The sequence below is a fragment of the Tasmannia lanceolata genome, unplaced genomic scaffold (assembly GCF_043159265.1).
Source record: "Tasmannia lanceolata isolate RefF3 unplaced genomic scaffold, GAP_Taslan_0.1 ptg000002l, whole genome shotgun sequence".
NCBI classification, from domain to species: Eukaryota; Viridiplantae; Streptophyta; class Magnoliopsida; order Canellales; family Winteraceae; genus Tasmannia; species Tasmannia lanceolata.
In genome coordinates this window covers 40,716,249-40,860,427 of record NW_027518679.1, presented here as the reverse complement: position 1 = coordinate 40,860,427, position 144,179 = coordinate 40,716,249, and the positions used below count along the sequence as shown (strand labels likewise).

General features: G+C 38.7%; 8 protein-coding genes across 8 annotated transcripts; 4 read left to right on the top strand and 4 right to left on the bottom strand.

Annotated features, from left to right (window-relative positions):
- Positions 1 to 21,155: 21,155 nt before the first annotated feature.
- LOC143891762 (uncharacterized) lies at positions 21,156 to 24,508 on the top strand. Its single transcript, XM_077396297.1, has 2 exons — positions 21,156 to 22,961; positions 24,356 to 24,508. Exons 1-2 carry the CDS (start codon positions 21,156 to 21,158, stop codon positions 24,506 to 24,508), a joined length of 1,959 nt encoding a protein of 652 aa, XP_077252412.1.
- Positions 24,509 to 63,847: 39,339 nt separating this feature from the next.
- Positions 63,848 to 85,672, bottom strand: LOC143872685 (inner membrane protein PPF-1, chloroplastic-like). Its single transcript, XM_077376756.1, has 11 exons — positions 85,160 to 85,672; positions 82,470 to 82,580; positions 81,856 to 81,930; positions 78,923 to 78,983; positions 74,916 to 74,989; positions 74,709 to 74,813; positions 69,885 to 69,992; positions 69,668 to 69,771; positions 64,514 to 64,663; positions 64,301 to 64,427; positions 63,848 to 64,137 (listed from the first exon to the last, which is right to left on the bottom strand). The coding sequence occupies exons 1-11, from the start codon at positions 85,502 to 85,504 to the stop codon at positions 64,030 to 64,032; spliced, it is 1,368 nt and encodes a 455-aa protein (XP_077232871.1). The 5' UTR covers positions 85,505 to 85,672; the 3' UTR covers positions 63,848 to 64,029.
- A 7,548-nt stretch (positions 85,673 to 93,220) lies between these two features.
- Positions 93,221 to 96,927, top strand: LOC143872669 (heat shock cognate 70 kDa protein 2-like). Its single transcript, XM_077376755.1, has 2 exons — positions 93,221 to 93,529; positions 95,017 to 96,927. The coding sequence occupies exons 1-2, from the start codon at positions 93,316 to 93,318 to the stop codon at positions 96,753 to 96,755; spliced, it is 1,953 nt and encodes a 650-aa protein (XP_077232870.1). The 5' UTR covers positions 93,221 to 93,315; the 3' UTR covers positions 96,756 to 96,927.
- A 4,538-nt stretch (positions 96,928 to 101,465) lies between these two features.
- LOC143891755 (uncharacterized) lies at positions 101,466 to 101,918 on the bottom strand. The gene has a single exon (XM_077396290.1). The coding sequence runs from the start codon at positions 101,916 to 101,918 to the stop codon at positions 101,466 to 101,468; it is 453 nt and encodes a 150-aa protein (XP_077252405.1).
- A 12,571-nt stretch (positions 101,919 to 114,489) lies between these two features.
- Positions 114,490 to 117,183, bottom strand: LOC143872653 (uncharacterized). The gene has a single exon (XM_077376754.1). It carries the CDS (start codon positions 116,080 to 116,082, stop codon positions 114,601 to 114,603), a length of 1,482 nt encoding a protein of 493 aa, XP_077232869.1. The 5' UTR covers positions 116,083 to 117,183; the 3' UTR covers positions 114,490 to 114,600.
- A 5,141-nt stretch (positions 117,184 to 122,324) lies between these two features.
- LOC143891741 (uncharacterized) lies at positions 122,325 to 122,797 on the top strand. Its single transcript, XM_077396275.1, has 2 exons — positions 122,325 to 122,546; positions 122,639 to 122,797. The coding sequence occupies exons 1-2, from the start codon at positions 122,325 to 122,327 to the stop codon at positions 122,795 to 122,797; spliced, it is 381 nt and encodes a 126-aa protein (XP_077252390.1).
- A 914-nt stretch (positions 122,798 to 123,711) lies between these two features.
- Positions 123,712 to 124,224, top strand: LOC143891734 (RING-H2 finger protein ATL1-like). Its single transcript, XM_077396270.1, has one exon. It carries the CDS (start codon positions 123,712 to 123,714, stop codon positions 124,222 to 124,224), a length of 513 nt encoding a protein of 170 aa, XP_077252385.1.
- Positions 124,225 to 127,187: 2,963 nt separating this feature from the next.
- LOC143872637 (vacuolar protein sorting-associated protein 2 homolog 1) lies at positions 127,188 to 141,934 on the bottom strand. The gene is made up of 5 exons (XM_077376753.1): positions 141,775 to 141,934; positions 140,916 to 141,046; positions 130,651 to 130,755; positions 127,830 to 128,090; positions 127,188 to 127,455 (listed from the first exon to the last, which is right to left on the bottom strand). The coding sequence occupies exons 1-5, from the start codon at positions 141,809 to 141,811 to the stop codon at positions 127,318 to 127,320; spliced, it is 672 nt and encodes a 223-aa protein (XP_077232868.1). The 5' UTR covers positions 141,812 to 141,934; the 3' UTR covers positions 127,188 to 127,317.
- Positions 141,935 to 144,179: the final 2,245 nt, after the last annotated feature.

Sequence of the window (144,179 nt, the reverse complement as noted above, 5' to 3'; positions counted from 1 at the left end):
ATATGAGTCCCACACGGCCAGATATGCAATATTTGTGTCAAAAATATGCTAGGGAGTCTCGTGGAAGTTCAATGCACTATTGGAAACCAAACAAGGAATTGGCTTTACTTTTCCATCAAAATGTCGACAGATGCCGAGACAATGTTCAACCAAACACTGCCTTAGGGGCTGTTTGGTTGCACAGACCCTGAAAGTTGCAACGTAAAATATTCGGTTTCGGGGCACCACGCAAGCGATGCTTTGTTTGGTTGCCAAACTATAACATAAACCCGTAAAGACTACTTGCGATGTCGGCCCCATGTCGGGTGTTGGTTGACCCAGCTGGCACCACGCCAACAGCCAAGCAACACACATCTATTTCAAGGGATTTTTGCAAGCAAAATCCAGTGATTCTCTCTCTTTCTCTCTACGTCTCTTCTATTTTCACTAGTATTTTTACCTATTTACAAGTTGTTTCATTGATGTACCTGAGATTGGTTTTCCGATTTATAAGGTGGTGCTTACGATGTCTTTAGTTACGATTTTCTCTAGGTTTTACGATGTCTCTTGTTATGATTTTCTTTGGATTTCCAATTTATAGATTTACAATTTTCACTGCTTCCGATTTATTGCATGCACTTTCTGCTAACCCTGGATCTTGACTTGCATTTTTCTTAATCCTTTGGCAGATGAACTTCCTCTTTGATTCTTCCTATGAAGAATCAGCCCATGCTCTTGACCAACATTTTGATTAGGGCCCCTCCTAGTCTCATTTGATAAGACAGTCGTCATGATTTCTACCATCTTTAGGGCAGTAGTCACAAGACTGCCATACAAATCAAAAAGCGAAGTTAAGAAGTGAAAGGGAATTGTTTTCTTCCTTCATCTTTTTTTTTCAACCTTGTGGAGTTGATCCACAAGTCCATTGGACACAATCATGTGTTCTAGAAGATCTCTGCCTTCCCACGTCTCTAGCCTATATACAACTGCCGATTCAGATACAATCGGGTGGCCAAGCTTTTTTGACATATAAAGCTTGTCCAACTTCCATTATAAATTAGGCATTGATTCTTTTTCTATAACGTCAAACATAACATTATCTGTCAGACATAGTTGAATTGTGTTGGCCGCCTTCAACTCAATGACTTGTCACTCGGTATCTGTCATCTTCTCCAGTTTCCCATCCTTTCCTTTCAATACATTTTTACTAGACACTATTGAACAATAATGTTCTTCACTCTTATCTGTCGTAGGGTGAAACTGTCTTTTCCAATAATATGTCGATGTTGAACTAGGTAGAACTTGATTTTACCGCCATTTCATATCATTCCGCGCTTCTCATTGTATGGCTCCACCTCTAACGAGAGTCTCTTGGGTAATCTTTCTATCCTCTGGCAATCACTGCAACCGCAATCCAATCATTCAACCTGGCGTCAATGATCGCTCCAACTTCAGCTCTGACATCACTTGTTAAGAAAATCCGCCGGGCAAATCTGATGCAATTGTGCAAAAAAATAAAAAATAAATGCAGAAGATGAACACCAAGATTTTATGTGATTCGGCAAAGATGCCTGCATCCATGAGCGAGAACTATAAAGGAGCTAGCTTTAGTCACATAGAAGAGAATCCTACTAAAAAATGAGCAAACTCCAGTCAATTTTTGGGCCCCATATATGTCACATGGACATGATCGGGTATGCTGATGCAATCCATGGATTATCTTAGCCCCTTGAATCTATTAGGCGTAGGTGCAATCCATGGATGATTCTAGCGTCTTAATATTTTATGCCTAACCTATGATTCTCTTACGATGGTGCAACAAATCAATGGTCTATCACACATAGATGTCTTGTCTAGGACATAATGTTAAATGATCTGAAATGTACATTGAAAGATCTTCCTTTAGATCTTCTATGACCAAAAAATCATTCCAGTTGCTCGTCATAATATCATATTTTTTTAGATAAGTACGGAATGTGTGCGATGGTTTCAAGGAATTAGGATTTCGCATACTTTTGAAAACAAGAATCAAACACGGACGATTCTTCAAAATCGGGTGGAAAAAAGACCCTGATACCCTTCTGACATGATCAGAGTCCTCGTATGTTGCCCTTCCTGATGGATGAGAACGTCAATCATTATCTTTAAAAATTTTAAAGGATGAGAACGTCAATGCAGGGGGAGTGAAAATATCATCAAAAAGCGTTAAAGTTTCCCACTTTTCACGTAAAACCACGTACGTCTCTCTTTGCTTAGAACGACGACGTTATTGAACATTTTATTATTTCCCACGTCTCTTTTGGCTTCGAACGCCGTAGGATTCTTGAGTACGCAGCCGGAATATCAAGTACGCTGCCGGATTCAAGAAACACCCATCGTTCAAAAATATCAAGTACGCCACCGGATTCTAGAGTACGCTGCCGAATTTTTTGGGTTCAAACATGTGTTCCAAACATATCGAGTACACCGTCGGAATATCGAATACGCCGCCAGAATATCAAGGGGTACGCTAGCAAAAATAGGGTGTAAGCAGAAATAGAGTGTACGCCGACGAAAATAATTTGTATGCCAGCAGAATCTCATAGAGAGAGGCGGTATTATTAGAAGATGCCACCGTTCCATATTGATGTCCACGTGTCGTGGATCCTACCGTCTATGCATATTAGTGACGGTCAAGATTTAAACGAACCCAAGGAACTTTGGGTTCAAAGAAAAATTTCAAATCCAAACCAAACTGGTTGTGTATAGAGGCGCCAGCGTTCCAAAAAGTTTTTCAACACTTGTCAAGCATGCATCCGTCTCTAGTTATTTCGAACGGCCAAGCTAGAATCGAACCAAGGTTCTGTTGGTTCAAATACACATTCAGACGAATTAAAAGAAGCCTTGTGAAGCGTGTCATTTAAAAGTATCCCGAAATTCGTAATTCCTCGAAACTATCGCATGCATTCCGTACTTTCCTCTTTGTTTTTTCTCAAGGAAAAATTGTCAATCGGTGACACAAAAATGCCAAAATAGTGGATGGGTGACACTCTTTTACAAGCTTGTAAACGGAGGTCAAAACACCTTTTTCTGACATGGCCTTTTACATAAATACCCTCAAGGCAAAAAAAACAAGTTATAATAGAAATTTCTCTCTCTTACTTTTCACCTCCCAAAAATTACCGCCAACCTCTTCGAGATTTCTCCATTAACGCCTGAAACTCATGAAGGGTAATTAAAGGTGAGTACCTTATCTACTCTCTTAGGATTTGTGGTTGTATTAATGTGTTTGAACCCTGTCATTATTGTGGGTGATAACCCTATATTTATTTTGTTTGATAACCCTGTCTTATAACCCTTTCAAAATGGTTAGTTAGGGCTTCTGCTTCAAGTATCTCTGTAACCCTGCCTTATAACCCATTTATTTACCTGATAAACACTTGGTACACCCACGGAGAGGCTTGGTAACCCCCTTGGAGAGTGTTGAAAAGCCCTTGTACATTGTTGGTAACTCCCCTTCTATGTACTTAGTAATCCCTTTAGAAACTTGAAAACCCCCTTGTGTAGAGAGTTGAAAACTCCTAATTTACAACTTGATTACCCTTTACACAAGCTTCTGTACGACTTGAATCCCCCATTAGGTAGCTGATAATCTCTTAGAACACCTTGTGGACTGACTTTCAAACCCCCATTGAGGTAGTAAAACCCCCTTTAGAGTTCATAACCCCACTTATGAACTTGGTAACCCATTGTGTACACTTGAAGACCCCTCAAGGAGAGATGAAGATCCCCTTTTAGCAACAACTCTGCTTAGAACCCTTATTTAGAATTTTAGAAAAATGTCTGAAACAATGGTTTCTCTTCTTTTACACTATGATGGAGATTTGAATGATGATGTTTCTTGGGAATATGTCGGGGGGAAGAAGACATTGTTATCGGTCAGCCGCGGAATCAATTTCGACGAATTTGAAGCTGCAATCCGAAGAAGAATTGGTCTTATAGAAAGGCAGGTTTTACTATCGATAAAATGTCGATATGTTGTGGATCCATATATAGTCACTTTAATCGATGTCGATGATGATGATGTCCTCCAAACAATGTTGAGGATGTTTGACAGATTCATGTTCAATTCTGTGATGATATACATAACTAAGAGCATAAATGACAAAGGTATTAATTCTTTGAATTCGTCAATGCTTCCCCCAAATAAACTCTGCACTAGGAGACCCTCTCTTAATCGTAGCATTCCTTCTACATCGATTCCGTCCAAAAAACGTCCGCATTTTGAAGTGGACTTGCAAAAAGACTACGAAAGTGAATTTGATGGGAGATATGTAAGTGAAGATATCAGAGGTGCTCCATCAGAACCTGTCCTAAGGTATTGTAGTTCTTTGGCAATGTTTGAATACTTCCATATTTCAATTTATAATTCATATGGATCCAACCTGATTATATATTGTCGAACTATGCAGGTCTGAAATTGACTTAAATGAAATATTGGCAAGTGATTTGTATGGCAACCATGTTAATGGAGGTATCGATGACTTCCAAAATGTGGGAGATCTTGAAGTGGACTTCAGTAATATTTTTGAAGACGGTTTCTGTGTGAGGGGTTTAGATTTAGAAGAAGAAAGAAATGATGACGATAATGACGATGATAGTGATGATGATGAGGAGGAGGAGGAGGATGATGACGATTATAAAAAGATCGGTGTTAGTCCATGCGCTCAGCCTTTAAGTGCGGATTCTCCTATCAGAGGGGGTTCTCCTATCAGAGAGGGATCTCAACTGGTTCTGACTGACAGTAGTCGGCTAATGGAAGCAGATGGGATGTTTGTTGGGGCCCATGATGTAGGTGCTAATAATCTTCAGTTTGAGCAGTTAACGGTTGGGGCAATATTTTCTAATATGCAACACTTCAAAAAGGTTGTCAAAGAGTACGCTATTCGGTAGTGGTTTATGTTCGTGAGGTTAAAGTCAACACCGAAGAAGTATGCCGTTCGATGCAAGGTAGAGGGTTGCAACTGGCGTATAACGGGTAGTAATCATATGACTTGTGTATTAGTGAAGTCGTTTGTCCCCGACCATACGTGTACAACTAAATTAAGGGGCAATGATCACCCTCTTGTCACAGCAGCTTGGGTTGCTCAGACATGTTTACGCTTATTTGCTTGCCCAGATGATGTGAGGACAAGGATTATACGAGAATATATCAAGATGCATTGAGGTGTAATTATAAGCTACTAGAAAGCGTACAACGCGATGAACATCATACTTGAGATTAAGTGTGGGAATGTGGAGGACCTTATCGAATATTGCCTGCACTTGCAGTTCAAATGATGAGAAGAAATCCCGGCAGCTATATGCGTGTTTTTAGAGCCAGAGATTTACGACCTAAGGGAGATGATAGATTTATTCGCTTATTTTGGACATTTGGTCCCAGCATACGGTCTTTTCATCGAACACTCAGGCCTATAATTTTGGTTGATGGGACACATCTGCGAGGGAAGTATCTAGGAATCTTATTGATTGCAATTGGGGTCGATGGTAACAACGGTTTATTTCCATTAGCATTTGGGGTTGTTGAGAAGGAAGATAGTTGGCGGTGGTTTTTTATGTTGCTGAGGTAGTACGTATTGGCAGCGAAGATGAACGTATTCACCATATGCTCCGATCGACAGAAGGGGTAGTTGCAGGCAGTGCTTTATATATTTCCCAATTCTCATCGAAGTTATTGCACGCGTCACCTCGCCTCCAATTTGCGATCCGAGTTCAAAGATGTTCTACTTGAGAGATTATTTTGGAAAGCCGCACGGACTTTGAGAGAGAGAGTGTTCAGAGAAACAATGGATAAGATTAAGGTGAGGAATGAACGTGCACATGTAGACACCCCATTTTGACCGTGCACTGCACTTCCATTTTTTTGTGTACAACTTTTTCAAATCAGTGTGTTAGGACCCCAAATTACACCCTAGGCTAGCTTAGGGTCCCACCGAGGTCCCTGTAAAATTTCATCAAGATCCGTGAGCATTTGCCTGGCAAACAAGCTAAGACAGTGTCGTGGTGCAAGTTCAGAAGGGTGGCGACTTAGCCAGAAATAGGGGTGCGCTGGAACCTAAAAAAGCCAGTTCAAATTTGCCATTGTGGGCTGTCCAGGGAGATATAGGGGTATGCAGATTAGTGTGTAACATAATTAGGGGGTGTATTATCCTAAACCAGAACAATTTCGTAATTTGCGAAGATGCTTTTCTTCCCCTCCAAGTCACCATTAGGCCCTAAGCTAGGTTAGTGAGAGCCTTAGGACTAGAATTAGCCAGAGGAGAATCCTAGGTAGTTAAGCTTCCTTTGATCCCAGCCCTTAAACAAAAGCTGATTTGAAGGGCTAGGATCAAGAGGAGGGAGATATTTTTCATAAAATTTTCCCCCTCCGCTATTGCCCGAGCCCCCACCCCCCCCTTTATTCATAAAAGAGTAGTCTTGCATACACTATAGAGGGCTGTCCAAAAGGGAGAAATGGGGGGGGGGGGGTAGAAAACATCATTTTTCTTTCCTTTCTTCTCTATAAACCCAACGAACGAGGTTTTGTGGGGGAGGAGATTTTTTTTAACCGGAGAGCAGAGAGGGAAGAAGAGAGAGCCCCCCTAAAATCCAAACCCATCTTCCCCTCCCCCTTGATCCACCATCACAAACCTCATCTTTTTCTTCCCTAAACCATTACCACCACCACAGCCACTCGACCAAACCCACTTCATTTTCCTCACCCTCTTCTTCTCCGGGCATCAAGCTGGAGCTCCGACGGATCTCGTCAAACCCATTTGGGTTCTCCACAACCAAACCCTCTTCCTCATCCTCCCTTCTTCAGCCATTTCTTCCTCTCCAGACCCACCACTGTGCTTTTTTACCCAAACCCCCTTTTTCAGCTTCAATCCCCCATTGATTCCGGCTAGAATCTTGCCGGAATCCGACCGTTCCACCTAAACCTTCTTCCCCATCTATCATTACCAAACCCTCTCAAACTCCTTATCCACCATCCTCCCCTAAAATCCAAACCCATCTCTTATTCTTCAATCAAAACCCATTTTCAGACCCACCACCCAAATCCCCATCGCAACCACCACCAGAGAGAGAGAGAGAGAGGAAAAACAGAGACAGAGAGGAGCAAGGAGGAAAGTTGCAGAGGGAGAAGAGAGCTCCCCTTCCGGTCACCATCTCCGGTGATTGAACCCTCGACCTCCCTTCCAAACCCATCTCCTTCTACCCACCATCTTCCTCATCTGCCATTACCTCTAAACCCTTACCCATTTCCGGAACCCCAACCTATATCACCGGAATCCGGCCATAATCCCACCGGAATCTGACCTCCCTTCCGGACCCATCTCATTTCTTCGCCCCCGAACCCCTTTCTTCCACCCTAACCACCTCTGCGAATCCAGCCACCACCATTATCTCCTACAAACCCTTGCTATTCTTAACCCCTGTTGAAACCCATTTCAATCACCCCCTATCATCATCTACTATCTCTAAGCTCATTATCTTCACCTCTAACATCAGCTGAAACCCATTTTCAAACCCACATCATCACTCCTATTTCTCGGCATTTTATTTCATTTATTATTATTTTTTTAAAAAAAGGAGGGGTTCTATCAGGAGATCAGAGAGTTGGGAGAGAATCAAGGGGAAGCCGAGAGATTATAGATAGAGAGAAAGAGAGGAGGTGGCCGGTCGTCTCCCTCGGCTATCCTGTTACCGCCGGCCATAGATTCCGGCAAGCCTTTCCTCTGCAATTCACAATCCCTTAATACCATTATCTTTGCCACTTCAAGCATGGGTTCCATAGCCAAAGCACCCTCTCCATTGCAAGTCATTCAGACACTGTTCTAAACTCCAGATCAAAGATCCTCTTCTATTTAGATTTCACCCATTGTCTGAGATCAAACCTCCTCAGTTCAGATTTGTTTCTCTGATTAGTAATCTCAAAAAGTGAAGAAAAGAAGGAGCTTTGGATCTGAGCAATTCATTTAGGTAATGCTTTCCTTCCTCTTCATATTTCGACTCACATGCTTGTTTAACATGGTCTTTTTTGGGAATAATTGTTTGTTTGATCTGAAGATGTGATGATTGGTCGATTTAACTTTTGGGTGGCTTGGATTAGAGGATGATATTATATTAGTTAGCTTTCTTCTTGAATTTTAATTTCAGCCTTCATTCTAGTGGTGATCTACTCATTGATAAGAAAGTAAGGATGATAGTATGATTTTACTAGTGAAAAAAAAAAGGAAAAAAAGAGAAGAAGAAGCTGATTCTTGAGTTTTATCTTATTATGTGTGGAAGTGAAACTTAATGGTGGAAATTCTGGTTTCAATTCATTCCCGCCATGGATCTTTTATTTTTCTTTATCAATGGAAAAGATAAACTCATAAAAAAAAATCTTGATTCTTTCTTTTGTCTGTGTGAAAAAAAATGGTCCAAGGAATATTACTTCTTTGATAAAGTGCATGGATTTTCATAGTCAGATATTCAGCTATCTAATTGATTTACATGGCCTGATCTGTTAATTCTTGTCTATGGTATTTTGCTTGACCGGTTCTATCCATTTCCTCGTGGTGCTTTTCACTTTGATTAATGGTTGTCATGAATGCATAGTAAGATGTTGGCGACCAAGGAATTTGTGCTGGTTTCAGGTCTTTTAGGTTTGAGTCATTCTTTACATTTTATTTCTACGCATAGCTGAAGTAATTTTAAATTGATCTAACCTGACACCAGGGGAAATTGATTCCTATCTGTTCTTGGACCTACTCAATTTCCCATGATTAAATGATATGTTCAATAGGTAAAGGTTGGTGTATGTTCTGTTCCAAATGATTTTAAGATTGGATCTCTTGAAATTCCTTTAGTTTTTAGATTGAGATGTGAAAACAATCCGGATTTCAAGTAATCTTTTTATTTTGTTCATATTTTATTGATTTTCTTTGGGAAAAGATAATGATTTGAGGTTTTGGTTCATGGTTGCAAGCCTTGAGGTGTAAACGAAGTTTTGGTGGGACTAAGCGGCTGAATAGTCGAAGGAATTCATCAGAGAATTTATCAAAGATTTTCTATGCTTATTCTTCAGGAATTTCAACTTGTTTTGAATAATTAAATTGGAATTCCTCGTGTTACTCAAGTGCTATTTTCATGGCTTATCAGCCTTGATCTGAATTTCGGTAGCCTTTTGCTGTTCAAGTGCTAACAATGGCACTTCAATTATTTAGACTCGGAGTTTTGTCATCTGCTGATTTTTAGATTCTCACATGAGTTTTTCCAATGATAAGAGCCTTCATTATTATCTTTGTTGTATTGTAGAAAAGAGAATGGCTTCTATATAATTGATGTGTGGAATTTATGAAATGAATATAATTTCATGATCATGTGCTTAAGTATAACCATCTCTGTTAGGATTCTTGTAAACCTTAAGGTCACATAATTGATGGTAATTCACAAGGGAAGTCGCGAGAGATATTTGACAATTTTGGGAAGGACAAGGTTTTTGTCGTCAGAATGTAAACCATTAAAGCCTTTCTCCTTGATATGAGCACTATTTGTATTTCCCTTTCTGCTTGAACGTGGGTGATAAGGTCTTGGCCTCGCTCCAGTTTAGCTCAATCCCAAGGAGGTGATCGATTGCATTTTATTTTAGGTTGAGGGAATTTTGAGTTTTCTATCATTGCATAACTGCTGTCCTACAGCGCACAGCTGCTGCCCTACACCGCACAGCTGCTGTCCTTAGTTTCTTGCTCTTTGTAGAGCTCATAACTCATCACAGGGGATCCATCAATTTAATCTTGATTCAATGCACCAGCAAAATATCTTCTCTAATTACTCGGTATTTGTTGAGATGCTTTAAGATGTTGTGTAAGTTGATTAATGCTACACTTATTCCGTTATGATAATTTTGGATTGTATATTCAATTCTATGCACATTTAATGTCTCCTTGAGCTGGTTGTGAATAGGAGACTAAAATGAGTAGCTGAAATGAGGGTTCGGGTTGTGTATCTGTATATCAAGGGATCTCATTAGAGCTATCATTTCTTTTCTTTATGCATCTGAACTAGATGTGAATGAAGGATTAAAATGAGGGACTATGTTTATACCTGTGAGCTGAGTGTCAGGTAGACTTCACTTGTTGTGTCCAATATGTCTATTTTATGTCACAAGTGTAAGCGCTGAGGCACTCTTCTGTATGGAATCAAGCTTCCATTACCTCTTTCTACCTAATTGTTAGTGTCATATTAAAGGAGTGCATGATTAGAGTCTCTTTTCCTTTGTTTCGTTCTCAAATTAGATCCTTTATTGCGCGCCTTTTGGGGATAATGTTAGGGCGGCAATGGTTTGCCATATGAACTGATTTAATTTGCCCTTGTTCAGTCATTTGCAATGGAAATCAGGCCAACCATATTCTGGGGACGTTGTATGGGTATCGCGATGTGGGAATGGTAATGTCGAAGTTTGGGGGGGTATTGGTGTCATTTCCTTGTCCCCTAATTGTGCTTTGATTTTTCCAAGCATGACCGAAGCAGCGCCTTTCTTTCTTGTCTCTTTCACTATCCCTTGCGGCTCGGGTGCGGTATTCGAGTCTTGTTCCAAATTTTCAAAATTTTCCTTTTGTATTCAAGATCTTTATCAAAGTTTGGGATCGCTATCAGCGTTTGATCTTTCCGCCATCTTTAGAGGATTCGTTCGGTTCTGGTAGCACTCCCCTCTGTTATTTAGTAGGCTTGCCCAGCCTCTTAGAGGTTTTTAGTTAGAACCCTTCTCATTGCAAGGGCAATCAAAGAGCCATCTAGAGCCCCCATTTTTAGGAGACTACTTTAGTCTTATAGTGATAGTTCCCGCTTTTTGGAGACAAGCCTCATCTCATTTAGAGAGTTCCCCCTTTGGAGGCTTACTTAGCCTCATGTCAAAGCCCCCTATCCTTTTAGGAGTCAAGTCTCTGATTCATTCGCCCCCTCTTTTAGAGTTGTTAGACACCTTTTGTCTTGTCGGTCCCTTTCTTAGCATCATGGGTTAGGAGTCTGCCCTTAGGGTTAGAGGCTTTTCATCTGCCATTTGTTTAGGGGTCTTACTCCATAGGTTAGATATCCCTTCCTTTGGAGACTGACTAAGTCTTGTCGGCTTTTGGTCATCTCTTTGAGATTGTTTACTCGTATCGGAATCTTAATTCTTCCGTTTTGATTTCTTTCCCCTTGTAGACACCCCATTTTGCTCCGCTTTAATTAACAAAGAAGTTAGTGTTTTTCTATCGGTTTTCTACTGTTTTCCATTTTCGTGTCCGTCTCTTACAGTTTTTCGAATCTTCTTCGGTCATTTTCGCCATGTCTTGTATTTTTCCGCCAAGTGTTGAAAAGGGTTATTTACAAGAATCTGAACAAGAGAGAATTTGGATTCATTGGGTGGTCCCACATTGAACGTTTCGAATGTAATGGGGTCAAGCAAGTGTGCCCCGCATTGTTTTTAATGAAATATATGAGTTTTGATTGGGATCCAATAAACGAGACCAATGTCCACGGTGGACATAATGTATTTTGCTTGATCTAGCGTGGGCTCATTATTGTGAAGAATTAAAATTTAAGGTGGCGGCCCATCAATGGAATGATTCAGGGTCATCCACTAGAATGATTTAGGGGTGCACAACCAATTCACATTGCATCCCATCATTTGGACAGTTTGGATCATCCTATGGAAATAACTAGGAAGGCAAAGCCAATTCGCATCGTAGCTCATCAATCGAACGGTTTGGATCATTCTAGGGAGGTGATTAGGGGGGCGCGGCTAATTTGAACCGTGGCCCATTCAAGTGAATGGCTCGGATCAGCCCACAAAAATAGCCTATGGGACACAATCCACTTGTGTGTGAAGGCCCAACAATGGACGGTTTAGATTAACTAGTGGAAATAATGTTTTGGGATGCAATCTTTATGGCCCATTAAATGGACGGTTGGATCATCTCATGTCATCTCTCTCAACCGACCTATTTTTTTTGTAAATGGGGTGGACGTATATTGGAAGAAATCCATTTAAGAAAGCCATTCAAAGTGGGGCCCACTATTGCGCAATATTGGAAGATGTGGACGTGCATGTGATTCCGAATAAGAAAGTTATATATTATAAGGATACCACGAAGGAATGAGGAGAGCGTGGGTATATGCATGGAAATGGTACTGGAATTAGCAATTTGCATACAAGTTGGACATGAGATCATGATATCATGATATCATGAGAAAATCATGGAAAGTTCATTTTAGTAACTTGCCAAGCTTGAGGGCTGACCACCAATTTCGTTAGATTAGACTTCCACAAATTCCTTTTTGAATTTAGAATATAGTTCTTCTCTAAGAAAGTTCCCACTCTTCACTTTATTGGGATGGTGGAATGTAGCAACATCGTACCTTTGCTAATTTGGTTGACTCGGTGGAATATGTGCAAGTGGTGGCTAGTCTTTATAATGTGGGCAACATTGCTAATTCGGTTTGGTTGAAAAATGGAAAGTACCTTTTTTGGAATGGGTACAATTAGCGGGTAGCTAGTTCTTTTTTAAAAGGAGAACAGAAGTGAGAGCCTGGACGATGGGTTTTTAATTGATTCCCCCTAAAAAAGAAGGGACGCCCATTATTTTGGCTCTCCAATCTTGCTTCAAATTGGACTACCGTACTAAAAGCTCGGCTCTCTCGATCTCTCAACTGGTCTCTCTCCATCTCTCAACTTGTCTCTCTCCATCCTTCAACAGCCCTCTCTCCATCTCTCAACTTGTCTCTCTCCATCCCTCAACAGCCCTCTCTCCCATCTCACGATTTTTCTTGGAACAGCCCTCTCTCCCATTTCACGGTTTTTCTTGGAACAGCCCTCTCTCCCATCTCACGGTTTTTCTTGGAGCAGCACTCTCTCCCATCTCACGTTTTTCTTGGAGCAGCACTCTCTCTCCCTTTCTCAACAGGGCTCTCCCTCCCTCAACAGCTCTCGGCTCTCCCTCTCTCAACAAGAAAGGTTATTTTTCACAAACATTGGAAGAAGCTTTCGGATTCAATCTCGGAATTTCGGCATCAAATCATCATCCTCGGACTCTCGTGCTTTCAGATTAGGCTCGGATCGATACCAAAGGTAGGTGCACTCTTCTCAGATTTTTCTAGAATTATTCCGTATTTTTTTTACATATTTTTGCATGGTTTTAGTATTTACGCTCATTTAATTCAATAATATATGGGTTGGCTCAAAATCGGGTTTACATGAGTGTTTCAAAGTCCAATTCGTCTCAAAATTTAATGCAATGATCTATTTAATGGGACTAAAAGAACTATCGGATTGGATCAAACGTTGGGTCTAAGGATTTCTAGAATTTGAATGAAGTTTGAAATTTAATTGAAATAATGACCGGAATATTAGGAAATTGGAAAAAATAGCTGCCTTAGGATGATCTGTTTCTTGGAATATTATAATTTTTTTGTGTTCATCATATCAGAGTAACGTTAAAGGACATCTTTCAGAGTCATAATTTTCTCAAAAATCATGTTTAAAAAATAGAAAACTCTTAAAAGACATCTTTTTGGAGAAGAAAAATGGAAAATATACCAAATAAGTTCTAAAATTAATGAAATTTTGTAGTAAAATAATATGATGCTGATATATTCCGCCATAAATTTTTAATGGTTTTAGGATTCTATTTGGTATATCGTTTGATATTTTCTTTTGAGACAACCAGAGTTTGTGAGGTTTCTTATTAATATCAAATCATAATTAAAATTTTCAAAAATTTTACAGTAGTCTTATATTACAAATATCATGCTATTGTAAAATTTTCAATTGATTTGGAATTTTTTTCCTAGGGGATGCTGTGTAAATTCATAATCTGATCTGAATCTTTAAAAATATGAAATTGATAGTAAGTCGTGTCTAAAATTCATAAAATTTTCACAGTAGACTATATTCATTCATATCTTGTTACTGTAGAAATTTTAATTTATTTCAAATTTGTTTGCAATGAGTTCATTTGTAAAATCATCCATGTGATCCGAAATTGATAAAATCTATTAAAAATCGAAATTAACCAAAATCATTATGAAAACTTTCAGGGAACTTTAATTTTCTGTCACGTGTTCATTCCTTAAGCCGCTGAAACAGAAATCTTAGGAGTCTTAGATTTCCTTTGTAAAATGGCCATGCTAGGATAATTTAGATGCCGAGATCGTAACCATAATCGTATACTAATTGCGATCAATCCAGCATAATTAGAGTGTGTAAATTATAGTATATTATTGGCTCCGAGGTCCACTGTCTACGAAAATCCTGAGAAATATGCCAGGCAATAAGATACCATAACTTACATTCTAAATTATACAAGTGTTGAGAGCACAATTCCCTTCCATGGTTGCGACTCGAGACCGAAACTTGCGAACCATAGAGCCTTTGGTATCCCTTAGATGTTTAGGAATAAAAAATCCTTGAAATCGAAAATCATCAAGTTCAAGAAATTGAACTAACTCACTCCATGTCTTTGGAACCGTTGGATTACGACTTTCCATCGTAAGAACCATTAGAGCCATATTTAGGAGCACTTACGTCATGTTGTGTCCTAGGTTTTAGGGAGTCCTAGAGTTAGGAGTCTAGCCTCATCACGGGCGTTTGCTATGGATAGCAATCGTGTCATAGATCTAGTTACACTAGTTACCCTCTTTTCTCATAGGGCAAGCCTAGTTACATAGGATGTAGGTTCACCTACATTAGTCTAAGGGGTGTCTTGCACTTAGATAGGATCATATAGCATCTTAGATGAAGTCCTAGGATAATAAAATCTTCAACTTGAATTAAATAACTTCTCTTAAAACTGTTAAAACAGTAAATCCAGTGTAGATCGGTGTCTTAGATGAGTTAGCCATAAGTAGCTTAGCTTAGGTGCATCGAACTACGTCGACTCTGATCCCAGTGTGGCTTGGGTACGTAGGCAGCTTGGATGCTTGATGGCATACCAATCACGAGTCGGCTCCACACATAAGTGGTGGGGTTTTGTACATTAATCCTTAAATTAAAAGTAATTAAATCACTTAGGACTTTTCATGAAATTAGAATTTTAGGAGAACTTTCACTTAGATTGAATTCAAACAAATTAAGAAAATTAAGATACACATTTAGGAATTACACTGAAATTAGATCTTAGGATGCATGTCATATAGTTCGCACATTAATATAGAGTTAAATGAGCCATTTAAAAGAAATTCAAAAGAGTTAACTTTTGGAATTGAAGACTGATTATCAGGCAGGAATGGTGCATGTGGTGGTAACTCCCCATACCTTCCATTCTCGTAACCAGGTAACGAGTCTAGATTTCTGGTCAATTATGGGTCCTAGATCCCTTATCTAGGTGGCGACTCTGTCACTCTCTTTTGTGTGAAATTCGGATTGCCTTAGTGATCCCAAGTTCACGGAAAAGATGAATTAAATCACACCTATCTAGGCTCGGCGGCTTACCCCTGCCCTTATGGGTACTGGGTTGAACGTTTGTTTACACCCTATGGCTTGGTTGGGCAATTAAAATCAATAATAAAAAGCACACGCCATTCGCGTGGGTACGAGAGACCAAGAGAGTGCGTGGCGGCTCGCGCCGCAACCCTCTCGCGGGATCGGGTCCCACACCCCTTAGGCTTTAAGGATCCCGTTTCCCTCTGTAATCCCCTACCGCGATATGGTGGGTATAGAGGCTCTTCCATTGGATTCCCTTTATCCAAAAGGGTGTTAACACGCTTTTAAACGTAAAAAATATAAAAGCATTTCAAAAACATTTAAAAACATAAAAAAACCTTTAAAAAAATCTAAAGTGTTGAGTTTTATAGCGTATTAGAAAAGTTCGTTTTCGAACTACGTTGGCTTAATCCTCTTTCACGAGGTACGTAATGCAGCTTGGGATCTTTATCCCAAGTCCAACCAAATCTTTATAAATAAATCATTCAAACTCTTTAAAAAAGTATAAAAATATTTCATAAACCTGTTTTCAAAAAATCTTCCTCTAGAGTTAGGACTTTGTCCTAGAAGGAGAGTTTTAGAGTTAGGGGTTTGTCTTTGGTTTTAGTCTTTGATTTGTTATGTGCTTGTTTACATTTGTTTTAGAGTTAAGAGTTTCGTCCTTAGTGTGTTGTTTGATTGTTGTGTGTTTGTGTTAGAGTTAGGAGTCTGTTACGCCTCTGTCCGGTCAGTTGGCGATTCACATCGCTGACTGATGACTAGGTCTAGGATGCGTTAGTAATCCCATTGTTTTCCTTAGGACACACAGCCTAGTTACACATAGGTTGTAGGAACCACCTGCATTAGCTTATGGCTAACCTGCACTTAGTTAGGGCATATAGGGTGTCCTAAAATCTGCAATCCATTGAAATCTAAATGATCCCTCAAGAAGCTTTAATAACTGGTCCGGTCTTTTAGATCGAGTCTAGGATAGAGGTCTGGGTGTCTTAGGCATCATAGCTTAGAATAGGCGCGAAGAACTACGTTGCCTTGATTCCCGTGGAGGCGGGGATACGTAGGCTTCTTTGGATGAACATCAGACCATCCAAGGACTCGGGCTAAATCGTTTAGAGTCTTAGGATTTGTTGCATTGTTATATTATATATTTTGTTGTGTTTTCTTACTTTCTTGTGCAGACCTATACCTTTAGCTGTAGCTTGCATGTGTATGTCCATCAGAACTTAGACACCAGTTAGGTATGTCACTCATAACCTAGCAATATTTAAGTGGCACATCTTTTATTTATTTTTTATGTGCTTATTATTTCTATTCTCAGGAAATGCATGCTTAGATAGACGACTCCTGAGGATTGTTCCCATTTCACATGATTTTTGCCCAAAACTCTTCGAGGTTAATAATAAATGGCATAAGAGACCAAGTGTTCGCACTCGGGCGAATTGGGGGTGCTCTTCAGACCTTCTCCATTCGTCATCAGGCACGGACCTTTTGTATCTCTGGTTATCCATTGCAAACAGAGCATTTGTTTTGGTTCCATGGCGCATCCATGGATGACGACTCTGAGTTATTTTTAGATATATCTTGGTGTCGAGCCCTGGCTCCAGATCAGGATGTATCTCTTTCTTTTTTATATATCGCCACTCATGCTATGCTGTGAGGGTGGCAACAGTTTCGAGAGTTCCTTGGAAGAGCTCTCCTTCACGTTGTGGATGATCCAGAGGGTCTTAGGGACTCGTTCCCTCACCGTCCTCGGATCGGGGTCCACAGGCTAGCGACTCTGGTGGGGAGTTCTTGAAACGTTGCCTAACTCTATAAAAATGCCATTTTTACTAACTTTGGAGAAATTTGAGCTAAAATCATTTTAAATGGGAACTCTACCGTTAGAATCCTGGGGCACCAGATACATTGTCATATTCTTTATTTCTTTCATTATTTTCATTATTATTGGCTCCATGGGATAGATACAATGCGCGCCCGACTGGGATGTCATTACTCTGATGGCGCTATTGAATCTATTTCCAAGCTATGCGCCGGCGCTGCACCCGTAAACACTCGGTGTACTTGTGTTTACAGCAGCCGATGAGCAATGAAGCATACTATGTATAACACTCGGTGCACTTGAGTTATACGTATTAAGTATGGTTCATACGCATAGTACCCGATAGATTGAGTCCGGAGCCCTACTTTATTTTATATATTATGTATATACTTACTGACTTAGTGAAACCCAACTAGGAAGTACCCGTGTTTATATATGTATATTTTGCATTCATATAAGGTTGAACATGTGTTGCTTACACATGTGAAGCCTAGAGTTGAGAGCCTTGTCCCATTTGTAGACTAGGGTAGCTCACCTTGCGTGGCTACATCACGGTCCTAGTACACTCACTGGTCTGTAGCGAGTCGAGACTTTCTCGACTCTGTTAGATAGATTAGGGCTGGTGCCCCTGGTTAGGATATATGTATATGTGTATATATATACTGATTCTATATATTAAGTTTCTCCTCTTAGTCAGAGTTCCTTATTCAATGCAATCAGGGGTATTCATTCATTATTCAGATCTAGATCTAGTCAGTGGTTTTTGCTTGTCGTTACCTCGGCAATGATCTGTCCTTTGGTCTGTTGTTCGTAGGATTTGACATGTTGTCATAGGTTCTCACCTTTGATCACCATTATCTAGTGACCATATTTTGAGCTTATCTTACCACCATTATTTGCATACCCTTTGGTTGAGCTGTGGGAATCCTTGGTATAGCCGTTATGCTGCCGGATTTTATCCAGACCATTTTGAGCGTGACTGCTATTTCTTAGAGTTAGGAAAAACCATGAGTTTACCTTACCTTGACTTTCTTGTTTAGCGTCGTTATGTTGCCGGATTTTATCCAGACCATTTCTAAACATGGCCGCTATTTCTTAGAGTTAGGAAAACCATGAGTTTACTTTATCTTGACTCTCTTATCTAGCCGTTATGCTGCTGAATTTTTCGCAAAATATTTTTGAGCATGACTGCTATTCTTTAGAGTCAGTTTACCTTGTGTTGATTCCCACGAATAGCCTCAATTAGCTTAGAACCCATTTTAGCGAGAACTTCTGGTTTGATCAGCTGTATTTGCATCCTTTCAGTTTCACTAGGTTAGTGGCCAGTACATGTCATTCTCGTGGTTACAATTTATTTGTTACCCTTTTGTTTATGTATCCATTCTTTTGTTGTGTCGTAGATTCATGGTATGTATATACATTACTCAGTAGGATTAGATCCTTACTTGTCTACTTGTTGTGTCTTTTGATCTGGCCGATAACTCGTTTGCTGTCCTTATGACCATGATCTATCAATTTTTTTTATCATATTGATCGCATAGTTGTTGGTATCCATCATCGGATTTAGATCTGGTCTATGACCTACTTCTGTCATTTTGTGGCCATGGTCTACCTTTCTGATTTGCTGATCATCCTTGATCAGTGATGAAAAATTCGGTGTCATCAAGTGTATCCTTCCCATGTGATTAATCTTTAAATTTGTCATTGTCATTTATTTATACCAGGTTATCTTCATTTTCTAATAATCTTATCCTATCTCTATGTTAGGTTTAACCATGTCAAATAATGTATTGAAGGATTGGATTAGTGAGGCTACCAAAGCTCTCCCGCGTGAGTGTGAAAGGAGCATGATTGATCGATTTATAAGCACATTCAATCATTTGAGCGTATCCGATGTGAATTGAAAATTTCTCCAAGCAGCTGCAAAATTCTGGGATCCTACCCTTCATGTTTTTCGATTTGGTCCTTTCAAATTCTGTCCAATCTTTGAAGATTGGTGCGCTCTGTTAGAAATCCCACCTGAAGGACTTTGGATTCGACCTTCAAGCATGTACTCCCCTTCCCTCTTCTGTGAACTATTCAAAATGATACTGTTGATGCTCTACCTTGTTTCAAGGGCACATACGTGGAAGTTTATGATCTCATTAAACTTTTTTCAAAGAGCATTGACCTTGCTAACTCCCATTTTCAGACTTGTCGGCGTAATGCCTTAATCTTTGGAGTTCTTGCGCGTCATGTCATTCGTGGAGACTCCCGTGCTGCCCCGTTGGCTTTGCTTGGTGTAGTAGACCAAATCAACAAAGGAAGGAATCATGTTCCCATTATGCTGGCAGAAACCTTTTCTGGACTAGACCGTATTGACCATCAAAAGGTTCAAAATAGTTTCTATGGGTGTGTCAAATTGTTATACGTATGGCTTTGTGAAAAACTCACTATCCTCCAGCCAAAAAGCCGCGGCAAGTACACCCTGAAAAATTTCCCGTCTTGGCAACCAATGGCTAACCAACCGCAATCCATTGATGAGTGGTGTAACTGGTTACAGCACGTGGAGGAAAGTCAATTTTGTTGCGTGAGTCATTCTTGCTTACACGTTATCACTAGCACTTACCCATATCCCTTTGTGTATCTTATGGGTTTGGACAAGTCAACCTTTTATGCACCCACTAGTTTGCTTTACCAGATCACGGGAAATCCATGTCCTCCCGGATTTGTAACACCTCCCCCTTGCGAAAAGCTGTCTCTTGATCTCATCAATACCATTGTAGCTGCTTGGAGAAACAAGGTCGTAGAGAAGAGATTTGCCTTAACATCTAAGGTCTGATGTGGGGAATTGCCGGGAAAGCTCGTGGGCAAGAGAGCTCGGATCGAAGAGCTTTGAAGATTCATTTTCGTGAAATTGTCATTTTAATTTCTTCAAATTTCATTGTAAATAGTTACTTTCATCCAATTGTTAACAAGGATTAATGTTTTGATTTTAACTACAGTTTGAATATTGATCAATGGAATAGTATTCATGATTTTCTCTTATCTTTATTGGTACAGAATACTTTATCTCGATTGTTATCGTTTTAATTTAGTATGTTAATTTCTAATTCAGGATTCTAAAATCGAGCAAACATCGCTCCCTCAAGTGTCAGTCAACCTGCGTGGTCTAGACAGTCAACCACATCTAGACTCATTCGTCAATTTGAACCGCTAACCTTACCTGAGCAATCTGCACCCTCTTTATCTGAGTCATCTGAATCCCTAGAATCTGTCCAAATGGCCGAACCCAATGACGCGTTAGCTAAAATTCAAGAGATGATGGTGAATCTTACCCAGGATATGGCCTCTATGAAAGAAGAGATGGCCCAAATGAAAGCCCAGTCTAATGAAAAGGTCTCTACTTCTAGAGCACATGCGGTTCAACCCCCTCCCGTTATACCTGCAAATCTGAGCCCTGCAAACTTGAACCGTCCTTTCATTCCACAGGTAGACGTCGACCTAGAAGAAGAGCAGTACGCTGAAGAATATTGCATTCCAGATATGGCCCGGTATAATAAGAAAAAGCAGGTAGCTGATCAATTGGAGAAGCTGACAAGAGAGATGGAAAGTTTGAAGCATCAGGGCCCGAAGCAGTTCGATATATCCGAGCTGATAATGTCTCATGGGGTCACCTTGCCCCCTAAATTCAAAACCCCCGATTATGACAAATATGATGGGACTGGGTGTCACCGGAATCATATGAGGTGGTTTATTGAGATGTCACAGCAGTATGGGCTAGCTCCCGAGCAAATGGCTAGGGTCTTTCCAATGTCTCTTACTGGGGTCGCAAAGAAGTGATTTCTGCTTCGGAAACCCGAAGAAGTGAAGACCTTGCAAAGCATCTCCAACAAATTTGTAGAGCAGTTTTCTATGGAGGAAGGGAAAGAGGTTACCAAGAGGGACCTCAAACAGTTAAAGCAAGGTCCTCTGGAGACCTTTACCTTTTTCATCTGTCGTTGGCGTCGAAAGTTTGCCCAACTAAGCAAGAGGCTATCAGAAGAAGATCAGATCAAGCTGGTGATTAAGGGTTTGTCGCCGCAGTATTTCCATTTCATGTCCCCTCAGCACTACACCGATTTTGACCATCTGATTAAAACTGGGACGAGGACTGAGGATGCAATAGCTAAGGGTCTGAAGGCCAGGCTCCCATCGGACATCAGAGAAGGAAAGAGACCCGTGGTTGTACAGAAAGAAGTGGACCACGTGAACTATGTTCGCCCAGCAGCCAGGACTGTAGCAGAGGTGGCAAAGCCAACGCCAGCACCGGTGGAGCAGAAACCTCAGAGACACTTTGATCCACTCTCTTACCCTTTACCTATGATTCTGAAAAAGTTGATAAGGGATAAGAAAATCAGACTACCTGATATTAGGCCAGTACCTAACCCGTTGCCTCCATACTGGATATTAGACCAGTATTGTGAATACCACAGAAATTCGGGTCATCTCACTGAAAGATGTCTTGCCTTAAAGCATGCACTCCAGACTATGTTAGAGAAGGGAAAGCTTGAGGTGGAAAGGCCCAATGTAACTCAGAATCCCCTTCCTAATCATCGTGCTATTCCTCCTCCTACGACGAACGCCATTTTTGTCGAGGAGCCAGTTCTTGATCCATCCGCTCTCATTTGTGTAATCACTTATGACGAACCTTATATCCTAAGGTTTGATCCTGAAGAGATCGAAGAGATGGAAAGAGAGAGGTCTAATGCCCTCTGGAGGGGGAATACCGGTTTGGCAGAGGCGTCCTCTCCATATGTCCTTCGATGTGAGGATGTTGAGGCAGAAAAGGAAACTCCTTATGTTCTGAGAATGGATGCAGAAGAGATGAATGAAACTCCGTATGTTCTGAGAATGGATGCAGACGATTTACTTCTATTGGAAGATCAGTGTGACGAGCTTCGTCATGTTACCAGGGGTGGCCGTGTGTTCAAGCCCGCAGAGTTGAGAGTAGAAAACCCTGCAGAAGCAGTAAGAGCAGCTGAGAATCAGGGGCAGAATAGGCCGAGTGCAGATGAGGAAGAAGTTAATTTGCTGAAGCAGCTGAAGAAGACCCAAGCGAACGTTTCCATTTGGGGTCTACTTATGTCTTCGTCTAAGCACAGGAAGGTTGTACTCAAAGAGTTGAATGCTGCTCAGGTGCCAACTGAGATTACTCCCGATGAGTTAGTAAGCCTAGTCGCTGTGACTAGGACTTCCAAGGCAATATCTTTCACAGACAATGATTTACCTCCTGAGGGAAGCGACCACGCCCGTTCACTCAAAATTACTGTAATCTGCAACAAGAAAAGGGTACCCGAAGTACTAGTCGACAATGGGTCCGCTCTGAATATTTGTCCACTGAGTACTGCTGCGACTTTGGGCTTTGGGCCTGGAGATTTTATTCCCTCAGAGCAGGGTATATTATCATATGATGGCACCCTGCGAGATGTCATCGGAACCCTGGCCACTGAAATCCAGATTGGGGGAGAAGACTTTGACATAGAATTTCAAGTATTGAACATTAAAGCTTCTTTCTTACTGTTATTGGGTCGACCTTTGCTGCATAAGGTCGGAGTTATCCCCTCTACCCTTCATCAGAAATTGAAGTTTATCCATAACGGCAGAGTAGTGACTGTAAAGGGTGACCCAGATTTAGAGGTTGGACAGATTTTGCAGGAGCTCGTAGCTGGGAAGGAAACTGTAAGCCCAATGGTTTTTACCTTGGCATTCCCATCTTGTTTTGATGATTCCAATACACAAGTGATCATTTATCACTAATGTGTTTGATTGTCTAAGTTGTAGATCTTGATAAAGTAAGATCAAGGATGCTTGGATTGAAGGCCAAGAAGCCCACATTGGACCACTAATTGGAAGGCCAAAGTCATCAAGCAAGAAGTCATGAAGACTTGAAGACATGAAGAAATTAATATTGAAGACCATTTCTTAAATGTAATTGATCCAAACCTAGATTAGGTTTTTAGAGGCATAATTAAAGTAATCTCACACACCCTAAATAAACAAGTGATTGTATTTGTGGAGTTTCAACACCTTGGAACCCTCATAGCAATCCCATCTTGGTTGAGAACTGGAAGCCCAAAAACAGAATTGAAAATCTGCTCTGCATAGGCTTCTCGGAACTCCGAGAGTTTTTCTCGGAACTCCGAGAATTCTCGGAACTCCGAGAATTATTCTCGGAACTCCGAGAAATGGTCCAGTAGACTTTTTCCAATTTCTGTGTGGCTTCTCGGAACTCCGAGATTTTTTCTCGGAACTCCGAGAACACTCCAACGGTCTGAAAAAGAGCCGTTTGGAATTTTGCTGGAATTACCGTAATGCCACTGAACGGTCATATTTTGTTTTTCCTATAAATATGGGTGTTCTAAACATACAAAATATCAATCCCAACACTCTTAAACTTCATTTGAATACCCAAGAGTGAATCAAGCTTCAATTGTGCCTCTCATCACCAACTCTAGGATTTGGATCATAGGCTCTCAATTGTACATCTTTTGTAACCCTTGTGAAGGGATTTTTTAGTTCTTTCTTTCATCTTTCAAGATTTGTATTCGGGCGAGTATTCGGAGAAGCGGAGCCCTTTTTCTCCGTGGTGAGGATTGCCACCAGGGTTAAAGCAATTGTAATTGGCACCGATCTTCGCCAAGGTTAAGAAGATCAAATAGTGAAGCCATCAACGGGTTTGGTTGGTGGAGTGGAGTAGGCCTCGGGTTTGAGGACCGAACCACTTTAAATCTCGGGTGCACTCTTTCTATCTCTTTGCTCTTTCATTTGCATTGCACCATTAGATTTAACTTGTATGCTAAATATTGTTTTTTGATCTCTTAATCGGTTTAAGTTTTTCAAATTGGTAAATTCTATTTTTCTTAAACAACCGTATTCTCCCTCCTCATAGTTGCCATTTCTATTATAACTTGGGACCCCCTATATCGGATTTTCAGAAACTGATGTCAGTTTAACAGGTTTTTCACTGGTGTCGGTCATATCCATGGAAGAAGCCATGGGCGAAGAAGTTTTCTTCTTGACTAGCACCAACTTGAATGTAGTCAGGATGATCCGTAAACAAGGTTATATTCCAGGCGCAGGGCTGGGCAAATATCCTCAAGGCCCTACTGAGTGGCCTGTGTTTAGAACTTTCAATGGTCTCTTTGGCCTGGGATATAGCCGACCGAGCAGGAGGTCAAGGAAATGAAGAGATACATGCTGAAATGGGCCGGGTGTCGCCGCTGTGATTTAGAATTGCCTATGGGGCCGATCAGTTTGATCAGAAACGGCATTTTTAGAAAAGAGGGGGCAAATTTTCCATTTTACGGGTTTGCTGAACCGTGGACTGATGATGTGACAGGGCAGAGGTTTCCAGGCTTTGAAATTTTCTTTGACCTAGAGTTATCAGAAGAGCCAATGAGTGCGCGGATTACTAAGGTAGCACCGGAAACTGATTGGGCCGATGTTTTTGAGCCAGGCTGTCTGAATGGCATGTTTCAGATTGAATATCCAGTGGCAGCAGTGGTTGGCAGTGAGACTGAAGCATAAGAGGTGGCAGTGATAGGCAGAGATGCCTTCATTCTGAACCCCGTAGAGTTAATCACCCCAGCCGAGGGACCCTTGACCAACTGGACCTCCCAGGTTTTACCTCGAGTAATCTTCCAGTATAGTCCCGTTTCCTCAAAAGAGTCAGTAGTCTCTAAGTATACGTCTACTTCCCAGTCTGATATTGAGTTTGTTTATTCTAACGATTCTTTTGATTCAGGTACCGTAGAAGTCGGATCTGGTTCCGGAGTTGGTGACGAGTCTCTTTCTAATAAGGTCGAGTCCAAGAATACTTTAGATGATGAGTTTATTTCTTCAACTGCACATATGCCGGAGTTGGTTGAGTTCAATGTTGAATTGTCTGTTGAGTCTGTGAATACATCGTTAGAGTCCAATACAATGCCTGCTGTGGGCTATTCCATTCTTGATGTAACTAATTCTATGAATAAAATGAAAGACTCTTTTACATACATTCATGTTTATGTTTCCCCTGTTTCCATTTCAAGTACTGAATCTGCTCTTAAAACTGATAATATTAATAATGATAATCAAGATTCCCCCTCTGATGAGGATGCCGACGAAACTCCCCTTGAAATCAAACATATGATTCAACAAGAGGAGAGTCGCCGAGCAAGACCGCTTGAAGAGGAAATTGAAACCGTAAATATTGGTGACGAAACCTTAATTCGGGAAATATGAATTGGCAAAACTTTATCTCCCGAAGAGCGTGAGGAATTAATCACTTTACTTAAGGAGTTCAAGGAGGTTTTTGCTTGGTCTTATGATGACATCCCGGGATTGAGCGAAGACATTGTCCAGCATCGATTGCCTCTAATCCCTGGCACAAAGCCAAAGAAGCAAAAACTCCGAAAACTTAAAACAGAATGGGAGTTAAAAGTTCATGATGAAGTTAAAAAGCTATTGGAAGTAAAATTCATTCAAGTTGTTGAATATCCAGAATAGCTAGCGAATATAGTGCCGGTGCCCAAAAAGGACGGAAAGGTCAGGATGTGTGTAGACTTCAGGGACCTCAACAAGGCAAGTCCGAAGGACGATTTCCCGCTTCCGAACATTGATATTCTGGTGGACAATACATCTGGTCATGCTCTGTTATCTTTTATGGATGGGTTTTCGGGATATAATCAGATTAAGATGGCGCCGGAAGATATGATCAAGACAGCGTTTACTACCCAGTAGGGAACTTACTGTTACAGAGTAATGCCTTTTGGGTTGAAGAATGCAGGTGCTACTTATCAGAGAGCTGCGACTACTCTTCTTCATGATATGATCCACAAAGAAGTCGAAGTCTATGTAGATGATATGATCGTCAAGGGAAAGACTCTACCGGAGCATACTGTCGCTTCAAGAAAATTCTTTGAAAGAATCAGACAGTATCAGCTTTGTCTGAACCCCAGCAAGTGTGTATTCGGGGTTACTTCAAGAAAGCTGCTTGGATTCATGGTGAGCGAAAGGGGAATTGAAGTAGATCCTCAGAAAATCAAAGCGATTCAGGAGATGGAACCGCCGAAGACCGAAAAGCAGATCCGAGGTTTTCACGGAAAAGTTCAGTATCTGAAACGGTTTATAGCTCATCTGACTACAACATGTGAGCCTATTTTCAAGCTTCTGAAGAAGAATTCATCGAAGAAATGGACCGAAGAATGCCAGGTGGCTTTTGAAAAGATCAAGCAGTGGTTGTCCTTACCTCCCGTTTTATCTCCTGTCATCCTGGGTCAGCCATTGTTGTTGTATTTGTCCATCACGGATACATCGATGGGTTGTATGCTTGCTCAGCAAGATTCAGGGTCTAAGAAGGAGAGGCCTGTATACTACATCAGCAAGAAGATGCTAGAATACGAAGTGAAATATACAATCTTGGAGAAGACCTGTCTAGCATTAGTTTGGGCAACTCAGAGGCTCAGACATTATTTGTTATCAAGCAAGGTACTTCTGCTTTCATGGATGGATCCGTTGAAGTATTTGTTTGAGAAGCCTGCTCTTACTGGAAGAACCGCAAGGTGGTTGTTATTGTTATCTGAGTTCGACATTACTCATGTCACTCAAAAGTCTGTTAAAGGGCGGGTCATCGCAGAACATTTAGCTGATTCCCCTGTGGAAGAGAACGCATTCCTGAAGGCTGAATTTCCTGATGAAGAGATTATGGATGTTGAAGAAGATACTCCAAATACCAGATGGACGATGTATTTTGATGGTGCAGTCAATAACCAGGGTCAGGGAGTAGGAGCAGTACTCGTATCCCCTCAGAAGGAGTATATTCCTATATCTATCAAGTTGCAGTTTGAGTGCACCAACAACATGGCAGAGTATGAAGCTTGTATTGCAGGACTGGAGGCGACCTTAGCTTTGCAGATTCAAGATATTGATGTGTTTGGAGATTCCATCTTGATCATTTGCCAGACTAATGGAAAATGGAAGACTCGGGAAGATAGATTGATCCCGTATAATGCATATTTGGAATCTTTGGTCAAGAAGTTAAGGAGTATTACATTTACTCACTTGTACAGAACAAAGAATCATTTTGCTGATGCTTTGGCTACACTGGCTTCTATGTTAGACATTTAAGCAACAATGGAGGTCCAGCCGCATACAGTACGATTGTAATGGGAGCCAGTGCATGTGAACGTTATCGAAATAGCAGCCAGGTGTCCAGATGGAAAGCCCTGGTATACAGACATCAGGAATCTCATATCTGGTGAAGGGCATCCACCTGAGGCTTCTGGGAAAGAGCGCAGAACCCTTCAGAGATTAGCTGCCAATTTTGTTATTTGTGGTGGGCAGTTATATCGCAGATCTTTCGATGGGATCCAGCTTTTGTGTGTTGATGAAGACAAAGCAGCCGAGCTTATCGAGCATACTCATGAAAGTGTTTGTGGACCTCATATGAACGGGAAGATATTATCTAGAAAGATCCTTAGACTTGGATTCTATTGGCCTACAATGGAAGCAGATTGTTTCGCCTTTGTAAAGAAGTGCCATAAATGTCAAGTTTACGCAAATCTTATTCATGTACCTCCCTCAGAGTTGCATTCTCTCACTTCGCCTTGGCCGTTTTCAGTATGGGGAATAGATATCATTGGAAAAGTATTTCTGAAGTCATCCAGCGGACATGAGTATATTTTGGTTGCCATCGACTACTTTACGAAGTGGATTGAAGCTGCTTTTTATACTTCTTTGACCTCTACCTCCGTTGCAAAGTTTATCCGTACAAACATTATTTGCAGATATGGAGTACCTCATGAGTTAATCTCAGATAATAGTTCTCATTTCAAGAAGGAAGTAGCGCACTTGTGTGAAGAGTTTAAAATAAAGCATCACAAGTCGTCTCCTTATAGGCCGCAAACGAATGGAGCCGTCGAAGCAGCAAACAAGAACATCAAGGTAATCATCAGGAAGATGATAGAAACTTACAAAGACTGGTCAAACAAGCTTCCTTATGCTTTGTGGGCTTATAGGACGTCGATCAGATCTTCCACAGGTGTCACTCCGTATTCTTTAGTATATGGAATGGAAGCGGTTTTGCCTGTTGAACTCAGAATCCCATCTCTAAGAGTGATGATAGAGGCGAGCTTTCCAGAATCTGAATGGGCGAAGGCCAGACATCAGGAACTGCAGATGATAGATGAGAAGAGGCTACGAGCTCTGTATCATATCCAGGGGTATCAAAGGCGGATTGAAAGGGCATTAAATAAGAAGGTTCGTGTCCGAGATTTGAAACCAGAAGATCTTGTCTTGAAGTCTTATAGGGCACCGGTATTTGATCCGAGAGGGAAGTTTCTTCCAAATTGGTCTGCTCCTTATATTGTCGATGAAGTCCTGTATGGAAAAGCCGTAAGACTCCTCAATGAAAATGGAGAAAAATTAACAGAACCTACAAACCTGGATCAGTTAAAGAAATATTACGCCTAAAACACTAGAAGGCCATCTTTGGACGATTTGAGCTTTTTAAGCCAATAACCTGGATTTCAAAAATGAAAACCCTTCTTGCTAAACTCCTTTGAGCCAAAAGCAAAACCTCTTTATCAAACTTAAACCAGGGGCATCTTTTATGACTTCCGTCATAAAAGATATTAACCTCGAACTACGCGGGACCTGATTCCCAATTTCTTTGGGGATACGTAGGTAGTGTGGAGGGTCCAGATTCGGTCTAATTGCTCAAAACTTACCAAATGTTAACCTGTTTGAACCCAAGCCTACCTAAAAGTCCTTCTGGTTTTATTGGCCCAGGTTTGTAGAGAAATAAAAAAAAGAGAGAAAAGAAAAATGATGGAAAAGCTGCAAGGGCAGACAGTCCAGGCAAAAATTAAGGCGTGCGGTTCGCTGAATCGAAACCCTAAAAGGGGCAATTCAGTCATGGCAGTGATTTCACAGAGGACAAAGCTTTGAAAGCCGATTGTACTTCCATTTTTAGCATTACTTCAGAGTCTGAGTAAGCGCCAGCATAATTTCTTTCGATACTTCTTCAAGTTAAAGTGGTTAAAACTAAGTAATCCAAAGGAGGTAATAACCATGATTGAAATACCGAAAAGAGGAATGAAACACTTTTAGATACAGTATGCAAAAGATTCTAAGAGCGGTAGACTGTTACCACCTTAAACATTTATCAATTTAAGAAGCAGATTCAGTCTCTTTTAGAGTCTATGTTGTGCATTTGTCAAAGCTTTCGTCTGTCATTTGTCAAAGTCTCGTTTATTGTATGTCAAAATCTTTCATTGTCAGGTCAAAGTCAGGTCTTTAAGGTCAAGTTTATCCTTTACTTCTCTGGAGGCTGGGGTGATAAGCTTTAAAAGTAAGAAGTTGCATCTCCTGCGGACAAAGCTGAGCAGAGCAGAGTTCAGAAGGGACAACTTTTCATGTTTATTCAGAATGTTATCGCAAAGTTCGAAAAGAAGAATGCTTTGAGCAGAACCCATTTTCTTGTATTCGTAAAGGCTTTGTAACCTCGAGCATTTCTTTGAAATGGAAACCTTTAGTTGAACCCTTGCGTTTTGCGCTCTTATGAATCTTGTTATGAAAGTAAAATCATACTAGTGGCATCTTTTACAACTTGGTTTCCCAAGTCATAAAAGACGTCGAACAAAAATCTAAGATTGAGATGGGCTATTCTGATCAAATAAAGATAAGAGAAGCTTGAACGCCCCCTTTCGAGCTAAGGTCCTTGATCAGTTTTTCAGAAAAAATTCAATCCTCATTGGAATTTGGAATTCAGTTTTGCAATTTTTCAGAATATAAGTAGAATTTTTGGGTTTACTTATTTAAAGGGGCCAATGCCCCCAGGATTTCATCAAATTTCTTTGAGTTTCGCCTTAGTAAAGGTCATGTTTTCCTAATCATTTTTAGCTATTGTAAGCCCAAGGGTTCCCCATGGGTACAATCAATCATCTTATTTTGATGATTAACAAACGCAAATTGATTAGTTGTTTATGGACCAATCATTTGCCTTGAGTGTTGTGCTTTAGACAGGTCCTACACAAGTGAAATCGTACTAGCACGCACCTTGTTGGCCTATGCTTGAAGATGAACCAAACACAATGGCAAATGAGCTTGGAACATACTTGGACCAATCACACCTTGGAAGTACCAAGGAGAAGCTCATCATCAACCATCTCAAAGCATTGAACAAACAAAGGAAGTTCATGAAGGCCAAAGGTGGAGGATCAAGAACCTAATGCAAAGGACCAAGGAGCTTGTACCACAACTTGAAGATGTCAAGCATGGAAGCTCAACCATAGAAGATCACAGCTCAAAAGAAGAGTTCAAGAGAGTGATAGAAAGGGTAGAATGTATTCCTATCTCTCTTGCATATTCTCTTGTCAAGGCACATTGTTTAAACCCCTAAAATATGTTTTTCAAAGAGACTAACACACCCTTTAAGGACTTAAATGGATAAGTGAATGGCCATGGTGGTGTACCAACATGTTGGGACCCATATGGCATTCAACACAAGAATGAACAAAACAGAGTTCCGAAGCAACAACCTGGACCAGCACGTAAATCCTATCAAAACTTATTTAAAACATTTTTAAATATTTTTTAAAATATTTTTAACAGATAGCTCTCATTTTTGTCATATCCGTAGAGTATAGGAACGTCAAAATCCGACGAGAAATGAGGGAGATATGAATTTTACAAGTTCAACACTGTTTGCTGGAAACCAATCTCGGAGCTCCGAGCTCGGAACTCCGAGAACATTCTCGGAGCTCCGAGAAATGCACCAGGTTCCAAAATTAAAAGCTCTGTTTGAATTCTCGGAACTCTGAGAATTCTGCTCGGAACTCCGAGAATTCTGCTCGGAACTCCGAGAAATGTTTTCTTCAAAAAAATATAGCCGTTGGGGTGCAACGGCTAGTTGATTTTTTGACCCAGTTTTGACTGTTTTACCCCTCAAACGGTCACATGGAGTTGGAACTTTATATATACCCATTCAAGGGTCCAAAACACTAGAGGAACATTGTCCAACTTCAACAAACCATAGAAAATCATTTGTGAACTATTTTTGGGTTAAATTCTCTCACCAACCAAACTCTTTGTACCTTGATTTGAGAAAATCTTTTGAGATTGGTTTAGGCTTAAACTTGTTTATTCTTGAGAGCATCCTTGGAGCTTCAACTTGCATTGTAGCCTACATAGAGGCAAAGCTTTTATCTTCTTCTTATTCGATCGGTGGCAAGGGCATCCGTTGTTTTTAATTCCCTTGGGTGAACCCCTTAGAACTCGGCGGAGAAGGAGAGTCATTGTAAAGGTGGAAGGGCATCCTTATTTAATTCCCTTGGAGTGTAAAAGCCTCGGAGCCGGGCGTCGTGGAGGTCTCAATAGTGAAAATCCTCAAGTGCGACCTTGAGAAGAGTGGAGTAGGCTGTTTGCCGAACCACTATAAATCTTTGTGTCACTTGTGTGATTGGTATTTCTCTCACTCCCTCTCACTCTCTTATTTGATTATTTGTGCTTAGAATTGAGTGAGTAATTAGCATTGATAATCAACCTAAATATCTTAACCTTGCTAACTATGCTATTAAAATTACCTAATTAAGTTTGCTAATCAACAAGGGTTTTGAACTTATATTAATTTGTAATATTGTTTAAGTTCAACTATTTCAAACTTAATTAAACAAGGGATACGTCTTGGGTGAAATCTTAGAAAAAGTTTTTAAAAGGTAAAGATTCTATAAACATCCTATTCACCCCCCCCTCTAGGTTGCCAAACCAAGTCACTACTTGGATTTCAATTGGTATCAGAGCTTGGGCTCTTGATTAAGACCCTAACCGGTTAAGAGTTAAAAGATCAAACTTTTTGGCAACTTAAAAGATGGGATCTAGACTACTTATTTTGGATGGTTCGGATTATGGATCATGGTTGATCCATATGAAGACATACTTAAAAGGTCTAGATAAAGATATGATAAAGATAATTGAAAATGGTTTTGATTTAAATGTTAAATCTAAATGATCAAATGATTATGATAAAAAAATTATCTTTACTAAATACAAAAGCCCTAATTACAATATGTTGTGCATTACCACCTAACATTTATGAAAAAGTATCCTCTTGTAAAAATGCTAAAAATGTTTTGGAATCTATTGAAAATCTTCAAAATCAAAACATGTGCTTAATGGGATTATCTAATGAAGACCCCTTGGATAATGCCGAATTCACATTTGAAGAACTTGTTGAAAATGTCCAAGAATTACATAAGAAACTTGAGGATCAACTAGCTAAGAATTCAAACTTGAAAAACAATTTAACTAGTATTCACAAGGAGTTTAGGTCACTAGAAATAGATCATGCACATCTTAGTGAAGAAAATGAAATTTTTAAAAAAGATTTTATTGAACTAAGTGATACTATTGCTTCACTAAGAGAGGAAAATCTACTCCTTAAAGAAGAAGAAGAAGAGAAAATTAAAATGCTTTCATCTCTTGAATTAATAAATTTTAAAATGGAAATCAATGACTTAAATATCAAGAATGAAACATTAATGTTGGAAAATCATTATTTACAAGAAAGTGCAAAACATAGTATTCATCATAGTCATTCTTGTAAATCATCTTGTTCATCCCGTCCATCTACCTACTCATATATATCTTGTGATTTTTGTGGTAGATTTGGACATTACAAATCTAAATGTATGTTTAGATTTGTAAAAAGTAATAAGTTTGTTTGGGTTAAAAATGACTTATCACCTAGGACAAACTTGCTTGGAACCAAGATGGTTTGGGTTCCAAAACCCCCAACATGATCTATATTGTGTTTATTTTAGATTTGGGGATGTGCTTTAATTGAATATCATTTGAAAATATATTTGTTGATACAATGTGCTTGTTCTTGTTTAATTTTTTTTTGTATCAATATATGTTGTGCCTAAAATTGAAAATCCTTTCAAAACATGTGTATGTAGATATCATATGCTCATATTTGCTTAACATATATCTATATATCACCTTAAAATTCAAAGTCTATATGCTTAAATGTAATTAATTTGAGACTTCGATATGATGAGCCTAATTTAATATCATTTTGAGTTTCCTAGTTTAAGTGCCCACATATACTTAAAAATCATCATGCACTTAGAATATGTCATTCATCCACATGACAACCACAATAAAACATTCAATGTGAAAACCATAAATTGTGCTTATAGAATATTCAACCACACCTCTTGCCCATATGTTCAAATTAAAGCTTCAAGTACATCTTCAAAACTTGAACCTTTTTTTTGTAGTTGTTAGGAGTTAGGTTAAATGATCACATCATTCTAGAAAAACCAAAAGAAAAGAAACCCATAGGTTTTAAGGCTTGAACTTAAATGAAATTATTTTTGGCAATCAAATAGTATTTGAGCAAAAATTGAGAAAATGCCAAAGTACTATTCTTTGAACTTTATTTTGGACAAACATGGAACTTGCTAGACAATTGAGTATTTAATTGTTTTAATATATCATTTCTAGCAAAACTAAGGTATTAGATGCTATGTCTAAGAATTCACTTCAAATCCCTTCTTAGACAACTTTTTGTGCCCTAGGTGAACGAACATGCACCTAGTTGTCCTATCAAAATCCATTCTATTACATGCTTAATGATTTTCATCAAATCTAATAAGAATCATAGATGGGTTAAAAATTAGTGTATTTTCAAAGAGCTTTAATTGGATAATCTCATGATTAAGATGAACCTTAATATGTATAGATATGTTATATGTATTTTGTTCAAGTAGTCATGAAAGTTCATAAATGGAATACATGTGTCCAAGGTAGTTTGCATCAATTTGATACATATATATTATAAAATCCTTGGATCTTTCCTTAAGTCCATAAAATGATATATATTATATAGGAAAGTTAAATCATGAATCTAGATTCAATGTATGACTTGAAATAAAAATATCATAGAAATCTAGAATCATATTTGGGCATTTACTCACTTGAGTAAAATTAAAATTCACTAAGGTGGTTGTATACATTAGATTGTGATGGGAATATGTGCCTCCCACACATTTTTGGTTTTCAATTGGCTTATGTACTTTGTGCCTAATGCCTTGTCATTTTACATATGGTTGTGGATGTAGATGTAATGTTTGGACCATGTACATTATGTGTCATGTCCTTTGTGTCCAAACATGGTAGATTATCCATGGAAACCTTGATGACCATATCTTTCTCATAAGGTATACTCTCACCTTTATGAATCATGGATGTCTCTCTAAGACATGGTATTTTATTAACTATTCTCACTATGTCTTAGTCCTATAGAATGAACTCAAATTGGTATATATATATATTCTATGATTATCACCCATTGTTTGATAATATCTACACATATGAGATGTTAAACCTTAATCTTAAAAGTCACTCAATTAGTGCCCTTAGCCTTCTAAGATTCTAAGAGGGAGATGGTACATTCACATTAATTAAAATATCTAACAAATTGGCCTTGTGCCAACATCTCAAACATGAATAGGTATACATTTATATGTGATCTCCCTAGCTACTTATGTATATTACATACTTAGGGTAGTAAAGCGTGAATTTGAAAAATATTAAATCACATTCAGAGGGAGCATGAGCGAAAGATTGAAAATCTTTTGTGCTATGCTTGTTTATCATGATGAGCTAAACTATGGCTATCATTTTATCATGATAAACCGACACTTGGAGAGTAAGTGTCATTGTAGCCCAAGGGTTGAGTTTAACTTGGTATCTTTTGGAAAATATATCCAAAAACCTTTGGAGTCTATGCAAGGACATCCCTTTGGATTCATGCATTGCATGACTCATTTTCAAAGGGGGAGCTTAGTATGATAAAATTTTGTCCTAAATGGCTTATCATATGATATTAAATGTGTATATCATTATGCATATGATAAGTACACTCATTTGGAGCATTGTTGCTCCATATGGATTATGATCGGGCTTGTCTTGTGTTTTTCAAGTGTAGTTGAAGACAAGAAGCCCATTGCCTAGATGTTAGTATCATATCCTTTAGGCGTCTTGAGTTATCTTGGATGGTCTAATATGATATCATCTATTCCAAGAATAAGTTTTGGTGGCCAAGTATTTCATTGTCATATCTTTGGCCTATTCTGTCATGCCACGCCTTAAATCTTAGGTTTATCTAAGGCCATTGACAAATACTAAGGGGGAGAGCTAATTGTTGCTATCTTTATGTTTATATGGATCATTGTAAGATGCTAATACTATCCATTCAAACATTTCCTCACTAATTATGCTAAAAATTGCATATTATTAGATTTAAAAAAAAGAAAAAGAAAAAAGGGGGCTTATCATGCTAAACTATACACTTGCTTGTGTTTTCTTTCATGATAAGTAAACTATAAGCTTTAACTTGCTAATCTACTATTATATTACGGGTCATAGGGTAGATTTATATTTGATATATATATATATATACTAAGATACACCCTAAAAATTTGTGCTAAAATTGAAATGTCTCTTTGTTTTGCCAACATAGGCTTGATTTGTTTTGTGATTATTCATTTTCTATGTTGATTGTCTCTTATCATGCCATATATACTTTGGATTATACTTTGATTTTAATTGCTAACTCATGATAAGAAGTTAGGGGGAGCATCATATTTTCATTGAATATCTTTGATGCTTTATGTAATTGTGCTTAAATGCTTAATCCTTCCTTTTTGCTAATGCCAAAAGGGGGAGAATTTGTATAATTGATTAGATCCATTACCATATGCATTATTGTATTATAACTTGTTAAATATAACTCATGCATATGTTGAGGGGGAGTAGTAATGATTAATTTGTCTATCTTATCCTCATAAGAAGTTCCTCCCACCTATCTAATCAATTTGGTTTGTCATCATCAAAAAGGGGGAGATTGTAAGCCCAAGGGTTCCCCATGGGTACAATCAATCATCTTGTTTTGATGATTAACAAACGCAAATTGATTAGTTGTTTATGGACTGATCATTTGCCTTGAGTGTTGTGCTTTAGACAGGTCCTACACAAGTGAAATCGTACTAGCACGCACCTTGTTGGCCTATGCTTGAAGATGAACCAAACACAATGGCAAATGAGCTTGGAACATACTTGGACCAATCACACCTTGGAAGTACCAAGGAGAAGCTCATCATCAACCATCTCAAAGCATTGAACAAACAAAGGAAGTTCATGAAGGCCAAAGGTGGAAGATCAAGAACCTAATGCAAAGGACCAAGGAGCTTGTACCACAACTTGAAGATGTCAAGCATGGAAGCTCAACCATAGAAGATCACAGCTCAAAAGAAGAGTTCAAGAGAGTGATAGAAAGGGTAGAATGTATTCCTATCTCTCTTGCATATTCTCTTGTCAAGGCACATTGTTTAAACCCCTAAAAATATGTTTTTCAAAGAGACTAACACACCCTTTAAGGACTTAAATGGATAAGTGAATGGCCATGGTGGTGTACCAACATGTTGGGACCCATATGGCATTCAACACAAGAATGAACAAAACAGAGTTCCGAAGCAACAACCTGGACCAGCACGTAAATCCTATCAAAACTTATTTAAAACATTTTCAAATATTTTTTAAAATATTTTTAACAGATAGCTCTCATTTTTGTCATATCCGTAGAGTATAGGAACGTCAAAATCCGACGAGAAATGAGGGAGATATGAATTTTACAAGTTCAACACTGTTTGCTGGAAACCAATCTCGGAACTCCGAGAATTATTCTCGGAGCTCCGAGAAATGCACCAGGTTCCAAAATTAAAAGCTCTGTTTGAATTCTCGGAACTTCGAGAATTCTGCTCGGAACTCCGAGAAATTTCTCGGAACTCCGAGAAATGTTTTTCTTCAAAAAAATATAGCCGTTGGGGTGCAACGGCTAGTTGATTTTTTGACCCAGTTTTGACTGTTTTACCCCTCAAACGGTCACATGGAGTTGGGACTTTATATATACCCATTCAAGGGTCCAAAACACTAGAGGAACATTGTCCAACTTCAACAAACCATAGAAAATCATTTGTGAACTATTTTTGGGTTAAATTCTCTCACCAACCAAACTCTTTGTACCTTGATTTGAGAAAATCTTTTGAGATTGGTTTAGGCTTAAACTTGTTTATTCTTGAGAGCATCCTTGGATCTTCAACTTGCATTGTAGCCTACATAGAGGCAAAGCTTTTATCTTCTTCTTTATTCGATCGGTGGCAAGGGCATCCATTGTTTTTAATTCCCTTGGGTGAACCACTTAGAACTCGGCGGATAAGGAGAGTCATTGTAAAGGTGGAAGGGCATCCTTATTTAATTCCCTTGGAGTGTAAAAGCCTCGGAGCCGGGCGTCGTGGAGGTCTCAATAGTGGAAATCCTCAAGTGCGACCTTGAGAAGAGTGGAGTAGGCCGTTTGCCGAACCACTATAAATCTTTGTGCCACTTGTGTGATTGGTATTTCTCTCACTCCCTCTCACTCTCTTATTTGATTATTTGTGCTTAGAATTGAGTGAGTAGTTAGCATTGATAATCAACCTAAATATCTTAATCTTGCTAACTAGGCTATTAAAATTACCTAATTAAGTTTGCTAATCAATAAGGGTTTTGAACTTATATTAATTTGTAATATTGTTTAAGTTCAACTATTTCAAACTTAATTAAACAAGGGATAAGTCTTGGGTGAAATCTTAGAAAAAGTTTTTAAAAGGTAAAGATTCTATAAACATCCTATTCACCCCCCCTCTAGGTTGCCAAACCAAGTCACTACTTGGATTTCAGCTATGCTATGTTTTAACTATTTTTCCTCCTCTCTGACCTCTAGGAGGTTATGTTAGGAGCGATCTGACCGCAATTTTCGGAATAAAAAATTCGAGATATCATCACCCCATTCGGTATTGAAAGTTTGAGTCTTCTCAAATATTCTCTACCCGTTTTGTAATCCGGTATTGAAAGTTTGAGTCTTCTCAAACATTCTCTATCCGTTTTGTAATCCGGTATTGAAAGTTTGAGTCTTCTCAAACATTCTCTACCCGTTTTGTAATCCGGTATTGAAAGTTTGAGTCCTCTCAAACATTCTCTACCCGTTTTGTAATCCGGTATTGAAAGTTTGAGTCTTCTCAAACATTCTCTACCAGTCTTGTAATCTGGTATCGAAAGTTTGAGTCTTCTCAAATATTCTTTACCCGTTTTGAATGATCTGGCTCTCGATTCCAGGATAAAAACTCGATGTATCATCATCCTATCCGGTATTGAAAGTTTGAGTCTTCTCAAACATTCTCTACCCGTTTTGTAATCCAGTATTGAAAGTTTGAGTCTTCTCAAACGTTCTCTACCCGTTTTGTAATCCGGTATCAGAATTTTGAGTCTTCTCAAATATTCTTTACCCGTTTTAGTATTTTCATAATCCGGTTTTGAGTCTTCTCAAATATTCTTTACCCGTTTTGAATGATCTGGCTCTCGATTCCAGGATAAAAACTCGATGTATCATCATCCTATCCGGTATTGAAAGTTTGAGTCTTCTCAAACATTATCTACCCGTTTTGTAATCCGGTATTGAAAGTTTGAGTCTTCTCAAACGTTCTCTACCCGTTTTGTAATCCGGTATCGGAAGTTTGAGTCTTCTCAAATATTCTTTACCCGTTTTGAATGATCTGGCTCTCGATTCCAGGATAAAAACTCAATGTATCATCTTCCTATCCGGTATTGAAAGTTTGAGTCTTCTCAAACATTCTCTACCCGTCTTGTATTCCGGTATTGAAAGTTTGAGTCTTCTTAAACATTCTCTACCCGTCTTGTATTCCGGTATTGATAATTTGAGCCTCCTTAAACATTCTTTACCCGTCTTGTATTCCGGTATTGATAGTTTGAGTCTCCTCAAACGTTCTCTACCGTCTTGTATTCCGGTATTGATAGTTTGAGTCTCCTCAAACGTTTTTTACCCGTCTTGTATTCCGGTATTGATAGTTTGAGTTTTCTCAAATACTTCTTTACCCGTTTTGGTAATTTAATAATCCGGTTTTGAGTCTTCTCAAGTATTCTTTACCCGTTTTAGCTCCCGATAATTAGCCAAGTGATTCTTGGTTTAAATTGTCAATCAAAATCTTCATTCTTCAACGCAAGCACCGAGTTAAGAGTCGGTGAGAGGTTATCTCCCCTTTGCTTTCAGTCTTTGAGTCTCATAGTGTTACTTTGTTATTTTACCTTTGTGAATATCATTTTAAAATCAAAACCCAAAAATTTGCTTTTTCTTATTTTTCGGGCCGGCCAAAATGTGTTGTCTTGTCAGCTTTGCCATTCGTATGACACGCACACTCTGCCAAAGAGAGGCATCTGTAGACACCCCATTTTGACCGTGCCCCCCTGCACCTCCATATTTTTGTGCATAAAATTTTCAAATCAGTGTGTTAGGACCCCAAATTACACCCTAGGCTAGCTTAGGGTCCCACCGAGGTCCGTGTAAAATTTCGTTAAGATCAGTGTGCGTTTGCCTGGCAAACAAGCTAAGACAGTGTCGTGGTGCAAGTTCAGAAGGGTGGCGACTTAGCCAGAAATAGGGGTGCGCTGGAACCTAAAAAAGCCAGTTCAAATTTGCCATTGTGGGCTGTCCAGGGAAATATAGGGGTATGCGGATTAGTGTGTAACATAATTAGGGGGTGTATTATCCTGAACCAGGACAATTTCGTAATTTGTGAAGATGCTTTTCTTCCCCTCCAAGTCACCATTAGGTGCTAAGCTAGGTTAATGAGAGCCTTAGGACTAGAATTAGCCAGAGGAGAATCCTAGGTAGTTAAGCTTCTTTTGATCCCAGCCCTTAAACAAAAGCTGATTTGAAGGGCTAGGATCAAGAGGAGGGAGATATTTTCCATAAAATTTCCCCCCTCCGCTATTGCCCGAGCCCCCCCCTTTATTCATAAAAGAGTAGTCTTGCATACACTATAGAGGGCTGTCCAAAAGGGAGAAATGGGGGGGGGGGTAGAAAAAATCATTTTTCTTTCCTTTCTTCTCTATAAACCCAACGAACGAGGTTTTGTGGGGGAGGAGATTTTTTTTAACCGGAGAGCAGAGAGGGAAGAAGAGAGAGCCCCCCTAAAATCCAAACCCATCTTCCCCTCCCCCTTGATCCACCATCACAAACCTCATCTTTTTCTTCCCTAAACCCTTACCACCACCACAGCCACTCGACCAAACCCACTTCATTTTCCTCACCCTCTTCTTCTCCGGGCATCAAGCCGGAGCTCCGACGGATCTCGTCAAACCCATTTGGGTTCTCCACAACCAAACCCTCTTCCTCATCCTCCCTTCTTCAGCCATTTCTTCCTCTCCAGACCCACCACTGTGTTGTTTTACCCAAACCCCCTTTTTCAACTTCAATCCCCCATTGATTCCGGCTAGAATCTTGCCGGAATCTGACCGTTCCACCTAAACCTTCTTCCCCATCTATCATTACCAAACCCTCTCAAACTCCTTATCCACCATCCTCCCCTAAAATCCAAACCCATCTCTTATTCTTCAATCAAAACCCATTTTCACACCCACCACCCAAATCCCCATCGCAACCACCACCAGAGAGAGAGAGAGAGAGGAAAAATAGAGACAGAGAGGAGCAAGGAGGAAAGTTGCAGAGGGAGAAGAGAGCTCCCCTTCCGGTCACCATCTCCGGTGATTGGACCCTCGACCTCCCTTCCAAACCCATCTCCTTCTACCCACCATCTTCCTCATTTGCCATTACCTCTAAACCCTTACCCATTTGCGGAACCCCAACCTATATCACGGGAATCCGGCCATAATCCCACTGGAATCTGACCTCCCTTCCGGACCCATCTCATTTCTTCACCCCCGAACCCCTTTCTTCCACCCTAACCACCTCTGTGAATCCGGCCACCACCATTATCTCCTACAAACCCTTGCTATTCTTAACCCCTGTTGAACCCATTTCAATCACCCCCTATCATCATCTACTATCTCTAAGCTCATTATCTTCACCTCTAACATCAGCTGAAACCCATTTTCAAACCCACATCATCACTCCTATTTCTCGGCATTTTATTTCATTTATTATTATTATTTTTTTAAAAGGAGGGGTTCTATCAGGAGATCAGAGAGTTGGGAGAGAATCAAGGGGAAGCCGAGAGATTATAGATAGAGAGAAAGAGAGGAGGTGGCCGGTCGTCTCCCTCGGCTATCCTGTTACCGCCGGCCATAGATTCCGGCAAGCCTTTCCTCTGCAATTCACAATCCCTTAATACCATTATCTTTGCCACTTCAAGCATGGGTTCCATAGCCAAAGCACCCTCTCCATTGCAAGTCATTCAGACACTGTTCTAAACTCCAGATCAAAGATCCTCTTCTATTTAGATTTCACCCATTGTCTGAGATCAAACCTCCTCAGTTCAGATTTGTTTCTCTGATTAGTAATCTCAGAAAGTGAAGAAAAGAAGAAGGAGCTTTGGATCTGAGCAATTCATTTAGGTAATTCTTTCCTTCCTCTTCATATTTCGACTCACATGCTTGTTTAACATGGTCTTCTTTGGAATTAATTGTTTGTTTGATCTGAAGATGTGATGATTGGTCGATTTAACTTTTGGGTGGCTTGGATTAGAGGATGATATTATATTACTTAGCTTTCTTCTTGATTTTTAATTTCAGCCTTCATTCTAGTGGTGATCTACTCATTGATAAGAAAGTAAGGATGATAGTATGATTTTACTAGTAAAAAAAAAGGAAAAAAAAGAGAGGAAGAAGTTGATTCTTGAGTTTTATCTTATTATGTGTGGAAGTGAAACTTAATGGTGGAAATTCTGGTTTCAATTCATTCCCACCATGGATCTTTTATTTTTCTTTTTCAATGGAAAAGATAAACTCATAAAAATAAAAATAAAATCTTGATTCTTTCTTTTGTCTGTGTTAAAAAAAAATGGTCCAAGAAATATTACTTCTTTGATAAAGTGCATGGATTTTGATAGTCAGATATTCAGCTATCTAATTGATTTACATGGCCTGATCTGTTAATTCTTGTCTATGGTATTTTGCTTGACCGGTTCTATCCATTTCCTCGTGGTGCTTTTCACTTTGATTAATGGTTGTCATGAATGCATAGTAAGATGTTGGCCACCAAGGAATTTGTGCTGGTTTCAGGTCTTTTAGGTTTGAGTCATTCTTTACATTTTATTTCTGTGCATAGCTGAAGTAATTTTAAATTGATCTAACCTGACACCGGGGGAAATTGATTCCTATCTGTTCTTGGACCTACTCAATTTCCCATGATTAAATGATATGTTCAATAGGTAAAGGTTGGTGTATGTTCTGTTCCAAATGATTTTAAGATTGGATCTCTTGAAATTCCTTTAGTTTTTAGATTGAGATGTGAAAACAATCCAGATTTCAAGTAATCTTTTTATTTTGTTCATATTTTATTGATTTTCTTTGGGAAAAGATAATGATTTGAGGTTTTGGTTCATGGTTGCAAGCCTTGAGGTGTAAGCGAAGTTTTGGTGGGACTAAGCGGCTGAATAGTCGAAGGAATTCATCAGAGAATTTATCAAAGATTTTATATGCTTATTCTTCAGGAATTTCAACTTGTTTTGAATAATTAAATTGGAATTCCTCATGTTACTCAAGTGCTACTTTCATGGCTTATCAGCCTTGATCTGAATTTCGGTAGCCTTTTGCTGTTCAAGTGCTAATAATGGCAGTTCAATTATTTAGACTCGGAGTTTTGTCATCTGCTGAATTTTAGATTCTCATATGAGTTTTTCCAATGATAAGAGCCTTCATTATTATCTTTGTTGTATTGTAGAAAAGAGAATGGCTTCTATATAGTTGTTGTGTGGAATTTATGAAATGAATATAATTTCATGATCATGTGCTTAAGTATAACCATCTCTGTTAGGATTCTTGTAAACCTTAAGGTCACATAATTGATGGTAATTCACAAGGGAAGTCGCGAGAGATATTTGACAATTTTGGGAAGGACAAGGTTTTTGTTGTCAGAATGTAAACCATTAAAGCCTTTCTCCTTGATATGAGCACTTTTTGTATTTCCCTTTCTGCTTGAGCGTGGGTGATAAGGTCTTGGCCTCGGTCCAGTTTAGCTCAATCCCAAGGAGGTGATCGATTGCATTTTATTTTAGGTTGAGGGAATTTTGAGTTTTCTATCCTTGCATAACTGCTGTCCTACAGCGCACAGCTGCTGCCCTACACCGCACAGCTGATGTCCTTAGTTTCTTGCTCTTTGTAGAGCTCATAACTCATCACAGGGGATCCATCAATTTAATCTTGATTCAATGCACTAGCAAAATATCTTCTCTGATTACTCGGTATTTGTTGAGATGCTTTAAGATGTTGTGTAAGTTGATTAATGCTACACTTATTCCGTTATGATAATTTTGGATTGTATATTCAATTCTATGCACATTTAATGTCTCCTTGAGCTAGTTGTGAATAGGAGACTAAAATGAGTAGCTGAAATGAGGGTTCGGGTTGTGTATCTGTATATCGACGGATCTCATTAGAGCTATCATTTCTTTTCTTTATGCATCTGAACTAGATGTGAATGAAGGATTAAAATGAGGGACTATGTTTATACCTGTGAGCTGAGTGTCAGGTAGACTTCACTTATTGTGTCCAATATGTCTATTTTCTGTCACAAGTGTAAGCGCTGAGGCACTCTTCTGTATGGAATCAAGCTTCCATTACCTCTTTCTACCTAATTGTTAGTGTCATATTAAAGAAGTGCATGATTAGAGTCTCTTTTCCTTTGTTTCGTTCTCAAATTAGATCCTTTATTGCGCGCCTTTTGGGGATAATGTTAGGGCGGCTATGGTTTGCCATATGAACTGATTTAATTTGCCCTTGTTCAGTCATTTGCAATGGAAATCAGGCCAACCATATTCTGGGGACGTTGTATGGGTATCGCGATGTGGGAATGGTAATGTCGAAGTTTGGGGGGTATTGGTGTCATTTCCTTGTCCCCTAATTGTGCTTTGATTTTTCCAAGCATGACCGAAGCAACGCCTCTCTTTCTTGTCTCTTTCACTATCCCTTGCGGCTCGGGTGCGGTATTCGAGTCTTGTTCCAAATTTTCAAAATTTTCCTTTTGTATTCAAGATCTTTATCAAAGTTTGGGATCGCTATCAGCGTTTGATCTTTCCCCCATCTTTAGAGGATTCGTTCGGTTCTGGTAGCACTCCCCTCTGTTGTTTAGTAGGCTTGCCCAGCCTCTTAGAGGTTTTTAGTTAGAACCCTTCTCATTGCAAGGGCAATCAAAGAGCCATCTAGAGCCCCCATTTTTGGGAGACTACTTTAGTCTTATAGTGATAGTTTCCGCTTTTTGGAGACAAGCCTCATCTCATTTAGAGAGTTCCCCCTTTGGAGGCTTACTTAGCCTCATGTCAAAGCCCCCTATCCTTTTAGGAGTCAAGTCTCTGATTCATTCGCCCCCTCTTTTAGAGTTGTTAGACACCTTTTGTCTTGTTGGTCCCTTTCTTAGCATCATGGGTTAGGAGTCTGCCCTTAGGGTTATAGGCTTTTCATCTGCCATTTGTTTAGGGGTCTTACTCCATAGGTTAGATATCCCTTCCTTTGGAGACTTACTAAGTCTTGTCGGCTTTTGGTCATCTCTTTGAGATTGTTTACTCGTTTCGGAATCTTAGTTCCTCCGTTTTGATTTCTTTCCCCTTAGGCTTTAGGGATCCCGTTTCCCTCTGTAATCCCCCACCGCGATATGGTGGGTATAGAGGCTCTTCCATTGGATTCCCTTTATCCAAAAGGGTGTTAACACGCTTTTAAACGTCAAAAATATAAAAGCATTTCAAAAACATTTGAAAATATAAAAAAACCTTTAAAAAATCTAAAGTGTTGAGTTTTATAGCGTATTAGAAAAGTTCGTTTTCGAACTACGTTGGCTTGATCATCTTTCACGAGGTACGTAGTGCAGCTTGGGATCTTTATCCCAAGTCCAGCCAAACCTTTGTAAATAAATCATTCAAACTCTTTAAAAAAATATAAAAATATTTCATAAACCTGTTTTCAAAAAATCTTCCTCTAGAGTTAGGACTTTGTCCTAGAAGGAGAGTTTTAGAGTTAGGGGTTTGTCTTTGGTTTTAGTCTTTGATTTGTTATGTGCTTGTTTACGTTTGTTTTAGAGTTAAGAGTTTCGTCCTTGGTGTGTTGTTTGATTGTTGTGTGTTTGTGTTAGAGTTAGGAGTCTGTTACGCCTCCGTCCGGTCAGTTGGCGATTCACATCGCTGACTGATGACTAGGTCTAGGATGCGTTAGTAATCCCATTGTTTTCCTTAGGACACACAGCCTAGTTACACATAGGTTGTAGGAACCACCTGCATTAGCTTAGGGCTAACCTGCATTTAGTTAAGGCATATAGGGTGTCCTAAAATCTGCAATCCATTGAAATCTAAATGATAGCTCAAGAAGCTTTAATAACTGGTCAGGTCTTTTAGATCGAGTCTAGGATAGAAGTCTAGGTGTCTTAGGCATCATAGTTTAGAATAGACGCGAAGAACTACGTTGCCTTGATTCCCGTGGAGGCGGGGATACGTAGGCTTCTTTGGATGAACATCAGACCATCCAAGGACTCGAGCTAAATCGTTTAGAGTCTTAGGATTTGTTGCGTTGTTATATTATATATTTTGTTGTGTTTTCTTACTTTCTTGTGCAGACCTATGTACAACTTCTCCACCCATTCACAAACACACTTCCACAAAAATACACATTCCAATGTCAATTTACAACTTCTCCACCCATTCACAAGCAATTTCACTTGTTTAGAAACACAGACCATAACAACTTCCCCTGCCATTTAACAGTTTCCCTACCATACTTTCCACCAATCTCCATTAAAAAATAAAGTTTTTACCATGATTATCAGAAAAAATAAACATCCATGAACATTAGAAGGTGTTCCTAGATAAGTGTGCAGTCCCCAAACTCTCCTCGTAAAAATCTCTCACAGAGTTGTAGCCGAAATTGAGGAATGTCTGTCGGCCCAAAGCAAAGTTCAGTGGTTGACCATGGTAGAGATGCTCAATCGCTTTTCGGACAAAAGCACCACAATCAACCCTGTATAAAAGCACGCATTGAATGGAGTTACTTTTAAGGTAACTACGAATGAGATAGGAATACTAACAAAAATTTGAAAGTTTTAAGTTTGAACCCACCCATCGTTCTGCGTTCGGAAGCCATCCATCTGTGAATATGAAAAGTCATCGATGTTGCAACCCCGACCCTTCAAATATTCCTTCATTAATGCTACCTGAATTTAAGACAACGAAGGAATATTGAGTGTTATACATATGGAAGTAACTTTAAATGTTACGAAAGATGTTAATTTACTTACAGTGGGAGATGCTCGCTCCTGAAATGAGTCCCCTTCCATTGAGTTGAACTCGACCATCTTTTTATTCACCATATCAACAAGTAGAAGAGCCCAATGAAAGTCTTGACAGCATGGGATTAATAGCATCCCAATATCTTCCAATGGGATATGGTCAAGTGTACGATGCAATAGCTCATTCACCAACCGATCGTACTCCAACTTATTTTTATCATCCATTGAATCACGCACTGAAGTCCTATATCCCTGTACAACGAAATGAATTTTGTGGGAACACTAAATGATGGATAAGTTGTAAAGTAACATGTATATACAATCCGTCCAGTCAAGGCATTGCTGGAGGCGCACAAATACTTCCCATATACATCCAACACCTACAACTCAAAACAAAAACCTTAATTACCTCAACCATGGGTAGTGAAGACATCACTTAATTTAAAAAATAACACTTACTTGGCCACTGAGGACTCCTTTCAGGTTCCACAACATTTCAAGATCCTCGGCCAAGACTTTTACCCCGTCAACGGTCATGACAATACGACTGCAAAAATATACAAAGGTTAGAGGAAGCAAGTATCTAACTTTGAATAATGGTTAATTGAAAACAAGTGTACTTGCCTTTGGTCTTATTTTTTCAACTTCTCAATGAGATCAGTTTGCCTCCGTGTTACTTTCTTCGTTGCCCTCTCACTTTTTTGTTTGTCACTGGGGGTATTGTATAGGGGCTATTCTTGGCGTAGCTTGGTTTCCTATCATTTGTCTGATTTTTCACTCTCCTCTCAATGGTCCCTAATTTTCCTGTCCTCTTCCTCTTCTTTTTACCCTCAAGGCTATCAAGAATGGTAACAACATCTGACGCTCCTATTACAACTGCTTCATTTACGAAGGCAACCTCTTCACCCTGACTCATTACATTTATGACCTCCATTGTCAGTCCACCACTGACGATGTTTGATGTCTCCATAGTCAGTCCACCACTGACGATGTCTGTTGTCTCCATATCTTCCTCCTCTCTTCTTTTTTCCCCATCTTTTCTCAATTCTTCCTTCTCCATTTCAGCTTGATCATCCTCTTGTCTTCTCATCGCTTCCCACTCATTCTGTATAATTTCCCTCTCAGCTGCAATCTCTATTCGTAAATTCTCCTTCTCCCCACCCTGGCTCTTCTTAACCTCTCCTTCTCCTCTTCATTTTGTACCCTCTCTTTTTTTATATTCTCCCATGCCTCTCCTATCTTCTCCCACTCTCTTTTTATCCTCCCATCCTCATTGGCCTCCTGACCACCATCCTCAACTACGGTGTCCCTTCCTTCAAACGCAGGTGTGCCGGTCAATGCTGGGACAGTAGGTAACTGCCCTAATGGTTCTCCCTGCCCAATGATTCCTTCTTCCTCGGGTTCCTAATATACAAATAAGGGATACAACACACAAAATTTGTAAACATTACCAAGTTAAATAAAATATAATATAAAAGAGCTCAATTGCGATACCTGCTCGGAAATGTACCGTAGTTCGTCCTCTCGTGGCGTCAATGTCACCACCACCTAACGATTCGAGAAAGTTGTTAGATCAGAAAATATTAGAGACTATCTAATACGGTATCTAGCAGATAGGGTCTCACCTCAGATTTGTCTATCTTCCCATGCTCAATCATAGAGTACTTCTTCGATTCATTTCCTTTCGAGTTCCACTTCAGAAGACGTGGACGGGCATCTGGATTTTTTGGTATCCACAACTTCGTGTGCTCGAAAAGCCACACCTGCACACACAAGACAGACTTTGTTAATATTTTATTAGTAGGAAGATAAATAAAAAAGGCAAACTATTGCAGAGGCCATGATACTTGCAATGCGAGGCAGCAACCTCCAAGATATTTTTCGCCTGCGCCGGATACGTTTAAATACTCGAGTAACCAATCGTATACTGCTTCCCCCCAGTTATAGTCGCACATCTTCTTTAAATCATCGATATAGGGCCAAAACAGCTGGTCGGCCCGATGTGCAGCATGAGTGAATAACACAGTAGCGAATATGTGTAGCACGACATATTTCACACAAGTCTCTATAGAAGGTTGGTCCTCTAGACCAACTAAGGCCTTGATTTGCACGGCAAGGTCAGATGCCAGAACAGATCCTCTACAAAATGGCCACCCAGGCAGTAAAGGAGTGGGTTTACTCTTGTCCGTCCACAGAACCCTCGCCAAATTAATTTTTTCCTCTCTAAATGGAAGTCCTAAAGCCAATGCAACATCGCTAGCCCTAAATGGAACTGCGATACCACTTAGCGTGAATGTCTTCGTCGCCGGAACCCACTTACTGTGTAGTGCTCTAATTAGAGGCTTGTGCATGACAACATCTTCTGGCGGATGAAGTCCTTGAAAGGGGTCTTGCCTATAGCATCATAGTGAGACTGTCGGAATTGTGTACTCCGCATCTCCTTAATAAAGCACAATGGAGAACATCGTGCAGGGACATATGGATCCTGTAAAACAACATACATAATTAGAGCTTCAACTTTTATCAAGTAACTTAGATTAAAACGGTAAAGATAAAATACACTTACATGTATCTTCTTCACTTCACTCTTCTCACCTTTCACGTTGCTTTTCATCTTCTCACTTTTCACATCGGTTTTCATCTTCTGACCTTTCACTTTGGTTTTCATCTTCTCACCTATCACTTTGGTTTTCATCTTCTCACCTTTCACTTCAACTATCTTCTTCTCACCTCTAGTTTTCATTTTTCCCTTGTCACCTTTCAGTTTCATTTCTCCCTTTTCACCTCTCAATTTCATTTTCCCCTTACCACCTTTGATTTTCATCTCCTCCTTCTTTAAACTCATTGCGGGCAATTGCCTATTAACACAATTAGAGAATAAAAGAGCATTCTATTGACTAACAATCTAAAACGAGAACAAAAAATACTACACTTACACGCGTCTTCATTGTAGACTTTGCCTTCTCCCAATCCAACTATATATATTATCACTGTCGCAAAAAGGAACATAATTAATTGTAATGTAAGTTCATGTTTCTTAAAATGGGGTTCGCAACTCAAATATGTGATTCTGAAGTGCAGAAACCATACCAAAAATCACTATATGAACAATGATCCAAAAGAGAGATTGACAACAATATGAAAATGAGGATTATCAACCTCCCTTGAGGGGGTTTTCAACACTGGAGAAGAGGGATTATCAACCTCAACAGGGAGTTCTCAACACTACAAATAAGAATTATTAACCTCAACTGTGATTCACAACACTGGAAATGGGTATTATAAACTCCCTGAGTGGGTTTTCAGCACTGAAGAAGGGGGATTATCAACCTCAATAGGGAATTTTAACACTGGAGTAGGGGATTATCAACCTCAACAGGGGGTTCTCAACACAGGAAATGGGGATTATCAACCTCTCTTGAGGGGGTTTTCAACACTGGAGAAGTGGGATTATCAACCTCAACAGGGGGTTCTCAACACTGGAGAAGGGGGATTATCAACCTCAACAGGGGGTTCTGAACATTGGACAAGGGGGATTATCAACCTCAACAGGGGGTTCTCAACACAAGAGAAGGGGGATTATCAACCTCAACAGGGGGTTCTCAACACTGGAAATATGGATTATCAACCTCCCTTTAGGGGGTTTTCAACACTGGAGAAGGGGGATTATCAACCTCAATAGGGGGTTTTCTCAACACTGAAAGTGGGGGATTATCAGCCTCAAAAGGGGTTCCCAACACTGCAAATGAGAGATTATAAGGGGGTTCTCAAGCCTGGCAATGGGGGATTATCAACATCCTAGAGAGGGTTACCAACAATGAAAATGAGGGGATTCTCAACAATGGCAATGAGGGATTAACAATCTACCTGGAGGGGGTTCTCAACACTTAAATTGGGGGATTATGAACCTCAAAAGGGGGTCCCAACACTGGAAATGGGTTCTCAACACTGGAAAAGGGAGATTATCAATCTCAAGCCGGGGTTGTCATCAGTGAAAGGGGGTTCCCAACAATGGAAGTGGGGGATTACCAAATCTCAAAAGGAGGTTCTCAACATCGAGAATGAGAGATTATCAAAAGGGGGTTCTCCACATTCAAAATGAAACAAAAGAGGGAAAAAAATAAAAAAATAAAACCCTAGATGTGTAAAGACTTCCAAATAGTAACAATGAAACAATACACCACAAAGGTAACTTAATAGAACGAAAATAAAAAGTAAAAACTATGAAAAACGACACCCTAACATACTTATACGATGGGGATGGGGAAAAAATGAATCCCTCGCCGGAAAAAAATGAAGCCCTCGCCGGAATACGGTTGATAACGGAGAAGAGAGGTTCGGAATAGCGCAGGAAACCACCCCACTCCAGAGAAAAAAGAGAGATCTTCACGCCGGTCACACCTCACGCCGGAGAAGATGGGTTTCCCGTGGTTAAAATGAAAATGGAGAGAATAAAAGTAAAAAAAAAGCCTCTGTACAGTTAAAAACGAAGATAAGTAAAAACAATGGTTTTTCTTCTTGAAGGGTATTTATGTAAAAGGCCATGTCAGAAAAGGTAAATTGACCTCTGTTGACAAGCTTTCAAAATGGTGTCACCCATTCACTATTTTGTTATTTTTGTGTCACCAATTGACAATTTTTCCTTTTCTCAATGAATATGGACGGTCAAAAGCTACAAAGTGGGAACAGAGATTTTATATGGTGGTCAACCGTCAAGACTTGTGTAACGGTAAGGTGTGTAATCCACCGTCTAAAACTCATCTAACGCTTATGGTGTAATGTAAGATTTTAAAATTAAAATGGTAAGGAAAAAAGAGATAAAATCTCACTTTTTGTACTTGTTGCAGAAAGATTCTCAGCTAAGAGGACTTGTTGACAGAGAGAATAGTTTAGAGGGCTACATAGACTCGTTGACAGAGATAATAGATTAGAGGGTTACATACACCATAAGCGTTAGATGAGTTTTAGACGGTGGATTACTGACCGTACAGTTTACATGGGACTTCACGGTCGTCCACCATATAAAATCTCCAACGACATAAAATGAACGATTTAGATCATCCAAAGGTGGGGCACAACTCAACTCATCGTAGTACGCTGAGGCATACCCATATTGCATATATGGACCCGTCTTTGGTTGATCCGGACCATTCGTAAGATAGGAATTATTTTGGATCACCAATGGCCCAAAACTATGTATGTGCATAAAAGATTAGAGCAATGATAGATACGAGGGATCCCTTGCATAAAGAGCGGCGAAAGGGCTCTTCACTAGATCACGTCATTTTCAGTTACAATTTAAAATCGGTTGAAAAAGAAAAATCAGTTACATTTGATGACGTGGATCCAATCATTAGCCCTTTTGAGGCTCTTTATGCAATGGCTCCCTTGTGTCTATCATTCCTCAAAAAATAAATGTAAATATTTTTTAATTAAAAGCAATTCGAATTGCAATTTGTGTGCTGTTTTATTTATTTTTTATTTTATAAAATTTATTGATTATTGTATCCCGACCATTGTTTGCCCAAATTTTTGGCTCCATTTCTCCACTTAAAAATGGGCGTAAAATTTGTTTTACGAACATTTTACATATTGAAGAAAAAGCATAAAAGTCAAACTTGTTATACACACACTTTACATAGGAAAGTGATATATCCGCCCTTTTGATTACTTGCGACACCCGGCAGCAGTGTATCAATGACTGCAGAGGGGCTGATGTACTTCACATCAGAAGGATTCAATGGGCCTGATTGCCACGTACACCGTTGCTGGGTGTCCCAAGTAATCAAAAGAGGCAGATATATCACTTCCCTTTACATATAGAAGAAAGAGCCTGAAAGTAAAACTACAGTCGCGCTTCAAATAACAAATCTGCAACGAAAAATTTGAGTCTAATAACCAGTTTTGGACTCATAATCAATTCTTAAAATCCAAAATGAAGAGGTTCTTAATATGGTTGGAAAAGTCACTCAGATTCTACTTGGGAACTATTGACATGAGACCCAAGCAAGTTAAACCCGTTTCCTCCAGCAAGTCAAGCCAATACGATTTAACTAAAACAAGATCATAAGATTTGCATTACTAAAACTACAACAAAATCTGCTTATTAGATATGTACGATAGAAGAAACCGAATGATAATTCCATCCGATTGTAAATAATGCTCTAAGGGAGACGGTGTTCTTCTTTAACAGGTTGAAGACGGTAATCTTTGCCTTCTTCACATATGCTTCCTCTCCATCAATTACCGACGAACCATGGTATGACATTCATCAAGTTATTAAACAGCAAGGTTGTCACATAACTTTTGCCTGTTAACAATGGAGACGATTTTTTTGGGGTGAGGAAGTTAGAGGGTGTTTCGATTTATGGAAAGTTTTTATTGCAAAAAAAATTTCCATGAAAAATAAAATTTTCAATGTTTGGTAAACACATTGTTTAAGGAAATATTTTTCCCTTCTAGCAAAGACTAGCATACCATCTGCGATTTATGGGCGAAGCATATTTTTTTACTAGCATGTTTTTGAGCTATGCCTTATTATAATGCATTTGGTGCACAAAACAGGGAAAATGACTGGGGTACAACTCGGCCGGGTTCAACCCGAATTTGGGTTGGGTCAGGTTAAGCTTTTTCGCAAATCGGGTTGGGTTGGGAAAAATCAACCCGACCTGACCTGACCCAAAACCCGAATTGGGGTTCCATCTGAAGAAGTTCTGTATGTGTTTTTCTGAGAAATTATATGATGGGTGGCCGTGAAAACACGTGAAGCCCGGAAAGTATGGTACGACCCACTCCATATGATGATCCAAACCGTCCGTCTATTCGTTCAAAGCTTAAATAGGCTGTGCCCCAAAAATCATTTTCATAGGATGATCCTAACCCTCCGATCTGTAGAAGATTCCATAAATGATTTTTGGGGCAGTACATATACAGATCGGAGGGCTAGGATCATCCTATGAAAATGATCTTTGGGACACAACCTATTTAAGTTCTGGCCTAACAGATGAGCGGTTTGGATCATCATATGGAGTGGGCCGTACCATACTTTCCACACTTCACGTGTTTTCACAGCCACCCATCATATAAATTCTGGTGTTTTTCTTTTTCAACATTGAAATAGTCTCCACAGTCCACAATGGACAGTTTGGATAATCCTATGGTGCGGGTCATACCGTACTTTAACAAAGTGAGGAGTGTGATCATCAAAATATAGTAATGTGGATAGCATTTTCCTTTTCAAATCGGGTCAACCTGACCCAACCCAACCCAAATTGGAAATCGGGTTGGGTCGGGTTGAACCTAGCCAGGTTGGAAATCGGGTTGGGTTGGGTTGGATTGGAAAAATGGGTTCCTCGGGTTGGCCCCAACCCGACGCAACCCGACCTGAGTTGCACCCCTAAAAATTACACACCTACTTGACACTGGAAATTTTTTCCATGAAAAAAATTCCTCTAAATAAAACTTGAACTGCTGTGGTTCAAATTATTTTTCTGATTTGTAATCAAATAATGGAAAAGTAAGAACGAAAAGTTTTTCTTTTCTAAACTTTTCCAAAAAAATTCCTACAATCCAAAAAGGGTGCAACTAAGGCCGGGCTCAACCCAAGGCTGATGGGTTCAACCCGATTTTGGCTCAGGTTGGGTCGACATTTCCTTGGGTTAGGGTTGGGAAATGCCAACCCGGCCCGATTTAATTTTAGGCTGGGTCAGGATGGAGGCTTTGGACATTCACACCATATCTGGGCCTCCTAATTTTATGGCGATTTTCAAAATCTTCAGTTATCTTTTCTTTTGTATTTTTTTCTGTTTTTCCCAGTGTTGCCTTGTCCGATTTGGGAAAAAAACAAAAGGGTAAGAAGGTTAGATTAGGGTTGAGAGATTTAGAGGCGAGTTGAGTTAGGGTTAACCCTTGTCGACCCAAGGCTCAGGTTGAGTCGAGTTAGGGTTGAGGAAATCCTACCTCAGGTTAAGCTAGGGTTGGACTCAACCCAAATCAACCCAGCCTGTGTTGCACCCATACCATGGGAAACAAAAGACATGTTCAATGCTTTTCATTCTCTTTTCTCTAGATTGAGCAAAACGGGCCGAATAGAATCACTTGGCTCTGTTTGGTTGCAGGTATTTAACTCGTAGAGTAGTGATGCAAGTAGTCGGAGGAGAAGAGCATCAGATTTTTCTAGAGCTTATGTCGTAGAATAGTTGTAAGTAGTGTTTGATTGTGAACCTCGTAGAGCAGTGGTAAAGAGAGAAGGAGAGAAAAAGCAATGTTCCTAAGAAATCCTAGCAAAATTCTACCTTTCTGTGGGTTTTGGCTTGACTTTTATAGGGAGGACTGAGGAGACAAGGGTGACACATCAACACATGTAATGATTAACTAGGATTCATCCCTAGTAGTCTCCAGGGATTTCAGTGCTATATTGGCAACTAAACAAGGAATTTTGCTGATGTGACACCCAAATGCCAAGCAAAACCCCTAAACCTTCATAGCTTTTCTGCAATGGGCAGGGGTGGGCGAACACCATCTTCCATTTTTTTTTCCTCCACAGTGGAAAAAGCACAAAAGTGCTGCGGACAAGAGTGGTTAAAGAACATAACCATATATGCTCAAACCCCAATAATTATGCAATCAATATCTCCTACAGTTTTCATTTATACTAACTTGTCTCATTAGATCTAGCCATGCCAGATTCAGATAATGATGGGTAGATATCAAATATAATCATTAGAGAAAAGAGTGTCAATATCAAGAATCCCTTGGAAAAACATAGCTTGAAAAATGAGCTGAAACATATCCTATCAGCCAGGTAAGGCTAGGCTGGGTTTGGATTGGTGGAATCAGGAATTGAAATCGACATCATATTCTATTCCCTTGTGAAGGAATAGAAAGTCAAATTAGAATAAACAATTTAACTTGAAAAAATTCAATAAAAAAATGATTCCACCTCCGGAATCAGAATACCACCTCTTGGAGATGGAAGCAGATTCCACCATTTCCCCCCTCTGATTCCACCCTGGTGTCAATTCTGCCCTCTAATTCCATTCATTTTTTTGAACGAAATATCAGAATCCAGCGGAATCGGAATCAGATTTTGATTCTAGAATATGATTCCGGCAATCCAAATGCACCCTAAAAGCATACTTCAAAATATCATCAATCCTAATATTTTAAGGGATTTGCTAGCCAATTTCGTGGAAAGCCATTTCACGGCTGGCTTTTACATGATAGAACAGCCACCGTTGACGAATTAAATGAATAAGACAAAAATATGTCAAAAAGTCAACCTGTTATTTGAAGGGATTTGCTAGCCAATTTCACGGAAAACCATTTCGCGGGTGGCTTTTACATGATAGAACAGCCACCCTTGATGAATTAAATTAATAAGACAAAATATGTCAAAAAGTCAACCAGTGTGGTTGTTCTCACATGCAAAAGCCAGCCGTGAAATGGCTTTCTATGAAATTGCCTAGCAAATCCCATATTTTAAAGCAATTTGTAAAGAAGTTTCTGATGAAGAAAGTATGCATGTCGCTTGGTGGGGTCGAAGAACGCATGCCTTAGCACCTGGTTTGAACAATGACTTGAGCACTCAAGAGAAAAGGCATGCATGCATGCAGAAGGTAAAAGCAAATTGAATTTAGTCTGCGTTCAATGATAGCTGGGAAGAAGTCAACTTACAATGAAGAACAACCAAACAATCTAAATCTAATCAAATCAATTTTCTATACATAGGATTCCCCATCTCTGTCAAACAGTCAAATCCTTTTTAAGCTGGGTGAAAAGTTTACCCACCTGAATTAGTAATAACTTTTTCAGGCTTAAAAAGCTCTTCACCCCTATTCTAATTACTTCAACTTTTCATAAGATGAAGAGAAAGCAGATCATAACACATCTTTTTACTTGCCTTCTTCTGCTTGCAGCCTCTTCTAAATATCTTACCATCATGGTTCAAGCCAGGGAATCAGGTAATTTTTAGCTCTACTAAATTTTTAAGTTACAGAAGATTTTGAGACTTGATTTAGGGAAATGATATCAGCACAACCATGTTTTAATAATTGCATGAACCCATCTTGTCTTTTATTATTTAAGGAGCTGTCAAAGGTTATGACAGTTCCCAAAAGAGCTCTCACGAGCCAATTATAAAAGAAGAAAAAAAAGCTGAGTTTGTGCAATTATTAAAACATGGTTGTTCTGATTTCATTTCATTTATGCCATAGAGAATAAATTAAGTTTCTAATGAGCTTTACCTTCTCTAATTTTGTCAACAGTCAGTTTCGAGCTCGGAATGAAGCAGCCTGAATCTCAATCGGCCATTGAGTATGATTTTGCTATTTGGGTGAGTCTCTTGCACCACCCATTTCATTTCCCATTTCTTGTTTTGGATTAAGGTTGTATTAAGGTGTGGTTTAGGGCTGAACTCTCCTGTTTCTAATGTGTGAAAAGGAGAAAACAAAGCAACAGATTGAAGGGAAGAAGGCCTCTAAGGTTCCATCAGGGCCCAACCCAATTGGGCATCTGCACCCACCAACTCAACCAACTCAGCCATAGATAGAAATAAAGATAAATAGATAGCATATGTTATTTGTAATGAGTAGAAGGGAGGATCGTGATGTTTGTCTGTAGTTGAAGGTGGTTATATTTTTGGGTTACCTGAATAAGTTGATGCCTGTCGTATATTGATTTTATTGTTGAATTAGGGGAGTCTCGTGTTTCTTTTCTGTTTTGTAAGGGAGTTTTTTTGAGCAAGCACAATCATTGGCAGAGATTTGAAGCTTCCTGGTCTGTGACTATGTCTTTTTTTTTTCGAAATGTAAATTATTTTTTTTTTTGAAAGGACTGTGAGTCTGTGACTATATGTCTTAATACATCATATCTCCAATATTAGGGATGCCAGTAGCACTACAGACCTCCCTCCCATATTTTCTATAAATAGACATCCAATATGAGAATGAAAGTACTGAGCTTGAACTATTGGAAAGCACAACAAACAGCAATGCTTAATGCATGTAAAATATGCATCATGCATTAAGTTATTCAGCATGCAATTTCAAAAGTCGGTAAATTGGAAAAAAGAGAAAATTCCTTCTCATCCTCAAGAAGCGTAACGAATATGCAAAAAATTTGTAAATAAGGTTGATATAATGCACATAATATATGCAACTAAGTATTAAGCAAGATCCTGTGGCAATCCATAAGTTATTTCTTAGTAGATGACATAGAAGGCACGCAAGACATGTGCAATGTATATGATTGAACATATAATTGGGGTTTCAAATTTCAATCTAATTATTCATGCCATTTTGAGTACAAATTCAATACATAAGAGTAGAAAATTTGCAAAGTTGTTGGGGGAATTCTTCATACATATGGTATAAACATGGTAGCATATTTCATATTTGCAATGTGGGCAGTGTATGTCTAAAATGTATATAGGTATTTAAGTGGTTCTGCAAATTTGCAATCTAGAAGAGTGTACACTAAGGTTTAAGTATCTAAATGGTGTTGCAAATTTGCAATCTAGAAGAGTGTACACTGAGGTTTAAATTAGTACAGTTTCTCGAATTTAGGTTTAATAATTAAAGGAACTCTATGGTGTTGAACAAACTCTTGTTCAAGCATCATATGACCATTGGATTCAGATGTAAAGAGAACAGCCGTTTGAGGGGCTCAGACGAAAATTTGCTAGAGCAATAAATGATTCCTCTTAATTTTATTATACTAAGATTTTTCTTTGAGAGAAATTATTTCAACAAGTTTCTGCTATATGTTATAATGTATAATTTTTAAAGGGCATTGATATTTCCGCTCCCCTTTTAGACCAATCCACTCCAAGTTGGAGTGGATTGGTCTAAAAGGGGAGCGGAAATATCAACTCCCCTATGCTTTGGATATTTCCACTCCACTTTTGGACCAATCCACTCCAAGCTGGAGTGGATTGGTCTAAAAGGGGAGCGGAAATATCAATTCCCCTATGCTTTGGATATTTCCACTCCACTTTTAGACCAATCCACTCCAAGTTGGAGTGGATTAGTCTAAAAGTGGAGCGGAAATATCAGCTTCCTTTTTAAATGACACAATATTATCTTTTTGAATTAAATAAAAGACACTATGATGGTCATAATGTCTTCCGTTATCTATTATAATATAGCAGGATGGCGTTTCACTCTTCACGCTGACGTGGACAGTCCCCCCATCCCGCTTGAGATCTACGTGGCACCTATAAACGAAACGGAAATATGATTTGTACTACAAAACGGAAACTCCCTAAAAATCGGCATGAAATCGGTATTCCAGCATAAACAAAATGAAAATATCCTTGGCAGCTAAAACAAAACCAAAATTTCCTACAAATCAGCTGAAAATTACAACTAAAATTCAACAGGATTCTTTTCCTTTTCTCTGGATTCCTAAAATGTCTCCTTTCCAAAAGATTTACTCCTTCTAAATCGAGATTTACTCCTATATTAATTTACTCCTATACTGATTTCATTCCTTACAGAATCCTAGGTGGCATGTGTGGTATTCACAAACACATCTCAGATTTACTCCTATATTGATTTCATTCCTTTCCAGAATCCTAGGTGGCATGTGTGGTATTCACTAACACATCATTCCGCACTACGGTTTCCTATTGTCATACGACTCTTTCCTATCCATTGATGGGCGACGAACATTGTGAAAAATCTCACCAGAGTTCTTCCCACGTTGGAATTGATCCCTTGAATCGCTGCTAGGTTCAGGAAATCTTGAAGAAATTCGATAAATTGTTGGAATTGTGGGGAAATCTCGATGGAATTAACCTATAATAACTTTTCTTGACGATTTGTGATTGCAGATTGCAAGCAGAGATAGTAGCGATCTGCTTCTTCATCCGCTTTCGTCTTTGTGTAGTGCTTTTCATAGGCAGCAAACTGGGGGCACTGAGGGGATATTTTTTTTAGAAAAGGTAAACTTTTCTTTGTGGGGTATATGTTTGAAAGAGATGCATAAATGCTTTTGGATGCGGAGCTATGTGTCCCCATTGATCTAACCATTATTTGTTGACCTATGATCATCAGATCTATGTATGTACGGGGTAGTTCCATTGATCTAACCATGAGGTCCATTGATCTATGTAACGACCCAATTTCCACACTGAGTTGCTACGGGAAATTTTTTTTATAAAACACAAGGATTTTTTTTTAACCCACACGAAAGACCAATTCTAAAATAATAGTAAAGATAAGTAATCTTATTCCAAAACTTAAGAATCCTATTACATACTTTCAAATCTCAATTAAAATTTGTAGCAACCAAAATCCATAACTACTAACTATCTGAGGAATATAAAAAATAACGAAAAATGAAACTCTAACTCTTTGGGATGACATCATTCCCAAACTACGATCGCTCAATCCCCATCCTATGTTGTTTAAATTTTCTCATTTGCGAAAGCTCCATCATTTTCATCATCAACACCTAAGGGTGGAAAAATAAAGTCAATCACATCTCTAGTGGACTAATATAATAAAAGACATATAATGAAATTGCATTACAATAACATTCTAAATATATCACATGACAGTGAAAAGTAGAAACAAATAAATATGAAGAGATGAATACCTCTACATGAGAGAGTGAAGAATAATTAAAGGTATCCAAGCATGAACAACAAAAATGTCAATAGACTATAGAAGTCAAACAATGTAACATCCCAAGACATGGAAAAGTTCAACGGTAAGTATCTATAGGTAACTAGTCACGTCATGTGTGAAGAATTTTGGTTTCATATCGAGGCGTCATATGTCCATACAAGGTAACCATATTCCATTACATGTGGCTCAAGGTCTTCATATATATATATATATATGAGAAAATGGTTCCTACACATATGTGTAGATAAGTTATCTACACACTAGTTTAAAATACAGTGGGGGCCACATTATTTGGGTGATCCAAACCATTCATTTTTAAGACCCTCACATAGATAGGGTGTCCACAAAAAATCAGATCCATAGGATCATTCTAACCATTCGAATTGTGGAGGCAAAAAATGGACTAATTTCTGAAGGTTTAAAGACATCCATTTTACCTCCACAAATCGTAGGGTTGGGATGATCCTATGGATCTGATTTTTTGTAGACACCCTATCTATGTGAGGGCCTTTAAAATGGATGGCTTGGATCACCCAAACAATGTGGGCCCCCACTGTATTTTAAGCTAGTGTATAGAGAACTCTCTACACATATGTGTAGGAACCGTTTTCTCTCTCTATATATATATACACACTTTGTATACATATACGGGTCATATAAGAGTACTATGCTAAATCATCAAGTATGTACATATTTGGCGTAAACGATTATAAAACAGTTATTTTTTTCAAGATCGTTTTTGTAGTTCTAAAGCAAATGTTAGAGGTATACAAGAATATGATAATAAAGAACAAAATTGTAATAACAATATCATTAAAATATCCATTATCATAAGAGTCGACTACAACTTGCCTTGATTCTCTTGGTGAGTGTAATGAGATAGCGAAAAGTAGCTTCAGGACCACTCGGATAGTAACCTGTAAGTATTTATGACAAAAAGGGGGCATCAATTAATTTCTCCTTAGATTATCCACTCTTCTTTTAGTGTTATTTGTTAAGGGTGTTTGTTGCAAGTGAGTAATTGTGGATAAATTGACCCATCAATTTGGACGATTGGATCATCTTATAGGGTGAGCCGTGCAAATATTCTTGAAATATACAGAACCTCAAACATGAAAAAAAAAAAATAACTACAAAACCCTCGGTAAACAGTAGCCTCACTCCACATCATTCAAAAACATTAATTTTATGCCCAAAACCCATTGCAAACTTCTTCTTTGGAGGACTGTAACTTCTCTTTTGGAGGTCCTGACCCTTAACGCCTTAACAAATAACACTAAAAGAAGAGTGGATAATCTTAGGAGAAATTAATTGACACCCCCTTTTTGTCATAAATACTTACAGGTTACTACCCGAGTGGTCCTGAAAGCTGCTTTTCGATATCTCATTACACTCACCAAGAGAATCAAGGTAAGTTGTAGTCGACTCTTATGATAACGGATATTTTAATGACATTGTTATTACAATTTTGTTCTTTATTATCATATTCTTGTATACCTCTAACCTTCGCTTTAGAACTACAAAAACGATCTTGAAAAAAATAACTGTTTTACAATCGTTTAGGCCAAATATGTACATACTTGATGATTTAGCATTGTACTCTTATATATATATATATATATATATATATATATATATATATATATATATATATATATGAAGACCTTGAGCCACATGTAATGGAATGTGGTTGCCTTGTATGGACATATGACGCCTCGATATGAAACCAAAATTCTTCACACATGACGTGACTAGTTACCTATAGATACTTACCGTTGGACTTTTCCATGTCTTGGGATGTTACATTGTTTGATTTCTATAGTCTATTGACATTTTTGTTGTTCATGGTTGGGTACCTTTAATTATTCTCCACTCTCTCATGTAGAAGTACTCATCTCATTATATTTATTTGTTTCTACTTTTCACAGTCATATGATATATTTAGAATGTTATTGTAATGCAATTTCATTATATGTCTTTTTATTATATGAGTCCACTATAGATGTGTACAACTTTTTTGACTTTATTTTTCCACCCTCAGGTGTTGATGATGAAAATGATGGAGCTTTCGCAAATTAGCAAATTTAAACAACATAGGATGGGGATTGAGCGATCGTAGTTTGGGAATGATGTCATCCCAAAGAGTTAGAGTTTCATTTTTAGTTATTTTTTATATTCCTCAGATAGTTAGTAGTTATGGATTTTGGATGTTACAAATTTTAATTGAGATTTAAAAGTATGTAATAGGATTCTTAAGTTTTGGAGTAAGATTGCTAATCTTTACTATTATTTTAGAATGGGTCGTTTGTGTGGGTCATAAAAAATAAAAAATCTCCTTGTGTTTTATAAAAAAAAATCCCGTAGCGACTCAGGGTGGAAATTGGGTTGTTACAATCTATCAGATCTATGTATACATGGGGTATTTCGATTGATCTAACCATTATTTGTTTGCCTTCCTCTATCTGCATATAGTCATATTTAACTTAAAAATCAAGTTGCACTTGATATTCCAATAGTTTTTAAAGGTATCCAAGGAAGCCTTAGATTGTGAAAAGTGACTAGAAACTAAAGCTGATAGACAATGGTAAAGGTGTATAAACCCATACCTAATCATTACTTGCAAGTAGCCATATTTAACTTCAAACGCAAATAGTATTATAACATTGTATTCAAATAGTTTTTAGAGGTATCAAGGAGGCCTTTGGATTGCAAAAAGTTATTGAAACTAAAGCTTATACGCTATGGTAAATGTTTATAAAGACTACTTAATGTGTATGGGCTCTGAGAAGCACCCAATTAAAATAGCCTAATAATTATAGAATGGATCAAAATTCCCAACTCCAAAACCTATAAAATAAATCCATTCTTTAGAAATTTTGTTTCGATGACAATCCAAAACCATATAGCAGATCCCTTCTTACTTGAAGAAAAAAATAGAACGTAAAAAAAGAAAATGAACTAAATTAGAATTGGTCATATTCTTTTGAAGAAACTTAGAAGTTTCCACAAATGGATTCGAAGGGTACCCTGGACACATGCAAGAGATCTGTTTGTTTTGGAATTGGCCTGATTTTTGAATCATCAAAGCATGAAAACACTGAATTTTCTATCATCCGTTGCATGTGATGTTTATATCCTTATATGTAAATGTCATATGTTTTGTGTTATTTCAGTTTTGTTAAAAATTGGGATTGTGTTGATTTAAGATTGGTCGAGCATGAAAATGACTCAATTGTTCTATTATTTGAGATCGATTGAGCATCAAAATGACTCAATTGTTCTATTATTTGTTCATCTTTGTGTATCATGCCGATGTTTATAGCTTTATATGTCATGTCATGGCACTTCTTTGTCTTTATAAGGTACCAGCATGGTCAACAACTAATGACTTGTTCTCTTTTATCTAGTATATATCAGCAATAAACTACTAGGATTTTATAAAGTAAAAAAGTCTAAGGTCATTGCGTTATGGGTCCTAGCTTATGCATAGCATGATGTGTTCATTATTACATGGGAGTCAATCACAAGGAGCATTATTACCAATGAGCTTGTGAGCTGGGATTTACCCTTGCGCAATGAGAGTTCCCTACATATGGCACATTAACAAGGACAGCAAATTGCTCTGATACCATTTTAAATGATGGATTTCTTTAGTCGAACCAGAACAGAAGCCTCATATAAATAGCCCAACATAAAAATGGCTATTATATTTTTCTTAAGATACATTATATGGAAATATACATGACTTACATGAGCTACAAGCAGAGGATAAATCATATACATGGGGTACTCAAGATGCGCGCTTCCTCTTTGATCGCTTGCTCTTTCTCGGTCCAGTATATTCTGGAATCTGTATGCTTCTACTTGGAGCATAAGTCTCTTCAAAGTCTTCCTCATCCTGTTGTAAGTCGTATGTCAAAAAAAAAAAAAAACTTCACAAGATGCATGCGAATCTTATGAAATAATGAACATGAATAAGTGACGTTCTATGACAAAACAGTAAAAATCAAACAATGGAAATTTCGTCAGTTATACAAAACCTAAATAAGGCAACAACCAACCTTATCCTTTGTCTCTTCATTAGAGTCATCATCGGAATCTGATGTAGAAGCCAGTATCTGAACCTCTTCTGATGGAAGAGACTTGTTCAATTTTCTGCTATTTTCTTCTTCCTTTAGTTGCCTAAACCTGTTGTTTGATAAGCGATTTCTTTCATTGTTTTTTTCTGGATAAAATAGTGGGTTTTAAAAATTTCCATGAAATGGGATAAAAACCTTTCGCCACCTCGAGTTGGCCGTGAAGTTGATCGTTTTGCTTGTCCTGCACTAATGATCCCGCCTGCATCGGCCCCAACAACTGGTTTTGCACCACCTAGTTTTTTTAGCCATAATTGTTGTGCTGTACTGAGGACGTTATTCGTGAACCTAACCGAGGGAGAATCATATGCAAAAGTATAACACAAAGCGGCTAAATAAAATTGGAATGACACATTGAGCTGCATTTTTAAATGAAAACATTTTCTCTTGTCAGACTTCTTTTACGAAAATATTAAAGAATAACTTGCATTGATAATATCAATAAAAAAGCTTACATTGATAATTTATTGTAAAGGCGGCAATTGTTGGAATGCTTATAATAGATCCAAACTAAAGGTGCAGATGGCAGAAAATTTTGATGTGGCTTTTCTCAGTTTCTCTCATGTGATAATTCCATGGCAATTTGACAAGCTAAAGGTGCAGAATCATTGTAAAGGTGCTAGAAAGTTTATTAAAACCTATATGGGTGTCAATTGACAAGCTAAATATTCTTCAAAAAAATTAATAAGCTAAATTTACAAAAGAAATAGAAATGCCAAAATGCAGAAAATGAAGCCTCTCATAACTACTTATTGGAAATAGAAAGGCCAAAGGGGCAAGTTTTTTTTCAAGAACCATACACAAGGACATAGAAGATGTTCTTGGACTTCCACAGGAAAAAATACCAGGCTGGGTTATAGAGTAAATGTGGTATTTCCTTGTATGAAAACTTCATTTTTAAACACAAGAAATTATGGCCGATTAGACTTCATAGTGAACTGAGTGTTTCCGAATTGAATTTTCCCAACAAAATACAACTGACACTATGAATTTGCATGTTTGAAGGTGATGTGAACCCTTGATAGCCAAGAGAAAGAAAGAGAAAGGAATTAGAGAATCAAGATCAAGAAAAGAGATCAAGATCCATAAGAGAGATCAAGATCAAGAAAAGATATCAAGATCAAGAAAAATGATTAAAATGGGATCAAGACGAGAGATCAAGATCAAGATCAAGAAGAGTGATCACGATCAAGAAAAAGAGAGAGATAGAAAGGAGAGTGGTTTATGAACCCAACCCGGAAGGGTGATAAATGTGATGGGAGAAAAGAGAAGATAAAGAAAGAGAGAATGATGTATCTAGGGATAGAAAATTGACCTAATATGAAGCATCACACTTCAAAAGGCATTACATCCACACAAGAGAGAAGGAGAGAGAGAAACTTCATTTCTTTATTCATTCCATTGCATAGCATCCAAGAAAAGTGTCCTAAGGCTACATATTTATAAGAAAAGACTGAAAACTAGAAAGTTCTAAAACCCTATACAAAAACCTCATTTTTGTACTAAAATACCCTCTAATAACCCAATGACTTCAAATTTTCGTAATACATATCCGGGGCCTATTTTAAACACTCATAACTCCAAGAACTTGAGTGATTTTGACTATGATTTGGCCGACACTTTGAATTTATCGCCAACACACGTGTCTTGTCGTGTCCGACACGACACCCTTGTCCACACGTGTCGACACTCCTTTAGACACTTTTAAATGTATTGCTAGAAGTGTCAATAGTTTTACATGTATGTTTGTGTATGAGTGTGCTACTATTTCTATATTTGTTGGGGTTGCCATGTCAGATACCCCGTATCCGTGTCAAAACTCGGCACATGAATCTGTGTCAACAAATCATGATTATATGTACTTTCTATTTTTGACGTGTCCCCGTTTCTAAATTTTGGGAGCTTGCCGTGTCCGACACTCCGTGTCCATGTCGACATGTGACACTCGTGTCCGTGTCCATAAATCATAGGATTTTGATGGAAAAGGACCGTGGTACCCCTCCTATAACTTAAAGGATTTTAAAAAAAACTAAAAACCAAGTAAAAATTAGAATATGGGCCCAAGGATGGTCCCCATCATACTCTGCACTCGACCTCATCGAATATAATTATTGGAATGGCCAGTGGAAGTTTGTCAACTTTGACCCCCGTACAATCAGCAAATGGTTTGTCCTTCCAGCAGACTAGGTATTTCCAATGAATAAGAAGTTTTGGGCAGTTGTGTTGATAGTCTAAAGTACTTTGATCCCAAAGTCCGCCTTCGATATACTCCTTGTACCATGACAACTTAAGCAGAAAAAATTCTGATTCTTCCACTTCCTTAGATGTGTAGTTGTTCGCTCGTGCAGACCCAATTAAGTACTAAAATTGCAGGAGGGATGCAAAACCTACGATCAATGACATTGTTGGAGTGATCTGAAGCTCTTGTTGATGATGCAGAACGACTTTCCTCTTCCAGGTATGTATGATGATGGTTGTTGCCCTTTTGATCATCATGTAATATTCACAGGATATCTTCTGACGGAACCAACTCTAAATGATGATGACCGCTTTCCGTATCCTTAAGTATCATAAGCGAGCCACGTACTGTCGAAATTAACTTTGGATGATGAGTGTAGTTCTAGTTCGTCTCTTGATGTCGAGCACTTCCTGCACTACCAATCCTCGCACACAAGCCCGGAATTGGATAGCTAAAGTGAGTTGTCTCTTGTACACTTGCTTAGCCCGGTAGATTCACCAAGTTTTCTGGATCCTCAGAAATGCAGGTTGCTTCGCAGCTCGTTCCTTGGCTTTTTTCTCCCTAATTATTCTAGCTCACAATATCTTACATTCTTGAAAAGTCTTCAGAGCAAATTTTCCAAAAGTCAATCCCTCGTATCACACCAACAAGTGATAGGTAATTTTTCCATCATGCGTCATTTCTACTTCAGTGCTAGCACCATTCTAACGCACCGCCGACTAAAGTTGTCATGGTAATGGGAACAGTTTGGTCATCGCTCGGGTTATGCTCTCATAAATACGACTCCAATGCTTCTACCCAATCAAGGCATTCCCGTTCACTAAATCTATAAAATCTTAGTATGCCTCTAATCCTCAGGTTGTAGTCAAAATACCACAAATCGGGTAAAAAAGACCAGAATACTCTCGGGTCAAGGAAAATGGTCAAAATGCCATGAACCTGGGAAAAAGGACCAGAAAACCTTCGGGTCAAGGAAAATGGTAAAAATACCCAAAATCAGGATAGATGACGATCTATGGGTTGGGATCTTCCTGTAATATTCATGCTATCCCAAGTAGCCATTCAAACCCTAAGTTCTGATAATAAATTGATGTGAACCCTTGATAGCCAAAAGAAATAGAGAAAGGAAATAGAAAATCTAAGATTAAGAAAAGAGATCAAGAACCAGAAGAGAGATCAAGATAAAAAAAGAGATCAAGATCAAGAAAAATGATTAAAATCAAGAAAAATGAACAAGATCAAGAAATGAGGTCACAAGATGAGATATCAAGATCCAGATCAAGAAGAGTGATTGAGATTAAGAAAAGGAGAAAGATAGATATAGAAAGGAGAGCGGTTTATAAACCCAATCAGGAAGGGTAAGAAACGTGATAGAAGAAGAGCGAAAATAAAGATACAGAGAAAGGTGAGTTGTATCACATCCACACGAGAGAGAAACTTCAATTCTTTATTCATTCCATTGCATAGCATCCAAGAAAAGTGTCTTAAGGCTACACATTTATAAGAAAATATAGAAAACTAGAAAATCCTAAAATCCTAAACAAAAACCTCACTTTTGGACTAAAATACCCTCTAATAACCTAATGACTTAACATTTTCGTAATACACGTGTGGGGCCCATTTAAAACACTCATAACTCAAAGAACTTGAGTAATTTTGATAGAAAAAGACCATGGTACCCCTCCTATAACTCAAAGGACTTAAAAACACCTAAAAGACACATAAAAATTAAAATATGGGCCCAAGGATGGTCCCCATCAGAAGGCTGGGTGGACCACATCATATCAAGGGAAGGGATATGCATAACATAGGTGTTAAACACCAGCTTCGCCAGGGGACCATTTCTGACAGTGTCAGCCATAAAATTCATGGCAACTCAAGGTGTTCATATACGTAGATGAAACAAAAAGCAGAAAAAAAAAATTGATGCTTCTCATAACTATTTATTGGAAATATAAAGGCCAAAGCTATGTTTCAAAAAGCGAATACGAGCCAAAGCAAATCCTAGTCAACTGGGCATAATGTGGTCAAGTACTCGGTTGACGGTACTGAGCACTCAGTTGATGCAATCAAAACTCGGGAATCAAAGGAGTTTTTTTTTTTTTTTTTTTTTCCGTGGGTTAGTCAAAGGAGTTTTGATTGACTTTGTAGGGCAAAACGTAGACTCGGACAAGAATGCGGCCAAGATAAATGAGTGTTGACTTGGGGGGTGTCCACGATGACGTGGGGGAGTTTTAAAACTATGGGACAGGTCATTTCAAGATACCATATACATATGGACATAAGAACATGTTCCTGGACTTCCACGAGAACAAATTCCAGGTTGGGTTATAGAGTCCATGTGGTATTTCCTTGTATGACAACTTACCATGTGAAGAACTAGACAGGAATATGTTGATACCCCACCAGAACCTTCTTTTAATGCCTTCATTTTTGAAAATCTGATGTACTTATCTGCATGCATAGTTCTATGTCTGATACCTATGTGAACTAATAAAAAAATGTCTTTCCATAGAATCATTTCATTGTAAGAACTTTTCAGCGTGAAATTTTTTTGAGGTCAATGTGTCTAACACCGACACTTAGATTACATTAGCTTGTAATTCAAATTGCAACTGTTACATCCTTCATCATTCAAGTTAATGCCGGGAAAAGGCATTACTTGATTCCAACAAATCACATTGGCTTTCATACACCTACGAGGATGTAGGCCCAACAAACGGCTTGAAACATGCAAGTAGAATGTGAAATGCAGAGAAACAAGTACACATATAACATCGAGAACATATATCAGACACAAAATATAGATCAAATCGTCAAAATAATAAGAGCATAAGCAAACTATAAATGTAATAGTGAAATTAAATCCAGAAAATAATATCTGCACATATCTTAGCTCTATATAAGATGCTGATATGAAGAAATAAATGCATTAAACAACCAAAGAAAATCCTTTCGTGTAGTTATTCTGTACGTTGCAGGACTGTCACAAAAAACACTAACAAAAAGATAACATTTTCTGTTGAAAAAGATAAGCTTAATCAGATACTAACCAGTAAATTGATAATCCTGATGGGACTGACAGAGAAAAATAACCAATCATAAGAGGAAGGAACTTGAAAATGAGAAGACTGTTCTTTGCAGCTGGATCATCCGTCTGGGATAGAAAACATAAAACCATAGGACTATCTCAAAATGTAGGACAAAACTATAAGGAAAAAAAAACTATAAGCAAGCAAAACAAGGGCTTGAAGAAAATTGATCCTTCACCTGAGGCGGCTTCATAAGCTCCATTGACACATACTGGGAAACAACAAGAAGAACAGGTAAAACAAGGTATGCGGCTGTATCATGCCATCCCAATGGTGGCTGTCCATCCTGCATAAAGGGATTGTGGATGATACATTGGAACTTAGGCTCTTCAAAAACCACACAGCTATCTCTAAACCAATTTTGGATTATCTCATCTAATCTGTAACTAAATTGGAGATGATGATGTAGTAGAAAAATGTGTGGTAAATTGATATGATTACAATAGTGATGATCTAGGAGAAAACATTCATGAGGAAAATGCTTGAGATAATGACAAACAACTAAATGTAAAAAAGTTGAATATTATAGAACTAAGGTTATTTGCTCATCAATATGACATCTTTAACATCTATATATAGCTATGATTTAGCCGACACTTTAAATATATTGCTGACACGCATATCCTGCCGTGTCCGAACACGGCACGCGTGTCCACACGTGTCGACACTCCTTTGGACACTTTTAAATGTATTGCTAGGAGTGTTAGAGTTAATGTGGGTGTGTTGACATGTATTGGTGTAATAATCAATAATTTTATGTGTATGTACTTGTCATCATTTCTAGATCTTTAGGTGATGCCATGTTAGACAACTCCTATCCATGTCGAAACTCGACACACAAATCCATATCGACAAATTATAAGTGTATATACTTTCTATTTTAGCCGTGTCCCCATTCTAAATTTCGGGGGTTTGCTGTGTCCGACACTCCTTGTCTGAGTCGACACACAACACTCGTGTCCATGTCCACAAATCATAGATATATATTAGTTAAGCAGGATAAGAACTCGTATAAGAAACCCTACTTCCATCCCCACCACTCAATAGTGAATAACCACAATCCTCTTGCTCTATACACAGACACACACAACTGGAGCTGTGTGACTACTCTGATCTCTCATGGAGCTATTGCATAATTTTTTTCTTTGCTGCCATGCTTTTATTATTGTTCACTTTGGTGTTTCAAGTTGCTTAACTACATGAGGTTTATAAAATTGATTTGCTTTTATAACTTATGGGACAAACTGAAATGGTTGTCGTTGCTAATTTTAGGGGTGTCTATACCAGCTACATCTTTCTTATTAATTTGGTACAAACCTTGAATACCCAGTTCTTTTATAATCAAGACACATGACAATGATAAACTTTCAACACAAAAAACAATAGAAAAAACTGCTTATCTCTAACTGATAATATTGCATTTTGCAGTGAATTTCTTCCATTCAATTCTACTAATGGAGGATTTGTTAGAATCTCCTACAAGGTAATTTCATCTCAAACATTTCTGTTGCTCTGTAGTTGAATCAAAATGCTCTGTTTCATCTTCATACGCGTTTCTATGAAGTTAAATGAATGAAATGGCACAGAGTATACTACATTAAGGCTCAAGGTATCCAGTTTTGCGCGAATAAGGACATACGAGTATATATTTTGAAATCAACTATCTAAGGCACATCGGGATAACTTTAAAGGAGCCTAGAAGAGAGCATCCATACTCTTTCCTAGCCTACTCTCAATTTGGCATCCATATCTGGCATGTGAAACACTGGTATATATAGGCTATATTTAGTTGTATGCGGTAAGCAGCCTCACTCCTTATTCATTTTTTTTCTTGATTCTCATGATGAGTTTCATGGGCTTTTACCTTATAATAGAGAGGTGGAATAAGGAAGGCAGGGGCGAAGTCTTCTTTCATTAGCGACAGCGAACTTACCATCATTCGCTTTATTTTGTAAAGTGCTGTCCAGACTACAGCCGGAAGGCAAATTAGTAGCTTACGCATTCATATACTATCACCACTATACTTTTTTGCATTGTTGTTCAGTGGCACAGAAATTATCACAATTCTTACTTTGGACCAATTACAAGGCATGACACAGCTAATGGATCTTGGATCTATATGCCCACAATATCATAAGTCAGTATGTGTTATATGCAGTTTTGCACCATTTCACATCTCCCATAAATGAGATGATATGTTTTTTTTGGAGGGGTGTTGACAACAGGTTTTACTTGCTCGAGGGAGGTATAATGTTGGCTATTGTGTATGATGTCTACAACTTTTCCTGCATTTAAAAATTGTAGCTTTTCTCTATTGTTTTTGGTTTGCTCTTTAAATGAGCTTCATAAGAATAAGGCTGTAAAAACTAAAAACTATGAGAATAGTAGATTTTCTCTGTTTCTTTTCTTTCGCTTAGTAGATAAGCTCCATAAGAATTTTCATAAAGGTTTCTGTAAATTTTATAGGTCAGCTTGCAGTGTTTTTATGACACATCTAAATCTTGCAGTTCCAGCCCAAAACATGGAAGAAGCCTCCTAAACTGTTGAAAGATCCTCTACCAGAGCATTCAAGTACATATTTAAAGGGGCAGGAATTCTTCCATCAAGTAGTACAGGTTGTAAATGTAGTTTGCCATGTAATTTTCAGCTTTATCAAGCGCTGTAATCTGTATACATCTGACATGTTTAATAGCGCATTTAATTTTGGTGATCATTTATTGTTTCTTCACGTGTCCTACTTCTGCATGTATAATTTCAGTTCTATGTTTGTAGCTTGGTGATTGAGGTAAATCTTCTATTTTTGGTGATCATGTCTGCTGTCAGCATTCCCTACCACTTCAATACATGTAAAGACTAATTTAGGAATTCAATAATTTCATATATTAAGGATGTCATGCAATTGGTGACATTTTATTTTTTCCCCCCAAGAGTACTTTCAAATTTGAAACCACCACCACACTCATTTTTTTGGTTAATTCTGAGGATCTTATGCATTCATGTTTCCTAAGCAAAAAATTTACACAAATCCTCCTGTTTGGATTTCTGTTCTATTTCTCATCATTGTTTTAGAAGGCCATGTTCTATTTAGATTTTTCACAGCTTTAATGCATCTATTTATGTATCATTTTTTTTTTCCACATGTGCATCGTACAGGGTTTCTTACTAGTATATATATATATATATATATATATATATATATATATATATGTGTGTGTGTGTGTGTGTGTGTTTTTTTGTCTTTTTGCATAAACAAATTTTGCTGCTACATTTTTAACTTGTTATGATTACTATTCCCACACTTTTAACATGCCGATTTTTTATTTTTTTTACTTATTATTATTACTTTTTTTTACTTTTCCCACACTTTCAAAGACTAAACATTTCTCTAAAGTTCTTCCAACTGATATAATTTCTGGTTGAATAGTGATTAACGAAGGCTATCTCCTCCCTCCTCCTCCCCCCCCCCAAAAAAAAAAAAACAACAGATGTTGGAGCTGCCCTTTCCCTTGGAATGGCTGAAGCTTAACTTTGAAGGCGGCAGTAAGGTGGAATCTATTACTTCTACGGCAGTCAGGAGGGCTGGGTTTGAGGGGATCCTCTTTGATGCTTGTGATGAAGTAATATAGGCTTTTACAGGTCATGGGCGTGAGGCCCACGCTATTGATTTCAGAAAAAAGAACATCTAGTTTATATGATAAGTGCAACACATGCAACAATAGAACATCAAACCAATCCCGCAATGAATTTAGCCACTAAATCTTAGGGGTGCAACTTGGGTCGGGCTCAACCCGAACCCGACAGGTTCAACCTGATTTTGGCTCGGGTTGGGTTGGCATTTTGTTGGGTTGGGTTAGGATTGGGAAAAGCCAACCCGATTTAATTTCGGGTTGGGTTAGGTTTGAGACCTTGGCAACCCGACCCGACCCGTCTTCTAATTTTATCATGCTTTTCATAGGATTATGTATTTTTTTCTTTGGCCCTATATGAACCCGAATCCAACCCGAATCAACCCGACCCGATTTGGAGGCAGGTTGGGTTAGGGTTGACCATCCTCAACCCGACGCTCAGGTTGGGTCGGGTTAGGGTTGAGTGAATGCTATCTCGGGTTGGGTTAGGGTTGGCCTCAACCCGACCCAACCCAACCCGAGTTGCACCCCTACTAAATCTGGATTTACCTAGCTCAATACCTTTGCCAGCATTTTAAGGCACAGACACTATTCATTTTAAATGGCAGCAGACATGATCTCTACCATTCATCTGGTAGGCGGTAGGCCCATCATGGATAGATCATGGCCAAAGAAACAAACAGCTGAAAATCCTAACCATTTAATTAGACAAGTTTTAACCATAGTCCTCTAAATGGATGATTTGGATTTTCAAATTTGTTGATTTATTGCACATCCACAATTCGGCCCATTAGTGATAATGATAAGTACATGTATGCAGGATCATACTTAGTGCTAAAATCGCATAGTTATAAGTTTGCCATATTACATATGTAAAAAGTATATCATTTATTTTACTGTTTTAAATGAACAAAACAAGGCGAGCATGCTACTCTATGATGATGGGAAGCATTCATCTAGCAGTCACTTGTCCAAATAACGTCCATTACCAATCCATAGAAGGGCCCAAAACCAAGGTTTCAGGTTTTGATTTTGGTATGAATTTAAGTAGCCATGGAAATGGAAGCATGTCGGCTTCGACTGTAAATTTTGGTGAAAAATTATAGTCACATAAATATATGGAAACATGTGCAAATGATGGATATGTAATATGAAACTTCAGAAAATGCTAGAATAAGCACAAATGCACACTAAGGAGTGGCATATGTCTACATATGGAAATCATGTTCAAAAGCACGAAAAGCAAACATGAACAAGGAAATGCAGCAACCAATACTAAAGGACTAAAGAACACAAAGACATGTCAATGCTATACCAGGACCAAAGAGGAAGATGAGAAAGAGATAGGTTCATGTGCCTATAGAAATTCCAATTACCACAAAAGGAAAAAGCCAGGAAATGCCAGATCCACTCTGTCGAGCAGCGATTGTGGTTGGGCCCCCCAAAGAGGGTATCCAAAAGAAACCTTCTGTCAGCAGCCCCTTCAGATAAATGAGTTGCTAAAGTCAGTCAAACAATTTATTTCAAATACATCTTTCAGTAAAGATCATAAAAAAAAAATGCCGCATCAATATCCTACATACCTCATTTGCTACATTTGAAAGAGCTTGATATAAACCAATCCAGACTGGTATCGTAGCCAAAGTCGGCAAACATCCTTTTGAGGAAATAAGAACAAATATTAAATTGATTGCAGTAATGGTAAGATCAAATAGCAAAACGATTGCAGCGATTACTAGGAATATGGAATACTGCATGAAAGACTACTAACAAATGAGGATCACCAGAATAAAAACATAAGTAATACAAGGTATCATACAGTATTACCATTCAAAAAAAAAGGTATCATACTGTATTGAGTATAATCTTAGTATCAAAATGCTAGGAAGGAGATGAAAGATGGTACATCAAACAATTTCTTGATTGCAATGAACTGATTGCATAGGTTGTAACATCCAAAAGGAATGTGAAACCAGTAAAGTGAAATGATAAGTAAGCCTTCGAGAATCAGACATAGGTTGCAACTTCACTTGTACAGCCACACATGGGCGTTCATACCTTGACATTGTTCCCTTGGCAACAAAAATCATTTCCAATATACAATTTTGACCAACAAATGCTGATCAGAAATATGTGAAATGAATCTTTGCTGGTTACTCTAGTTCACAGAAGAGGTAACAGTGTCTTCTTGCTAATTCTCAGGAGTATAAAAAGGATCTTTCAACAGATGCATGTGGCATTTTTTGAAAGCCCACTACCCAACAGAGAAAAAAAAAAGTTATCAATGATCTCTGCTCACCTCGAGGAGCATATGAGAGCAGTGGAAAGAGTAGAACCGTATAGTTTTAGAGAGGGCTTTACGGTTGAACTCCACGATCCTGGTCTCTCAAATTCCCAGCAAGGAGAACAAGCGGAAATGTATTCATATTTGATGAAAAAAAAGGAGGTACAATCTGTAGAATTGAAGATTTCTATCCAAGACTCCTAGGAGTCAAGTATTATTCCTTACATGGGCCTTTGCCTTTGCCTTCACTTTCATGACTTGTTCATTTTGATTTAGATCTAACTAGACTCCTTCTTGGAGTCAAGTATTATTCATTATATGTGCCTTTTCCTATGCCTTCAGTTTTATCACTTGTTCATTTTGATTTAAATCTAACTTGTCCAAGAAAAGAAAAATGGCGTTACAATGCTCACCAAATTAACCAGTTTGGCTCCACTAAGCTATGTCTGCTCCCTATAGGGCCTTTCTCTCAGGCATCTCATCCGTTAAAAAACCTAGAATAAATATTTTTATCACTTTTATTAAAAAATGAACAGGGCAGGAGATAAAGAAGAGTAAGAGTTTTATATGTTGGATAAATGTAGAAAACGGTCTAGTTAGTGGGATTGTACAAATGTTCGGTTATAATAACATTACCTTCCAATAAAGCATCCTGGTATAGTCATTAAAGTATGCCTTGGTGAGGAAAACTGGGATCCCATGGTTTAAGGTTCCAAACTAGATTGAGATCCTAGAAAAGAAAGTATCTCTCCCTGGAAAATAACATTGATCAAATCTACCTCTTCAAACTCTTGCACTCTTTATGGAGTTCGTTTTGAAACAAAGAATTACATTTTGATATGATGTCAATGAGCAAAGAAAAATTGAACCTTTTTCTTCAGAAACTTTAACGTCCACGTTACCATTTTAAAAAAAAAAAAAAGAACACTTTAACGTCTACATGGACACTAATGAATTTAGTTCATTGGTGGATTTTTGGGGACGAAATGCACTGGCCAATGGCGAACACAAGATTAAAATGCTGAAAAAGCTATTCCCCTGTTATAGGTAGTGGCCAGAAAGGTGAAACAATTGTGTACACGGGTACTCGATTATATGGAAGGTGATTGAAATAATCATTGTGGAAATAATTCCCAATTGTAAGCACTAAACAGTGTCCTAACCACTACCATGATTTTATATTTCCACCGAAACTGATGTGAAACGGCGACAATGTTTACATTTCCATTCCCGTCAAAACAATACCAAAACCAAAAAGCATATCGAAATCAAAATCTTAAGTGTGCATCAGTGGTATACTGGGATATAATATCAGTATGTGTAAAATAATAGCAAATTATATTAATCTTGGTTGCTTACAAAGAGAATCCATTGGTGCTTTTATAGAGCACTTACATAATAAATCAAGACAACTATGGAAACAGATAATACTAGAATATTCTAATCTAACCTCATGTAAAATAATAGAAAATTATATTAATCTTGGTTGCTTACAAAGAGAATCCATTGGTGCTTTTATAGAGCACTTACATAATAAATCAAGACAACTATGGAAACAGATAATACTAGAATATTCTAATCTAACCTAATCAAATCTACTTTCCTAATCTATCTTGCTTGCCTCTTCTAATCCACTTGGCTAATTTATCTAGTTGCTTCATTAGCCACTTGCCCAATCTACCTCCAAGATGATCCAACAGTGAGATCTTAACCCAATCTAACTGTTGGATCCCACATATTCTAACAGTATGTGTCACATAATTATATTTATATGAATTAATGTGAAATGTGACATATGTACTGGGTGTACATATTTATATGAATTAGATGTGAAATGTGGGCTGTGCTGAATTATCATACATACACGACGTGTGATGTATGTACTGGGTGTATGTGTTACATAATTATATTTATATGAATTGCATGTGAAATGTGACGTATGTACTGGGTGTATATATTTATATGAATTACATGTGAAATGTGGTATGTGCTGAATTATCAGACATACGCGACAACGCATGTCACTACGTGTTTGATGTTATTAAACCACTATGGATGGCTGTCTTGCTTATGTGATGGTTTCTAAGTGTGTATTTGTGTTTATTCTAGCGTTTCCTGAAGTTTCATCATAAAATTTTATCATTTGCATCCCATTCAAAGAAAAATTCTATCATTTGCATGCATATGTTTTGATACCGAAATTCTGTCATTTTACAGGATTTCCACTGAAATTTCCTACCGAATGCGAAATGTTTCCATTTTTTTGTTGACATATATTGAAGCTGAAACGGAAATTTTAAACCTTGACTACTACTACTCTTGCCAATTTATCTGAGATTGTGTTTGTCACTTGTATGTTGTAAGCAATAGGGTTAGAATAGCCATTTCATTGATTTATACTTGTAATATGTACATAGGAAAAGGGTACTTGTGTAACTTCATATTATGAAAACTCAAATGATATATAGAAGAGATTGGTCGAAGGCAGCTTTAACTCTTCTCCCTATTCACGAGGCTTCTCTCCCTACTCCGCTTTCTCTTTTCTTCCCTCTTTATTCATTCTTTAACTTGGCAGGAAATTAGTGCAGATTGACGGAACCAATCTATGGACTCAAATAGTCACCCCAAACATGTTCTAAGAGATTTTTAGCGGGGTTGCAATGGAGATTGGATATAATAATAATAAAGCAGCTAATTCCATATTTCTGAAAAAAGAGAAAAAAGGGACCACCATTCTCGTAATCTACATGGATTCCACAGTCATTATATGAGATGATAATGAATCCATATTAGGATTGAAAAAAATATCCAAATTGTAAACCATGGAAATCAATATACTTGAATACCATGATAAAGACAATAGGAAGTTACAAGATTCATTCTCACTAATTATGATCACTAGAATTAGCATGCATAATTATAGAAAGCATAAGAGAAAGGGCTAAACCTTCTAATAGAAATTAAAAGGACTAAACCACTAAACCAATAACAACAATTGCCTCTACATGCCAAGAAATATTAAAGAAAAGTGCTACTGCCTTCTTGTGCTTAAATAAATAAATAGTGTTTCATAATTCACATTGACATCCTACACACCAAACATTCAGATTCAATTTCATTGATATCTTTGGAGCAAAATATGAATGTTCCCACATTATTAAAGATTAACCCTAATTATCATTCCAAAGAACGGCAAGCACTCCATATCCAAAATGGATGTTGAAGTCAACAGATCCTACTCAAACTTAACAAGCATATTACCATGATTAAAAGAAGACAGCGATAAATAACGAATTAAAAACAGACCTGCCAAAGGATTAACCCCAGCTTGCCTGTAAAGGCGGGAAGTCTCAAGTTGTATTCTTTCCTTAAGGCAAAAGAGAAAGAATCAAGAGTCAGAAGATACTTGACTTTATTCCAAGAAGGAAGCAAAGATATTAACACCACAATCTCATTACATGTTCTAGCTTCCAGAACTAAAATGAGGTACACAAAAGAAAGCAATAACCTATGACATGGTGCATCTGGAATGGTCAATTATTTCTCCTTTGATGTTCAAAAGAATCAAGGCTTTAATATTTTATCTTTAGACTGACCTTCTCTGTCAGTTTTGCAAGATCAAACATACATTTTTCAAAATACTTCTAAAAGGGACTTGTCAAGAGGCATAAACCATTCTGGATTAAAGGGTAAGGTTGAGAAATAAGGTGTAGCTATGTCATTTATTATGCTCTATTACCATTTTATCTGTTTTACCCCTGATTACTGGCCAATCAGAGGCATCTTCTGTAATCTCCATTAGTGCCTCACTACGGATAACTAAACTTTGTGAGGGTTCTTAATCAAAAACATCAATGAAGAAAAACCCTAGACCTACAACATTACTTCCTCAACCAAAGCCTTCACTTTGGAATTACACTGCAAAAAGGAGTGATCTTTTTTTAAACACAGCTTGAAGTGATTTGAATGGCCATGGGTGATGTCAACAATCGAACACTTATGGCTGCTGAGATCAACAGTTGTACGGCTGACACACGAAAGTTCTTTATTTGGATATTTATGATGTTCTTTATCTGAATTCTAGGCTGTTTGATGAGGATTGCATTGCCCTAAAAGAGATTGCAGGAGTGAAATAAAAAGTTAAAATCCCAGTTTTGTCGATCTTTCCATGGATCTTATCTTGGAACCAATTTTGTTCAAGACACAGCTGTTCTTGAAACTTTTCTATGATGAATACACGAGGTTTGATTTAGTTGGATTTGTTGAGAAACGAGTGTAGTGATATACCTTCTAAAGCCATTTACTGCCCATACACTCAATTTTATGATTTTTCTAAAGGTGTTTTATTGATGTTATATGGAATCTTCCACTTCGAAGTATCCAATTGCAGTTTTGGAAGAGTAATTTTATTTACGGGTTAATAAATGACAGGATGTAGACTCATTGAAAAAGTTCTTTGAAAATTTAAAAAAATGGGTGGGACTAGGGACTGTAGCCGTCTAAAAAACCCAGCATCCAGAAGATCCATGTGAAGATGAATGGCTAAAATTAATGTTGTCGTTGAGCAAGAGGAGTCCTGCTGCTACTTTGGAGGGAGACGGAATTTATCTCTATGGGCATCACATTGGACATCGTTAAGATGACCATTGTAGATACTGTAATAGCTCGCTATTGGATTCTTTAGCAAACAGATATCAAGAACACGTTCCTTTAAGCAGATTTTAAAGAGGTGTACATGGTATTCACCAACTATTTATGAAAATTTAGGAGTTTCTGCAGTTTTCCTCAGCTCAACTCTCATCTCTTATAAGAGTAAAGACCAAGATAGAGTAGAGTCAAGCATATAATTCGAGCACTGAGCCATGTCCTCTACTTGTGGGGAAGCTTTGTGGATTTGAACTATGCTAACAAATCCAGGATTGCTACACATTTCATGATATTATTATGTAGACAACATCAGTCCCATAAAAGTCACCTCCAATGTTGACTATGAGTGAACAAAATACATAGAAGCGAACTACCATTTTTCCAGGAAAAAGCCAAGGAAGGTGTGATCACTATCCTCAATCTTTCCTTACGCCTACAGCTTACTGAAATATTCACAAAGGCCATGACTGCCTAAAAATAGTCCCTTCACTCAATCATCACAGACAGTTTAGAGGCAGGTTGTTAACGTGTTATACAATGCTTTTATACTGCACACTGAAGGCATTGTAGCCATTAATTGAGTTCTGTACACTTATTGTATTAGAAAATGATATAATATTACCTTAGAAGCAAGAAGCGAGTTCGAGGGCGGGGGCGGGGGAGGAGGCGGGGAAGCGTGGGGTCTAGAAGAGTCTAAGTTTGGGAGCGTCATGGGAGCGTGTAATGTAATATTTTCTTTATATATCTTTCAAAATTCAAGTACATCAAAAAATAATAGTTTCTAACCATTTTCATATGTATCTTTCAAAAGTTAAGTACATAAAAAACCAGTAATTTCTAACCATTTTTGAAGAGTAATTTCTAACCATCTAAGTTTGGGAGCACCTCATTCCTTGTGCCTTCTGAAGATGCACAAGCCTTTGTGCTTGCTCCAATGAAGTACTTTGAAGAGTTTGAGGAGTTTGATGCAAGGAAGTTAGTGATGGTGGGACTTATGGAGTAATGGAAAGCAGACTGGGAGTGTCATGGGAGCAGCTCCCGCTCTTTGGGGACGTGCTCCCTGGAAGCTCCTTCCTAAGGAGCGCCGAATCGAGGTTCCGAGGTGGAAGCAGCACCTCGAGGGAAGATTCCTTCTTCTATGAAAGTTTTTTGGGTCACCTATTAATTGTTAATCATGAGGGCATTAATCATTGTTTCATTTATATAATCGATTACTTTCCGTCTTTTTTTTAGTTTGTTTACAGTGAGATAGTGCGAATGTTCCCAATAATTTATAGCAATGAAGAGTATGGAACTGTGACAAAGGACATGCGATACATAAATAGAGCCGCAAACTTTTTTAACAACTCACTGAAATGTGCCTAATTCCAGAAAGATCACTCACCCAATTAAATTCTATTATGAAATTTACTGGCCCCAAAGCGGCAAAAACACCTTTAAAATAAGGTGCGCTGAGTAAAGGCTATTCTTATTTCTGTTCATAAGATCAAGGGTAATTCAGTGAATCTGAGAATGGTGGTCTACATGATTTTATATAACCAATGCTTAGCAAACACGATTTTATATAACCAATGCTTAGCAAATATACTCACCTGATTGCCTGCATATCTTTCTTGAATAGCCTTGATCTTGGGCTGAAGGTTTTGCATTGCTAATGTTGATTCAACCTAACACATAATTAAAACTGTTGGTTGAAGGTATAGCTGCATTGTTTGTGACAGCAGAAAACATAGAGAAAGCACAAAAGATGTGTCACACGCCTTGTCGTCTCAGGATTATACAAAAAAATGAAAAAACAGTATAATATGATAGACTAGATGCAAAAAAAAATACTTGCACATATAAGAAAGTAGATGAAAAAATTTTAGCCAAGGAAAAACTGGTGTTTATAGAATGATGAAAACTAACGAGATAGATTAATGTTAAAAACATGAAAGAGTATGTCTAGTCCCGCTAAGAAACCTCATTCCTGCGTATATTTTGTCAGCATTAAGGACACAAAAGGGATGTCTAATTCCAGCAAAAAAAAGCTCCATCTAAAGCTAAGTACATGACATGTTAACCCACATGATACTCCAAATTGATGGTCCTTTCCAGGTTGCAGATGCAAACTACACTAAAAGTAAATTACCAGATCTTTACCAATCAGAAATCTGCATTTGGTTTGATTTAGATTTTAGTCTATAGTGGAAGTAGAATCATTCACCTGCTTCTTTGTCAAAGGAAGTGTAGCCACCTTAACAATAACCGTAAGCAAGATAATTGCAAATCCATATGCATAAGGAACATGTACAGTTGTAAGACCATCTTTCAGCACCTGTAACAAATAGCATTTAAATAAGTCCACATTGTGTCTCATTTTAAATGAACCTTAGAATTCGTATCCTATATTGAAAATGATTGCTCCATGTCAAGCAGCCAAAACAAATCATTAGAAGAAATTTTTACAAACAAATATGCTCAATGGGAACAAATTCTCAACTGTGCTGAATTCAAGCACTACAAAGTAAATGCCAGCAAGATTGGCACAATATGAATACTAAGCAACTACCAAAATGTACTACAAAACACACACTCAAATCCCATATGAGTATGGAATTTTCAGCTATACAAGTTAGGCCTGGTTATTTTGTTGTCAAGTAAAAAGGAAAACATAAACAACCATGTAAATTTAAGAAGAAAAACTAAATGAAATTCCAATACCAAGATGACACGATCACCTACATATATGAACACTCATTTGTAAATATTACCATATTGAAACATGCCAAGATGGTACTAAAAAAATATCCTTCATATGTGTCTTTATTGTTTTTTATCAGTTTAGACATATTATGATTTTATGAACTAGTTTGTATATTATCATTACCATATAACTTAAAGGTAAGATTTTCTGGAGTTCCCAAGCATGACTCCATATGTTCAATATGTAAGCCCACAGAAGATCATATAACATTTTGGATGCCATTTTGCACAGGTTGAGGTGAATGAAGGTAGAGAGCCTAACATGTGTAGGGTCTTCAGTGTTAACTTCATAACTTCCCATAAGCCGAAAAGAAAACCCACCAACCAGCAACACAGACAAGTGATTCAAAACATACGAACACATGAAAGTATAAAACCCAAATACTAACTTGTTAATAGATACATTCTAATACAATAAAAAGCACAAAATTCAGTACAGATATCAATATAATATTTAAAAAAAAAAAAAAGATACACGAACAACTTACAGCAAAAAATAAACATATCAAGATAATTTTGAAGCACTTTCATCTATGGAAAATTTATAAACCTCCTAAAATTCTACTCAAAGATCACAAAAGCTTCTATCTAGCAGCACAATCAGCATAATTTATAAGTCGCAAATTATAATTGTACTTTTCATTTCCAAATAAAATACTTACTACCAGTGATCCAAAATTTCATATATGTAAATAATCGTAAACACTTTCACTGAATTGAATCATTTTCATTCCAACTAAGTTCCGAAATTTTGGATATAATTCCAAAATTCAATTACCTTCAAGACAACTTGGCACTTTCATCTATGGAAATTTAAAAGCCTCCTAAAATACTCCTCAAAAATTACAGAAGCTTCTATCAAGCAGCACAATCAGCATAAGTTATAAGTAGTTTTTAGATGGTGTAAGCCCATATAGTCCTGTATTTTTCAAATAGTACTGTATGGCTTACACCATAGGTTGATCCAAACCGTCCATTTGATGGTCCACAATGTACCTAGGTTGTGCCGAAAAATCATTTCCATGGGATGATCCCAGCCCTCTGATCTAGAGAGGAACTGCAGATTATGGGAACCTCTTTAGATCGGAGGGTTGAGATCGTCCTATTGAAATGATTTTTTAGGCACAACCAATTTACGTTGCGGCCCATCAAATGGAGGGTTTGGATCATCCTATGGTATTAACAGTACAGTACTAGTTGAAAAATACTGGACTATACGGTCTTACACCATATGAAAACTCATTTATAAGTTCCTAGCAAATCAAACTTTTCCTTTCCAACTAAAGTACTTACTACCAGTGATTCAAATTTTCATATATGTATATAATTGTCAACACTTTCACTGGATTGACAAGTTTTCATTTTCATTCCAACTAAGTTCCGAAATTTCGAATATAATTCCAAATTTCAATTACCTTCAAGACAACTAAGCACTTTCATCTATGGAAATGTATAAACCTCCTAAAATTCTCCTCAAAGGTTACAGTAGCGTCTATCTAGAAGCATAAATAGCATACTTTGTAAGTTTGTCGCAAATTATAATTGTACTTTCCCTTTCCAAAGAACTTACCACCAGTTAATCAAAGGCTACTGATATTGGCACTACCATGTTTTGATAGTTTCACTAACTCGTTTTATCTTTTATTATTTAAACATCTGTCAAAAGGAAAAGACAATCTCAGTATGTGGGATTATTAAAACATAGAAGTGCCAATATCAGCAGCCTAATCAATTTTTCATATGTGTAGCTACACTTTTCTCATTTATATATATATATATATATATAATTGTTGACTTTTATTATTTAAACATTAATTATCAAAGGCTATTACAGTTCCCAAAAAGCTCTCATAAACCAATTCAAGAGGGAAAAGACAAGATGAGTAAGTGCAATTATCAAAACACAGAAGTGCCTTACAGTTCTCCAAAAAAAAAAAAAAAACTCTCACAATCCAATTCAAAAGGAAAAGACAAGATGAGTTAGTGCAGTTATCAAAACACAGTAGTGCCAATATCAGTAACCTAATCAAAATTCCACATATGCATATAGTTAATTTATAAACACTTCCACTGGATTGACAAGTTTTCATTTCCATTAATTCTAAATTCCGAAACTTCAAATACAATTCCAAAAATTCCAATTTCAATTACCTTCAATACTACTTCCATAGTTTCTGATATAAATCCAAACCACCCCCCATTCTTCTGAGCCGCCCCTTCAGAGGAACCAACGACACCAGATGAAAACTCCGCGGTTGCGACCGCGGAATCAGCCAGAGTGTAAAACAGACCTTCTGCTCGGGTGAAAATTCCATGGAAATCAATGATGGAAGGGTCTAGATCGTGATGAGGAGGGATTTCGTTGAAGCTGAATTTTATCTTGGTTTTGATTTTCCGAGGTCTGAAGAAAGAGAGCCTCTGGTGGGAGGGGCGAGAGAGGGAAGGTGGGGGTGTGCTGAGAAAAGAAGAGGATGAAATTAGGGTTTTCTTCGCCATTTGTTAGGGTGTTTTTTATTCAGGTTTTCATGGTAGGGGCGACGAGAGTAAGAAGATGAGGGAGGGGAGCGGAGGTTGGGAGATTTTTTTTTATCCGTTTTGTACGGCGAATGAGAAGCAGAATGTCGTTTCGTTTGAGTGAGCTGGCGAAAATGCCCCCTTGGATTTGGTCACTTCCACCCGTGATTATTTTAGTTTCGCATTTGCACGATTAATGTCTTCCCGTATACGACTTTAAAAAATGGCAAGGAGAACGCTAAATAGAATGGCTTCCCGGGACTTGCAATATATTTCTGCCATGTATCCCCTTTGCGTCCCCTCACCTATTTTTGGGAAGTGATATATCCGCCCCTTTTGATCACTAGAAACACCCCCTGTCAGGGTTTGTGGCAATCATGGGCATTGAATTCTTCTTACATAAGTACAACAGCCCATCTTTAGTCATTGATGCACTGACATAAGTACAACAGCCCCCCTCTTTTATTGCAGATATATCATTTCCCTTTTTTTAAGGGAAAAATACAGATACACTCCCTCAACTTTATGACATTTTCAACTATAACCCTGACTTTTAAAAGACACCAACCTCACCCTATGAGGTTTCAATTTGTTTAAGGTAGATCCCCTCTTTTGAAACACTTTCAATGCTAATGAAGTCCCCATCCGCCGCTCCAAATCGCATACCTGAATCCAAACACTACCAAAAACACAGTGGGCCCACATTGTTTGGGATGGGCCCTGACATAAATAGGGTGTACCTAAAAAATCAGCTCCATAAGATCATCTTAACCCTTCAATATGTGGACGAACCATCAACTGAGGGGGTCTACCTTATACAAATTGAAACCTCAGGGGATGTAGTTGGTGACTTTTAAAAGTTAGGGTTAGAGTTGAAAATGTCAGAAAGTTGAGTGGGTGTATCTGTATTTTTCTCTCTTTTTTTAATGGGAAAAAGATTGAGAAGAAAGATAAAGTGGAGGGCGCCCTTGCAAAAGAATGAGCTAGAAGGGAGCCATCATTGGTCCTTTTTAACAAAGTGCATTTATTTATCCTATAATTCTATATTTATGAGTAGTGTTAGTGTAGACACCCCCATTTTGCTCCGCTTTCTCCAACAAATGATCTCATTAGTTTTCATCCTGTTGGGTCAGTTTCCTGAGTACTTCCAAGTTAATTCCCAGCATTTCCCTCGCTTTCCCTCGCTTTCTATTTTCCATCCAATCTCCATCATTTTCTAAGGGGTTTTTCCATGAAAAAATTACATTCCAAAGAGGTGCATTTTCGGCCAATTCGAGTGGAGTCCACCATTTTGCATAAGCTCAAATTCTTTAGAGGACTTGCTTAATCTAAAGTGGGCCCACTTACTCAATTCAGCTCAACTCAAGAAATCAATGAATTTGGCCCGCAATGAGTGGGACCCGCCAAAAGCTATTAGAACTATCTTATTTTGGGTATTTAAAGAAATATGGATTTATGGCTATTCATGTAGGGCCAAATTACAATTTTTACATGCTATAAAATTCGAATTTTAGAGGAATGTGAGTCTCGGTCAAAGAAGGGATTGCCCATATATGTGTTAGAAGAGGTCCAATTCAAGTTGTCAATCCTAGGTGGGCCCTATCTTGTGTTGAGAGAGATAAACATCTTGTGGTGGGTCCCATCTTGAACCAAAGTAAAAACAAGGCTGTTTGAGTTTTGCTTAGTCAAGGAGGAATCGGATGAGGATTTTGTGTTAGGGATTTATTTTATCAAAGCATCTTGTATGGGTCCACTATGAGCCTATCTAAATCTCAAGAGTGGATAAGGTCAATGGTCTATTGGACATATGGATATCACTCTTTGGATGAGTGGTTGTGATGCAAGCTTACAAAGATCCCACAAATAGCAGACATAGGGTAGCTTTGGCAAAAATTGTTTCTCATCCCTTTTTAGCAACACCAACAAGATCGTGAGCAACTTTTTAATTTCAGCAACTTGTGCTTTCTTTTTCTCATATTTCTTAAAGAGGAAAGTTGACTTTCTATTAGACGCAGGTCACGTTGGATTTTCTTGGAAGAAAAAGAAACTCTCTTTATATAGGCAAACGGTTCACACTCATTTAGAGAGCAAGTCATCTTGGGAGATTGTGGACCACGATCCGAGAGAGGCGGGGGACGAGCCCCACACGCTAAGTCTCTATGGATCATCCACGTGAATGGAGAGCTCTACCAAGGAACTCTCGAAAGAAGTGCCCCTCACAGCATAAGTGGCGATACAAAGGTGAGATACCTCTCGATTCGGGGACTAGCCCAGATTCGAGGCATACCTTAAACAAAGAAGAGTCGTCATCCAAGGAAGTGGGCCAAGGATCCCATACTATGCTCTGTTGCAACGGATAACCAGAGATATAAAATAAGGTTCGTGCCTGGTTACGAATTTGGAAGGTCTGAAGAACATCTCGTTCGCCCAAGTGCAAACACCTGGTCTCTTATGTCATTTACTTATTGATTTTGAAGAGCTTTGAACGAAAGTCATGCGTAATGGGAACACATATCTCCGAGAAAACGTTTATCTAATCATGCATGTCTCGGAGGAATAATAAGTACACATAAAATAGATGAAAGTAGTGTCACCTGAGAATAACTAGGTTATGTTTTATATATATGGACACAGTAGATCATCCAAACACAAAATTTAAATAGATCATAAAACAAATCATGGAAACAAATTTATAACATGTACAGAATCATTTAATTTTTAAATTAATAGTTACAATTGCTAAATATATATATATATATATATATGTATATATATAAAATAAAACCCTCAGATTGTTCCATGTAGTTTTCTTCTTCTAATTATTCATTTAGAAAAGCGGTTTTAACATCCGTTTGATGGATTTTTAAGTTATAGATAGCCGTTATAGCCATCAACATTCTTATTGTTGTAATCCTAGTTACAGGAGAATAGGTGTCAAAAAAGTCTATCCCTTCTTTCTGTTTAAAACATTTGGCTACTAATCTAGCCTTAATTTTTTCTATAGATCCATCGGTTCTAAGTTTCATTTTAAAAATTCATTTACAACCTTTTGGTTTACACCCTGGAGGTAAATCCGTTAACTCCCATGTGTTGTTTGATATAATGGATTATATTTCACTATTTATAGCTTCTTTCCAGAAGATTGCATCTAAAAAAGACATAGCTTCCTTAAAAGTAAGTGGATCATCCTCTACCAAGAAGGTATAAAAGTCAGAGCCAAAGTTAGTAGCTTTCTTTTCTCTTTGACTTCTTCTAGGTTCTATCTCTAGGCTAGCTTCTTCTCTATCTCGTTTTCTTCCTTTAGGTTCTTGGTTTTCTATTTGAGGAATACCATGACTACTTGATGCAACTTCTGTTTGAGGTATTAGAGTTTGACTCACACTTTTTTTATTAAGAGGAAACACATCCTCAAAAAATTTTGCATCTCTAGACTCTAATATAGTGTTCACGTCTATGGAGTTATGTCAGATTTTACCACTAGAAATCTATAAGCTGCACTATTATGTGCATATCCTATGAACACACAATCCACTGTTCTAGGTCCTAACTTTGTTTTTTTAGGGGGAGGTAACCTCACTTTAGCTAAACACCCCCACACTTTTAAGGTATTTAAAACTTGGTTTTCTACCTTTCCATAATTCGAATGGAGTCTCATTTCCATTTTTATAGGGTATCTTGTTTAGTATATGACAAGCTGACAACAAGGCTTCCCCCCACATGTTGAGTGGTAGTCGTGAACTAGTTAGCATGGCATTTACCATGTTAATTAGAGTTCTATTTTTTCTTTCTGCAACTCCATTTTATTATGGAGAATATGGTGCCGCCAACTCATGAATAATTCCATATTTTCTACAATATTCAGAAAATTCATTTGAGCTGTATTCACCACCTCGATCTGATCTAAGTATTTTAATCCTTTTTTCTAACTGATTTTCCACTTCATTTTTATAGGTTATAAATTTTTCTAAAGCTTCATCTTTAGATTTAAGAAGATATAGCATTGCAAATTTTGATTTATCATCTATATAAGTAATAAAATATTTATTTCCTCCTCTAGTAATAGTGTTCTTTAGGTCACATACATCACTATGTACTAGTCCTAGGATTTCTAAATTTCTTTCTATTGATTTAAATGGTTTTTTGCTAAATTTTGATTGAACACATATTTGACACTTTGGTTTTTGTTCAATAGAAACATTTGGAATCATACCTAAGTTCACCATTCTTTTTATAGATTGTGAATTTACATGTCCTAATCTACCATGCCACATATCATAAGATTCAACAATATAAGCAGAAAAATCAAAAAATTTATTGATTTCATTCATGGATACATTGAGCTTGAATAAACCCCCACACGCATAACTGTTTCCCAGAAACATCCCACCCTTAGTGAGAATAAACTTATCAGATTCGAAGACGAGCTTGTAACCGTGCTTGTTCAACAAGTAGAGAACTTGGTGCAGTGTGAGAACCTTACCGGAAGTAAGTTCGAGATCAACCTTCCCTTTCCTCATGACCTTAGCCGTTGAGGAGTTACCCATGAAAAGCATTTCGCTTTTATCTATTTGATGATAGGTGACAAATGCACTTCTGTCACAACAGACATGTACAGTGGCTCCGTGTCTACCCACCAATCACTCACATTGAACACTGTTATTGGTGAAGCCTGATCTCAGTCTAATATGGAAAGTATTGTACACTTTACCTTGACTGCGGCGGTCCCGCTCGCCGTTGAGCGGGCCAGGGGGTTGCAGAGGGCGGGAGTTTGGGGGCGGTAGGCCTCGACTCGAATTTTTTAAGGTATTTTTATACTGGGGGTAGTTTTATACTTTCATGAATTAGGATTTTTCTTTATTGTAACGCGTTTTTGAACGTCATATAAAAGGGATGTGATATCAGGAGACGCTACGGAGAGGCGTGAGGGTTCTGTAATCTTTTCTTCAGAATAGTGGAATCGTTGGCTTGTCGCTCTGCCGTGGACGTAGCCCATACCAAACTGGTTGGGTGAACCACATAAATCTGTGTGTTATGTGTGTGAATCTTTCGTTTATCTTTGCATCGTTATTCTGCTGCGTTGTTAATTCCTAACAAACACCATGTTCACTTCAGAGTCTACGGTTATAAGCTTCTTCACTTCGGTTCCGTGAATAACAGTCCCGGATTCCACCATATTGGCCTGAGGAGAGCGTTTCGCTTGAGAGTTTCTGACATTTTAGGAATTATCTTTCCCCTTTCAATGTCGACATTGTCTAGCATAGTGTCCAAGTTTTCCGCAATTGAAACAACCCTCTTTCTTCTTATTTTTGTCCATCTTTTTGTTACTTTTGAAGTGATTTCGGTTCTCCATCTTCTTCTTGTTTTGATGAGACCCAAGATTTTTATTTGATTTCTTTTCACTAGTCTTGACAAGATTGGCCTTGGAAAGGAGTTCCGATTCTCTATCATTTTGATCACGATTCCTATGTTCTTCTTCAATTCGGAGTGTCACTAGGAGATCTTGTAAAGACAATTCATCTTTCCGATGTTTAAGACTTTTTCCGAACTCCTTCCATGAAGATGAAAGTTTGTCAACAATGGCCGCCGAATGGAAACGGTCATCCATTTTGATTCCTTTCGCTAAAATCTCATTCAAAAAGAGTTGGAATTCATAAACTTGCCCTAACACGGATTTTTTATCCACCATCTCATATCTAAGATAGTTTCTCACTACATATTTTTTCACTCCGGCATCCTCGGTCTTGTACTTCTTATCTAAAGCTTCCCACATTTATTTTGCGGTCTTCATTTCACAATGCACGTCATACAAGGAATTCGTCATAGCACTAAAAATGTAATTACGACACAAAAAGTCATTATTTTCCCATTTTTGTGTAACCTCGGATTGAGCGGGTTCATGTTCTTCGGGACTAGGTTTGGGTGTGCTCAAGACATGAGCAATTTTAAGAGTTGAAAGCGAAAAGAATAAGCGTTGTTGCCGACGCTTGAAGTTCAATCCGTCAAACTTCTTGGGACGGGTGTAATCTTCACCGGCCATGTTGAACTAATAAAAAATAATCTAAACACACGTATAGAAGAGAAACAGTAGAAAAAGGAGGAGAAATCTTGTGTGTTTTTTTAACAAGAGGAAGTAGTTGTGTTTGTATACACCATAGAGGTGTATATATGCCAAACACCCCAAGGTCTTTCTCTTCCATTTAAGCCAAAGCAATTCATTGCAAACAACAAAACGGTATAAAACAATATAAAATATTAAAGAATAATAAAGGCTTGCAAAACGTTTGAAATTTGATTCAAAAAAGTCAAAAGTCTTTTAATTGATTAAAATATTCAACATGTTTTAGTCTACACAAACCTCCCAAATGATGTATTCACAGGCTTTCTTAAGAAGTCCTAATTAAACCCAACTTTCGAAATACAAAAACACCCATCTTTTAAAGGGGGACGGATTTTAATAAGTTTGGTATTCTTGGGTATTTACATGCATCTTTGTCAAAACATTGAGTGCTGAAATCATTTTCCATTGAAAATAGTGGACATCCACATCACACCACAGACAAGGTATAAAAACTCCTTTCCTTATGCAGGCTGTAAGTACACTAACTTTTCAATTTGAAGAGATTTCTCTGCGGTTAATTTTTTGTAGAATTAATCTCAGCCATTCACAAAATATTGAAAGGCTGACTTTTCGGCAACCCAATTTAGTCGCGGCGTAGGTGAAACCACCTCCACCATATCTTATGAAGTGTAAGCCCTTATAGTCCCGTATTTTTAAAAAAAAGTACTGTAGGGACCATACCATAGGTTGACCCAAACCGTCCATGTGATGGGCCACAACATTAATAGGCTATCCCCAAAAAAATCATTTCCATAAGATGATATAGCCCTCCGATTTGTAGAGATTTCCATACCATGCAGTTCCTCTATAGATCGGATGGTTGGGAACACCCTATAGAAATGATTTTTTGGGCATAGCCAATTAATGTTATGGCCCCATCACGTGTGCGGTTTGGATCATCCTATAGCATGGTCCCATTTCCAAACTGAAAAGTCATGTTATAAAAACAGGAGATTTTATAGGGTGTAAGCCCTTATAGTCCCTTATTTTTCAAAACGTACTGTACGGGCCGTACTATAGGATAATCCAAACCGTCCATATGATGGGCCATAACGTAAATAGGTTGTACCCAGAAAAATCATTTCCATAGGATGATCCTAGCCCTTCGATCTATAGAGGTTTCCATAATATACAGATCGGAGGGTTGGGGGATCATCCTATGGAAATGATTTTTGGGGCTAAACCTATTTAGGTTATGGCCCATCATATGGACGGTTTGGATCATCCTATATTGCGTCCCGTACAGTACTTTTTGAAAAATAAGGGACTATAAGGGCCTCCACCGTATAAATTCTCATAAAAAGTATTTGTTGGATGATCTCAACCGTCCGATGTATGGCTTCCAAATCAGCGGTCCAAGTCAGTCAGGTTGACCTAACACAAAGACGTCGGCAACAGGGCCGAATAAGAAAAGCAAAAACCGCTCAGCTTGGGCAACCATGAGGAAGTTAAGGAGGAGATTCGATATAACTGGAGTCATTCTCAACCGTCCATCTTCTCAAAGATCTACGGTTACCACTTCAACAGAACTTTCTAGAAACTCACCCTCCTACCTATATAAACTCAAACCTAAACTTCTCAATCTTCAATTGCTAACCCTAGAACTTAGAATAGTTCTTCTTTTTTCTTCTTTTTCTTTCAATTTTTCTCTTCGTTTCTTTTAGATCTCGTCTAGATGGCCGGTAAAGGAGAAGGTCCTGCGATCGGTATCGATCTAGGAACTACATATTCATGTGTTGGAGTTTGGCAACATGATCGTGTTGAGATCATAGCAAACGATCAAGGGAACAGGACAACACCTTCTTATGTTGCTTTTACGGATTCTGAGCGTCTTATCGGAGATGCTGCTAAGAATCAGGTCGCCATGAACCCGATCAACACTGTTTTTGGTAAGTGAAAAGATTTTTCTGCCTTTTTTTTTAGATCTGGTGTATTTTGTTCTGTTTTTGAATGTTTAGGGGAGTTTTGATATGTTAGTAGCTGTAGATCTTGATTTTTTTTTTTACAGATCTGTGTTGTATTGCATTTTCTGGTATAGATCTTGAGTTAGCTTGAAAGATTTTCTCTTTTTATTTAGATCTGGTGTGTTTTTCTTCTCTTTTTGAATGTTCAGGGGAGTTTTGATATGTTAGTAGCTGTAGATCTTGATTCCTTTTGCAGATCTGTTTTCTACTTTATGTTTCTGGTATAGATCTTGAGTTAGTTTGGAAGATTTTCTCTTTTTATTTAGATCTGGTGTATTTTTCTTCTGTTTTTGAATGTTTAGGGGAGTTTTGATATGTTCGTAGATGTATAGTTCTCGATTCCTTTCACAGATCTGTGTTGTATTGTATGTTTCTGTTATAGATCTTAAGTTAAGGAAGTTTTTCCTTTCACATCATGATATGCTAAATTTTCACATCCGGTTTTGTAAAATCCACATCCTCTCCTCTATGATGCTTTTTCTTAGTTACTTTTATGTTACTCAGCATCATCAGAAAACCGTGCCTTTTTGCAATGTTTATAGTGTTATTTCTATTTGAAGTTCCCATTCTAGCAAGTTCTATCTGTTTTAAGATCCGGTGTATTCTTAGGGGAGTTTTGATATGTTAGTAGCAGTAGATCTTGCTCTCTTTCACACGAATTTGTTGTATTGTAAGCTTCTGGTACATATCTTTAGTAAAATAAGTTTTCTTTTTTCTTCACTTGTTATGTTAAATCGGTGGATGTGGTTTTCTCAGATCTGGGGACTAGAAACGTTGCTTTCTAGATTTTTTCAAACCCTCTTTTGTATTTTTTTCACATCCCCTTTAACAATATTCTTTAAGTTTTAAAGGTGAAGAAAAAACGTTAAAGGGGGTGAATTTATCCTCAAGCAGTGAACAATTCTCACACAGAAACCGTTAGAGGGAGGGGGAGGGGGGATTTTGTCCGTTTACGGAGGGGGATATCATTTCCCTTTTCTTAATTGCTTTTATGTTACCTGGTTTTTAGTGGTATTTCACAATTGTTTTTTGTGGTATTTCAGTTTGAACTCCCCAGTATAGTAAGATCTTCCTGCTTTAAAACAGTAGTTTGTTATTTTATGTTTTGGTAGAGATTGAATTTCATCAGATCTGAAATAATGATTATCTTTTAGATTCCAGGCGTAGAGATTGGATTTCATCAGTTCTGAAATAATGATATCCGTTAAAATCTTGGGTAGAGATTGAAGTTCTTATGCCTAGCTGATATTTGGCGGACTGTTTTTTTAACCCATTAATTTTTTTCTTGTAGTATTTTCAATACCTTTAAAACTGTGTGTCCTGCTCATATCTCTCTCTCTCTCTCTCTCTCTCATGTATTGTCTTTCCTGTACGTTTCTCTATTGCGTCTGAATTTCTCACTCTTTACACAGATGCGAAGCGTTTGATTGGTAGGCGATTCAATGATGCCTCTGTTCAGGGAGACATGAAGCTCTGGCCCTTCAAGGTCATTCCTGGCCCTGCGGAGAAGCCAATGATCATCGTCCAATACAAGGGCGAGGACAAGCAATTCGCTGCGGAGGAGATCTCCTCCATGGTTCTGATGAAAATGCGGGAAATTGCAGAAGCCTACCTTGGCTCCAACATCAAGAATGCTGTGGTCACTGTCCCTGCTTACTTCAACGATTCCCAGCGTCAGGCCACCAAGGATGCAGGTGTCATTGCTGGCCTAAACGTCATGCGAATCATCAACGAGCCCACGGCCGCTGCCATTGCCTACGGTCTAGACAAGAAGGCCACCAGTGTCGGTGAGAAGAATGTTCTTATCTTCGATCTCGGCGGTGGCACCTTTGATGTCTCTCTCCTCACCATTGAAGAGGGTATTTTCGAGGTCAAAGCCACTGCCGGAGACACCCATCTCGGGGGTGAGGATTTTGACAACCGTATGGTGAATCACTTCGTTCAGGAATTCAAGAGGAAGAACAAGAAGGACATTAGTGGAAACCCCAGAGCTCTCAGGCGGTTGAGGACATCCTGTGAGAGGGCGAAAAGAACCCTCTCATCCACTGCTCAAACCACAATTGAGATTGATTCTTTGTATGAAGGGATTGATTTCTATTCCACCATTACCCGAGCCAGATTTGAGGAGCTGAACATGGATTTGTTCAGGAAGTGTATGGAGCCAGTGGAGAAGTGTTTAAGGGATGCCAAGATGGACAAGAGCACCATCCATGATGTCGTCCTTGTCGGAGGTTCTACTAGGATTCCCAAGGTCCAGCAATTGTTGCAGGACTTCTTCAATGGGAAGGAGCTTTGCAAAAGTATCAACCCTGATGAGGCCGTAGCCTATGGTGCCGCTGTGCAAGCTGCGATTTTAAGCGGTGAGGGCAATGAGAAGGTGCAGGATCTTCTTCTTTTGGATGTCACCCCTCTCTCCCTTGGACTGGAGACAGCCGGAGGAGTCATGACTGTCTTGATCCCAAGGAACACTACCATTCCCACCAAGAAGGAGCAGGTATTCTCAACCTACTCTGATAACCAACCAGGTGTGTTGATCCAGGTCTACGAGGGTGAGAGAACGCGAACCAGAGACAACAATCTGTTGGGTAAATTCGAGCTCTCCGGCATCCCTCCTGCACCCAGAGGTGTTCCCCAGATCACAGTCTGCTTCGACATCGACGCAAACGGCATCTTGAATGTCTCAGCTGAGGACAAGACTACTGGGCAGAAGAACAAGATCACTATTACCAATGACAAGGGAAGGTTGAGCAAGGATGAGATAGAGAACATGGTCCAAGAGGCTGAGAAGTACAAATCTGAGGATGAAGAGCACAAGAAGAAGGTGGAGTCTAAGAACACCCTTGAGAACTATGCTTACAACATGAGGAACACCATTAAGGACGAGAAAATCGCGTCTAAGCTTCCTGCTGCTGACAAGAAGAAGATTGAGGATTCGATCGAGCAGGCGATCCAGTGGCTGGACGCTAACCAGTTGGCGGAGGCGGATGAATTTGATGACAAGATGAAGGAGCTGGAGAGTATCTGCAACCCAATCATTGCCAAGATGTACGGTGGCGACATGGGTGGTGCCATGGATGACGATGCTCCTCCGGCTGGAGGCAGCAGCGGTGCTGGTGCTGGTGCTGGCCCTAAGATTGAGGAGGTCGACTAAGCCTTGTCTTGTTCAAGTTGGGAGAAATTTCTTTTTTGTTTTGCATTTGGTCTTCTTTTTCTCTAGTAACGTTTTGATACTTTCTGCTCGCGAGCTCATATTCCTGCTGATGCCCGAAAGTTTGTTTTGTTTGGGTATCTTGCATTTAAATGATATTTTAGGAACTTCTAAATCCTCTCGTCTACATTTGGTAGATTTCTTAATTGCTTGGGTTTAACATTTCATTTCCAAAAAAAATTACATCTTTGATCTAATGCAGGGTTTTTGTGCTTCTTGTTTACATTTTTTGCAGCAGAGAAATGATTTAGTAACTGTTACAATAACCTAAAATACTTATAATAGGCTCTCATTCTGTGCCCAACACATAACAGGGGGATTGTCAGTGTTTTCCATTGCTAGCCATTTCCTCCATCTCCTTCCCTCTTCGACTGATAAAAAGGAGCAGAAATTGTTGAAGCAAAGCTCTCTCTAATTCGTGGAAACATGAAAAAAGGGTTTCTCGGGCTTCCTCTTGCAAAAGCCTCTCTTCTTTCGAGCAAGCTGCTCTTCCTCCAACCATCTTGGTCTAGTGACCTCAGACCGTATCTCTGGCTGCATATCAAAAGGGAAGAGCAGCTCCCTTCCATCACCTAAACACTTTCTACATCCTGTGATCCTTGAGACGCAGAGTAGGTTTGGCTTTCAATCTGCCTTGTAGACTGGGATTGCAGCGGCCAATCTGTCGTGGAGTCATGAGGTTGGGCATGACGCTCAGATGAAAGAATGCTGACGGCTGGGCAGGCTGCATGCGATTCCGGGAGGTGGCAAGATCTGGCCGGCGTCAATGTCGATCTCGGCTACACTGCCTGATTTGCATATGGGTTTTACTTGTTATAGAAATTCCCGAGTGGGAGCTCATTTTCTGCAGAATTTGAAGACCCATTTCTTGCGCACTCGAGATTTAGAACAAAATCAAGGATTGAATGGCATGAATTTCTTTTCATGATGAATCGGAATCTCCAAGTGGAAATGAGGGTGAGAAAGCTAAAAAAGGAAGCTAGTCCATGTGGCTTAGAAATCAGGAACCAAAAACTAAACTCAAAATCAGGATGAGCTTTTCCCAGCTCAGGGATTTTGTTTCCTGATTTGTAGCGATTTGACAATTTCACCAGCTCTGGGATTTTGTTTCCTGGTTTGTAGCGATTTGACAATTTCAACCCTCATCTCTACTTGGAGAAATTCCTCTGGTAGCCTCTATTATAGACATTGCTGATGATCCGTGTCCTGAAGCGAACGTATTGATGTGATTCTAGTAACGGTACGGTACATCACATGAAAGTTCACTCCATTACTCGGATCCTGGTTGTTTGGATACAATGATTCAATAGAGAATATGAAGTGTTAAAGATACTGGTGATGCACAAATGTATTAGGGGAATTGATGTATTTTATAAGATAATTGTCAACAAGAGAAAGTATATAATGAAAGGGCGTACAAATACATACCCATCATCCCATCCTTGATCAAATATCAAGTGTGGATACTTCAATCGTACCACCTTTTACAGGCGGCCCACTCATATTATTTCTCAAGCCAACAGATGGAAGATTGTGGCAAAAGATTTGATTGGGTATTTTTATTACAGCAATTCCTTCCATTCCCAAATAAGAAGAGAAAGGAGGGGGAGGGATTGATTATCTAAGTTCGTAGTGGCTAAAGAAAGAGGGCCCCAAGTCCACTCCCTTTAGCTCCTTCTCTAGGGTTTTATCCAAAACCCTAGATTTATTCCTCCATCACGTTCTTCCAGGTATTTTTCAATAGTTCTTTAGGACCTGGACCCTCCTACAGGAAGATGAAGTACGTAGTCCTACCCATCCACCAAGTGACACAGCTCTTATTGGATGGAATACTAAAAGGTGAGAAGCAGATCCTTTCGTGGTAAGATCATCAAAATGGGGCCATTCTGAACAAGAGCTCCCTCTTGAAAAAGGGGATCCCTCGCTCAAGGTTGGCCCAAATGAAGTAGAAACCTGTCAAGATTCTGTTCCCCAGGCAGACATTAAGGGAGAAGATGCCACTGCCACAGTGAAACTAGAGGGAGAAGCTACGGTCCAGAAAATCCCCTTGACTTAAAATCCTGAACAATGTTGTTTGCTGCTTGAGTCTCTAATTGAGCTTGAATGGGTGCAACTCCTGGAACAGATCAAAGAAAGACTCAACTCTTCCACACCGGTTTCAAAGGAGCCCTCGAATCCAAACCAATCAGTGTGAACAGATGTGAACATACCAAACAAGAATAAAGAAGTTCGCACAGTGGTCATACGAGCAACAAGAGCAAATGTTTCCTCGTAGTCGATCCCGTATTCTTGAGTAAATCCTTTAGCAACAAGGCGAGCTTTATACCGTTCAATAGATCCATCTGATTGAGTTTTGATCTTATAAATTCATTTGCATCAAACAACAGATTTTCCAGGGGGAAGATGGACAAGATCCCAAGTATTGGTCTTTTGTAAGGCTTTGAGTTCTTCTGACATAGCCACCTGCCATTGTGGGTCAGATGCAGCCTCTCGATAGGATTGAGGCTCATGAAGAGATAGAATAGTGGACAAAAAACAATGATAATCTTTGAGCTTGGCAGGAGGATGATGCTCACGCTGTGCGTGACGACATGTAGGAGCAATGAATGTTGAATCACTTGCGGGGGAAGTGTTGTTGTTGTCAGGCTCAAAGCGGTCATCAATGGGACCTGGTGAGACGACGTCCGGGGATGGACTAACAGAAAAGTTAGAATCATCATGAGAGGTCGACCCATAAGAAGTATCAGCTGGGGGAGGACTAACATAGATGTTAGAGTCATCAGTAGAGGTCGAACCAGAAGGAGTATCAGAATGGGGATCAAGAAATGGATCCACAAGTTGATGAGGCTCTGAGGATGGAGTGGAGGAGATGGAATAGAAAGGTAACTTCCACCTGTGCTTCTGTTTACTACTCGGATGCTTCCTTTGCCTCTCGATCCCTTGCTTTTGTTTCTTTATCTGCATCTGGATTTGGATCTAGAACTGGAAGGCATGTTGCTGGACAAGGTGGTGCTAGTGAAAGACCTGGTAAAATATCAAAGCCGTGGTGTTTTTTTCTCAAAAGACAACATGACGAGAAATACGCAATCTTTTTGCTTCCGGGTCATAACAACGATAGCCTTTTTGTTGGACACCATATCCTAAAAACACACAAATAACACTTCTTTTACTCAACTTATGTCGTTTTCGTGTGGGTAGGAGTACAAAGCAAGTGGACCCAAATACTCGAAGTTGAGAGTAATCTGGAAGAGAGTGAAAGAGACGTTCAAAAGGAGAGATGACATCCGTAATGGACGAGGGAATCCGATTAATAAGATAAACTGAAGTGTGAACGGCTTCCCCCAGAATTGACGTGGAACAGAAGAGGAGATAAGTAGAGTTCGAGCAGTTTCGATAATATGACGATGCTTGCGTTCTGCTACACCATTTTGTTCAGGTGTGTCAGTGCACGACAACTGAGGAAGAGTTCCTTCGGCTTTTAAAAATGAGTAAAATGCACCTGACATATATTCTCCACCAGAATCAGAACGAAAGATTTTGATTGATTTGGAAAATTGAGTTTTTATCATAGTAGCGAACTCAACATACACACGTAAAAACTAATAGATAAAGCCAAGTATACCGAGAATAGTCATCAACAAAAATAACATAGTAATAATAACCTCCCATAGAAGAAACATTTGTGGGTCCCCAAATATCAGAATGTATTAATTCAAAAGGAGATAAGGAGACATATGTACTTCTGGTGAATGGTAGAGCTGGTTGTTTAGCCAGTTTACAATTAATACAACACAATTCTTTTTCTGTTTGAACTGGTCCTAACAACCCTTTATTGATCATATAACGAAGACGAGAAATGGAAACATGACCTAATCTAGAATGGCATGACATAAAGGAAGATGATGCGGGAGTTAAGGCTGCGACTAGGGGACGAAGAGTAGGAGGGACTTGAAGCCTGTCCAGACAAACAATCGACCTGTTCTACTGCCTGTCCCAACTTGCTTCCCCGTCAAGTGATCCTGCACAACACAGTCAGAAGAAGAAAATATGACATCAAATCCATGATCACACAACTGACCTACAGAGATTAAATTCATCGGTAATTGAGGAACAAGAAGAACGTCTAGCAGAGAAAGCATGGAAAAGGTTTTAAGTATCCCAATGTGACTAGCAGTAATTGTAGATCCATCAGCAGTATGAATGGCAGGAGGAGCGGGAATTTGCAACGAGTGCACATCAAAGGTCATGTGGTGGGAAGCACCAGAATAAAAAAAACCAACTATCTGAATAAATACCTGAGGGTACCGAGAAGGCAGAGGCAACATGAGTGATATTACCAATCTGTGAGATAGCTTGTTGGATCATCTCCTGTATCATATCTGTTGTAAGATGAGTTGAAGAGATGGTAGAAGATTCAGATGAATCTGAAGTCGGAACGGGAGCTGCCAGAAAGCGGGTATCAGAAGTAGTCCCAAAACGCGTAGTTCCCTTTCTTTTGTTGCGCATATTATTGGAAGTGGGTGAAGGACAATTCTTAACCATATGTCCATATTCTTTGCAATAGATGCATTGAATTTTGGACATATCTTGGTATCCCTGAGGGGACTTGCCTTTTGAAAAATTGCCTTTGGGCCTAGAAGGTACCGCAAAGGCTTACACTGGATAAGGCAAAAGTCCTTTACGAATCTCCTCAGCAAGTAACTCTGAGAGAGTCGTATCAACAGTTGGAAGAGGCGAGCGGTGAAGAATAGTAGCACAAATCGTCTCATAGTCATCTTGAAGAGCCATTAGAAACTGCACCAATCGCATTTCTTCTTGATAATTGTACCATAGTTCTGCATTAGTTGTCCACTTGGGCTCCATTAGAACTAACTCATCCCAAATTACAGTCATTTGAGAATGAAAGTCTGAAAGGGATTGCCCCTTCTGATGTTGCAATAAGCGAAGATCTTGTTCTAATTTGTATTTCCGAGCACAATCAGATTGAACATACCTGCGAGACAAGAAATCCCACACATCTTTGGCAGTGTCAAATCTACCAAATTGCATGCTAATGGATGGGGAGACAGTATTAGTGATCCAGGTAAGGATTTTATTATTGTTCATTTCCCAATCATCAAATTTGGGATCATCCTTTGCAGGTAGTTTAAGATCACCCGTGACATATTTTCAAAAGCCCTTTCCTTTTAAGAAACTTTTCATTAGAAAAGACCAATGACTATAATTTGTTCCATCCAATTTAACTGCAATGGGTTGATTGATTTCGGAAGCCATACAAAAAAAAAATTCATGAAATCAAGAGACAAAGGAGGTGGTGCTGTGATAAAGTCTTAGGGGTGTACCGTCACAGATGAGAAAGGGCTGAGATGATGGCTTGTAGCGACAATGACAGATTGACAGATTCTGGTGGGTTGACCGTTTGATTGGATGAGATCGGATTTCAACGGCCCATTTGATTTTCGGCAAAGAGACACACAGGATGGTCGGTAAAAAAAATACTTAAACAATGGCTGATTTCAGAGGAACCAAAAGCAGTGAAGAGTGTAATGCTTAGAATCCCATTGGCTGTTTCATGAAGAACCCAATAGCTGGAGTTGGATGATGAATCGAGCCTAATGGCTCTGATACCATGTGAACAGATGTGAACAGACCAAACAAGAATAAAGAAAAACTACGAAAAAAAGAATAAACTTCACTTTCTTTATTGCTTGCCTTCTCGTATACATAGTGTACACTATATATAGACATTACAAGGATCCTTGACAACTGCTATAGAATCCATGACAGCTGCTATACATGGAAATGCACTATTCAATATAAATGGAATGAAATATACAAGGAATGTGAATGCAGTGATGATAAGCTGTGGCTTCCATTAATAGAACCATGAAAGAGTACTTTCCATTAATAGGGATGTGACAGAGCTGTTCTTTCTATTATCAATCAACACCTCAAGCAGGAAAAGAAAAAAGAAAAAAAAGTGAGCAAATGACCAATCTCTACTGCGCCACGACATGGAAGGTGACGAGCTAGACTTCATCCTGCAAGATCATTTGGAGCTGCTTAAAGACGCTTTCCTCAACGAAATACAATCTCCTGATTTCTCCTCTCATCCTCCCGGAAACAAGTCGGATAACGAAAACCAGGAAGGCATCTCAGCTCAGTCAGAAAATTCAGGCTCAAAAAGTTTGAATAATGGCGGGAAGGTTGGGAACAACTTTTGAAATACTGAAGCAGGACTCTTGCCAAAAAGGTGATAACTCTCCAAGCATTGCATCCTTCTTGATGAAAGACACCGCTTTCATTGAAGTAGAAAGGTCTGATCAAATCGAGCAGGAAATGAAAATGAAAGATCCCGCTCTCAGCAACCATGTTGACTTGCCTTAAAATGGGAAGAATCGGAGTGCTGACCTTGCGGAAAAGGGAAAGGATCATGTTGGCTCCTCCAATGAGAAAAAAACAAATCCCGAAAGCCAAGCAAAAGGAAACCTCCTAGAGCAGAAGCAAAAAATCTCACAAGTGATCTATCTCCTGCCCAGCTCTCTCTTTAAAACTAGCAATCGACATGTATGGTGCAAGAAGTGTTGGGTTTAAGTCTAGCCCAATAAGGGCTTATTTGGAATTTGTTTTTAACTAGAGGGTCAATATGATCTTTCTATACCTAAAGCATATCTCTAAGTGTAACCCTAATCTTTGGCAACGAAAAAATGACAAAGGACACGTCGGGCAGATGGAATGCATTATTTAATTCAAAGGGCAACTTAATTCAAAGGGCAACGACAACAACGACAACAACCCCTACTACGAAGGCTAGGGATACGCGAAACACTAAGCCATTGACTAATTGAAGACCAATGCAACACCTATCTGATTTCATACTCATGCGGCTCAAGAGTAGGGGTAGCCGGCTCGGGCGGAGATGCATAAAACAAGGCTGAATGCGGGAATTTACTTCACTGACAAAGACACAGAGGGGCATCAGCGAACTCATCGTTCGAGTCCCCGGACGAAGGTGAGACCAACCTTATTATGATTAGCGAAGTCCTTTCCAACTCCGTCAAATGGTTTCATTCCTCTTTTCCCGCTTCTGTCAGTTCCTTGTCAGTCAGTCGACTCCCGTCCCTCAAAAGATTGTCGAACTTCACGGTTATTCATCGATATATGGGTAATCCTCGGCCAAATGGAGATGGGCAGCCACATCTTGAATACTTATTCGCGCGGGCAACTGCATACCCTGCGACCCAAAAAGCTCTTCGAGCATATTGGAGATGAGCTCTTTTAACGAGTCAAAGGCGAAATCGGATAACTTCTCCTCCATGTTCTCGGGGGTTAGACCTCGAACACGTCGTCCAGCGCAAAAAATAGAAGGAAAAAAGGAGAAATTCGGAGGAAATAGGGTTTCTGCCCAGCAGTGATCAAACAGACGACCGGAGGTCGATCTGTGGTCCGATTGAGCTGATTATTAGACAACATGTTCATGACATCTTGATCTACATTCTGAACGGTTGGATTGTGATTTGGAGTTCTTTAAATTAGGTTTCTGGATCTTTTACGGACAACATATTTTGGGTGAGATCTTCACCATTTTCTTCACCTTTTTTCTTCTTGTTTGGAGTTGATATTGTTGCTCTATCTTCACTCATATTTGTGGATTCCATTGTTGTTGGAATGGGGGATGTTTATCCCATTGATGATGTTGAGAATTAGGTTTTGTACCTAAAGTATTATAGTGGAGATTTGGGTGGACTCCGAGAAAGGTCTCGTGGTTTTTATCCTTCACATTGAAGGAGTTTTCCACGTAAAAATTCTCTTGTGTCGATTGTGGTTGTTTGTTGATATTTTTTGTGGTTAGTATATTTTCATTGTTTGTGTTCAATCGTCTCCTCACAGATTCAATCAAAGTGGGAAAGGGTTTTTTCCCAACATAGTGGTATCAGAGCATTCGGGTTGTTTGCACACAAGGTGTTTGTGATATTGCTTGAGAAAAGCAAGGTTGTTATTGACTTTGATTGAACGATGGAAACAAATTTGAATAGAATGATCAGCTTGAATGGAAGGAATTATCATGTTTGGAGGGGTAAAATGGAAGACCTTCTATATGTGAAGCGTTGGCATCTACAGGTGTTCGGCGATACAAAACCTGACAACATGACCGATGCCGAATGGACTCTTGAGCATAAAGTTGTGTGCGGGTTCATTCTACAATATGTGGATGATAATGTTTTGAATCACATTAGTAAAGAATCACATGCCAGGACTCTATGGAGCAAGCTTGAGTCGTTGTACGCCCGGCAACAACAAGATGTACTTGATAAAGCAATTTATGGGGTTAAAATATAGAGATGGACAATCTATATCCGATCACTTGAATGAGTTTCAAGGAGTGATAAACCAACTTTCAGCCATGAATATTAAATTTGAAGATGAGGTATAAGGGCTGTGGTTGCTTGGTACTCTACCGGACTCGTGGGAGACATTTCGTATGTCGTTGAGTAATTCTGTTCCTGATGGTATTGTCACCATGGACTTTGTTAAGAGTGGCCTTCTAAATGAGGAAATAAGAAGAAAAACTCAAGGTCCTTCATCCCACTCTGAAGCTTTGATTGCCGAAAGCAGGGGGAGAAGTCAAAGTAGAGGTCCAAAAGGTAAACACAAGAGCCGAAGTAAGTCACGTTCATGGAAAAATGATGTAGAGCGCTGTGAGTGTGGCAAGAAGGGACATATTAGGAAAAATTGCTTCCAGCTAAATAGAGAGAAGAAAAATAGTAGCGACAACAATGAAAAGAAGGATCATAATGATAATGATCGGGTTGCCACCGCCATTAAGAAACTTGTCATTGTATGTTATGATGATAATGTTAATTTTGCATGCAGTGAGACGAGTTGGGTCATTGATAGTGGAGCTTCGCTTCACTTCACATTATAGGAGTTCTTTACTTCCTATATGCCAGGGAACTTTGGCACATTGAAGATGGGCAATGATGGCTTGGCCAAAGTTGTAGGTGTGGGAGATGTGTGTTTGGAGGCAAATAATGGAACAAAGCTGGTTCTCAGAGATGTCAGACATGTACCAGATATTCGTTTGAATTTGATTTCAACTGGAAAACTTGATGAAGAAGGGTTTTGCAATACCTTTAATAATGAACAATGGAAACTCACCAGAGGCTCATTAGTTGTGGCTAGAGGAAAGAATGAGTCTTCTTTATATTTGTTGCTGGCCAAGATTTCCAAGGGTATCTGTAATGTTGTGGAAGATGAGAATGCAACTGAGTTGTGGCACAAGCGACTGAGTCATATGAGTGAGAAAGGTATGGGCTTATTGGCTAAGAAGAATTTACTCTCTAGAGTGAAGAGTGCAAAACTTGAGAAATGTGCACATTGCTTGGCTGGGAAACAGAGAAGAGTTTCATTTCAAAGTCACCCTCATTCGAGAAAAGCTATTTATTATAATTAGTACATTCAGATGTTTGTGGTCCAATAAAACCTGTAACACTTGGTGGTGCTGCTTACTTTGTTACCTTTATTGATGACCATTCTAGGAAACTTTGGGTTTATGCCTTAAAGACGAACGACTGAGTGTTGGATGTATTCAAGCAGTTTCAGACTTCAGTAGAGAGACAGACAGGAAAAAAGTTGAAATGCATCCGGTTAGACAATGGTGGTGAGTACATCAGACCATTTGATGAGTACTGCAGACAGCAGGATATTCGACATCAGAAGACACCTCATAAAATACCTCAGTTGAATGACATAGCAGAAAGAATGAACAGAACATTGATTGAGAGAGTCAGATGCCTGCCAAAATCCTTTTGGGGTGAGGCTTTAAGTACAGTGACACATGTTATTAATTTATCCCCCACTATTGCTTTAGATGGTGATGTCCCTGACATAGTTTGGTTTGGCAAGGATGTCTCCTATAGCCATCTAAGAGTATTCGGCTGCAAAGCATTTGTTCATGTTCCGAGGGATGAGAGGTCCAAGTTGGACGTCAAGACGCGACAATGCATCTTTCTTGGTTATGTTGACTCAGCCCATCCACCAAGTTGCAGAGACAATTACGAGATCAGGTTGAAGACGATAGTCAGTATGATGTTCATGATCAGATTCCGTATCAGATTCAGAATGATCAGCAGAGTGCAGATGATAGTAATGCTCAGGCAGATAATGTTGTTGATGTTCAGCAGCATGCACCTACAGTTCCACCAGCTACCGCTTTAAGGAGGTCTATTAGAGACTGACATCCATCTGTTAGATACTCTCCCAAGGAATATGTGCTACTGACAGATGCAGGTGAGCTTGAAAGGTTTGAAGAAGCAATGGAGGATGCGAACAAGAAAGAATGGGTTGATGCGATGCAATATGAGTTGAAATCGTTGCATGACAATCACACCTTTGAGTTGGTGACATTGCCAAAGGGAAAGAGAGCTTTGAAGAATCGATGGATTTATAGGTTGAAGGATGATGAGAATTCTTCACATCCTCCATACAAAGCTAGACTGGTCGTTAAGGGTTTCAGTCAGAAAAAGAGAATTGACTATGATGAGATCTTCTCGCCCGTTGTGAAAATGTCTTCAATCCGGGTTGTCTTGGGTTTGGCAACTAGTCTTGATCTTGAGGTTGAGCAAATGGATGTGAAGACAGCTGTCCTTCATGGTGATTTGGAGGAAGATATATAGCCAGAGGGTTTCAAAGTGAAAGGTAAAGAGAACTATGTTTGCAAGCTAAAGAAGAGCTTATATGAGTTGAAGCAAGCGCCGAGACAATGGTACAAAAAGTTTGAGTCTTTTATGGGGGAGCAAGCCTATTAGAAGACAACTTACGATCATTGTGTCTTTGTGAAGAAGTTCTCAGAAAATGACTTCATCATTTTACTGCTCTATGTGGATGACATGCTTATAGTTGGTTAGAATGCTTCAAGGATTGAAAAGTTGAAGCGAGATTTGAGTAAGTCGTTTTCAATGAAAGACTTGGGGCCAGCTAAGCAAATTCTTGGTATGAGCATCAGTCGTGACAGAAAGGCCAAGAGGTTATGGTTGTCTCAAGAGAAGTACATAGAGAAAGTGCTTCAAAGGTTCAAAATGGATAAAGCTAAAGTGGTGAGCACGCCTCTTGCTACACACTTCAAACTTAGTAGGAAACAATATCCATTGAGTGAGAAAGAGGTGAAAGACATAGAAAGAGTTCCTTATGCATCCGCCGTGGGTAGTTTGATGTATGCAATGGTTTGCACAAGGCCAAACATAGCTCATGCGGTTGGAGTAGTTAATCGGTTTACTTCAAATCTAGGAAGAGAGCATTGGAATGTAGTGAAGTGAATCCTACGATATCTCTGAGGCACTTCTAGTTTGAAACTTTCATTTAGAAGTGAGACCCGATTGTTATTGGGTATACCGATTCAGACATGGCAGGGGATGTTGACACAAGAAAATCTACTTCAGGCTATTTGGTCAATTTTGCAGGGGGAGCTGTGGCTTGGCAGTCAAGATTGTAGAAATGAATTGCCTTGTCTACAACAGAGGCAGAATTCATCGCAGCAACTGAAGCTTGGAAGGAGTTGCTTTGGATGAAAGGGCTTACACAGGAACTTGGTCTCACTCAAGAAAAGTATATGCTAATTTGTGATAGTCAAAGTGCTATCCACCTCGCGAAAAATTCTACTTTTCTCGAAACATATTGATGTAAGGTATCATTGGATACGAGACATCTTAGAGTCCAAAGAGTTGGAACTACAGAAAGTACATACCGAAGCCAATGGTTTAGATATGATGACAAAGGCACTTCCGAGAGAGAAGTTTGATTTTTGCCGGCATCTGACCGGCATGGATTCCACTTGAGGAGTCAGTGTTGGAATCTCCCTCATTGGGCTGGAGGGGGAGATTTGTCGGGTTTAAGTCCAGCCCAATAAGGGCTTATTTGGAATTTGTTTTTAACTAGAGGGACAATATAGTCTTTCTATACCTAAAGCATATCTCTAAGTGTAGCCTTAATCTTTGGCAACGAAAAAATGACGCAAAAAAAAGAAGGAAAAAGAGGAGAAATTCGTAGGAAATAGGGTTTCTGCGCAGCAGTGATCAAACTGACGATCGGAGGTCGATCAGTGCTCCGATTGAGCTGATTTTTGGACAGCAGGTTCGTGGTATCTTGATCTAAAAACGGTTGGATTGTGATTTGGAGTTCTCTAAATATGGTTTCTGGGTCATTTACGGACAACAGATTTTGGGTGAGATCTTCACCATTTTCTTCACATTTTTTCTTCTTGTTTGGAGTTGATATTGTTGCTCTATCTTCACTCATATTTGTGGATTCCATTGTTGTTGGAATGGGGGATGTTTATCCCATTGATGATGTTGAGAATTAGGTTTTGTACCTAAAGTATTATAGTGGAGATTTGGGTGGACTTCGAGAAAGGTCCCGTGGTTTTTATCCTTCACGTTGAAGGAGTTTTTCATGTAAAAATTCTCTTGTGTTGATTGTGGTTGTTTGTTGATATTTTTTGTGGTTAGTATATTTCCATTATTTGTGTTCAATCGTCTCCTCACAGGTTCAATCAAAGTGGGAAAGGGTTTTTTTTCCAACAAGAAGAGCCTATTAAATCCATACCTCCTGACCAGCCAAAGAAATGGAGCCACTTGTTTGGGAGATGCCCCGCAAAAAGCTCGACCATATTATCCTTATAGAAGAGGATGAAGAATTCTCATAGGTGAATTTCAATGAAGAGTTAAGGGAGACCGAAGAAAAATGGGCAAACTGCCTAGTTGGGTACTTTTTAGGGAGAAGGCCCTACTTTATTGCCCTTAAGGACTACCTTGCTAGAAAATGGAACCTAAAGGGGGAACTACAACTATGTGCTTTAAACAACGCTTTTTTGTTCTTTAAGTTCCCAAACTCAGAAGATTGTGCTTAAGTCTTGGAAACAACAACGACCCACAATTATGGAGGTAGAGCCTTGATATTACAAAGATGGTCCCCAACAAAAACGATAGGAAAATCACATTCCAAAATGAGAATCAAGATAATTGGTTGCCAAACGCAACCTAACCGTATGAGAGTCTATCCATTGAATTACTTGGATAGAAGAGGATATGCAAAGTAGTGGTCAGAATTGAAATGTGATTTTCCTTTCGTTTTCAAAGCTTTCGGTGGCCAACAAAATTGGGTAGGTTTAGATAAGAGTCAAGCTGCCTAATAAAAGTGGGCTGAGGGCAATTGATGAATATTCGCCCCTAGCCTTTCCATCTCATCAACTCAAGTAAAAAATAAGAACATAGGGACTTCAAAGTAACCATGTAAACTGTTTTTTCTAAGATTAGGGGTGTTTTAGAAGTATATTATGAATTATCACTCATCCAGTGATCCAACTGATTCATTTATGACATGCCCCCCAATTTTTTCCCTACTGATAGCTATTATTATTTCCAGAATAAAGTGAACGGCTCAGATATTTTTAAATATAATGCAGAATAAGATCTTGACAGATCGGGGGCGAAGATTATCCTGTGCTTGAGATTGTGCAGTGCTTTGTTGTCCTAATGGATTTTGAGTCCAAAACAGATTATTGGAAGCCTTGTTCATTTTGGATTTTGGGAATTGAGAACTGATTATTGGATTTAAAATTAAACACTATTTTGAGTTCAATAATCAGTTTGGACTCCAGAATCAATTCTCAAAATCCAAAACGAGGCCTTAAATTTGAGTCCAATAATCAATTTTGGAATCACAATCGGTTCTCAAAATCCAAAACATCCATGGCATAACACTTCCACATCTCTCTCTCTCTCTCTCTCTCTCTCTCTCTCTCTCTCAGAGGTTGATTTCAAAAAACCCATTGCAAATATCTTGGAAAAATCATCCAGGTTGATTTCTACAAATCTCAATAGAGAGAAAAAAAAATCGTTTTTAGTGCTCTCTTTGTGCAAACCCTTTTTAATCTTTACACACAAACTAGAGTACCTGTCATTACAACATAACTAGATACCTACTTTCTAATATAAAATATTACACACTAGAGATTATTTATTACTTTCACCATGATATCAAGTTGGTTTCTTAAAACTCTAGACATGAGAGGCTATTAGAAGGTTCTGTCTCTAGTACAGTCCTTTAGTCCTAGTGCACCATTGATGCCTTTTTCCAGATAATGGGAATCTTCTCCATCCACTCACTTCAACCCGGTTCCAAACACTATCCTAGTTAAAGCATTGGCTTGTGTAAAGCATGCAACAAGAAAAGATCCCTTTGTCTTTCAATAGTTATCAGCAGAAGAAAAGCCTTTCCTTGGTAAAAAATCAAAAGAAACCACTTACATTCCTTTCCACATCTACACCAGTCACACGCCATCTAAAAAGTAGGAAGACTAAGTTCATATGAACTGAAGTTCATATAGTTCATACCAATTGGGTTCAGTACACCAAAAATGGCAGGTCAAACTAGCTGGAGCTTGGAATGTGGTCTCCTTGCTCCCATTGGTGGATGGGATAGGCCCCTGTGAAACAGTATGGCCCCATCATCTAATTACATAATCTAGATATTTTTGAAATCATAAAGATATCTTCTTATTGTATTTTTACTAAAATAATATCGAGATAGATTCACAATATTATTTGTTGAATTGATTTTGTTCTTAATTTTTTTTAATATATTTCAAATATTTTATTTTTCCAATTTTTTTCCAAAATTTCCCAATATAAACCCAAATTAGCAAAAAAATTAAAATATCCCAAGATACACCTTTTCCGAGAAATTCCTAAGACAAATATTTGTGACTATGAGACAGACCACAAATCCCAAGGTCTTGTATGGACCAAACTTGTCCTGATCAAGATAAAAAGTGTCATCAATTAGCTTTCCAGGGATACATAGCATAATAAGAATAAGTTTAGGATGATCAGCAACAACCATTTTATTGCTGGAAGAGAATTTCATACAAAATAACAACATATCATAATCACATATTTGTAGCATGCATCCACACTGAGGAAAATAATCTCTTGAAATATGATGAATTCAACATCCTGTTAGAATGCAGCCTCAAAATTGCAACCCTAAAAAGCAAAAGGAAAGAGCTCTGAACATAATAACCACACATTCTAACCAAGGTAATCCAATATCAGATAAGAAAGTTCTGGTCACAAAACTCGCAGAAAAGACAGATAATCACGATTTCATTAATATGTAATGAACCCACATAATTCTTACTCGACTTCCAAGAGTTAAGAGTGTTTTGATTCGTTTCTCATGCAAGGAAAGCAAATTCAGTAGTTGGTACAGTGGCGATACCATTGTCGGAATCTTGAGAAGTACCATGATTTCGGAATGGGGTCACTCTACAGGCAAGATCTCAGGTTAATGTCTGTAGTACCATCACATAAGCAGCTTGCATAAACAAGACAATGGTTTTGATCAGTAAGATGAGGTATGCCTTCAAATAATGGTATCACGTTTATACAAGTTCATGGGCAAACCGACACTTAACAGTGACACCCATGGAAATCAGGTAGGCAAACAAAATTCATCCCCTTGCTTGTCGAAAGTACTATGCAAATATTTTGTAATATACTATTATGTATCTAATAACATCTTCTTTTGCATATGCATGTTTGGGGAAGGAAGTTGGAAGATGAGAGGGAGGGGGCATAGTGCTATAGCTCCTGTTAACTACACCTACACATTTATACTGACAGTGAAGAGAGCAAGAAAATGTCACAACAGAACAATGTCTAACCTCACATGTACGTACACCTAGTAAAATGTGCCCACATAAAGATGTATCCTAGCTACATATACTCATGACGAACAGTATATGCCAAGTAAAATTAATACTCTTAACACTACAAGTGGCAATTTTCCAAAATAACATCTGTAAAAACAACATGAACTCTGATGAATATTAAGGCACAAATGCAGAATTAAAAAAAAAGAAGTTTTAACGCACAAATGCAGAAGTGGAGCTTACACAAGGAACAAAGAAAAATAATCTAGACAAGAAGTAAATGTCACAGCAGCATTTTTTTTTTTTGAAGAACAAATGTCACAGCGGTACACCCAATGACAACGTGGTTCCTCTAGGTATTCATACCCTGGCAGAGGTATCCTATAAAGGAAAATGAGAAGAAGAATGCTGGAAACATTTTGCACATTCTTTGTGCAACATATCCATTATCATGCAATTTTGGGGTCCAGGGAATGATTCAACCAATAATCAACCAAGTTCAGCAAACCCGGGACTCGCTACGAACTGGGCTTCAACTCAATCACTTGGGTAGAGGGATTTGGCCTACCATGTGAAAGGAGATGGTAGACACTCGACCAACCTATCTTCGTTTCGATGAGCACTTGACCGCTCATCATGTTTGGTAGAGGGATTTGGCCTACCAAGTGAAAGGAGATGGTATAAGTTTTGTTTTTTATTTTTATCAAAATTTATTGAAGACAGCTGAATATATCTGCTCAGCATGCAACAACAGATGTCCGCTCTGCGCTAACAGCAAAGAACTTCAAACAAACAAACAAACAACAATAGTAACAGACGTAGCAAATCATCGTCTCCCATATAGCAGACTAGCCAGGTCATGCATTGAGCCAAGCTCCATAGCTGATGGAGTAAAAAAGACTCCTACAAATACATTTATTGATCTCGCGGATGATATTGAAGAGTTGAAAAACTAGAACCCATAATTCTGAATAAAAAAGACTTGAAACACCAAACCTTAGACTAAAGATGAACTTCAGTCTCCTATGCACAGCTGCCGATTACACTAAAATGAATTACATGCTTGTTTTAAATAAATTATAAAAATTTAATTTTGTTCATGATAACGCATAAAAAAGTCTTGAACTTGAAACACTAAACCTTAGACTAAAGATGAACTTCAGCCTCTGATGCACAGCTGCTGATTGTCAAAGGGATTGATTGCCAATCATCTACATCAACCTTCAGTGATCATGAGGCAATGATTTACAAATCCCATAAAGAGTAAAGTAATCAATAAATCAGATCGAATATGGTATACATGGAAGACAAACCAAATACCAGTTTAGCTCAAACCAGTGAGCTGAAGTATATGCCTTTCAAAATATATACCAATTTATTTTTTTAATATTCAAGCCTAAAAAGATGAAAAGGAACCACTGTTTAAGATTCTGAAAAAAAACTTTTAGTTTTACCTGTAAGAACAACCTTCACCAATCATGTCAATGGGTAGTTATTTACCTAAACTGGCAGCAGAAAGTTACACCTAGTAATCAATTGAAAATTTGAAACATAAGAACAAAATTACCGAAATCACCGTGCTAGTGTTCAATTCCACAGTTTATTTTATTCCATAGAAGAGAAAATGGCTTTACTGAATCTCACCACTCCAGTACAGATGATATCTCCTTATTACACATCATCATAAGGGCCTATATACAACATCGTCACTGTATTGGGTTAAATATTTTAATGTTCCTATGATTAAAATTGCCCACAAAGAGCATAGCACATAACATAATAAATTGAGAGACACAGAGTCCTAGGATCGGAAACATTAAATAGCAGAGAAGCAATAGTATAGCAAAATTCTTACCAATTTCGCATAGCTTCAATTTTGTGGCTCAGTAGTAGTCCCACAAAAAGCCAATAGAGAACCACAAAAGCATCAAAGCACTCAGTGAAATTGAGTTGCAAATGGCAAATGTGTACAGAAAGGATGCAGTTTTCATTTCATAGATTTCATATTATGGTACAGAGTTAGTAAACAGTGGAACAGAGACAGTGGCAGCACGCATACATATTTCAGTCTCCACCCTTTCAAGTCAACAAAAGCTCATTAGTACCAAGGTGAGGGCGAAGGCATACATGAACTTCATGTTCTTCGGGTCCCACATGGAGTTTTGGAACCATAATCTCTAACACAGTACCGGTCTCATCATAATATGCTTCAAGCTTAGCATCCTCTGGGATTCTGGTCGTAAGCGGTATTTCTCTTATAAATTCCCCCGGAGGACAATGCTCGGGAGATGGATCTGTGAGCTTGAATGTCCGATCATGCCTCTTTATGAACGGCATCCGAGCAGTACTAACACAAAGTATTTTCACGATCCCATGAGTAAGAGTGTTTCTCCAAGAAACTTTCACCCTCTGTAGATCTGAGAAAGGCAAGCTAACCATTATCAAGTACCCTTCTTCATCCTCATATATCGTCTTGGCAGCCGTAACTGGCCCATATGCATGCCTCATCACACCAGAAAAATCATGCAACCATGTAGGCTCGATGGGGTGGATCTCTAGATCTCGAACACGATCGGAAAACGAATTAATCGGCAAGCAACAATCATCGTCATTTCCGTGTGGGAAGAAATCCTTGCGCCGTTTGTTACATACAGATGAAAGGTCCAACCCATCCCCATTAACGTGATTCGAAGGTTGCGTTGACAAATTCAAACCAGATCCATTAAGCAATTTTCTTGCGTGTGGATGTGAAGTACTTTTCAAAGGAAGCGGAGGCCTATCGAGCTCAAACTCCGTGTTAGGAAGATTCCTCCACGACCCGAAATCACTGGCTTCAGGAGGAATTGAGAAGTTCAAATCCCTTCCCGTTAGCTCTATCCATCTCTTAAGTTCGCTCTCGGGGATCACAGAGTGATTGGGTGACCAAACAACCTCAATCCCGTGCAGGCATTGTGGGTTAGAGAGGCCTCTGTACTGTTTACGCTGCATTCGATGCGATCGAACAAAACCTTTATCGACACTAAAAGGGAATTGTGGCTCTCCCAAACGAGAATGACCATTCATGTAACTCCTCAGCTGCATTTTGCCCAATGCATTCTCAGGCCTTTCCTTGAAAACCCACATATACATGTTCTCCATATCATGTTGTACTAAGAAAACATCAAGACGAAGGTCTGATTTATCGAACCCCGATATGCCATTGGCATCACGGGCAATCTTGACTTTTGATTTCTCAGTCAAGACAGGTTTGAAGTAGAAATTGAAGAAGAACCAAGCACCCCAAATGCTCTCTCCGCGTTTGGCACACTTTCGCCCGACCTTGGGGAGATTTTCAGTCTCATAGATTTGAGATCCAAGGCCAACGTCTAGGATGTCACATGGGTCAGGATTCCATGGTGGCGGAGGGCTCCGCTCGGCCGATAAAGGGAGGTTTATGTCGGGCGGGCGGGAGAGGACAATCTGCCGAACGTCAAGGACTGCGGCCGAACTCGAGTCCATGGATAGGAGCGTGGACGGGTGGTGATTTTCCATAGATAGGATTGTGAGGAGAGCTTCTCCCATTTTTTTTTATATCCCTTTTGATCTTATCTTGTCGGTGGATGGCCAATTCCACCACAATCAACAAAAGCATCTCATGAACTCATTACAGAAAACCCACCTCAGAAACCCTAGAACATTCAATCAACTCAGAAACCCTAGAAGAATCAATCTATCTAGCACTATCACCTTAAATCCACCCCCACCCACACCCCCATCAAAATCACAACATCAACTCTCAAGAAAATGTCAAAATCCATAGCAAAGAGAAACCCTAGAAACATCAATACTCAAATCCTCCATCATCCAAATCCCAACATCAAAACAAACCCCAAATTTAAGAAACCCTAAAAAGACAAGAAACCCTAGAAAAACATCAATCAAAGAACACACATGAATAATATTCAAAACCCATCACCAAAATCCAACATCTAAACAAACCCTTCGAGAAATTTCAGAAACCCTAACAAAACATCAATGAATGACAACTTTTTAACAAAATTAGAAGTAAAAGATAATGAATCTTTTCCCCAATTTTCGATAAAAAGACCCAGAAAAAAAAAGGAGAGGAATTTCAGGATCCTTAGACGAAGGAAAACCCGCCTACAATCTCCCGAAATCCTCTCCTAAAACACGAGGGAAAAGCAATATTAAAGCTAATCCCATCTACAAAACAGATCTACAAACAAACCCCAAACCCTAACCCTGGAATTCCAGATAACCGAGATCCCAAAACCCTAATTCTATAATTCCAGATAACCTAGATCCCAAAACCGTAACCCTAGAATTTTAGATAACCCAGATCCCCAAACCCTAACCCCAGAATTTCAGACAACCCAGATCCCAAAACCCTAACCCTAGAATTCCAGACAACCCAGATCCCCAAACCCTAACCCTAGAATTCCAGACAACCCAGATCCCAAAACCGTAACCCTAGAATTCCAGATAACCCAGATCCCAAAACCCTAACCCTAGAATTCCAGACAACCCAAATAAAATGAAACGGAATTTTCTCGATTTCTTTCGTTTTTTCTTACATTAATTTCTGAAATTCGGAGCCATGAAAGAATCCGTGAGAGGCAACGCTCGCATTCTCCCTTCGAAGGAAAAAAAAAAACCAGAGAAAGAGACCCAAAGCTAGAGAGAAAGAGAGAGAGAGAGAGAGAGGGGGGGTTAACGGATTCTGTTTAAGAAAACAGACTCATGTAGACGGCGTTGTCTCGCTCACGCCCTACACCGGTTAGAACCGCAGTGTCAAATTGTTAATAACGTGTTGCCGTTAGTGACGGAATGGTGCCGTCAGAGAGAGAGAGAGAGGAGCGCGAGCCATATTTTATCTCTCTACCCTCGGGTGGGACCTCCATGCCAACCCCACCTTCTCTCTATCTCTATCCACATTAAAAAGTTGTTTAGCCTTTTAGTTTAAAACTTTTAAAATGCAACTATAAACCTATCTCTTTATGCTTTATATAGGAGGTTTAGCTTTTAGTTTAAAACTTTTAAAATGCTTAAGTATAAACCCTAGTGAAAGTCATGGATATTCTCTCTCTTCCCTAGTATTGTTGGGTTTTTGTTGCTTTTGCTCAGGGAGAACACTACTTGGCCTACATATCACCTCGTTTGTAGATTCTCTTGATACATTGCTTTCAAGTGTGTTTGAATGTGTTTGAGTTTATATGTGCGTACGAATCTGTGGTTTACTCCTGCATATCCTAGAAAGATACACTTCTTTATGTTATGATCTAATTTACAATCCTTAACAAGAACATAAGCCGGGTAACAAAAAAAAATTATAGTTAGAATACTCTGTTATGTGCTTATGTTGTGGATAGTTTTAATGTAGTAGTTATGTAGATAATGGTATGTAGTTTAGGGTGGTGGAGTTAGTTATTTGTGCTTGTTAGTGGGTAAGTGTGCTTGTAATGTGGCACTCTCTCTTGCTTATATTTATGTAATAGTAATCTAATGAAATAAAAAGAAAAAAAAGAATTCTACAGCAAAGGAAACTTTGTAGGAGAGTCATGGTTCCTCTCAATTTGAGCTATTAGGAGGTCTGGTTGCCTCGAATCAACCTATTTCCCTCTCATTTCTATTTTCTTTTTGTTTATTTCCGTTACGGCCGATTAGGCAGGTAACAAGTGGTATCAGAGCTGTCGATCCTGCACCATGGCCATGTCGTCGGAGTTCTGGGAATCGATATGTGAAGATCTGTAGGAAATTAAAGCATTGGTTTTGAAAATGATTGAAGGACAAAAACGATTTACGGAGGGCTTGGAAGAAATCCGCAAAGCGATTAAGGAAATGTAAAAAGAAGATCAAAAGTTAAAACTTGAGCAAGCTATTATTTGTGGAGAGAAAAGTTCAAGATTTGATGGGGACAAAGATAGTTTTGTTGAATGTTTTTCCAAGAATCTTAATGATTTTTTCCAGCCATTCGATCATTTCATTATTTCGATGCGGTGTCTTGAAAGATCAGATTTCTGTTCGAGTTTGATTGTAGCGAATTTTGAAGCCGAAGCTAAATTGATCGTGGCCATTAAGATTTGGGACCCCGGCGGACTACAATATTTTCTCCAATAATTCGACCTTGAGGACAAGGTCGATTCTATGGGGGAAGGAATGTTATGTGCTTATGTTGTGGGTAGTTTTAATGTAGTAGTTATGTAGATAATGGTATGTAGTTTAGGGTGGTGGGGTTAGTTATTTGTGATGTGTCTTGTTAGTGGGTAAGTGTGCTTGTGATGTGACACTCTCTCTTGCTTGTATTTATGTAGTAGTAATCTAATGAAATAAAAAGAAGAAAAGAATTCTACAGCAAAGGAAACTTTGTAGGGGAGTCATGGTTCCTCTCAATTTGAGCCATTAGGAGGTCCGGTTGCCTTGAATCCACCTCTTTCCCCCTCATTTCTATTTTTTTTTTGTTTATTTCCGTTACGGCCGATTAGGCACATAACATACTCAACAAGATGACATGAGCATATCTCGTGAAGAGTTTTGCATCTAGTTGCTGTAGAAAGGGATCTATTAATCACATCTATTAAAAACCTTGAAAAGCCAACATTAGGGAGTGTTTGATTAATCTGGTATTCAATATGATTATGTCGTGGAGTGTTAGTAGTGGTGTTTGTGTTGAAAAATGCCTTCACCTTTGTAAAACTTCTCAAATTAATTTTCATAAAATTCAATACCAGTATTAGTCCTTAATGGCATCAACTTCTTCACAATATATCTCTTGACCATAGCTTACCACTGCTTGAATGTGAAAAGACCTCACCCTTGGTCTTCAGGTATATATATCAGTACCTTTCTCAAAAATTCATTTGCAAACTATGCAAAATACCTAGATCCTAGACCTGGCAAACGGGTGGGCCGGGCCGGGCCGGGCCGCGTTTCACCCAACCCGTACGGGTCTGGGTCGTACTGGCTGGGTAAAAATGACCCGGAATTTTATGGGTCACAATTTGGTGAACCCGGATCCCACCCGTACAGGCCGGGTGGACCTGCGGGTCACCCTTTTTTTTTTTTTTGGTTGTTTTTATTCCCACTCTATAATAGGATGATCCAAGCCGTCCATGTGATGCACCATAACGTGAATAGGTTGTGTCCAAAAAATCATTTCCATATGATGATCCTCGCCCTCTGATCTAAGGAGGAATTGCACATTATTATTTATGGAAACCTCTATAGATTGGAGGGCTAGGATCATCCTATGGAAAAAAAATTGGTGGGTGACCTATTTACGGTGTGTTCCATCACATGGACGGTTTGGATCATCCTATGATGTGGTGAGTAAGTACTCTCTGAAAATTATAGTACTATAAGGACTTACACCATGTAAAATCTCGAACATTTGGGTTTTTACGGGCATCCACGGGTCCACCCGGCCAGCCCAGTTTTTACGGGTTGGGCCAGCCTGGGTCAAATTTTCAACAGGTCATGTTTTAGTGACCCGGACCCTGCCAGGTCTACTAGATCCCCCTTAGAAGTAACTCTAGGGACCTTATAGATATGTATAGATTTAGTCAAGTGTAACCTTTGTGCGATTTGCACCCTACATTGCTTTCCAAACACGTGGTGCTCACAATTGCTAGGTTTCTAGCCTTGTCTCCACATAGAAAAGTCGTTGCTTGATTCACTCAAACCTCAATAATTCTTATGGCCCATACGAATATGCCGCAATTGTATAGGTGGAACTTAGGGTTGATTTTTGGGAATATGCCACAATTGTAGAGGTGGAACTTAGGGTCGATTTTGGGAATTCAGGTTGAGCTTTTACCATAAAAACGGGTTGGTTTTGGGTTGATTCCAATTCATTTTTTAGCAAAAGCGCAACCCAACCCGACCCAAGTAGCACCACAAGCCCTTTGTGTGAAACAACCAATTACTCCAAAAGCTTAAGCTGTTAGAGTTGGCGTTATTTAATCATTTATACTTCAACACTTTGGCCGGATTATAACCAACTATACATAGGATAAATTTGAGACATAAAATTACACTTGATGCATCATTTCCAATTTCCATTGGCAGATTTGTGAGCATTCCCCCTCCCTCCTCCACCTCCATTATTTATCTTTTATAATCAGAAATATAGAGCATGTTTGGCAACCATGAAAATTTATTATATAGAATATCAGCGGCGCCAGTTGTGAGAGATGGACAGGGAGAGACTTGAGAGGGTGGGAGTGAGGGAAGAGCGAAAATCCCTTGAAAACCGGGAAAAAACCCCAATTTGAAGTAAGTATATTTTTTCACTTATTTTCAAGGATTTCACACGGCCTCTCTATGCTCTCTCTATCTGTGCCCTCTGAAGTCTCACTCTCTCCCTCCTTCTCAACTCCTCTGTCATAAATAAATTTTCATGGTTGCCAAACATGCCCATAATGATTTACCAAAACCTGCCAAAGATTAACTGTTGTCAAGTAAGTGAAATTTTAGGAAAATTTTATCCTTCTAAGATGTTTGAAAATTTCATCCATATTTCTCCAAATAAAAACAAAGATAATGACTTTTCATTGCAAACAATTATTTAATAATTGAAATTTTGCTTTAACTACTTAATTACATTAGTAAATGTATAAATGGGGCCAAATCATGGATAAGTCATGCTCCAAAAACACATCCCTAATAAATAATCATATCCCTTCAAATTGTGGACTTTAAAATGAACCATTAAGAAAATAAAAAGTTCTCAAGGGGAAAAATCTTTGGACATGGGGTACAATCTACAATGAACCAGTGAAATCTAGTGAGTATAGCTAACCAGGATAAAACAATCTCCCATCCCAAACAGCCCGCTATTTGGTTGCCGGGTTTTTTTTGTTCCTGGGAGTTATGTGGGAGAGTTAGTTAAATTTTGGTCCCATCCCATGTTTGGTTTATGTGGGAGAGTTAGTTAAATTTTGTCCCATCCCATGTTTGGTTGCCTTTTAGCACTAGGCTTATTTTAATCCCACTCTTGTAATGATTACTTGTGGGGTGAATTTTTTAATCCCACTTTTGTAATGATTGCCTTTTCATCCCATCCCAAGATAACCCCAGGAACAAAAATAAACTCAGGAACCAAAAATAAGCTTGAGAAGATTTTTTTTTCTACCCAACCGTTCAAGCAACCAAACAAAGGTTTTTTTTTCCCATCATAATCCGGTCAACCAAACATAGGATTTTTATTTTACCAGGATACTTCTAGGACTTTTTTTTTCCCACCTATCTCCCAGCGTATTTTTTTCTCCCACATAACTCCCAGGAACAAAAAAAACCCGGCAACCAAACAGAGCAGGGTTCAACTTGGGTTAATTTTTGGGAATTCCGACCGAGCTTTAACCATAAAATCTGGTCGGATTTAGACTAATTCCAATTCATCTTTCAGCAAAAGCTCAACCCGACCCGAAGTCGCCCCCCTAGCCCATTAGAGAAAGTTTTCTAGTTGAACATATATATGTCATAATGGGGATTGATATTGTTCCCACCTTGTATTGATGATGGAACAAACTCATCTTGTTTTACTTTATTAACATGAGTGATATATTCACCCTTTCGTTTAGAGAGAGAGAGAGAGAAACACAAGAATTTTCGAAAAGAAGAAAAGACATAAAACATATATTCTGCTGGAAATTATTTGCTCTATCAGATCCAAGATTATGTTCCTCAAACTAGATGGGCCTCATTTGGATGTGGAGAGCAATCTCTCCCAGAATTTCCATCTCCCAAATTTCAGTCCCCAAATCACTAAACGCTTCTATTCATGGCAACCTCCCCTCCCAGGGATCATGAAGCTGAACTCGGATGCCTGCCTTAAAGGTGAAGAAGCGGCCATTGGGGGAATTATCAGAGATGATGCAAGCAGAATTATAGCATCTTTTGCTGTAAAAAAGGAGCCTAAAGCCATTCATTCTCTAGAAATTGATGCTATTCTCCATGGCATCTTCCTGGCCCGTAACCATAAAGCCACCAAACTTTGGATTGAATCGGACTCAGATGTCGCTGTCAATGTAATCAATGGAAACTTCCAATGCCCATGGCTGCAAATCCCAGTAGTGGAAAAAAATTTAAAAAGCTTCTCCGTACCTTTGATTACTGGAAGATAAGCCACATATGGCGCGAAGCAAATGGAGCTGCGGACCTTCTCTCCAAGCACGACTGCCAGGTAAAAGGGGAAGATATTTCAAATCAATGCCTTCCTAGTGAGCTTCTGATCATTGTTCTATCCGACGCCAATGGGACCCTATATGAAAGATTGTAATCTCTTCTTTAGCTCATATCTTTCCATTTGTACTCGGTGATTCCTCCCCGACTGTTGGACTTTGAGCCCCCTTAGTCTGTAATTCTCTCAGGATTTTTTTTTCCCACCATAGTCCGGTCAACCAAACATGGGATTTTTATTTTACCGGGATACTTCCAGGGAGTTTTTTTTCCCACCATTCTCCCAGGAAGTTTTTTGTTCTACAAAAGTCCCAAGAACCAAAATAATTCTGGCATCCAAACGGGGGTGAATATATCATTTCCATTTTAACCAGCCGTCAAAGGCTATTACAATTCCCAAAAAGCTCTCAGCAGGCAATCAAAGAAGTACAAAACAAAATGAGTCGTCAGTTTATCAAAAAGATGGTTCATCCAGTGGGCCCCACTGCCGAAGGCCCGCGACTCCAAAGTTGCACTGATTGGATGATCCTAACCATTCAACCCAAGATAAATAGGCAAAAAGATCCTTTGATTTGGACCACAAGATTGTTAGATTGCTATAACATTTTGTTCATGGCCCACTAGATGTAATGTCCTGATCCCCAATCATAACACAGCATAAGTGTAGAATTATACCCATAAGAGAAGGATACATATCTTATGTCTTCAAAATTTGGGGTCTCCCTTTAGTTTCCTTTCTCTTTCAATGACAACTTTCATATTTGTTCTTTATTGCCAAGTAGCCCGACATAGTAAAAAAAAGTCAAATAATTTAGCAAAAATCCAACCCACTAAAAAACTCGTATCCATCATTCACACCCCTCACTCAACGGCAACTCATTAATTAATTGAGTGTTCATAAGCTTCTAAACAAGAAAATTAATTATAATCACCACATTGTTCTCTTCAATTACATATAATATCAAACATCTTTGTAATCCTCGCAATTATCGCCGGCAATCAATATCCTCCCCTATGGCAGATCCATTCAGCCCTTTCATGGCACCTCCGCCATCTGATCGAGGAACCAAAATTTCTCCTTTCTACTACACCGTTATAGCAATAGCGTCCACAGCTCTCTTACTAATTTGCTACAACTTATTTGTCCTTGGATGGTGTTTGCAACATCGCCGGACCCGCCGGAGGCTCGATGGGTCTACCGGAAATGTGAGTGGAGATCTTGAAAATCCCAACCGCCTATTAATTCCGGCCTATAAGTATCAGAAAGAGGAGATCCAAATCCAAAATTCAGATAATGAGTGTGCGGTGTGCTTATCAGTTTTTGCAGATGGGGACGAACTTCGTCAGCTTCCCGAGTGTAAGCACTCCTTTCATGTTGGTTGTATAGATATGTGGCTCTCTTCTCACTCCAATTGCCCACTTTGTCGCGCCACCATAGTGGTCTCACGGCCTCAGTGTCGGATCATGATCGATGACGATGAGGAAATTTTCCGGCCAGGTTATCCGGGTTCTAGTGGCATGCTTTGAGTTTTCATTTTTCTTAAATTCTTGCTCATAATCTTTTGCTTTTGGTGTTTTGAGTTCTTTGATGGGGATCATATAGTTAAATTAGTAATTTTGGGAATGATAATGAGGACATGATAATCCGAGTTTTTTGAGTTCTTTGATTCTAGATAATCGATTCAACCGCAACGATCGATTTTCCATCAGAGCTGTTTATGGGAATATCATGTCGGGGTTTATTTTATCCTTGTATATGCTTGCTATCCTCGATCCTTTGGTGTAGAGCTTTGTTCTTGGAAAATCAATCAGCCTTATTGAATCAAGAATTAAAAGCAAAATCATGAATGAGAATCAGAATTATAGCCGAACGCACCCTTACCAGGTACAAATTGGTGAAAAATGGACAAGATAAAATTATCCAAGCAGGATAACGAATCCCAGGAACAGCTTATCCAAGGATTTCTATACATTCGTTTTAAGGTTCTCTTAAAAGCCGCCCTATTTTCAAGTATATGTATATCCAAGTTTTACAGCAAAACACAATTTAACATTTGGATAAAGTTAATTCTAGTAGTGTTTTCCATGTTTTCCAAAAACAAGATCATTCCATTTCCCTAGTTTCAATTGAGAAATACGAGCTCTAATAATTAATATTGCTAGCCGAATTTTATACATTTTATATAAGTAAGGTGTTAGAGAGTATTAATTACTAGGAGTTTTTTATATGGTGTGTGGTGGTACAGCCCAACATTTTTCAAAAGTACTGTATGGACCACTCTATGGGATGATCCAAACCGTTCATTTGTGGGGCCACAACGTAAATAAGTTGCACCCAAAAAATCATTTCCATAAGATGACCCTAGCCCTCTGATCTCTAGAGGTTTCCATAATGTGCAGTCCCTCTATAGATTGGAGGGTTAGGATCATCCTATATATGGAAATAATTTTTGGGCCACAACCTATTTACAATGTGGCCTAAGAAATGAACGGTTTGAATCATCCTATTAATTGTGCTGTACTGTAATTTGTGAAAAATATTGGACTATACAGCCACACACCATATTAAAAAGCAATTACTAGATAGGTTGTCTATGCATCTCCCTTAGCCTAACCACATGGTACTTCCTTCATCCAAGTCTGTCTTTTCCTTTTCATGTTTGCAGCAATGCCACACCAGAGTCCATGGTTGTTACAAACACCACAGCAAATTCTACTCAAAATTTTGTATGTACCTATAGACAATATGAAAAATGCCATTATTGTTCCACTACAAGTACTTTGAATGAAGTTTCCTGAGGAGGTACTATCTTATATCTTATATGGCTGGATTTTTTGTAAGTATTAGAAACAAGAGAGTGTGAGAACAACTTGGTTCTCAACACAAGCAATAACATATAAGAAATTATAAATTTATGGAGCATTAATTATTATTGGGCTCTGGTATGACTGGTACTTGCTTTAAAAGTATTGCCAGAACAATTTTAACTGTCCGATTTGTGGCCCTTAAGATGACAGCTGAAAAAAGGAGGACAATGATTCACATTCAGCAAAGAAGTCCACGAAATGGAGGGCTAGGATTGTCCGATTGGAGATGACCCGGACTCTAGGGCTTGATCCATCCAAGTGATGGCCATTTTGGCACATCCATAGCCAGAATAGCCAGAGGCTGATGTCTAACAGATGAATGTTTCCCATGTTTTTATCAAGTGGCCCCACCTGGTGTTTTTCCCTTAAAGTAGACTTTTACATGGGTGCGAATCATCCTACAGGGGGTGCGAATTTAGCATCACCCTTTCAATTTCCTAGTTTTCAATAGTTGAATCAAAGTGAGGAAATTCACTTTCAGCTCCATTTTATTCCACTCCATTGCACTTTCCATAGTATCAGACACAACCTTACTATCGCTGTTAATCATGACTCCATCTGGATCTCTTGGATCAAAAGTTCTCTACTTTCCTCTCTCATACCTGGAAATAAAGACTGATTTGGTGAATTTAAGGGTATTATTTTGTCTTTTTCATCACCAAATGATACGAAACTGATTGAATTGTGATAATCATTATAATCTTTGGGTACTTTGTAACAGAATCTATTTCATGAAGGTTCTTCTAAATTGACATGTTCTTTTTTCCGGGACGTAGATTCCAAAAAAGAAGTTAGTAAGGAATTCAAATGGTGTAGGAAGAAAGAGTTAATCAATTAGCCCTGGTTTGTTGGTAAAAGTAGGCTCTTTACTCTGTTTTTGTTTATCTTTTCCAAGTTTGGACACATTCATGTGAATTACTGTGTTAATGGAGGAATTCAAATGTAAGAAATGTCAATAAAAAGTGCAATAGTAATACCTAATACCTAATAGAGATGCATTGCTCGCCGCCCTGTTCTTTGTGCTTATTATGATGAACATGAATTCATTGATAAATGAGTGATTATAAATTGACTGGGTTTTTATAAATTTAGAATGGGTGAATCACAAAACCACAAAACTGTGATTTGATTTGAAAATATCAGCTGTAGTTTTGATATTATGAATTCTTTGGAACTTTTGAGTTTTCGGGCCATTAAAGCTTCTTTGTTGGTCTTAAATTGCAGTGAGAACAAACCATGAACAGGGGAACAAAAGTACAAAACATGAGAGAGAGAGAGAGAGAGAGAGAGAGAGAGAGAGGTTTAATTGGTTGCAACCGATTGCTTTTAATTTTAAAAAAATATACATCCAACAGGTCCCCCTCCTCTTAAGACCTAATGCATTCTGTTATTCTTTTAAGATTTTATGAAGTATACAATTAAGCTTCAAAAAGTCAAACAATATGAATCATTGTAGTGATTTCAATCTTTCATTAATGACCTAAAAAGGGTTCATAAAACTATATCTTACCCAACAATTAAAAAAAGAAAAAGAAAAGAATGAGTATTTTCATGGAATATAGACATTTAGAACACAAAGCATGTATACTCTACATGCACATGCAAATACTGCGATGTGACAATTAGCAATAGAACACATAATTTAATTATATACCAGCATTCCAAACACAAGCTTAATAAATGCAAATCATAATTTCCCAATATAACACGACTCGTTTTTCCTTTTCATTGCATTTTCATGATAAGAGAAGACTACATTTTTCTTAGATTGTCTAACCTTGCCTGTAGATCAGTATCAATCCCACTGTCTTCATTCCCTGTTGGTTCTGCTTGGGCAACCTTGGTTGTTGCAGCTGGTGCAGCCACGGCAGATGAAGGCGCCTTAAGAAGCTACATAAAGCAAATACACCCTGTTGGTTCTACATAAAGCTACACAAGCATGGTATGAAATGTTGGACAAAATAAGAAATTTCGGGCAGATTTCAGCCAGGGCCGCCACCGAAAGTACATGAATCCAAAATCTTGGCGAAATTTCCACCGAATTTTTTAAAATTTCCACAATATTTTAAGGTTTCAGCCGAAATTTCCTCCGAAATCTTGTAAAATACCGAAATTGTTTTCCAAAATTTTACATGATTTCGGACAAAATTTCGGCTTTGATTTTGGTTGTGGCTGAAACCGAAACCGACATTCAAAACCTCGAATACAAGATGGCTCGGATCAAAAGCAAAGCGAAACAAATAAGGATTAGAAGATTATTTCACCTGTGAATCGATGTCGATTCCAATCTCATCAAGAACCTGGTTCACAAGTTCTTCTGTTTCTTCCTCTTCCTCGTCTCCTTCCAAAGCATCATCTATGGCATCTCCCATCACCTCCGACACCATTTCCATCTTCTCATTTTGCCTCTCAAACTCTTGCATTATCTTCTGCAATGCTGGTAAGTTCATCTGCCTATTCATCTGTCCCATTGCCTTGGTAACGCCCTTCATGGCCTCACCCATTGCTTGTGTCGATTTTAATGTCTGCAAATATTACGAATCCCGCCTTCAGTATTAAATTAAAATTTATAACAGAGAAAGTTCTTTTGAATTAAATCTGAATATGTGGCAGAGAAATTTCTTTTCACTAGGAGGTTAATAGAATTGCGCTGAAAGGCATTGGCAATGGCAACACCATAGCAAGTACAAAACATTAAGCTTCCTCTACCTAGTGATCATCCATATACATTTTTTCCTGATGAGGGAATCATAAGGAGTTAACTTGATGGTTCAGACAAAACAAAACTTCAATGGTGTCGCAGACAAAGGTCTCAAAGATCAAGCAAATGATGAGACACACATGTCACATGAATAATGCCAAGAAGCATGAACACTGGAATTCTGATATTTTACCATGCGAAATCTGATAAAAAAATGGGCAAGTGAAAGAGTAATACGAACAATTAAAGCAGTGGATAATAATGATTGAAGAATTGAAATGAGCATTTCACTACTGGTGTTTCCCTCAAGCCTGTGCCATTGAGGTCAGGGATTAAAACTTCATCCTCACCGAGAGAGAGAGAGAGAGAGAGAGAGAGAGAGAGAGAGAGAGAGAGAGAGAGCCCTAAGCAAAGGCTACTCATTATTTAATGATACAATCATTGGACAATCCAGAGCAGTTTCTCTACTGGAGTTGCACTCAGCATGGACCATGAGGTCAGCGGTTAACACTACAGAGAGAGAGAGAGAGAGAGAGAGAGAGAGAGAGAGAGAGAGAGAGCATATGCTCCTCATTAGTTAATGAAAGGATAATTGAGTAATTGAGGACAATCCTGAGCTTTTGGCCTACAATTATTTACATAGATAGTTCAAGTGATGCAAGAACATCCGATCAGTGGAAATAAACCGTCTTAATGATGCACCTCGATAAAGGGAGTAATTAATAAATCAGTACAGGTGTTGCCCTCAAGCATGTACCATTGACGTCAGGGGATCAAACTCCATCTTACCTACCAAGAGAGACTCCCTCAATAGCTAATGACAGGGTCACTGAGGGACATTCATTAGCTCGTACCCTAAAGTCGATGCAAGGACGTCCGACCTATGTGGAAAAAACCCAGCCTAATGATGCACCTAAAGAAACTTAAACATGTTACTAGGCATGATGTATGACATACCAGTTAGGATGTTGAGCAGACCGAATTTTCTTCCATGATTATATTGTTTCCGAATACCCTAGCGATTGGGTGATGTTATTGGAACATCATACTATTTGATGCTCAACTGAGATACATCAGTTTTAGGGTTAATTGGAACATCACACTATTTGATGCTCAACTGAGATGCATCAGTTTTAGGGTTAAAACTTAGATACAAAATTATAATATTTTAGTAGTTGAAGTTCCTCAGAATAATAGATCAGTTAGATTCAATTAGAGGTTCTCTTGCAGCATCTAACATCTGGTTGCCAAAATGGGGGTTTTCCCCCGCATCATCCTGGACTCCCCCGAGTCGACTCCCTTTTACCTTGGTCGCGTTCTTGTCTGAGTCTGTGTTTTTCCCTAAAAAGTCTATCACAAACTCCCATGACTCCCGAGTTATTATTGCATCAACCGAGTACTCAACCGTAGCATGCTGAGTCGACTAGGATTTGCTTTGGAGGCTTTTTGACCCGCATCAGCGTTTTGAAACACACGAGTTTCCCATCATAGGTATGAATAAACACTTTTGCTCTTCAACAAGTGTAATTCCATAAACACTAGAAATATAACAGAAACACTGGAAACATGAGGGTCCTTTGTGTGTGTCATTGATTTCAAGTTGGGCCTCACATGGTTCTGTCATTCAAAAGCAACTGAGTCAACAGGTCTTTCATTGTATGAGAAATTATATGGTGGCCGGCCGTGCATGCACGTGCAGCCTCCAAAAATCAGTGGGGCTCAGATTTTTGGTTGATCCAAACCGCTCATTTGTTGGGCCCTGATATAGATAGGGTGTGCCCAGAAATTCTTCTCTATACGATTATCCGAACCCTTCGATCTGTGTAGGCTTTTATAATGTGCCATCCATTTTAAATCTGCATGGATCGGAGGGTTAGGAACATCCTATGGAGAAGATTTTCTGGGCACACCCTATCTACATCTGGGCTCAACAAATGAACGGTTTTGATCACCCAAAAAATATGGCCCCACTGTTTTTTGGGGCTGCACATGCATGCACGACCGTCCACCGTATAATTTCTCTAATTGTAGATAACCATAAATGTTCTTTTTGCCTCCAAAAATAGATAACCGTTACGTAAAAAATAAACCAAGAAAGCCCTACTGTAAATCATAGCAAGGAAGATAGAATAGACGGTCCAGTTTACATAAATAGATACAGTTTTCTTCATAAATAAACCAAGAAAGCCAGGCTGTTAATATATAGCAAGGAAGATGGCATAGAAATTCCAGTATACTGTATGCAACAAATAACCAGCTCTACACTCGGGCTATTGAAGGCGTGTCAAAATAGGCATAAGGAAACAAAGAAAATAAGAAATTTCATGTGGACTTTCTGTGCAAAAGAAATTCATATAGAAAAAGTGAGCAAGTGAAAGAAGTACCTGAATTCTAAGCGATACTCCTTGGAGCTGTGATTTGAGTGCATAGAATTTTGTGATCTGATGTCGTGTTCTAATAAGGTCTTTTGCCATCACTTTCACAGCCCCCTGAAAAAGAATAAACATAACCAAAGTTAAAAATTGATACAGATGACTATGATTTTCCAATTCCCATTTGTATTATTAATTATGCTTAGACATATATTCAGTTTGAAAATTATGTAGTAATTGTAACCACACGGCCAAATTCTCTGTCAATTGTGGATGCAATGCAATTCTACAAACAAGTCCAAACAATTTACAGATGAAAAAGAAGTAACCAAAGAATTAATGGCCCAAAATACTCAAACATGATGATGCACGAGCAGCTTTGGTACCGACGAAGTAGTTCATACTTTTGAGGGGTGATTTTGTTCTGATAGGAAGTTTTTTTTTTTTTTTTGGAAAGGTAGGCAGTTTGGTTTGTTGTGTTGTTCTTGGGGTTTTGTTTCTGGCCGTGGGTTTTATTTTAATTGTGGTGGGTTTTGAGTGACTTAAGATGGTGGGGGCCATCCACTTAAGTCAGTACCTTATAACTTGAGTGATCTTTCATGTTAGAAGTGGAGAGGACCATCATTTTAAGTTGGTTTTATTTATGCAGTCACTTAAGAATGACTGTCGGGCTAAGATTAGAAAGGCAAACATTTTTAAGGTTTATTGAGAATATTAGGAGGGATTATGCTGTAAGAACACAGTTTTTGATATTATTGGAATTCATGAAGGAACCTTTTCTCCCCTACAAAGCTGCACGAGCAGCAGCAATACTACTATTGGTGATAGTGAACTAAATATGTAGGATGAGAACGTGTTCCATGACCCGACAGTTTGCAAGGTGGATTTACAGGATCGGTTGGTGGATCTAAATGCTGGAGGAATTAAGATTGAGGTTGCTGATTTTTATAGGAAGATGAATGGCGATGACTCCTTTGATTGGGAACCGAGCCGAGAGATCTATGTTGAATGGAAATTAATGATGGCTGAAAAATAGGTGTTGATTGTGAACATGAAATTGAAAGGAGTTGCACCTCATTAGTGGAAGAGAGTTGAAGAGCAATGGATCAGAGTTGGAAACATATGACGGCTAAGATGAGGAAGAAATTTCTTCTTGATGATTACGCGAAGGTGTTGTATGAATATTTTAAAGGGTAAAGATAGCATGAAATGAGAGCAGAAGAATACAAAATGGAGTTCAACAAGCTGTCCATAAGGGTTGGTCGTGGAGAAAGTGATGAACAACTTTATGTGTGTTATTTATTGGAGCTCAATATTTTATTTTAGGATGAGATGGTGGTTTATAAGAATGACTAACCTTGAAGTGCACACTATTACGCTTTTCGCCGCACGCGCGTAATAGTACGCGTGAAATGCTCAAGGAGAAGAGAAAATGATGCAGATAATAGGCCAATAAGTGGCATATTTGCCCATTAGGATATATTTCCGTGTTATTTAAATAACATGGAAAATAAAATCCTAGAAACTAAATAACACGGAAATAAATCCTAATGGGCAAATATGCCACTTATTGGCCTATTATCTACATCAGAAAGAGAAGAGAAATATGTGTGAAGGAGAGAGGGAGAGGAGAGAAGGAGAAGTGAAAGAGAAGAAGAATAGAGAAATATGTGTGAAATGCTTAAGGAGACAAAAGATCTTGTTTGCCTTATAGTAGCATAGACAACACATTAAATGACAATAATACCCTTAATGGGGGTGAAACAAATAAAGAATAAATAAGGAACATATACAACAGTAACATACATCACTACTCTACATATACACATAACAACACTCCCCCCAAGCTAAATCACATAGATCATGCATGCCCATCCTGACATAAGTATCCTGAATTAAAGTCGGCCTTATGGCCTTAGTAAAAATATCAGAACGCTGACGTGATGAGGGAACGAATCACCAACCACCATCACAGAGCTTTTCCCTAGCTAAGTACTCATTAACTTCAATATATTTAGTTTGCTAAAGAAGGACAATCAGATGAATTTTGGATAGCTGCTTTAGGAATCAAACCCGTGGCTTCAAGGACTCGCACCTTCAAGAGCAGCAATCATTTCCACAATTTTCCAAAGGCTGCAACGATCTTTTCTTATTCATAAACTCATCACGATGTCGATGGCACTGGGCCATAAAAATATATAGAGTTTCTCCCCAACTACTTGCTAAAAGACTCCTAACAAATTAGCAACTACAATCCCAAAAAACATAGTAATATAAAAGCCTACTAATAGTCCTAATTAAAACAATAGAAACACTCCTAAACAAAGAAACAAATAATCACTTTCTAATTAAATCAAATGACGCTTCTAGCTATTCTAGAGACTTCTGCAACTAAACTAACAACCTAACTTAAATATAAAAAAATCTCCTATGTGGGCCCATGTGGTACAACCACTTACTGTCAAGAAACAATCTCACGAGACATTTTTGACGGCAGTAAAAAAAGCCGTGGACTTTTCTTGACCCAAAACACATGCCCCCAACGTGCCTCCTCGCTTTCCTTTAAAATGATAAGGGTGGTCCCAGTGTGTCCCACTTCAGTAGTGTACTTGCTTGAGTACTAGTCCCAGAGCCTCTTTCTCCTCTCACTCCTCCCCTCCTCCCCCCCCCCCGCCCTTCTCAAGAGCATCTTGGGTTTCAGTCCTCAACATGAATCTCCATCATTGTGAACCACATCTTTCCTCCTCAAATTCCCTATATGATCTTGTAGGCTATCCAACCGATTTGCCATCTTCATCATTTTACCTTTCAAAAAAAATAATAGTTCATCATTCTATCCTCATAGAAATCCTGCTGCCATTCGTGGGGTTTTAAAAGGAGATTTAACACTTGGTGGAATAAGAAGATGCAAAACTAGAGATCAAATGTCATAAGTATGAGAGAGAGAGACGACCTAGAACTAAAATAAACAAGAAATAATTAGAAAATAAATTCAAATACCTAAGATGAACTTGATAGAACAGATAAATAGGTTAGCAACACACTAACAAGTCCACAACATCATGCTAATGTAACCCTAGGCATCACACCCACAGTCTCAAGGCCTCACACCTCGAGGAGCATAAATCATGTCCACAATGTTGCAAAGGCAGCAAAAAGGATTTCGTGTTCATAAACTCATCATGGTGTAGATGGCCCTAGGACTTACAAATACATAGTGATTCTCCGCCCAACGACTTGCTTAAACACTCCCAATTAAAATTAGCAACAAGAATCCTAAACAAACTTAGTAACTTTCTCAAAGAGTCTACAAACAGAGCTAATTAAAACAAACATACTAATGGCAATAGTCTAAACAAAGAAACAAAGAAACAAATACTTTTTTGAATGGTAAGAAACAAATGCTTACTTTCTATTTAAATCAAATGACTCTGCTCTAGCTATTATTGTTCAGAATTCTCCAGCTAAATTAATGACCCAACTTAAATAAAAAATCTCCTAAGTGGGTCCAGACAGTACGACCACTTGTTGTCAAGCAACAAGTCTCGCGAGATGTGACTGCAATCAAACAAGTCGTGGGCTTGTCCTAAACTCTTAACCCAAAATGGATTCTTCTGAATTGGTCAAGTACTATGTTACATGGATTCTTCTGAATTGGTGAAGTACCTGTATCGGGCGCGCTTCGGATTCCAATACTTTAGAATTGACTTCGACACTTCTAGATCTCTTTAATCTATTTTTCTAAACACTACAAAAAGTTTACAACTATCACATGTTTTGAGTTTTATATATCCTATTAGTAAGTTTTTTATATGAAAATAAAATATTATATTTACTTTAACCTGCGAGAATTTCTAATATATAACCATATTATTATATAAAAGAAATAAAGTTAGCTGAATCCATGAATCCTTATTTTGAGGTTAGCCGAATCCGACGCTCGATTCCTGTGTCAGATTCCGACAATCATATCCGTACCCACGGAACATAGTCCACCTGTGTCCCACCTTAATTTGCTTAAAAATGCCCTTGGGTCCCACTTCAGCACATGCTTGAGTACTAGTGTTCGAAATTCTTTCTCTTCTCATTCTTGATTGCCCATCCCCCACCCCATCCAACCCTCATTATTGTGGACCACCTTATTCACAATCATTCCTTTGTTATCAACAGGTGCTCAAAATACTATGCTAATGCCAAATCAATCAATTAATCATCTACTGATTCATTGCCAGGTGGCCTTCTCTCTATGGAACTTTATCCTCTCTCTAAGTGTATTGCGGGTCTTTCTATGTAAAACATTGGGATAGGGACCTTTGCGCCATGGGCAAAGAGAAGCAACCTGCTATGGCCCCTCTATCTCCCCACTATGTTCTAGATCATTTGGAAGGAAAGAAATCGCATGATCATTGATGGAAAATTCAAATCGATTGGGACTCGAAGAAGTATCTTTCTTAGTTCTGTCATCCAGGGTATGCTTAGCAAGCCCTTCTTCGGTATCTCAAACTATGATCTTGTTAGCCCAAGGGTTCTCATGGGTTCATTCAATCACCTTGTTTTGATGATTAACAAACTCAAATTGATTAGTCGTTTATGGAATGATCGTTTGCCTTGAGTGTTGTGCTATAGACAGGTAATTCACATGTCAATCCATGCTAGCACACACCATTGATGGCCTATGCTTGAAGATGGACCAAACACAACACAAAGGAGCTAAAGCATACTTGGATCAATCATACCTTGGAGGATTAACCAAGGAGAAGCTCAACATTAGTTATCTCAAAGCATTGAACAAACAAAAGAAGATCAATGAAGGCCAAAGCTTGTGGATCAACAACTTGCAAAGGAGCTTGAACCAAATGGTGGCATCATCCTTGGAAGGTGTCAAGCAAAGAAGCTCAACCTTGAAGATCCCAAAGCAAGCCATGCACTAAAGAGAAGATCAAGCAATGGCTATCTCAAGAGTTCATTCAAGATAGTGGTAAAAAGGGTAGATTGTATCACCTATCTCTCTTGTATTTTCTCTAGTCAAGGCACATCTTAAAAACCCCTTAAAAATATGTTCTTGAAGAGACCAACAAGCTTAAAAATGACTTAAATGGATAAGTGAATGGTCATGGTGATGTACCAACATGTTGGGACCCATATGGTATTCCATTACATAGTATAAAAACAAGTTCTATGGGGCAAACCTGGATCAGCAACTAAATTCTATCATAACTGGTCCAAAATATTTTCAAATATTTTTTTTAAATATTTTTAACAGAAAAATCTCATCGTTTCCATTCAAATCGAGTATAAGAACGTCGAAATCCGACGAGAAACGAAGGGGATATGAATTTTACAAGATAGGTGATGAATCATGAAAATCCAATATGGAACTCCGTGGGATTCCACGGAGCTGCGTGCACGGAACTCCGTGGATCCTCACGGAGCTCCGTGGCATAACCTGTCCGAAAATAATAAAAAAAGCCCCAACGGCTATGACGGAGCTCCGTACTAGTCGTTAAAGAACCCCCAAACGGTCATATTGAGTTGGAACTCTATATATACCCATTGTATGAGTCTAAAACATGATGATGAACACATTCCAACTCTAAAAAATCCTAGATTTCAACTTTATAATGATTTTGGGTTAAACTCTCACCAATCTTCCTTGTGCCTTGATTTTGGGAAAATCATTTGAGATTGGTTTAGGCTTTAATTTGCAAATCATCCTTGAGAGAAAGTGTGTGAGCTACAACTTGTAATCAAGCCTAGTAAGAGGCTAATACTTCTTCTTCTTCAAGCTTCATTGTCGGTGGCAAGGGCATCCGTTCTTAATTCCCTTAGGTTATCGGTGGCAAGGGCATCCGTTATTAATTCTCTTCGGTATTTGTAAAGGTGGCAAGGGCATCCTTCATTAATTCCCTTCGGTTTGTAAAGTGCCTTGGAGCCGGGCGTGGTGTGGTCTTCATTAGTGGATATCCTCAAGTACGACCTTGAGAAGAGTGGAGTAGGGGCTTTCGGTTCAAAGCCCGAACCACTTAAAAATCTTTGTGTCACTTGTGTCGGTACACATCTCTCACTCCCTCTCTCTGTCTCACTTGTATGTGTGCTTGCATTTTCTCATCTTTACTTGAGTGAGTAGTTAACATAGGCAATTAACTTAATATCTTCAATTTGCTAATTAAGCCATCAATCTTGTTAACTAAGTTTGTTAAAGAACTTGTGTTTTGAGCTTGGAAAATTGGTATTTGTTTTTAGCTCAACTAATTGAGCTTAATTAAGAAGAGATAAAACTAGGGTGATTTTGGTAAAAAATTAAAAGGCAAAAGTTTTCTAAACAACCTATTCACCCCCCCTCTCTAGGTTGCCAAACCGGGAATCACATCGGATTTCAGATCTTCGTCAGTCTTAGGAGTTCTATCACCTCATTGCGGTTGGATCTTATCTCCTTCTATCAGTGATGTCCTTCACTAGAGGGATCTTAGAAGCTTAACCTTGATGGATCAAGTATAGTTTTAAAACTCCCCCGTGTCATCATGGATTCCCCCGAGTCGACTCCCTTTTCCCTCGGCTGCGTTCCGCGTTTTGCCTTGCAGAGTCAATAAAAACTCTTTTGACTCTCCCGAATTATGACCACATCAACCGAGTACTCAGCTGCACAAGCCGAGTACTCGACCGCATTGTGCCAAGTTGACTAGGATTTTCTTACTCCGCATTTTGACCCGCATCTACATTTTGAAACATTGGGCTAAAGCATTGGGAATCCTGGTCTAGTTAGCATTGGGAGAATCATTAGAGGTTATATACTTATATCAGCAATAGAAAATTGAAGTTCCTCATTCTTATTGAAGTGAAGGATTCCAAAGAGGCAGAAGTTTTGGTGCTTAACCAAGGCATTCTCTGGTTAGACCTTAATATTGATCTTCTCATCATGGAAGGAGATTCATAATTAGGTGGATTCGATCTATCGCCTCTTCCCTCGGAGATTTGCATATGCAATTGTGCAGATTATGGATAGTGTTACGGGTCATAGAGTCACATTTTGCCATATCCAGGACAGCCAATGAGGTTGTGAAACCTATGATTTGTGGGCACGGACACGAGAGTCGCATGTCGACACGAAAACTAAGTGTCGGACATGGCAAACCCTCAAAATTTAGAAACGATGACAAAGCTAAAACAGAAAGTATATATAATCATGATTTGTAGAGAAGGATTCATGTATCGAATACGAGGTGCCTGACATGGAAACTCCTAAAAATAAAAAAAATGGCAACACGCCTGTACACATACATACATATAAAATTACATATTAGTACCATAATTTTCAACAATATAAGTAAGACATTCATTTAACAAACTAATAAATCTTAAGTTTAATAAACTATAATCTAAAACAAACATGAGATAAACAAATAACAACGCATTCATCAAGTTAATCCATTCTCTTTAGTCTCCGACATGCAGTGAAAAAGAGAGAGCAATAGGATATAGGTTTTAGGTTTAGAGGAGGAGATTGTCGACATGAATTTCCGCGAAATCGATATCACTAAATTCGGAGACAAATTACAACGAAATTTTAATAATAAAAGTGGCACAACTTTCTTGAATTCTTTGATTAACGATCGGTTTGACAAAGACGAGGGCTGTCACATCGTGTTTCTCGTTCCTCGGTATTTGAAGATGTGTGAGCTTCACTCCGGACTTCGTGCTTTATCGATTGTGAAGATGTGTGACTTTTCTCCTATGAATGGCCTTGTGTGTTGGCTTGATCTTCTTGGAAGACTTATTCAAGTACTTGATTGCCTTGTTGAAGGGAGTATTTTTCTTCTCTCGAGGTATTTTTCCTCTCAGGATCCTTCTTGTATCTTCTCTTTTGCTTTAGATGGAGAGGGAAAATGACTTTATATTCTCCATTCTTCATGCAATAACTATTTTAACCACTTTGCATAGTGGTGTAAAGTGGTTGTGGGTCCCACTACCTTTTTTGGATTTGATGTTGGTGGGTTTTACCTGAATTGGTGGTCTTTGGGCTGCCTCTTAATGGGCCTCCCTTTTGGGCCCAAGTGAGACCATTTATATGTAAAACCCTTTTTACAGGTATAGGTCCCACTTAAGGAAATGGGGCAATTTTGTAATTTAGCGCGGACAAATTTTTTAAAGTCCACATGGATATAGCATCCAATATTTAACTAAAGAAGAGATAAAAGAGGAGGGGATGATTAAGTTCAGAGTTTATTATGGACACATGATAAAGTTGTGGCAGCACGAGTGGTGTGAGGACTCTCCCTTCAAGGTGGCATTTCCCGACTTGTTTGTGGTGGTGGTGGTGGTGGTTGATAAAGAGGTTTTCGTAAAGGAGTGCATGGTGGGCGAGGGTTCCCAAATGGCTTGGAGTATTAACTTTAGAAGAAACTTCTATGACGGGGAGCTGGATAGGGTGGCCCCTTTTTCTAGAGATCTTGCCGTCCGTTTATATCAAGAGGTCAGAGGATGACACTAGGGTTTGGTTCTGAAACTCTTCCAAGACCTTTAATGTCAAGTCTTTCTAACACCAAATTGCATCTTTCCCCACTCCTTCACATCCGGCTAGAGCGTGGAGCTAGGGGTGAAACTTGGGTCGGGTTGGGTTGAGCTTTTGTTAAAAATTGAATTGGAATCAACCCAAACCTACGCGATTTTAAGGTAAAAGCTCAACCTGAATTCCCAAAAATCGACCCGAGTTGCACCCTTCCGTGGAGCATCCCAACCCTCCAAGGGTTTGGGCATTTGGGTGGTCGTCCTGCCTCAACAGAATCCACACCGTGAACCATCTGTGCAATCGAAATATGATCATTATTGATCATTGCACCCTTTGTGTAGAGGCGGGAGAAATGGTGGACCATATGTTTCTTCGTTGTAAGTTGTCAATGTATGTATGGGGTAGAATTCTGGAAAGGTTTGGCATGTGATATGTATTTCTTCTAACATTATGTGAATTTTTGGAAAGTTGGCAATTAGCTCCATGGCGGATGAAAGGAAAGAATCTTTGGAAAGTGATATTGCTAGCCACGATATGAGTACTTTGGAAGGAAAGGAACGGAAGAGTGTTACGGGGAGTGGGAGTAGTAAAAAGTCTCGACTTCATCTATATAAAGATTTTAGCATTAATGATTGCATGGTTACATATTCTTCCCCCTTTCAGATTCATCTCTGCATTTGACATGTGGCATGGTTGAAGAGAGAGATGTTGGGGAAGAGAGCAAGGAACCATTGTTTCTTAGGAATGGTGCCCTCCTGAGCCTGGCCACTTGAAGCTCAACTTTGATGGCTCTAGTCTAGGGAATTCATGGCCGTCTAGGATTGGGGGGGTTGTTAATGATGAGAGCTGATCGATTAAGTGGGCTTTCTCAAGTCCCATCGGCTTTGCTGACTCCAATGAAGCGGAGGTGTGAGCGGTACTCCAAGGAATAAGGAAATTGCAACCGTCTATCCAAGATAAGGTTGTGGTGGAAGGCAATTCTCTAAATGTAATACATTGGCTAAAAAAGGTTCTACGCAACCACGTTGGAAGTTTGTGCAGGGGATGAATGAGATCACAGATCATATTGTAGGATCATAGATTACATTTCATCATGTTAGAAGATCGGCTAATAGTGAGGCCGATAGGCTTGCCAGAGGTGGCGTAGATAGGGCTTCCTTGGAGTTTTTTTATTTTCTCCTGCCTTGAGGGTTTTTTCTTTGCTTTGCAGGTCTTTCTGTCCATTCTTTCCTTGTATTGACCATCTCTGTCGTGGGTTTCCTCCCTCATTTCATTGCTTAATACAATCCATTACCATTAAAAAAAAAAGAATTCATAATAAAAGAAGAGTTAATAATAAAAGAGAAAAACACAATATTCAATATAAAAAAAAAGGGCAGCCCAATGCACGAGGCTTCCGCCATTGCGGGGTCTGGGGAGGGTTAGATGTACGCAGCCTTACCCCTGCTTTGTAGAGAGGTTGTTTCCATGACTCAAACCCGTGACCACCAGGTCACAACAAAGCAACCTTACTGTTGCGCCAAGGCTGGTGTGTTCAAAAGAGAAAAACACAATATTCAATAATAAAACAAAATGTCACAGTTGATGCGGTACAAAACACCGCATTTTCACTTGCTTTCATTAGAAATTTTCACCCACGTATTCAAAAGTTTAGAGAAATGGACGATCTACTTAATGTTACTATGCTAAGGTACACATAGAAACCATTTTCCCATATTCGCACTCTTCCATGGAGATATTTTGGATGAATGGATAAAATAGAAAAGTGTACCATCTGGCCTTGTTTTGCAGTTTTCTTTATCTCTAAAATAAGCTTCTTCTCTTGTGTTTGTAGACCTTGTCTCTCCCTTTCTATTTCTCTAATGGATTTGTCTAGCATCCTCTTATTCTCCCGCAGAAGCTCTGTGTAACAAGAAAGTACAACAAGCATCAACAAATTACATTAGGATGGAATCATACCATAAGGAAACTTCTGGAAAAAAAATCAAAAAATCGCTAAACCGCTTAAGAAGCGATTCACGATCACTAACACACAACACAACTTTGAGGCAAGGATACAACTCCGAAACCCAAGTTGGGGAAATATCACAACTAGAATCAATCGATAATAAATTAGGGAAATGATATCAGCACAACCATGTTTTGATAATTGCACCAAACCCATCTTGTTATTCATTATTAATTGATTTGTAAGAGCTTTTTAAGAACTGTAATAACCCATGACAGCTCTCTAAATAATGAATGACAAGATGGGTTCAGTGCAATTATCAAAACATGGTTGTGCTGATATCATTTCCCATAAATTATCAATTAACATATCAATAAAAAAAAAAAAAAAACCCAGATCAATTAAAATCAGAAGAACTCCAAAGACACATGTCTTCAACTTTGAATCTGAAAAAACCCTAATAGTAAATTTATCACAACCGAATCGAGCATAATTTCTCGATTGACACATTCAATTCTAAGCACATAATCAACTTTTTTTAATAGAATTTACACTGAAGAACAGAAAAATCATCATTAATTATCTAATGATCGTATTCTTAAGGAATGAAAGGGTTAAAATAAAAGAAAGGAAGCATTGTAAGATCGTATTCTTAATATATGAAATAAAAATGAAAATATACCTGCTGGGGTTTTTCTCTTTCCGAAAAGGAAACTCATGCTTGGAATCTGGTGAGGACTTTCAAATTCTTTGAAGGAAGAGAGAGAATATGTGATCGTATGAAGAATGCTTCAATTCAACGTTTATGAGGAGGGCTTTGCTTATATTGATTGATGAACAGAGAGGCACTTTTTATCTACGCGGTATGGTGGAAGTGAAGTTACCAAAAAGCCCTTGTGCTTCTACTCGGATTGGTGGAAATGCCCAATGGGAATACTATATCTTGGAAAAAAGTGCACCAAGCCATTGGTATTTATTTAATCTTCAGACTTTTAACAATCCCTTGAGGCCCCTCTTTTGGGGTGCAACTTGGGTCGGGTTCAACCCTGATTCTAGCTCGGTTTGGGTTGGAATTTCCTCTAGTTGGGTTGGGTTGGGTTAGGGTTGGGAATAGCCAGCCTGATTTAATTTCTGGTTGCGTTAGGGTTGAGGCCTTGGCAGCCCAGCCCGACCCGAACTCGACATCTGTCCTCCAATTTAATCATGATTTTCTATGGGTTATGTTTTTTCTAATATTTTTTTTGTTTGGCCTATGTGAACCTGAACCCAATCTCAACCCGAGGCTTGGGTTAGATGGGTTAGGTTAGGGTTGAGAGATTTAGAGGCGGATTGAGTTAGGGTTGACCATCCTCAGCCCAAGGCTTGGGTTAGGATTGAAGGAATTCTATCTCGAGTTGGGTTAGGGTTGGCCTCAACCCGATCCAACCCTACCAGAGTTGCACCCCTAGGATTTTTAACATCAAGCAAGTTTTGAACCGAGGACTTTTGCACTGATACCATATAAAACAACCAACTACTCCAATAGCTTAAGCCTTTCGAGTTGGTGTTATTTAATCTTTCATACATTTAACACCCATCAACTATGGCTGCAATTTGGGCTGGCCCAGCCCGAACCCTACTGGTTCAACCCTGATGGCGGCTCTGGTTGGGTTAGGAAAATCCAATCCGGTTCAATTCTGGGTTTGGGTTAGGGTTGAGGCCTTGGGCAACTTGACCCAACACAAACCCAAACCCAAGCCTATCTCCGTAATTTTATCATGAATTTATGATGATCTTAACATCTTAAGATTATAGAGTTTTTTTTGTTTTTTTTTCTCTTTTTACATCGGACTAACCCGAAATCAATTAGTTCCAACCCGAACTACTTTGGAAAATCGGGTTGGGTTAAAGTTGAGAGATTTAAAGACGGGTTAGGATAGGGTTGACCCTCCTTGACCCCAAAGCTCGGTTTGGGTTGAGGTTTTGGACTCTCGGGTTAGACTAAGTTTGGCCTCAAGATGGCCCAACCCGCCCGAGGTGCATCCCTACTATTCAAGGTTTTAAATATCGGTCTCGGTACCGATTTCGGACCCCACCGAAATCCGAAATTTTGGGCCAAAATTTGGTATTTTGGCTAGAAATACCCCACCGAAATTTTGTAACATTTTTTTTAAAATAAAAAATGGCATTTTCTCAAAGTTTCGGGCCGAAATGAAATTCCAAAATTTGAGATTTAGCAATTTCAATTTCGGTAATTTCGGATTTCGGTCAAAATTTAAAACCATGCTACTATCAACAGGAGGGTCGGACCTAGCCGCACATTTTAGTCAGATTTGTTTGGATCCATATTGGATTGGATCTTAATTGGATCTTACTCAAATCCTATCTAAGTGATTTGGTTCTAAGCCCATTCATATACAGCTTAGTCTAGGATCCAACAAAAGATTGATTTGAATTTGAAATTGGGATTGCCAGCTATTGGTTTTTTTTTTTTTTTGGTCGGTTTCTTTCAAATTGAAATGTTCACAATAAAATTTATGGGGATAAATTATGTGAAGGTAAGAATTTTTTGAGTAAATTATTATCCTAAGGTCATGTTTGGCAACCATGAAATATGATTTTTTTTTCATGGGATATTAGTTTTCCATGTGAGACAGGGGCAAGGAAGGAGAGAGAGAGAGAGAGAGAGGGCGGCTAAAAAACAGGGAAAAATAACTCCATTTTGAATTGAGTTTTTCTTTTCCATGTTTTTCATCAACTTTTTACCCTCTCCTTACTCATGCATTCTCCTTTCTCTCTCTCTCCCACCTTCCTTCGCCATGTTAAAAAAGAAAAGAAAAAGGGAGATGATATTTTCACCCCTCTGCAGTACGCATTCTCCCCCTTATAAGGTGAACAGTGGGCAACTTTAACGCTTTTTGACGTCAATTCACGTTATAAAGGGGCGAATGCTACGCAAGGGGGTGAAAATATCACCGCCCAAAAAAAAAATCATGGCTACAAAACATGGTTATAGACAAAATAAAATTGTTTAAACAAGCTAATTGATCATTTTGTGTACCACGCTAGGATATGTATGCATGTGTAATCGAGATTGTTGAATTGGTA

Excerpts from the sequence above, each read along its gene's own strand:
- LOC143891762 (XM_077396297.1), top strand. The coding sequence starts at position 21,156 with ATGGAGGAAGGGAAAGAGGTTACCAAGAGGGACCTCAAACAGTTAAAG. Across the intron at positions 22,962-24,355 it reads TCGTAGCTGGGAAGGAAACT|GCGCAGGGCTGGGCAAATAT; the intron begins GTAAGCCCAATG and ends GTTATATTCCAG.
- LOC143872685 (XM_077376756.1), bottom strand. The coding sequence starts at position 85,504 with ATGGCGAAGAAAACCCTAATTTCATCCTCTTCTTTTCTCAGCACACCC. Across the intron at positions 74,814-74,915 it reads TTTCAAATGTAGCAAATGAG|GGGCTGCTGACAGAAGGTTT; the intron begins GTATGTAGGATA and ends ATTTATCTGAAG. Across the intron at positions 64,428-64,513 it reads CCAACTCGAGGTGGCGAAAG|GTTTAGGCAACTAAAGGAAG; the intron begins GTTTTTATCCCA and ends ATCAAACAACAG.
- LOC143872669 (XM_077376755.1), top strand. The coding sequence starts at position 93,316 with ATGGCCGGTAAAGGAGAAGGTCCTGCGATCGGTATCGATCTAGGAACT. Across the intron at positions 93,530-95,016 it reads CCCGATCAACACTGTTTTTG|ATGCGAAGCGTTTGATTGGT; the intron begins GTAAGTGAAAAG and ends CTCTTTACACAG.
- LOC143891755 (XM_077396290.1), bottom strand. The coding sequence starts at position 101,918 with ATGAACAATAATAAAATCCTTACCTGGATCACTAATACTGTCTCCCCA.
- LOC143872653 (XM_077376754.1), bottom strand. The coding sequence starts at position 116,082 with ATGGGAGAAGCTCTCCTCACAATCCTATCTATGGAAAATCACCACCCG.
- LOC143891741 (XM_077396275.1), top strand. The coding sequence starts at position 122,325 with ATGAAGCTGAACTCGGATGCCTGCCTTAAAGGTGAAGAAGCGGCCATT. Across the intron at positions 122,547-122,638 it reads ACTCAGATGTCGCTGTCAAT|ATAAGCCACATATGGCGCGA; the intron begins GTAATCAATGGA and ends GATTACTGGAAG.
- LOC143891734 (XM_077396270.1), top strand. The coding sequence starts at position 123,712 with ATGGCAGATCCATTCAGCCCTTTCATGGCACCTCCGCCATCTGATCGA.
- LOC143872637 (XM_077376753.1), bottom strand. The coding sequence starts at position 141,811 with ATGAGTTTCCTTTTCGGAAAGAGAAAAACCCCAGCAG. Across the intron at positions 130,756-140,915 it reads CTGCAAAACAAGGCCAGATG|GGGGCTGTGAAAGTGATGGC; the intron begins GTACACTTTTCT and ends ATTCTTTTTCAG. Across the intron at positions 127,456-127,829 it reads GAATCGACATCGATTCACAG|CTTCTTAAGGCGCCTTCATC; the intron begins GTGAAATAATCT and ends TGCTTTATGTAG.